Source organism: Panthera onca, chromosome D2 (assembly GCF_046562875.1).
Source record: "Panthera onca isolate mPanOnc1 chromosome D2, mPanOnc1 haplotype 2, whole genome shotgun sequence".
Taxonomy (NCBI): Eukaryota; Metazoa; Chordata; class Mammalia; order Carnivora; family Felidae; genus Panthera; species Panthera onca.
In genome coordinates this window covers 476,491-616,243 of record NC_138349.1, presented here as the reverse complement: position 1 = coordinate 616,243, position 139,753 = coordinate 476,491, and the positions used below count along the sequence as shown (strand labels likewise).

The following is a 139,753-nucleotide window of genomic DNA, read 5'->3' as shown; positions in this document are numbered from 1 at the left end:
TGTGAACGGACAGAACAGTCTGGCTACGCTTGGGCCTCCCGTAGAGGCCCTCGGGTCCCGTGGGTGGAACCGACAAAGAAGGTGGGGAGAGAATGAGCAAAACTGAACTTGCCCTCGTGGGCGCCCAGCCGCCTGGCCTCCTCACACACAGAGGCCTCAAGGGCGCTCCGCCCCAGCGCTCCCCCGAAAGAATGTCGCATGGCAGGGTGGACGGGGACCAGGCCAGAGCGAGGACCCCAGAGTGGAGGAGCCACGGGCCAGGACGTGCGTGCTCGAGCCCCTCCTGTATGCGCCGAGCTTGAACCACAGGACACGAATTCACCCAGTGCCCCTCGCATGTTAGAAAAGCAATAATGTTGTGAGATGAGGGATGCAGAAGAGGGGCTGGAGGAAGCACACGGGAGTGCACACGGGGGTGCAATGGGTGTGTGCATGGGTGTATGCACAGGTGTGCACACGGGTGCACAGTCAACGCACAGGAGTAACTGGGACACGAAGGTTTTCTAAAACTCAGCCACTGGAACCCCTTCGCAGTCCACGACATCTGTGTCTTTGGGGCAGGTGGCCTCGGCCTCAGCTGCTCGTTCTGAACGCCAGCTCCCCTCTGACCACTTCACGGGGTCTCACAGCTGTGGCGGTTCCGAAAGCCATCAGGACCCACGTGCCTCTCAAGGCGAGACCCGGGACTGCGGGGTCTTCAAAGACTCTCTTACGGGAAAGCGACGTTTCTTTGATGTGCTGTCCCCTCCGATCCACTTCAACCGACTTCCCTTTGCTTAAAGTTAAGTAAAATTAATTGTATTCTATATGTTTTATGAAAATACTGGGTATGTGTCATCCCAGCTTTCAAAACTGATGTCTTTCTAGCTCTAAGTACCTGCCAAGGGGGATCTGCCTTGAGTGGTTGGATTTTGGATAATTGTTTTGCCTTCTTAACATTTTCCTGTGTAGTTTGAATTTTTCTTAAGAAGGAGCATGTACCATATTTTGTAGAAACAACTAAATCATTACAGTTGAAGGAAACACACCATGGATGAGAGGGACCCGCACACGCAGAGCGCGTGGCCGGTGGCCGCGCCTGGAGTCCAAGTGCGCTCCTGGCAGGCTCGGCCCCAGTTAGGGTCAGCTCCGTGTTGGGGGGGTGGGGGGAGGGGGGCAGCGGGGAGGGCTCGGGGTCCTTGCTTTGACCTGCGGCCCCTTTCCTCCATGAACACAAGTGACCTGCAGCGCCTGCCCCACCGCGTCCCGGGCCCAGTGGTTGTTTCAGGCACACGACACGACGTCTACAGAAGAGATGCGGACCACAAACAGCTTTCAGAGATTCCCGGGGCCGGGGCAGAGGTCAGCATGCATTGAAACGACTGTGTTAATTCAACAAACCTTCAAGTTTGCACGGAAGCACGGCCAGAACCAAAGTCCAAGAAGGGTGTTTTAAACACCATTTAGATACAAATTTTTATTTTTATTTTAGGATATAAATGTTTAAAGGCTAAACATATTTTTGTTTCGTAAAGAAAACTTCTCATTTTAGGAAACACATTAATGTTTAAAATGTATGTAAATGAGGGAAGAGAATCTTTTACCCAATGTAAGAGAGCTTTAAAATGTAGGCGTTTCAAACAAAAGCTAATAAATTTTTAATCAATCTAGTCTCAAGTAAATGCAGTTTCGGAGTATTTTAAGAAAACCTTTTATGATGAACTTTCCATTTCTGCCAACATATAACAATTAAAGTGATATTTAGTATAAGAAGGTGGTGCTACATTATAGAATTTAATCTGTATGGCTCACTCCAAAACTGGGGAAGTAAGAAGAAAAAAACTCGTAGCGAGGAGTGTTTTCTCCTCCCAAGAACAATCTCCAATTTTCAGGTCCAAAATAAGTTCCAAAGGGATAGTGAAGTCGTGACCCAGAAAATGGCGGCAGAAATGCTGAACCAAACTTCAGGGGACGAGTGAGCGCTATCCCGTATCCCGGGCATGTTCGTGTTTCCTGAGCTGAGGGACCGCTGACCCGGCTCCCCGAAGTCGCGGGGACCCAGGACTGTGCGCTCCCCCCCCCGGTCTCCACTAACTGGCTCCACCGAGGCCGGAAGGAAGCGCTCCAGAGAGCAGACCTCGTGGATAAGCAGCAAGGCGCCGCGGTCCAGGCAGCCCCGAGGGCCAGGCTGTCCTCACTGCTCCCGGGATTCCACCTCCACGTAAGCGTCACCCAAATGTCCCCATTAACACCGAGATCAAGTATCTTCCGCAGAATGGGTCTACAAAACCCACTGGGGGGAAATTAGAAGGTTGTCTTAAATATCTTGTCAGAAGCCTTCCTGTCCTCTGGGGTCGAGAAAAGTGACTGCCCCGTGACACCGGTCGGTAATTACAAGGTGTCAGGAGCACGGCTCTCTCACTTAAGTTCTCCCAGGTGGGGCCTTTCGGTTCTCGGCCTCCTGCATTTTGAGCACCTCGTATGCCAGGCTCTCGGCCGAGTTGTGGGCAAGTCGAGGCCCCACAGCAGCCAGCCTTGTCGAGAGGGAGAGTAAAGAAACGGCTTTCTGGGCCATAGCAGCACCGTGGTGACAGAGGCCCTGAGGCAGGTGCAAAGAGGTCAGAAGAAGCCTGTCCGTTCCGGGAGTGGGGGCGAACCAGCGTCCCAGCTCCACGCATCTGCCCATCGTGGGGAGGCGCCAAGACTCGGGAGGGGTGAACATACGGTCCCTCGGGAAGTCTGGGTCTCGGGTCTCAAGCTCAGTGGACTTTGCCCGCCTGGTGGGCAGTGAGTCCTGTCTGCTCCGACATTTCCCCGGGTCTGCTGTCCCAGGACTCGACACCAACAAGAGTGTGATAAAGCTTTTGGTTTCCATGAATCCAGATTTCAGTTAAGCTTTCAGTGCCCATGGTGATTACAGCATGAAATGAACTTAAAGAGAACATCCAGGGGCGCCTGGGGGGCTCAGTGGGTTAAGCATCTGACTTCGGCTCAGGCCATGATCTCAAGGTTCATGAGTTTGAGCCCCACGTCCAGCTCTGTGCTGACAGCATGGAGCCTGCTTGGGATTCTGTCTCCTTCTCTCTCTTTGCCCCTCCCCTGCTTGCACATGCTCTCTTTCTCAAAATAAATCAACTTAAAAAAAAAAGAGTATCTTGTTCAAGAGGCAGGATCCCCTGGGAGGCTGTCCTGCCCCTGCTTTGCCCCCAGGTCCTCAGCTCCTGGCTTGTCCACCCACCCCTGCGTTCTGGGCTGTGGGTCCCCAGGACTGAAGAGTGGTGGTCCCCAAACCACATGCACGTGTCAGCCCCCAAAACCTGTGAGTGCAGCCTTCCTCGGAGAAGGGTCTTTAACAGATGTAGGTTAAGGATCTTGACACACCATCATCCTGGATTGTGCAGGTGGGCCCTGGGCAGTGACGAGGGTCCTGACAGGAGGAAGCATGGGGATGTCTGAGACAGACTGGAGAGGAGGCACCGTGACCGTGGAGGCACAGAGAGGAGTGATGCAGCCAGCAGGTCAAGGAATGCAGACAGCCGTTAAAGCTGCAACCAGGAAAACGCAGACCCTCCCCCGGAGCCTCCGGAGGGAGCGCAGCCCCTGCCAGCGCCTTGATTTGGGATGTCTGGCCTCCGAAGCTGTGAGAGAGTAGATTTCTGTTGCTCTGAGCCGCCCGGTTTACGGTAATTTGTTAGGACAAACCTGGACAGCTACTACAGAACGCTTCGCCCCAGGCTGGGTCCCAGCTGTTCCTGTACATGCTCACAGCACGCTGCTTAGTTTTAAATGAACAGTCTCCTTTTCCAACACAATCGCAGTAAGTGAGAACAATTGCTTAAATTAAGGTGAGGACATGGTCTTAGGTCAGCCCTGGGCATTCGTGGAGTGTTCCCATCTGAAACCTCTCCCGTCCCCAGAAGCCCTGTGGGCTGGGGTCTGCCCTCACCACCCCAGGCCCACAGCCAGCCCTAACTCGGCCCCGAAGCGACCCTCGCGTGCCAGCTAGCCCGTCCCCACCACCAACTCCCGCCCAGTGCCGGGCACCTTGAGGTCCCGCTCAGCCTCACGCAGAACCTGCCGGTGGCTTCGCGAACATCCCCACCGCGGGGGCACACGGTGAAAATGCTGGGGCTGAACAATCTGGCTGAGACCACGGAGTCTCCACGTACGGCACCCGGAGTGAGCCCAGGCGGCAGGCTCTACGGTGGGAGTCTGTTTGGCTGGCCCCTCAGCCATCCACTTGGGCAGCGACCCCTGGACCTTCAGTGATGTTTGGAGGCTGGTGCTGGGGCCGGTTCCCGTGTTGGAGGCCATCCCACGGCTTTGCTGGAGGGAACAAGGACTTCTAAGAAAGAGCTTCTGCTGGGGTCACTGTTTCCTGCTCTGAACATTCCTTCAAGGGAATGTATCCTCCTGACTCCCGTCCACTCCACTCCACACGCACACGGAAGGCACCAGGGCCATGTGGTCTGCTCCGAAAGGCATTTAAATTGTGTGATTCTTGTTCCGCTTGGAGGTAAACACAGGCTGATATTGATAAGAAGTGATTGCTCAGTAGACGGGAGCCCACATTTCGGTGCTAGAACACGAGGCTCGTGAGCTATGAAAGTCTGTGTGGAGGCAAAAAGTGCTCATCGCAAGCACGACAGAGGGAAGGCCGGGCCCCGGCTGTCGGCCCCAAACTTCACCGTGTCCCCCGCCACCCGTCTCCTCCTGCGTTGGAAGCACAAATCCCCGTGGGAGGTGGGACGCTTCCCTTGTGGGCTGCACGGTCCCCAGTCACCGGGCAGACACCCACAGACAGCGGGGGGGAGGCGCTGACACCGGGGCTGTCCCTCGGCCCACAGCCCAAGGTCCCGGGCCGGCGGACAGCTTCCCGTGGGGACCCAGCAGGACTTCTCTCTGCTTCGGCTCCTTGGAAGGGCAGACTGTGGGCAAGTGTGAAGTCCCAGCCGGGTGGGGGCTTCTTTGCAATTTGAGGCTAGGAATTCTCAGGAACGCATCGAACACGGACATCCCCCAGACTCAGCAGGGCTCAAACCACCTCCATTTCCACGCCCCGTGGTTCTGAGGGCTCAGCTGGAGGCTCTCCTGTCTCTGCTGGGACTCGCGCTTCTGCTTTCAGCCTCGGCCGGAAAAGCTCGTGCCCGCCACGCAGGCCCCCGTCCCCTGGCCACCGGCTCCGGCGGGCTCGCGGTGTCCCAGGGCTCCAGGACGGCGGACAGGAGCCGCAGGCCCCGAGAGGCTCAGGCCAGAACGGGTATCACATCACAGCCGCCACAGACCGTTGGCCAAAGCTGGCCACCGGGGCAGCGCAGATTCAAGGGTGAGAGGAACCACGGAGCCTGTGGCAGAGAGGCATGGACAGGGGAGAGGCTGCAGCCGTTCCCAAAGACGACCCACCACAGCAGGTGAGGGTGCGGATGCTGGTCCTGAACCAGAGCCTTGGGCACGGAGCCTGCGTGTACCTGTGCACCTGTGCAGGCTGAGGGCACCTGGTAGCTGTCCACCTCCGGAGACAGTACCTCTGCCAGCTGGGGGTCGGGAGCCTTCTGCCCTCTCCTGTCCTCCCATCGGCAGCCAGAGCTGACAGCCTCCAACCCTTCAGACACAGACGCCCTTGACCCCATATGCCCTGCAGTCACCCCTCGCCTCTCCCCACTGCCCAGCCCCACAAGCTGAGGCGAGGTCCCTCTGGCCCGTCTGGGACCAGGCACTGAGGCAGACAGGGGCCTTGCTGGGGTCAGAAAACCACCCCAGCTGTGTCCTCTGGCACTTGCTTTGTATCACCAGGCGAAACCTCTCTCGACTCGGCAGCCACAGGGGCCCCAGTGGGTCTTTGCAGCCAGCCTGCCCCGCCGTGAACACACGCAGCTATGTCCTGCTCGCACGCGGCGAGACCTGGACCCCACTCAAACACGTGGCAGGTGCAGGGTCACCGGGCAACTGTCCTGCCAGAGATGAGAACACGGGCCATCTGGTTATAAACAAAGTGTGGCTACGGGAGTCAAGGAAGGAGCTCCCGGGGCAGCTGGCCCCGAGGACGGGGTGGAGGGAGGGGGGACCGGAGCTGCGCGGAGTGAGGCCGGGCGCTGGCCTGACCACATGGTGCCCGAGCCAGAGGCCAAGCTTCTCGGGGCCTGGTTGGGGCATCTGGTCGCGGGCTGGACTCCCGTGTGTCGTGGCCTCGTCTGCTGTCTGGAGAGGCCAGCTGACGGCTCGTGCTTCTCGGCCAGACTCCACTGGCCCCGCCGACCGGCCACTTGAGTCAGGCTCTGGGCTGCCCACGCAGCCACGGGGCCCTGGGAGCCCACCACATCTCTGGGAGACCAGGAGAAGCCGAAATACCGTGCAAGCAAGGAGGGCAGGGTTGGGGGGCACAGCACTGTCCTCCGAGACCGTGGGTCTTTTCTTCAGAAACAACTGCCCGGGTCCTTGATTTGGTGGGTCTTTAGGAATTCTGTGCACACACCTCAAGTCCTGAATAATGAATCAAACCACCCTGGCGTGATTGATTTTTTAAATGAGCCATTTGCATATTGTGATTAATCATGCTGTCCCTGGGGGCGGGGGCTGGAGGAGCCATCGGGAATGTCAAATGTCGGCTCTCGTGCCTTCCCCCCGACCCGGGGCTCGGGAAGCAAACGCGAGCCCAGAACAACAGCGTTTCCCAGGGCAGCTGCTGGACTGAGGCTTCAGAGACGGGGTGGACGAATGTCGAAAGGCAGGGCACGGCGGCCAAGACTTCCAGGAACCAAGAGTCCAGCACTGCCACTCTCTGGGTGTCCCCGCCCTGGGGACAGACGTCCTCAGCAAGGGGCTGGGTCCTCCAAGGCCTCTCATAGCCCCAGGCTGGTGCTGGCCTCCAGACTCTCAGCCCAACTACCACCCAGGCCTCTCCTAAGCAGGACCAGGGCCCGGAGATCGAGGTGCCTCACAGTGGCTGGGCCGGACAGCAGCCGTCCTGGCCTGGGGCAGCCAGGAGACCACGTCTACCTTCAACACTGGACAGTTGTCCCTGAGACATGGACCGAGGCCAGACCCTCGGGACAGGAAGGAGCCAGGGCCTGAGCTCAAGTGTGGGTGTCTGGGGAAGGGGGCCCACCTCCCCGTCGTGCCAAGAGCAGAGTAACAGTGGAGTATGGCTGCCTGGGAAGAGCCCCCTGCACAGCAGCACAGCCCCGCCCCGCCCCAGTCCTGCTGGCCTGTAGTCCTTCGGACATGTCCTCTGGGCGAAACCTGCACCATAGTGTCCCCACTTGAGTGGGAGCAGGGCGGGGCCTATGTCCCCCGGGTACATTTCCACAGACACACGGCAGGCGTCCAGGGTGACAGGGGTCCCAGCATCACCACCTCCCCAGGGTCCGTCGGTGCAGACATGTGGGCAGGAGTCCCGGGGATGGGCTGACCTCTCCGACGAGAGCCCTTCCTGGTACCGTGTGGGTGGGACAGGTGCCGCAGGAGAAGACGGCAGTGATCCTGGAGCCTGAGAAGCCGCACGGCTAAGACACCCAGATAGACCTATTAGCATATTTTAAACCAATGATCAAAGCAGAACACTGCAAAACACCCTGGGATTCCACCGAGCACGTCATTAATTCGAAGCCTTGCGGCGGAAGTCAGATCGCACCCGAGGAGACTCTAACCGGCGTTGGCCTGGAGACGCCGGGCCCGGCACGAGACTGCAGGGCCTCGAGCCTGACGCCACTTCTCACACCCGAGTGAAGTTCCTGGGAGGCAAAGCCCAGACGCCGCCCTCCCTGCGAGCCCGGAGGCCGCCCTGCAGAGGCCGCCGGCTGTCAGGCTTTGCGGTAGGTAAGTCTGCAGCCTGCACGGAAGTCCTGGGCTCAGGAGCTGGTGGGGGACGATGGTCTCCCTCACTCCCTCACGCACGTCTTCTGAGTGTCCTGGGTGCAGCAGGGGCCCCGCCTGCAGGGTCTCCAGTAGCGGGGAATGGAACGGTGGGGCCCGTGCGGCTAAGGGGAGGGGGGCTGTGCTGGACCTCGGAGGGGTCTGAGGCCCAGAGCTGCAGGTATTCATGGGCGGCTGAGACGGGACGTTTTTGGGAATGTGGCAGAGTGGGAGAGCGCCCACCGGGGCCTCAGGGTGATAGGACGCGCTCCGTCACCCTCTGTCGCTGTGTTCACCCACTGCGGGTCAAGACAACCCGTATTCAGCCATGCCACAGCTTTGGTGACTCTGCCAGCTGCAGGGTGGGGACGTTGTCCAGCAGCGTGGGGGTGTGAGCTAGACAGGGTCACCCTTGATCCCACACAGGAGCTGGACAGGCTCGGAGGTCTCCTCTGCCGGCCACAGGGGGCTCAGTCCACCACCATTCTGCACACAGTTCGATGGACCCCCGCTCCCTGGCCGTCAGGTTGTCTGTCCCTGTCCCCTACCCCAAGGCCAGTGCCAGGGGGTCGCACGGACACGAGAATGACAGGATAGTCTTGGGCCCGGGGAGAGCCGGCCGTGGCCCGCCCACCCACCTGCCCACGCTGGCTGCCGGGTAGCTCCGTGCCCGGGGACCCAGAAGCTTGTAACGGATGACACTCCTCATCTGTGACTCTCCGGGCCTCTGTAATGAGCAAAAGGTATCTCCTTGCCTTGACACGTTCTCAGATTTACTCAGGAGACGTTTTGGAGCCACAGCATCGCAGAGCCTGGGGGGCCCCGACCTCACCCTGTCCAGCGCCCGGGGTTAGTCGCCGGGAGGCCTGAGATGGGGCCCTGGCCCGGCCACCCACCCTGGCCGGCTCCTCGGTGCTGAGCTGAGCACCGATCTTGCCACGAGCAAGTCATAGGCAGGCCTGTTTCTAGAACTTCTCTCCTTCCCACATGCGTCCTGTGACCTGAGGCTGAGCATGTGGCCGGAACATGCCTGGGCCTGGCTGGCCCAGGCCATCACCCCACTCTTACCGTCTGCCCCCGACTTGTCACACAGGCGGTGACAAGCACGCAACTTTGGGGTCAAATCAGGGGTCAAATGTCCTCTGCCGCCTGCCCATTCAGTGATCCCGTACTGAGTCCGTGAACTTCACTGGGCCATAAAAACGTGGGGAGAAACCCCAGCAACAGCCATGACGTGGGTGACAGCCAGGCACCGTGGGTGCAGGGAGGGAGACCCTGGGGTGGCCCGTCCTGGCCCCGCTGCCACCGGCGGCCCTGCCACGTCCTCCTCCTCCTCCTGGTGGCTCCAGGTCGGGTGGCTGTGGCCTCGCCCTTCCAGCAGCCACCAGAGACCCGCCTGCCCACGGAGCAGAAGCCACGCTCACAGCAGCTGGAGCTGACGAGGAGGGCGGCCCACGTTCCGAGTGTCCTGGCCGCTCCTAAGGAACGCGTTCCTCGTAAAACTCGAGGGAAAGGAAAAGCCCGGGGACAGAGCAGACTGTTGGCCACTCTTACGTGGGAAGTTCGTTTCCCACCACGCGGCGTGTCCGCCCGGCCGTGGCTCTCTGGCGGCTCCACGTCGCCATGGCTCGCCGGCCGGCACCGCACCGAGCTCGCTCCCCCCGCTCCCCGCGCCTCGTCTGCCATCCAGCCCGCCAGGGCGGTGACGATCAGGAACCAGATCCAGACGGACGATGCCACCCTCGGAAGCCGCTTTCGCCAGGTGGTTTCGAGGCGGCCTCCACAGAAGTGCTTCCAGGAACCACGGCCCCTTTCACGGTCAAGGATAACGCCAGGTGAGTGCGGTCGACAACGTGACGCGGGACCCGGGGCCTGTGGCTCCCGGGCGCCTCTGGCACGGCATCCTCCCAGCGGGAAGGTGGGTGGGAGTCGAGCCCGGGGGTGGGGGGTCGAGTGCTGGGCTCCCGGGACCCCCACTGCTAATGTGAGCAGCTTTGAAAGAGCCGCGAGGGCTGAAGCGTCCCCGTGCTCGCCGAAGGCCGGAAGGCCGGCATTTCTCAGGGCTGACCGGGCAGGAGGGAGAACACACGGCGGGGCCCGTCCCCTCCCTGCGGGGCCCCCCCAGCCGTCCAGGCCGGCTTCCAGGCAGGCTCGCTAATGCCAGAGGGTGCCGGACGCCGTGTCCCCAACTCTCCCCGGTCTGTGCCTTGGGGTGCGCCTGGGGACAGCGCCACGATCCCGTGGCCTGGCGCACCCCCGCGGCCCACGGTTAGGCCCTCTGTGCCGGGCGGCCCGGGACCCTGGCAAAGGGCACGCTCCCTCATCTGATTCCCCCTGCACCTTGTACTTCAGCTTGTGCTTTCAGCAACCAACCTCTGCCACATGCCTCTGCAAACCCTTCCAGGGGCCCCGAGCACGCCCCACAAACTGCTGCACTTCCGTGACCACACAGGACAAGATGCAACCCCTGGGAGCAGCAGGCGAGCCTCCCCGCCGGTGTCCTGAGAGTGGCCGAGCCCCCCAGGGCTCATCTCGCTCACCCTCCTAGGGCTTTTCCTCCTCCTAAAGGGGGAAATCCCATGGGATCCAGTAAGATGACCCTGTTTGGCGATGAGCCAGGCTCTGGGCAGCAGGAGGGAGAGCCAGACAGAGGGACGGACCATGGCCAAAGCCGAGGGAACCCCAAGGGGGTGCAGCCATCTACAAATCTACAAGGTGGGTTTTTGTCAGGGATTTTGCCCCCTGGGACAGCGCCCGGTGCCTGGCCACCATAGATGACACAACCCAGGTGTGGACACTACCAGGCATGCAATGAGGGCACCGGGCATGTGACGTCCCAGGGAGCAGGCCCCGGACCCTGGCCTGGACCAACCTCCAGGGCTGGAGCGTCAGGTGACGGCTCCCTGAGCACCAGTGGGCAGGGCTCTCTGCTGATCATCTGGCTGAGACCAGAGACCAGAAAGAGGCCACCCTCAGGCCCTGTCCCCAGGTCACAGCCCAGTGGCCCTCCCTGCAGACACCCAGGTCTGACCCTCTGGATTCAGAACGGGCGCTGGCACAATGTGCCTCTGAGCAGAAGGAGCGAACTCTGCCCGGGCCCTGGTTTTGCTCTGTCCGCTTCTCTGGTTCCTAACCTGTCCCCAAGACAGGTGCTCGCGTCTGCACTTGCCATCTGTGCGTCCTCACAGACTGCAGACACGGCTTCTTAGAGAATGAGGCCATCGCGGGCGCCCAGACAGTGCTTCTCCTGGGGCGGCCCTGTCATCCGAGAAACAGGAAGGTCTGAGGGCAGGTGCAGGGCTCAGTGCCGGCCTGGCTCTGCGACCTGGGGGTGGGGAGGCATGAGTCCAGAGTCACGTCATTAGGCTAAGACATTAGAGAGAGATGGAGAGGACCCAGGATGGGCTCTTCGTGGCTCGGTGGGCCCAGGCGAGACACAGGCAAGCCAAGGGCACAGGCGGCGAGGCTGGGCCCTCCACACCAGAGAGGCTGCATGGCTCTGAGCAGGGGCATGAGGGTCTCGGGGACCCCGCCTCAGGAAGCATCTCAGAACAGCACTGAGCAAAGGGTTTCGGGAGGAGGACAAGAGGGACCCCGGTTTCCATGGCGAGCCCCAAGAGGGCTCCTCCTGGGGTCCCACCGCGGCCTTCCGTCCCAGAACCTCAGGAAGGGGCCTGGGCCGAGCCTGGCCTTTGTGGGAGGTAAGGAGCCTGGGGCGCCTCCACAGGCCCGCAGACCAGATGCTGTCCCTCGGGCATGGGCTCCCTGCCGCAGGCTGGTGGCGAGCTCCGACCCGCTCCAGCCCCACTCCGAGTCAGCACAGAGACCAGCCACGCCAAGCCCGCGCTGCCAGACAGGCCAGGACTCGCTCGGAGCGGGCCTGAGCATCACCTAGTTGACCCTGTGATGCACGTAGAAGCCAGGGGCTTGAGTGCACAGGCCCTGGAGCCCAAGGTCACAGGGACAGACCGCATAGGAGGGTGGGGCTGTGAACTCGCTGTCCACGCCGGGCCGGCGTCTGCACCCAGGGAGAGGGCGCGAGGGCAGCCTATAGGGGTGACAGCAGCAGGTGGGAACGATGGTGGAACATAGATCCCATCAGAGTCGCAGACCACTGCTCCCAGAGCGTCCTTGCAAAGGCTTTCGGGGAAGAGAGCTAATTTAGAAGGAATAGAATAGGTGAGACCGACCTTGGTGAAAACCTTGTGCAGAACAATCTCCTTCCCGGTGCCCACTCCCAGGAGCCCCTGGGGCCCAGGCTGAGGCAGGGGCTCTTCAGGCAAGGGTCCTTGAGGGGCAGCCTCTGTGTGTCCGTCACAGGCTCCACAGGCAGCTGTTTGGGGGGCAAGCATTTCCCGCTTTCCGATGGCCGTGGCGTCACACACACAGGGAGCCCATCTTGCCCCTCGGTCACCATGGGTTCCCTGTGCCCTATAGGCCTGATGGGTGGCAGCAGAGGTGCAGCAGGGGCAGGACAGGAAGCGCAGAGGTGGCCGGGCCCCCCGAGCCAACGAGGAGCCAATCGTGAAGGATGGAAGGCAGTGGACACAGAGGAGGACACGGGGGATGGGGGGCGGGCAGGACGGAGGTGCAGCCTGCCTCCCACAGAAGCAGGGGGCCTGCACGCTGTGCCCGGGGCTGGGGCTGCCCCTTCTCATCGGCAGCATCAGGCAGGGGAGGTGGAAGGTGTGTCCGCTCCAGACAGGGCTCCCTGGGTCCAGCCCACGAGCCGTCCGAGTGCCCAGGGCCGAGATGGACAGGCTCATGGGACGGCTCCCTGCAGTTCCCCAAAGGGCTGTGATGACAGCAGGTGCATGCCCCTGGCCTCTGCGCGGACTGTCTCCGCATAGAAAGTAGGGAGCTAACTGGACATCCAGTCCAGCACAGAAGGGCTGTCACTTTCCCCAGCCCAGGCTCAAGTCGGGGCAGAGGCAGAGTGGCCTCCTTGCCGGACGCCGAGAGAGAGAAGCAGCTGGCCTTGGAGAGTCACCTCCCGTCCCTGCATCTAGTGCAGACACCTCCTGAGGGGCCAGTGGCTTCTACACGTTGAATATGATGGCGCTTAAAAAATAATTCTGCTGTTTGAATTTGGGGCCTGAGAAACGCTCGGTCGAAGAGGGAGCCACGGGCTCCAGGCGGGTACCGGAGCCCCGACGACGTCAGCCACTTTGTCTCACCGCCCGCCTCACGGTGCTGGGGTCAGGGACCTGGCTTTCCGCGGAGGTGCCCATCGGGCCAGCGCAGCCGTGACTGCGCACGGACACCAGAGACCTGACCCCTCGCTGCCTCAAGGCACCTCCCCACTTTCTCACGAGAGGGTTTCTCTCCCCCGGGAACCCATCTGGAGGGGTGGGCCGGCCCTGACTTGAGGGCATAACGTGCTCACGATGGCGTTCTGTCTCCAGGGCGATCCGAGGCGTGTGGGGGCGCCAGCGCCACCTGTGGAAGCATCCCCGTCCCGGCCTGTCTTGGGGACGCCCTTGAACCGTGAGTGGAATTGTGCAGCTCGTTTCCTGCCTGGAGTGGGAGGCCTCGTGTGGCCCGCCACACGCCTTCTAACTGCCGCGTGGCCCCTTATGTGAGCGCACCACAGCTGGCCCAGTCCACCCACCCCGTGAACATGAAGGTGCCTCCGATTTCGGTCTGTGAGCGGCAGCGATAGGAACACCCCTGGCCTTCCTTGAAGATGTGCCAGTCACTTCTCCGGTCACTCCCAGGGCTCCCAGGGTTCAGCCGATGTGCAGTCAGTGGGAGATACTAGGAGGTTTAGTGGAAGGAGTTGGCTCATGTGGTGAGGGCTGGCCAACCAGCTGGCCTTGGACAGACAAGTTGGAGGGATGTCTTCTCCCCAGCAGGTGTGGGGAGTACTGGGCGGAGCATGGGGGAGGAGGGCCTGGGAGTTGACCAGGGTAGAAAGTGGGTCCGAACCCCCAGGTGTGTGAGAGCCGGGCTCGGGGTCTCTCTGGAGGTGAGTGATCTGACCTCAGACCCGGCCAGGTTGCCTTGTGTTGGGACCCTTCCTTCTGTTCAACAGAAGGAGACCCCAGGACTCCAGGTGGTGGTCCCCTGACACCCACCCCAGGCCAAGGGTGCCAGTTTTCAGTGTCCCCTGGGGACAGCCTGAGGGAATTTTGTCCCGCATTGCCTGAGGGCATCTTCCAAGCACCAACTCCCACAGAGCTCCCACAGGGCCCTCCTACCCCACCCTGGGAAATGCAGGTGGCCTCAGGCAGAGGGACCCTCTCTGGGGCCTGGGACCACCCTGAACCCCACTGTCCTGACTGTGGCAATCTCCTGGCACTCTAGGCCACTAGACAGGCAGCACCCAGCAAGGTCCGACCATCAGAAAAGCCTCCTCTTGGCCTGTGGGAGCCAAATTCCAGCCCCGCCCCCCATAAGCCCTGTTCCCATGGCCCCAGCCTCATATATTCATCCACACAGCCCCATCCCCACTGGCCCATTTACATAGATCCCTCCATACAGACCCATCCACATAGACCCATCCACATTGATCTGTCCACATAGACCCATCACCACGAGACCATCCCCACAGACCTCATTCCCCTTTCACATAGACCTATCCGCATAGGCCCAACCACATTGATCTGTCCACATAGGCCCATCCACACAGACCCATCCACATAGGCCCATCCACATTGATCTGTCCACATAGGCCTGTCCACATAGACCCATCCGCATAGATCTATCCACATAGATCTATCCACATAGACCCATACACATAGGCCCATTCACATAGACCCATCCACATAAACCCCTCCACATAGGCCTGTCCACATTGATCTGTCCACATAGGCCCATCCACATAGATCCGTCCACATGAACCCCTCCACATAGGCCCATCCACACTGATCTGTCCACATAGGCCTGTCCACATAGACCAATCCGCATAGATCTATCTGCATAGATCTATCCACATAGACCCATACACATAGGCCCATCCACATAGACCCATCCACATAAAGCCCTCCACATAGGCCTGTCCACATTGATCTGTCCACAAAGGCCAGTTCTCTGCATTTCCAGAGGCTCTGGTTTCCAGGTGCTTTGCTCTATAAATTAATACACGACAATTATGACTCTCCTGTCATTCTCTAAAGCCGGGTCTGGGCTTCAGCGGGAGACAGGAGAGACTTTCTCACTGTGGAAACTATCTCTCAAATGGCACCTGTGGCCAATGTGACTGGTTTTTCATTATTGCGAAGTCTTCACTGACCTCTCATCTGCTTCAGACCAAAACTAATAACACATTCATTTATGTCTGAGTGATTTGGCCCGAAGGTCTCCAGGCAGTCCTGCGGCCGGGGCATCCCTGGGGGGACCCAACCATGTCCTGCACGGGCCCAAGCCCAGTCAGGGCTGTGCTCTTGTGCAGAGAGGGTGTGGCTGTCCTCGGCCCTGGGCCGGCCTCAGCTCCTGCCCGCTGCTCACCCTGTCCCTGGGCCCCTGCTGGGAAGGTCTGAGACAGGGACTTCCATCTAGTGTGCCACCAGCCTCCTGAGCCCTCAACACGTTTGCTCAACCCCAAATGAAGAAACAGAAAAGCATCCAATGTTTTCTTAGAACAGTGAGAAACCTACTCGATGATTTTAATTGTGTTTGCCTCGGGGCATTTAAATCATCCCAGAGCAAGGTGTGAAAATCTGCCCCCATTGGTTAGGGATTGAGCCTTGACAGGAGCAGCCCCTGTGGAGTGTGGTCTCGGAGCAGAGGCCTTCCTGCTGGACTCTTGTTGTCCAGCCTCTAAGAAGGCCTCATGATTGGGAGCAGAGCCCAGTGAACCCGGTGGGCTGGGGCAGGGGTGAGGGACAGGCGGCCTGGGCCCTGGGCTAGAGCACACCCTGGAGGAAGGGGTCCTGTGCCTGAGATGTTGGCAGCTTCCTAGTGCCTCTGAGAAATTCCCTTCTCACTGGCCTTTGAGACGTCCAGTCAGCCGAGTGTCTCTGTGCCATTGCTCACGGCCTGGCCAGACCAGCCGCCTCTGCAAACACAGCGGCCCGGCCTGCTCCCCGCCAGCCACGAAGTCTCTTCCTGCTCGGTGAGGTCCTATTCTTCCCTCAAGACACAGCTCAAAGGCTGCCTCCTCCAGGAAGCCCTGCCTGCTGGCTCACCCTGGACAGTCAGACTGCTGGCCAGCAGCCCTGTGACCCAGTGCTGTCCCTCGTGCCTTAAACGGCAGCCATTTCCTCCACCGGCTCCAAGCTCTCCAGACCTGAGCGGAGGGCCCTGCACCCCATCTCTAGGAGCGACCTGGCCTCTCCATAAGGGGGGGACCACCTGCCAGGATCGATGCATCACCATGGAAACCAGTTACCGTGAATCCGATGTCTGCTGCCAAGAACACAAACCGCACACGAGTTCTCGTCACCGAGAGCACGTGACTTGACAGTTGCCTGGCCGGCCGGACACAGGCCGGGACATAGTCGGGGTGCCCAGGGACAGACGGACGGCGCCTCCAAGGACAGCCATGATGACTCCACCAGAGCAGAGGTTTCTGAGGGGCCTGAGCCCCCAGGCCCCCCCACCCCGAGTTCGGCTGTGACAGCAGCCACGGGGCGGGTGCTGGGAGGGGGGGTGGGGGGGCGGGTAGGAGGGCTTCTCAGACCCTCCTTCCAGCTCCACCCAGGCCCCTCCAGGGCACAGCCCCCCAGGGAGGTTTCCTCCCCAGGCCTCCCATCTGTCTCTCTCTGTCTCTGTCTCTCTGTCTCTCTGTCCCTCTGTCTCCCCCTTTGTCTCTCTCTCTCTCTCTCTCTCTCTGTCTCTCTCTGTCCCTCTGTCTCTTTCTGTCCGTCTGTCTCTCTCTCATGACCAGCAAGGCCTTTGCCTGTGACTGTCCAGAGGGGTATGGCTTGGGCCTGGCATCAGGAGTCACAGCAGGAGAGGAGGGAGGACGGCGGCCCTGGTCCTGGCCCCTATGGTGCCCCCAGAGGCCCAAGAGAGCGTGGGCCTCGTGAGGGGCAGGACGGCCGGCGAAGCAGGGCCCCTGGGGCATGGAGCCCGTGGCCAGGAGAGGTGGCCAGCAGTAACCTGTTCTGTGAGAGAATTAAAGTCAGCCCTCGAACCAGGCACCTGCTGGGTCTAACCTGGGAGCTCAGCGCCTCTGACACGTGGGAGGAGAGGCAGGACCCCCAGGAGCTGGCGGAGGACGTGGGAACCAATGGCCTGTGCCTGGAGAAGTGACGTGCTCCCAGAAGTAGGCCTCCTCCCAGTTTCAGAGCCTGGGTCAGTCCCCGCCCCTGAGAAGCCTCCCGAGGCAGGACGTTCAGGTGCGGCGGGCCGGGTCTCAGATGGGCCTGGTTTGGAGCCTGCAGAGGAGGCCGGTGACCAGGGCTCTCGGCGAGGGGAGGACCAGAGAGGTCACGGAGCGCTGCTTACAGGTTGGCACTGGGGGTCCTGGAGACCTGGAGACGCAGAGCACACGTGAGCCTCCTCCTGAGGGGAGCTGGTCTCCGTCAGTTTGGGGGGCAGACCGCAGGGGTGAGGACCTGCCGTCTGGAGCGGCAGCCACGCCCCAGGCAGCGACGCTCGGCTCGCAGACACGCTGCACGGAAGATGGGGCTCCAGGGAGAGGCCCGGGGGCTGCGTGCCGCCTGCCGGGGACGCAAGGGCCTGGCCACGGACGCATCAGCCTCGCTGCAAACCACCCGATTTACACACGTTTCTGACGCCTCATCGAGAACTTAAGAGCCATAGTATCTCCTTCACAGAATCCAAACATTAAGCTTTTCGGGTTCATTTCCAATTTAACATCCTCCTTCCAAAATGTCTCTCTCCTAACACAGTCTGCCAAGCCCAGAGAGGATGCTCGGAACCTTCCAGCACGACACCCCTCCTGGTGCACGTGGGGGTCTCAGCACACGGTTTTGCTAACCGCCCAGACGGCAGCCGGGAGGCCATACGGAAGGAGATGCAGATGTTCAGAGTCTGTGTTTTTCCTGAGTTTTCTAAGCAACAGATAACCAGGGTCCAGCCACTTGCCTGGGGAGTGATTCCAGGTGCAGTGTCCTCTTTGCTTCTGTCTGGTGTCCATCCCTTCCCCATCGGGGTGGCGATGCACATGTGTGGGGCCGGCCCGGAGCTGGGTCTCTGCGGCTGCCTGCCCGGGAGGGGGGGAGGGGTCAGAGGCGGTGGTCTTTGCACACAGCTGGGCCCTCCGGGGGCCCACGGGAGCTCCTGGTCAGGAAGTGCCACCAGCTGACACGGGCCAGCCTCCCCCGGGCACAAAGCACCTCATCCTTATGACAGTGACCTGGGCGGTGCCGGGCAGGGGTCTGGTCTGGTCCAGGAACAACCTGGGCCCACCCACCCTTCCCCCACACACACCACCCACGAAGGGCCCGGGACCCGGGTGCGCAGGGCCGTGGGGAGGCACCTGCACCCACACCAGGAACGGAGAACGGGGCGGACGCTGAGGCAGGTTCCAGAAGTCATCTTGAAAGCCTGATTGATGGATCCGGCTGTGTCCCAACTGCATTTGGAGAAAACTGCTCAATGGAGAATCTTTTATTAAACCCAGGATTAAGAAGGCTTGTTTTATCAGAGTTTCAGAAGTGACAGAGGATTAAACCAGCAGGATGGAGGGATTCGAAGTAGGAGGCGGGAGGTCTCTGCAATGCTGCGCCCTCACGCTCCAGGGGGCACGGCGGTCCTGGGCGTTGCAGGCCTTGGCCAGACTCCCTAAAGATGGTCAGGTCTGGCCCCGGGGCCTACACGGCCCGTTCTCCACCCGGTGCGGTCTGTGCTTGGCCATCACTTCCCCGGGTCACCAGCTGCAGGACAGGCACCTCGAGGTCAGGTCGAGGCGGGGGACACAGCTCCCGACTGCTGGGCGGCCCTGGGCCTTGCACTTCACACCCCACAAGCCCAGGGAGCCAGAGCATCCTGCCCTCTGCAGGGGCTTGAACCCCTGAGCCGGGGCAAAGGGTGCGGCCTGCCCGGAAGAAGGCTGACGTGAGCCTGCTCAGCAGGGACTCCCCCCCGGCCGCCCTTGGGGTCTCAGGGCATCTCTGAGGAGGTCGCGTGGAGGGAGGTTCAAGCCCCTCCAGGTGCCGTGGGTCTGGGCCTGGAGCAGGTCCAGGCTGATCGGCAGGGGCAGCGCGAGGGCGAGGAGGAAAGAGGCCAGCACGGCCCACGAGCCCCGCCGAGGGAGGGGAGGGAGGCCCCTGGGCCCCACAGAGAGAAACGGACGTCCAGGGGGGCAGGGATGCTGGGGACAAGCTGGGCCGGGCTGGTGGCGGCACCCGCAGCTCGGCTGCGCCAGTGGGGTCCTCCTGCCACGGACGGCCGCGTGTGCCTTCTGCTTCCTCCACCCACCTCCCACTCACCGACGTTTTCCTGAGTTTTTCCTTCTCCTGCTGCTCTAGCGGGAAGACGTAGAACATCTGGGCTTACCGGTCACATAACTGTCTGTGAAACGCACTGTGAAATTAATGAGGGTCTGAGCCTTTACAGACTTCCGGGAGCCAGAGAAGCAAGCCCCCTTGGGAAAGAAGGACTCCCAGTTTGGGGGGAAACCAGCGTTGCCTAGCAGCACAGCCAGAGCCACGGGCGCCCGGCCGCGACAGGTGCGTTGGAGCACGAGCGTGACCTGGGGCTCGGCATTGACTCTGTGGTTCCGTCCCCGAGCAGACACGGTTCCCGAGAAGCCTGCGAGTTTCTGGCAAGGCCACCCTTGCTCCCGTCCTCACGGTGCCCGCTGTCCGGCACGCGGTCGGTTCCACGTTGGTGTCATCAGAGACCCCGCGGGGCACAGATCCAAGAGCGCCAAGCCCTGCCTCCTGTAGGACTGTGTTTGGGTAAATGTTCACTATATTCATGAGTTCTTCCTCAGGATTCCAGTGGCTTTCCGCCTTTGTTCCACGATGTTTGCCTTCTACTCATCCCTTGGGGGGGGTTGGTGTGTATAGAATTAATTTTAGTTATGTCTCCTATCCTGCTTTGTGATCTAGGCAAACAGTGGAGCCGACCAAATGACCACAATAAGGAGCTAATTGAAAAAATCTAAATGTTACAACTATAAAAACATCACGTCGTTTGTTATTGTTCACACTGATTTTGTTGGGGGTTTTCTTTACCAAAAAAACCTACATAGACTCAAGAAGGTAATTTCTGAAAGTATGGATCCAAAACAATAAGCTGACCAACACTCATCACCCTGCCCGGCCTCGGGCACCGGTACCAGTGCCCCACGGTGCTCTCGGCCGCCTCACTGCACACGCACCTGCACACGCACACTGTTGCACACACGTGCACACGTATACACTCCGTGCCTCACTGTGAGGTGTTATTCCAATCCTGCCCCGCTCTTAGGTGCCCAGATCGTCCCAAACCTCTGCTGTTCCAACAGCTTAAAGCAAGAATATCTGGCTGACAAACTGTTGGAAATTAAAAATAAAGATTATTTTTATGCTTAAGGATATTTTAAAAGGAGAGGAAGAAATGCTTCAAGATATCAAGCACTAGAAGACTGTCTTGTGGTGTGCCAAAACTGCTAATACCAGAGAACCAGTGACTCGGGAATATTAATTTTCAGACAAATCATTATTTTAACAGAACTGCCAGGCGGAACAACTTGCTTCTGACCACGTCTAATCTGGTGAAATTGCTTTGGCCCAAGCGCAAGAAGCCTTGGCAGGAGGCACCAGGCGGCAGCGAGGAGGAGGCTGGCGAGGCCGGGCTGAGCCGGGCCGCGTTGGACCGGCAGCCTGGCAGGGCCACGTGCCCCAGGACCTGCGCAGGCCAAGCAGGTCAGACGGCGGGGCCAAGAGGCTGGAGCCGGGTCGAGGGCTCCTCGGTGGCTGATCTCCCGGGCCGGTCGCCAGGAAGAGGCTGCACCCCCCACAGCACAGACACATCCCCTTGGGCGCTGCACGGACTGCTCTGGGCCTGACCCTCACAGACACAGGGCACCAGGGGGTGACAAGAGACGGCAGCAGACGCGGGTGCTGGACGGAGGGCACGTGCGAGGGGGCAGGACTCCCAGGCTCCTCTGAGCAGGACCCCGAGCTCCGCCTGCGTCGGCCACCCTGAACGGGGCTGCAGGGAACGGCCCTCGTAGAAGGGGACCCCCGGAGCCACCCCCACCCACAGGGGCCCCAGATGGGAACCTGGGCCCACAGAGAGTGTCAGGCCCCAAGACACCGGCCCCCGTCCCAGCCGGCCCACAGCCTTTGGGAAGCACTAACTTCTGGTTAACTGTTCAGGTCTGGAAACTGGACTAGTCCTGGTGTAAAACCATCGGAGCCCTGGGTATTCCCGCTTCTGTCTTGGTCCCGTGTGCAGCCGCGACGCCAGCTGGGCAGGAAGCAGTGGTCTGACCGGGAAAAGCCCACACACAGGCCCTGGTTAGGACGGCTGCACGTCTGCAGGAGACACACACCCTCCCGTCTCCACGGAGCCAACTCCAGGCTGGTGCCCTGCCGCCCCTCCTGGCGGCCCCGACCCCCAGGTGACCAGCTCTCACCCTACGAACACACTGCTGCGTGCGAAGTTCCCCCCAGCAGACTCGCCCCGTGCCTGTGGCTGGGGTTCTGGGCCACCGTCGAGCCCAGGAGGTGTGGGTGCAGCTCCCTGAGTTCCTGGTCACAGACAGCACCCCTGGGTGGTGCCCATGTGGCTGCTGTGTGTCCTACCCCTGGGGTCAGAAGACTAAGAAGGGGGAGAAAATGTGATTTGAGGGAGACGAGACTAAACATACAAGAGCAACCTGGGGGCTGCTGCGTGCCCCCCCCACCGCCTGCCCCCCAGAGTCTGCAAGGGGCGAGGGCCCAAGGAGCCCTGGGGGGGCCCTGCTCAGACTACCCCCCACCCTGGAGCCCGACCCCGCAGGACACCTTCCAGAGGTGAAACCTGAAAACACTCCACTGCCTGCCGACTGCGAATGGTCTGGTAGATGGGAGGTAGCACGAAATGTCCCGTGGCCTCCCTGTGACCTTCCCGTGGCCTTGGTCAGCGGCCTGACTCCTCCTGGGAGCCCGACAAGTTTGTTAGTTTCATTGTTTGGGTCTCAAACTAGGCTCCACTTCAGGGCAGAATGAATCTGTTGAGGCAAATCTTTGTTAGAAATGGTCTGCACAGATGCAAACTGACGCCTGAGGGGGCGGGGCTGGTTGCCACGGCAACGGGAGAGCCGGTTTTGATTCCGCTTCGTGAGCCTCGGATGCTAAGTGCGCCGAGAGCAGGCGTCCTGCACCCCCCAGGGCCAGGCTGCGCTCTCACCCGGAAACACGTCTCCAGCAACCGTGGGCTTCTGCTTTCGGGTTCCCAGGACCCTTGCGGTGGCTGGAAAGCGGGTACCCACAAAAGTCCCCAAAATGTTCTGAGAGGAGGCAAGTCTGGCCTGAGCCATTCTAGCCACCTAATACCTGAGCTGGCGCTCCCCACGGACAGAGGGAAGTCAGCGCCGGAGTTTCCCCGAGCCCCTCTGTACTGGCTCCGTCACCGTGCTGACACCCCCAGCCGTCCGTCACCCTTTGATTCCATCCACTGTGAGGCTGGTCTTGAGGCGGCCCCACCGTCCTCCCCAGACTGTTTCCTCCTGTCCCGTGAATGGCTGCCGGTTCCGGAAGCCGGCAGGTGCAGAGAAAGGCCACCCCCCAAGCACGTGCCCTGGTCGTAGGGACCCAGGACACTGGACACTGGCCGTTCAGCATGGCAGAAGCATCCAGCCAGCTCCATCCGAGCAGCAGGGTGGACTCGGCCCCCTGGGGCTATGCTCCCTGACTAGGCAAACCCCTAGTTGGAAGTCCCACGCGGGGCCTGGTCGTCCCACTGTCCTGCACAGAAAGCCCCAGCCGTCCACCTCTGAGTCAGAAGCAACTTTCCCCAGACGAAGGAAACCACTCTCAGTGGAACGAACAGCTCAGGCAGTGGATAGGAGGTCAGGGCTGGACGTCCGGAGGTCAGTGTTGCCTCCCACACGGACAGAGTGCAGACCCACGCCTGCGGTGAGCCCTTCTGTACAGAGGCCTGAACTCAGAATGTGCCAGAACCCTGGCCTTCCTGCAGGAAGCGGAGCCAAGAGCTCCCTGGGGAGACGCTGGTCCTGGAAAGAACCGAGGCACGCCCCCCCCCCCCCCCCCCCCGCCCCTGCAAGTATCAGGAGCGAGTGCCTGGTGCCGTAAGAAGGCCTGAGCCCTAGAACACTTGTTTCACTCAGAGTCTTTGGCGCGCTGGGAGCGATGAGAAGTATGTGACAACTGTCTCTGTGGCCCCGATCCTCTGAGGCCCCAAGAGCAACGTGAGGGCACGTCCCTCCCGAGCAAGCATGGTGCCATGACTTCCGTGCAGCCACATCGAGCAGGGTCCCTCCTTGTTCTCCAAGCCGAGGACGTTGTCTCATTAGAGAGAAGATCTGAGGCTCTCCACAATGGCCGGTCACACTGAGCCCTGGACCCACAGTCCCTGACCCTCCGGGGGCGGGGGGGGGGGGGGGGGCAGGGGGACGACCAGGCAGGCTCCGTGGAACGACAGCAAAGGGAGTCTGACCGCTGGTGCCCCTGTTTCCCCATCTCACAGCTGTGCTGCCCTGTGCTGGGTACAGATGGCCTCTGGCATGTGTGAGGGGATGCCGTGCCCCGCCCCCACCTGCTGCCCCAGGCCTGGGTCTGTAACAGATGTCCTGCCGTGTGCAGTCCTGAGGCTGTGCACCGGGCACCCGGAGGGGCGATGGCAGGGCAGCTGTGGGCGGGCGGGGGTAGCGCTGCCCCTCACAAAGCCAGAGGCCCTCCAATGAGGCTCCTCCGACAGCCCTCAGTGTGGGGCAGCCCAGCGATTCCAGAGGGACACCTGCACCCAGGTGTGGATTCTGGGTGTGGCCCCTTGGATGCAGGCCACAGAGTGCAAGGTCTGGACGTGCCCTTCGAGGACAGCACTGAGGCCTGGCTAGAGGGGCTGCTGGGGGCGTCCAGGACTGGGCTGGCCCGGTCCTCTGCCTCCCAATAGCCTCTTCTGTAAGTTCTCCCAGAAGCTGCCTTTTTGGGATTCAGGAGGCCCCGATTCTGGTCCTACCGCCTCTGCTCTGAGGCCAGGGCAAATCACAGGCTCTTGGGACAGAGCACAAGACTGTGCACAGAGCAAGAGACTGCCGGCGGCCGCCAGCAATGCCCCTCCTCTGTGCCCTTCCCACCACCCTTCTGCCATCTCCGGGCTGGGAGCCCTGGTGAGGGATTGGCCCGTGTTCATGTCATGCCCTGAACGTGGACAGTCTTTGTGAAGGGATCGACAGGTGGACAAGCCCCATGGGGCCGCCCAGCAGTCTGGGCTGAACCCTGAGCTCACAGCGGGCTTTCCCGCCTTCTTCCTTGCCCCACTTGTCCAGAAAAAAAGCCGGGGCCCCCCACCCCCAGGGGAGCAATCCCGGAAAGCTGGGGCGGGTCAGGGCTTGGGGACGGACACCCACATTGCCGCACACTCTTCACCCCTCTGGCTTTCACATTCCTTGTCCAAATCCCAGGCCTCATCACTGTGTCCACAGAGAAGCATGGGGAACACAGCCCCCAGAGGCAAGGGCCACGAGCTGAGAAAGTCGTGAATCTTAGTGATGCCCCAGAGTCCAGGCCCAGGCCCTCCAGAATCGGGGGGGGGGGGGGGGACTCTCCCGAGCAGGCACCAGTGTCCTGACCTTCCAGCCGGGAGGGAAGAGCGTGGGCCTCCCCCAAGCTCACACGTGTGTGCCGAGCACAGTCCCCAGGCCCCCAGCCGCACCTGACTGGGGGCACAGAGCCAGAAGCCCTCACAGGGGTCGTGCTGGCTGCAAAGCCCACCCGCGTCCCCGGGTCTCACCTGTCCTCCACCCCCCAGCACCCGGCCCGACGGGGGGCTGGGCCAGGACCCTGGATGGGGGCGGGGTCCTCTCTGTGCAAGGCCACGGCCCACCCACACCGGCAGGCAATTTGGATCTGAGAATATTTTAATACAAGGACTATGAGAATTCCTCTGAACTCCGGTTCCTTGCTCACATTTCTGTTCCTGGAGCCTTCAACGGATGAGGATTTTCTTTAAAAATAAAGTGAAATCATCCAGTCCTCCTTCCGCCTCCTTTCAGGGAAGTGCTTTAATGTGAGTTGTCCGATTCTGTTGGAAGCGGAGGCAAAACCTGGCCGGTTGTCTCTTTAAATCTTAAATCGGCTCTGCAGTGTGCCGGCCGGCCGGCGGGGCTGGGAAGAACCATTCTGCCCTGCCGCAGGGAGCCGGGCCACAGCCCGCCCAGCGCCATCAGCGCCTCCCCCATCCCCATGGTTACGGCTCCTGCTTCCCGGCCCGGTCCCGGTGCCCGGCTGTCGCCCGCCCTCCGAAGCAGGCGCAGAGGCGGCTGGCGGTCCCCACGCGGAGCTCTGGAAGCCACCCGAGGAGAATTGCATTGAATGTCTGCGGGTCCTGGCTCTGACTCACTCTCTCGGTGCAGTGCCCGTGGCGCCGTGGCCGGGCTGCAGTCTTGCAATCTGTTGATAACTCCACTTGCTAGCTCGGAATGGAAAACTGCTCCCCGGCACAGAGAACTCGCCACAGCCCATCGGCACCGCGCGGCGCAGCGCCGGGGCTCCCGCTGCCTCTGCCTGAATAGGTGAGAAGTTGGGCTGCGTTTCCCGGGGCTGCGTGGAGGGTGGGCCCGGGCAGGGAGGCAGCGCGGCGGGCAGGGTCGGAGCCCTCCGGCCGGCCGCGGCGTCCACTCCCCCAGCCGTTGCTCGGGCAGCAGCGCCGAGCGGGCTGGGGCGGCTCCTGCTGTTCCGGAGGCAGATGCTGCATAACTTTGGGTTCCGCGGAAGGCGCGGAGCCGCCACCGAGATGGCGCGTCCGGGGGGCGACGCCGGCCCCTGTGTCTGCCGGCCCGGGGCTGGCCGATCGTGGGGACGGCGAGTCGAGGCTTCTTCGGTTCCCTGACTTAAGCTGACAGACATGTTTCGGGGCCGAGCTGCGTGTGCTGGGCGGCGAGCCGAGGCCGCTCCCAACGTGGGGAAGGCAGTGCTCCGGGAGGGCTGCCCGAGGTCCCTGCGGCTCCTGAGCCCCCGGCCAGCACCAGAGCCCGGCAGACACGGCAGGCCCCCCGCGTGCCCCTGGCGACGCAGCCCCCGGCCCGACGCTCCGACCGGCTGGCCGGGTGGGATGGCCACGGGGGGGGGGGGGGGGTGCCGACGCCTGGCTGAGGCCCCGGGGACCCTCCGCCCTGCCCTAACCGTGCCCTGTCTTCACAGATGGGGACAACCTCGTGACCCTCACCCGCCCCACCGTCGCCCTGAGGCCCCTGGCCCCGGGCTGGACCCCACAGCCACTGTGTGGGACCTTGACCTTCGGGACGGCCATGGAGGCCGGCGGGGAGGAGGGTGCCACATAATCGGCTCGGCGGCGACCCCGCTCCGTCCGCACTCTGGCTGCAGGAGCTTCGCAGGGCTCATGGTGAGTACGCGCCCCCCGGGCAGCGGGGCCCGGCCACCCCTGTCCGTGGAGTTACCACGTGGCCAGTTAGCAGCATCGGGCCCCGGTGTCCAGGGCTGCCCGCCGGCTGCTCTGCTGTGGGCTTGCTCGGCGTCGATCATACTAATTAGTGGCAGGCATGCTGCAATGTGGAGCCATTTAATCATGGGAGGAGATACGGACCTGGGTCCCTCCCCCAGGGCTCGGGTGCAGGACCGGGGAGGCCCCCCCTGGCCCCTGGCCGGGGTCGCTGCCCCTCCTGTCCGAGGCCGTCGTGTGCAGCGCTCCCAGGGCAGCTCCGCCAGCCCCTTCCCATCAGAAAGTGGGCTGCACGGCAGGGAGACGCGGGTGGGCTTCGGAAGCACGTAGAGCAGACGGGGGCAGGACGCCTCTGTCACCAGAAAAGGGGGCACGGCTGCTGTGGGCAGGGCCATGAGGGGACTCGTCCCGGAGGCTCGTGTAGCCTGGATGTGGCCGCTGCCGCTTGCGTTCCGGGAAGGCTGGTGGCCGGGTAAATAATGCATTGTGTGTGTTTGTGAAGGACGGTGGTGGAGGGCCCAGCGCGTGCAGGGAATGCCGATGGCCACAGGACACGTGGCCGGCAGCAGCCGTGGCTTGGACGCCAGCAATGACTCAAATGCACACCGATTGTCTGCTTCATGGGGCGGGGGGGGGTCTGTCTGAGTCACTTGTTCGTTTCCTTCCTGTTCTGCTCGAGACGCCCAAACAAGGTCGGGCTTGTGGCCAAGACTCAGCATTGTGCATGCCACTGCTCCAAGCCTCGCCGGCCCAGAGGGTGACAGGCAGCCTAGAGGTTGTGCGTCCAGGCTCACCACTCCTGGGGAGGCCGCCGGCCTGGCCGGGGCCCCAGCTTTTCAGGGGACCCAGGGTGCCTTGCCCAACAGGGCTGCCCCCCCCCCTTGGCATTTTTCCAGCTTTCCACCCTCAGGTTAGAGCCTTATTTGCAAATGGAACCTGTCATTTGCAGACAAAGGGTGAGCTCAGAGGTGTTGCAGGAGGCTGGGGGGGCGGGGGCGGGACCCTGCAGCAGCTTCCCTGGCCTCTCTGAGCACCTCTGGGTGACCCTCCCCATGTCCACTCTGCGTCCCGTCTACACTCTGCCTTCAGTCCCCAGTGACTGTGTTCTGGTCCCAGACGCTGGACACTGGCCAGCCCAGGACAGTGAAAACTGGCGGGTTACACTTGCCCGGAGGGTTTGGGATCTCCGCAGCTCGTTGGGCTTTGATTCTTAACAAATAACGTTTACACTGGAGAGTCTCCAGAAGAAATGGAGAGCCCAGCCCAGCGTGGGGGCCGCTCTGCTGCAAACGCTTCCCTGCGTGTGTCCCTGAGACTATAGTGCGGACACCTGCGTGGCTTCGCCCCAGGGGCCCAGGGCACAAGGAAGACCAGAGGCTGTGGCCAGCAGGGTAGCCCGCCCCTGCCCACCCACACTGCTGCACCCACACCACCAGCCAGACGTGTGCCCGGGCTGGCGGTCCGCTTCCCTGACACCGAGGCCAGCCACCCGCTTTCTGGCTCCTGAGCGTGAAGACGCTCGGTCTTGCGGAAGCGCTTCGGGGGCCACGCTGACGCCTGCGTTACACTGAGGCTCTGTCCTCCCTCCTGGACAGGCGCCCCGTCTGTTGTCAGTGTGCCGGCGGGACCGTGAAGGCACATGCAGCCCGGACGCTCCCCTGTGGGGCCTGCAGGACACAGGCCACCAGCACGGCTGTTAGCAAGCAGGGCAGGTGTGGACAGTGGCCCTGTTGGTATTCACGTCCGAGCAGCTGCCAGACGGGCATTGCTTTGCACCCCATGGCCTTCTGTGATCCGCACACTTTCCTCCTCAAAGCTCGGTGGCATCTTGGAAGGGAGTAAGAGGTTGTCCGAGGTTGTGTGCTTTCTTCCTGTTTCCTTTCACAGCGTAGGTCTCGTGGTTCACCCGACAAGCGGCGTGGTCGCTGTGAGGGAGGCCACGTTCATTTTGTACAAGCTCTGCCTTCCCGGCCACACCCCCCGTGGCTGACAAGGCGTCGTGGGGACTCCTCTGATCACTGGGACATCAAGGGGACCTCAGAGGACAGGTCCGTCCGCTCACTAATGTTGAGCCCGAGAGGCAGAGACCCCCCTTCAGTGGTTTCACTTTGGTATGACCCAGACCCAGCAGGTGCCAGCGGCTGCCAAGGACCCCACGGAGCTCACACTCGCCCTGAATTCAGGGCTGACCGCAGTGTCATCAGACTATCCTTTGTCACGTCCAGCAGAGGCTGGAAGCCAGGACAGGGTGAGAAGCCAGGCCTGCCCCCAGCTCTGCTTGGAGCAGAGGAGTCCCAAAGACACAGGACGCTCAGGACACCCCTTTTCTGCACATCAGCACCTCACATTTGAAAAAGCAACAATGGAATTAAAACCCCTGAAAAGACCATGGACGTGGAGGCCTGAGGGGCAGGGACCGGTGCAGTCCCTGTGCTATATTTCCCACACGGGGAAAGTATGAGAGAAACATGCACCAGCTGTACAAATGTGACGTCCAGTGAGGATAATTTGTGCTCCGGAGGAATAAATTACTTACCTTTTGCCTCTGCGGCCCCCCGGGACGCTGCCATGGACGGACCAATAAGATACAGTGATCATTAAAAACTCAGACAAGGGGCGTTGGGGGCTAACAGCGAGATCAGTCTCAGTCGGTACAGAGCAGAGGCAGAGAGGACGGCGAGGAGGGTCTGCGCCTCCTGGGGAGAAGAGCCCCTTCCCTGCACCCCGCGGCCGGCCCCTGACTTAAGACCTCCCTCCTCCTTCCTTCCTGTCTCTCTTAACGTCTAGGTGATTTATTTGCAAAACATACCAAAAGACACACCCAACTAAAATAATAATAAAGCATAAAAAGAGGGTAAGCCTCAGGACCAGGGGAAATGCCCGCAAACCCCAGACCAGGGCTCTGCGCCTCCAGGCTCCACGGAGGACGCAGGCCAGCCCGTGGGACGATGGAGCCTCGGTTTCCCAGAAGGAGAGACATGGCCACGCAGCTTGGAAAGGCAGAGCAGTGAGCAGGCACGGCGGGCTGGGGTCACGGCGGTGGGAGCGGCTGTCTGGACTGAGCCCAGCCTCTCGGGCGTGAGGTCCGTTCTGGTCTGAAGGGCCCCGGAGGGACGTGTCCCGGGGAGTCAGCCCCGCACACCACGAGGATTTTGTCCGTGGGACACTTGCAGTGCAGGCCCTCCGGGAGGAACCTGTGTACGTGTGAACGCTAAAATATAAAATGGTGTCTCCCTTTTGCCTTCCCTACTTTGAGTTTTAAGCGTCATCTCTAAAAATGTACAAGGGCACCCTTGGTCACTAACTTGCAGGAAGAAAGCAGAAGCTGAAAGGAAGTGAGGCTCTGTTTCTGCGACAACTCACTTGGCACAGCTCTTCTGGGATCAGAAGCCTCCCTTGCTGCCTCGCTCAAAGCCAGGCCCTCGGATGGGAACGCATCCCTGAAGCAGGGTGACCTCGGCCGTGCGTGAGCTGGCCCGGGCGCCGCAATCGGGACACGCTGCGTCTCAAACGGACCTCCCGACGCGTTTGCCTGTGGCGGGAACGGTGGTCTCATTTCCCCTGGCTCAGCATGAAGTGTGTGTGGATAAGACTTGGAGGGTAGGATGCGCTCGAACATAAGCTCTGTGATGAGGGTCCTGGCCACCGGACGCACTTCTCCGACCCTGGGCACACATGCAGGGCGGGGACGCAGGGCACCGGGCGTCGCTGCAGACTACGCCTTCCTCTCCCGCCATCCCTGCCCCCACCTCCAACCAAGAGTCAGGGCTGCGAACACGGCAGGAAGGCGGGGGTCTCTGGGGGAGTGGTGACGGAGCCCCAAGACAGGGCACGAAGGGACTGCGAGTCCCCAGAGGTGTGGGCCCACCCCAGGCCTCAGCCCGAGGCGTGCCGAGCACACTGGTGAGAAAACACGCTTGGGTCGGGCTCCGCCGGTGGCTTGCTCACATGTATGCGCACAGGAACCCGGTCCCAGCAGCCAGGGGGCTCCAAGAGAAGTGCCAGTGTTTTTTAGACACCAGGGTAAAAGCCATCGTCTTTGTGAAAAGAACTAATCATGCACACGAGGGCCCGGGCACGTCTCTGGGACGCGATCAGGCCTGACTTGCGGAGAGCCTGCCGGGCCCGCTCCACACCTGTCGGCAGCGTCCAACTCTCAGAAGAAATGGACCGTGAGAAGATCATCCGATATCAGGATTTGACCACAGAAACTTGCTTTCCTCGACTTCTGCAGTGATTTTCCACTGGCTGGAAGCTGGCGCTGGCCGCCTGTGACAAGTGTCAAACCCTTGGGGCTCTCCGGAGCCACAGGGCGCACCCTTCCCACCATCACGCACGGCAAGCGCTCCAGAACTTGGGATGCCGGGTGTGTGAGCACTTCCAGTGGACCGGGACACCAACGGGAGCCCAGCAGGCCCGTTCAGCTGTGACGCCCGGCCCTGCTCCACCTTTCTTATAAAACACTTACTCTTGGGGGGCCTGGGTGGCTGAGTCAGTTGGGTGTCCTACTTCGGCTCAGGCCATGATCTCACGGTTCATGAGTTCGAGCCCCGCGTCTGTGCTGACAGCTCAGAGCCCGGAGCTGCTTCGGATACTGTGTCTCCCTCGCTCTGTGCCCCTCCCCCACTCGTGCTCTGTCTCTCTCTCAAAAATAAATAAAAACATTAAAAAATTAAAAACAAAAAACACCTGTTCTTTCTTCACCAACAGGCAATTAAGTCCCACATCACAGAAACCTGTCCTCACACGGACAGAAGTTCTGTGTTGCAGGATGGAGGGCCCAGCAGGTGCCCGCCCCAGCCATCGAGGCCTGCCTGACGTGTGTACCTTAGGAGGAAGCCTCCATTAGCCATGGGTTAGTGGCCAGGGTGGGTAGCCCTGCAGGGACCCAGGCCGCAGACCCTTCCCCCGGGGCTGAGCCTCGGTGTTGGGGGGGGGGGGGGGCCTGGTCAGCTGCATCAGGGAGGACACTCACTTCCCCAAGAGGGCCCTGGAACCCTGTCACCTTGAGGCCGGCCTCCTTGGCTGTCTCTCCTCCTGGGCTCGTAATTTCATGGGAATTGGAGCCACATGTGCAGCACGGGTCCTGCTGAAACCCCAGTCGTCCCGACAGGAGTCCTCGGTGTTCTGTGCACGTCCACACCTGCCCTTCGGGCTTCCTGGCCGAAGGACAGTCAGGACCATAAGGGGATCACCACGGTGTCCAGCCCACGGCCTGCCGAGTGACACAGTGCCCCTCCTTCGGTCACATCGGGTCATCTGCTGGGCCAGGGGTGCTACTTCCGGCTCTGGTAGTCAGCTAGATCCCTCAGCGGCCAGACAGGGAGGAGTCTGGGTCGTGTCCAGGTCACTTGGAACCTTTTCCCTGGTGACAGGATCCCATCTGCTGTCATCATGGCAGCAGAGAGACCTCCTTGGAAAAGTCCCTGGCAGGAGCAGATCAGGGGACAGAGGCCATGGCTGGACACCAGGGTGGCCCTCGGCTGTCCCCCGGCTGGCCAGGGCCTCATCTCAGCTGGACTGACAAGAAATTATCCCCCAGGAAATGAAGCAGGTTGAGCTCTTGGACATAGAAGCTTCCCGGCCATGGCGAGGCCAAGGGCCCTGCAAGGACGATTTTCTCTCGATTTCCCACGTGACTCAGGCTGGGCGCCTTCCTGGAGGAGCACTGGCCACCTCCCGCTGCGCTGACCACGCATCTAGACACGGCCCAGGGTGGGCACATCCACCACGGGCACGGCTGCTGACAAGGCTGCAGAACCCCCACCCTGACCACAGCCTGTCCTCACAGCTGGGCAGCTCAGCACTGTCTCCCCGGGGTTCCCCAGGGCAGCCTCCATGGACACAGCCCTCACCTGCCCTCACCTGCCCCCCAAGCCTGGCAAGTACCAAGGCCATGCTGGTAGAGCCCGCGGTTCAGAACATGAGCTGAGGGGTCAAGACCTGGGGAAGGGGGCGGAGGGGACACAACCAGCACCCTGGGCTGGGAAGGGGCCTTAAAGTGCCCGGTGAGTGGGAGGGGGAGGGAGGGGGAGGGAGGAGGTAACCAGCGCCCCGGGAAGGAGTGGGAGTCCATCTCCAGAACCCCTTGGGAGGCCAGGGGATCTGCAGCCAGCACCCCAGACCGAGCAGGTTAAAATACAGAATTGTCTTTCTCTCTGTCCTGGAGCCTGGAAGTTCAAGATCAGATGTCACAGGGCTATGAGAAATAGCCCGCCGTGTAGACGGCTGCCTTCCTGCTGTGTCCTCAAATGGCCTTCCTCTGGGCAGGTCGCGTCCAAGTCTCCCTCTTATAAGGACGTGGGTCCTGTCGAACGAGGCCTCACCCTATGACCTCTTGTGATGGCCATCACCTCTGTGACAGCCACCTCCACTAGTCACATGGGGCACAAGGATGTCAGCCTGTGCTTCCGGGGACTTGGCTCGGTCCACAGCAGGGCTTCCCTGTGACGCTGCGAGTTACAACGCAGGAAGTGTCTGGAGCGTTGCTCGGGGGGTCAGAGGGCAGAGGGCAAAGATGCACGAGGCCAGGGCTCCTGACTCCCAGCCCGTGGAGCCCGCACAGCAGACGAGGGTCTGTGCACCGGGGGCCCCTCCTCCAGGGCAGAAACCTCCCGGCTTTGGAGCTTGGAGCGCAGGCCTCGCCAACCCGCCCACATGACCGTGCGCTTTGCGGCCGTTTTTCCTGTCGCTGGAGTTTGGGGAACGTGGTCCCGGCACGTAAATCTCGTGCCAGGCGGGTGCTGTCCTGAGGGCCTCGGGGCCCTGCCGACCTATCGCGTCAACCGCTTTTCCTCCACCGACCTGAGTCGGCTCCAGGGACTCGCTGGACACAAAATTCCCCCGGGGGATCTCGTAAAGCAGGATCTTGATGCGCGTGAGGCGGGACATCTGCACGGCTCCATCCGTACCCTCGCGCGGGCGGGTTTGGGGAGACAGCCGCGCTCCGAGGAAGCGGGGCGCCCGTCACAAACCTCCGCTCCACTCAGGAGACACCTCCGGCCGCTTTCAGGGGAGAGGCCAGACCCGGGGGGAGCCAGGTGGCTCCGCCAGGTGCACAGTTCCTCGCCACGTTGCCCACTCGTTCTGCTCTGTGCTCTATCCAGGATTTGAAAACCGTGCTCTCCCTGCCCCAGGACCCAGGGGAGTTCCTGCACCCCGTGGTGTATGCCTGCACCGCCGTCATGCTGCTCTGTCTCCTCGCCTCTGTCATCACTTACGTCGTGCACCAAAAGTAAGGCCCCACTCGGCACCAAGACTGCATGCTTCTACCTTCAAATGCAAACCCTGAAACGAGACCCTCCCCACCCCACGTAGTGAGAAGTCCCTGGAAGGTACTTCACGGACCACCTGCCTACGTGGCAGGCGTGGCCAAATCCTCCGCCGAGTTTTCAGGGACAGCCATGCCCTTCCGCTCCAGGCCTCCACCAGGGCCACCTATGTTCTTATCAAAAGGGGTGAAATAGGTACTTCCTCCAATGGCCCAGGGTCAGTTCAGGTGCTCCAAGGGCCCACAGCCTTGGGAAGTTAGCATAGCTCGCGGAACCCTCACACACATTTTCGTTGTGCCTCTTAATCTGGGGAGGGGCAGGGGGGCGTCTAGTTGTCTTTCTTCTGAGCTGGTTTCCTGGCCACCTCTGCCTGTGCGGGGAAATGACCTGGGGGTGTCTGCATCACTTGAAGATGCACTGTGAAATGTGAGGAGGGGTCTCTGTCATGGTCAGGATCAAGCCCATAATCAAAGTCATGAGCAAAGCCTAGACTGTGGGCATAACCAGTGATGAGAAGAGGCTTGGGTGTGTCCAAGGCCACAGTCATGGGGAGAGTGTTGGGCATATCCAAAGCCATGATCATGGGGAGAGAGTTGGGCATGTCTGAGGCCATGATCATGGGGAGAGGGTTGGGCATGTCCAAAGCCGTGATCATGGGGAGAGGGTTGGGCATGTCCGAGGCCATGATCATGGGGAGAGGGTTGGGCATGTCCAAAGCCGTGATCATGGGGAGAGGGTTGGCCATGTCCAAAGCCGTGATCATGGGGAGAGGGTTGGGCATGTCCAAAGCCGTGATCATGGGGAGAGGGTTGGGCATGTCCGAGGCCATTATCATGGGGAGAGGGTTGGGCATGTCCAAAGCCGTGATCATGGGGAGAGGGTTGGGCATGTCCAAAGCCGTGATCATGGGGAGAGGGTTGGGCATGTCCAAAGCCATGATCATGGGGAGAGGGTTGGGCATGTCCAAGGCCATGGAGAAACTGTGGCCACCATTACAGCTGTAAGAATAGGATCTCTACCTATTGGTAATCTCTACCATGGCCGTAGCCAGGGTGAGGCCAAGTCATGGAGGTGGTCACAGCCATAGGCAAGGTCCTAGGCCACAGACTACAGGGGTCTTGCTTCCAGTCAGTCACAGTCATGCCCTCTTCTTGAGGTACCAGACATCTGCTCAGAGAGGGAAGAAGAACTCCATCCTGGGAATCAGGAGGTGTGGCCAGGTGTGTCCCACCCTCTAGCTCTGTGACCAGACAAGGCATAGAGTCTCAGGTTTCAGTATTAGCATCTGTCCAATGACCAGGTTCGAGATTTCTCAAAACCCTCCAGTCTAGCATTCCAAGTCGATTTAACACAAAAACGTCCAACAACCACACACTGAGGGTGCCACACACACCCTGTGTGTTCCCATCCATCTGGTCCTTTGGGTGGGCTCCCCCGGCCTCTTTCGGTGACACCTCGGGGGTCTTCAGCTCGGTCCCCACGTGGACGGAGCATGGCAACTGGGGAAGAGGGCTGATCTGTGCACCTCGCTCTGCGTGCTGGGTCCTGATGGGACATCTCCGTCTCCCACAGTGCCATCCGGATCAGCCGGAAAGGCCGGCACACGCTCCTCAACTTCTGCTTTCACGCAGCTCTGACCTTCACAGTGTTTGCCGGCGGCGTGAACCGCACCAAATACCCAATCCTGTGCCAGGCGGTGAGTGCCATCCACACCCTCATTTTGCTACAAAATTTAAAGTGTTTATCGCCACTCCTACCAAAAGGGAAATGTATGATAATTGTCTTGTTTATGAAAAAACACTCGAGTATTTGTTCAGATGTGTCTCCTGGAGGGAGTAGTTCAGCATCCAGGGCACCTGTATTACAGCCTTTTTGCCACGTGAGGCTGACTATTCTGCTCAGCACTGGATCGTGTCAGGTACTTTGCTTTTCGCTTGACCAGGTGGCTCCGAGGCGTCTGGTCACATGCGAACTGGACGCTTCCTGTCCGGCAAACGGTGCTGGTCCCCGGAATAGGGTCGGGAGCTTCCCGCCTCCCAGAGACTGGCCCAGAGACAGGAGCACAGAGAAGGGGCCAACCGCCACCCCCCCCCACCGCCGTCCAGGTATGCTCTGGCACCAGAGCAGGTGGCTGGGGAGTCCAGGCCGCAGAGGCCCTGCCCCCCACATGGAGCTCACTCCGAGAGGCTCTGCTCCCGTCTCAGGTAGAATAGGGGCTTCTGAACATCGCAGCATTGAGAACAAGTCACCAAAGGGCCTTCTTTCCACTCCATGGCCTCACCTGACTTTTCCTTCAAAAGGGGGGAAATGCCCTTTGGTTCTGACAGAGCTCGGAGGGGGCCTTCCCACCAGCAGCACCTGCTTCCTCCTGCTCCGTGCGGCCCTGGCCCAGGACAGGCGGCCCCACACCCAAGTCTCTCTGTAGGCTCCGCCCTCCAGAGCCTCGCTCACACCCCTTGCTCCTGGCTCCAGCTCAGCCCAGGTGGATAGTCACCTCTATGTGGACAGTGACCTCCAGAATGAACAGTGATCTCCAGGTAGAGTTTCCTGTGATGTGGACAGTAGTCTCCAGGTGAACAGTGGCCTCCACGGGCAGGGTAACCTCTAGGTGAACAATGACCTCCAAGTGGACATTAACCTCCAGGTGGATGGTGACCTCCAGGTGGACGATGACCTTTAGGCAGACAGTCTCCTCCAGGTGGACAGTCTGCTGCAGGTGGATAGTGATCTCCAGGTGGACAGTGACCTCCAGGTAGACAGTGGCCTCGAGGTGGACAGTCTCCTCCAAGGGGACAGTGACCACCAGGTGGACAATGACCACCAGGTGAACAGTCTCCTCCAAATGGACACTGACCTCCAGATAGACAGTCTCTTCCAGGTGCACAGTGACCTCGAGGTGAACAGTCTCCTCCAGGTGAACAGTCTCCTCTAAGTGGACAGTGACCTCCAAGTGGACAGTGACCTCCAGGTGCACAGTCTCCTCCAAGTGGAAAATGGCCTCCAGGTGGAGAGTGACCTCCAGGTGGACAATGACCTCCAGGTGAACAGTCTCCTCCAAATGGACAGTGACCTCCAGGTGAACAGTCTCCTCTAAGTGGACAGTGACCTCCAAGTGGACAGTGACCTCCAAGTGGACAATGACCTCCAAGTGGACAGTCTCCTCCAGGTGGACAGTGACCTCCAGGTGAACAGTGACCTCCAAGTGGGCAGTGACCTCCAGGTGGACAGGCTCTTCCAAGTGGACAGTGACCTCCAAGTGGACAGTGACCTCCAGGTGAACAGTGAACTCCAGGTGGACAGTGACCTCCAGGTGAACAGTGACCTCCAAGTGGGCAGTGACCTCCAAGTGGACAGTGACCTCCCGGTGGACAGTGACCTCCAAGTGGACAGTGACGTCCAGGTGGACAGTGACCTCCATGTTGACAGTCTCCTCCAAGGGGACAGTGACCTCCAGGTGGACAGTGACCTCCAGGTGAGCAGTGACCTCCAGGTGGACTGTCTCCTCCAAGGAGACAGTAACCGCCAGGTGGACAGTGACCTCCAGGTGGACAGTCTCCTCCAAGGGGACAGTGACCTCCAAGTGGACAGTGACCTCCAGGTGGACAGTGACCTCCAGGTGGACAGTCTCCTCCAAGGGGACAGTGACCTCCAAGTGGACAGTGACCTCCAGGTGGACAGTGACCTCCAGGTGGACAGTGACCTCCAAGTGGGCAGTGACCTCCAGGTGGACAGTGACCTCCAGGTGGACAGTCTCCTCCAAGGGGACAGTGACCTCCCAGTGGACAGTGACCTCCAAGTGGACAGTGACCTCCAGGTGGACAGTGACCTCCAGGTGGACAGTCTCCTCCAAGGGGACAGTGACCTCCAAGTGGACAGTGACCTCCAGGTGAACAGTGACCTCCAGGTGGACAGTCTCCAAGTGGACAGTGACCTCAAAGTGGACAGTGGCCTCCCGGTGGACAGTGACCTCCAAGTGGACAGTGACGTCCAGGGGGACAGTGACCTCCAGGTGGACAGTGACCTCCAGGTGAACAGTGACCTCCAGGTGAGCAGTGACCTCCAGGTGGACAGTCTCCTCCAAGTGGACAGTGACCTCCCGGTGGACAGTGACCTCCAAGTGGACACTGACGTCCAGGTGGACAGTGACCTCCATGTTGACAGTCTCCTCCAAGGGGACAGTGACCTCCAGGTGGACAGTGACCTCCAGGTGAGCAGTGACCTCCAGGTGGACTGTCTCCTCCAAGGAGACAGTAACCGCCAGGTGGACAGTGACCTCCAGGTGGACAGTCTCCTCCAAAGGGACAGTGACCTCCAAGTGGACAGTGACGTCCAGGTGGACAGTGACCTCCAGGTGGACAGTGACCTCAAGTGGGCAGTGACCTCCAGGTGGACAATGACCTGCAGGTGAACAGTCTCCTCCAGGTGAACAGTCTCCTCTAAGTGGACAGTGACCTCCAAGGGGACAGTGACCTCCAGGTGGACAGTCTCCAAGTGGACAGTGACCTCGAAGCAGACAGTGGCCTCCCGGTGGACAGTGACCTCCAAGTGGACAGTGATGTCCAGGGGGACAGTGACCTCCAGGTGGACAGTGACCTCCAAGTGAACAGTGACCTCCAGGTGGACAGTCTCCTCCAGGTGGACAGTGACCTCCAGGTGAACAGTGACCTCCAGGTGGACAGTCTCCAAGTGGACAGTGACCTCCAAGTGGACAGTGGCTTCCCGGTGGACAGTGACCTCCAAGTGGACAGTGACCTCCAGGTGGACAGCGACCTCCAAGTGGACAGTGACTTCCAGGTGGACAGTGACCTCCAGGTGAACAGTGACCTCCAGGTGAACAGTGACCTCCAGGTGGACAGTGACCTCCAGGTGAGCAGTGACCTCCAGGTGGACAGTCTCCTACAAGGGGACAGTGACCTCCAGGTGAACAGTGACCTCCAGGTGGACAGTGACCTCCAGGTGAGCAGTGACCTCCAAGTGGATAGTGACCTCCAGGTGAACAGTGACCTCCAGGTGGACAGTGACCTCCAGGTGAGCAGTGACCTCCAGGTGGACAGTCTCCTACAAGGGGACAGTGACCTCCAGGTGAACAGTGACCTCCAGGTGGACAGTGACCTCCAGGTGGACAGCGACCTCCAAGTGGATAGTGACCTCCAGGTGAACAGTGACCTCCAGGTGGACAGTCTCCTACAAGTGGACAGTGACCTCCAGGTGAACAGTGACTTCCAGGTGGGCAGTCTCCTCCAGGTGAACAGTGACCTCCAGGTGAACAGTGACCTCCAGGTGGACAGTGACCTCCAGGTGAACAGTGACCTCCAGGTGGACAGTGACCTCCAAGTGGGCAGTGACCTCCAAGTGGACAATGACTTCCAGGTGGAGAGTGACCTCCAAGTGGGCAGTGACCTCCAGGTGGACAATGACCTCAAGGTGAACAGTCTCCTCCAAGTGGACAGTGACCTCCCAGTGGACAGTCTCTTCCAGGTGAACAGTGACCTCCAAGTGGACAGTGACCTCCAGGTGGACAGTGACCTCCAAGTGGACAGTGACCTCCCAGTGGACAGTCTCTTCCAGGTGGACAGTGACCTCCAGGTGGACAGTCTCTTCCAGGTGGACAGTGACCTCCAGGTGAACAGTGACCTCCAGGTGGACAGTCTCCAAGTGGACAGTGACCTCGAAGTGGACAGTGGCCTCCAGGTGAACAGTGACCTCCAGGTGGACAGTGACCTCCAGGTGAGCAGTGACCTCCAGGTGGATAGTGACCTCCAAGTGGGCAGTGACCTCCAAGTGGACAGTGACCTCCAGGTGAACAGTGACTTCCAGGTGGGCAGTCTCCTCCAGGTGGACAGTGACCTCAAGGTGAACAGTCTCCTCCAAGTGGACAGTGACCTCCAGGTGGAGAGTGACCTCCAAGTGGACAGTGACCTCCAGGTGGACAATGACCTCAAGGTGAACAGTCTCCTCCAAGTGGACAGTGACCTCCCAGTGGACAGTCTCTTCCAGGTGAACAGTGACCTCCAGGTGGACAGTGACCTCCAGGTGGACAGTGACCTCCAAGTGGACAGTGACCTCCCAGTGGACAGTCTCTTCCAGGTGAACAGTGACCTCCAAGTGGACAGTGACCTCCCGGTGGACAGTGACCTCCAAGTGGACAGTGACCTCCCAGTGGACAGTCTCTTCCAGGTGAACAGTGACCTCCAAGTGGACAGTGACCTCCAGGTGGACAGTCTCCTCCAAGGGGACAGTGACCTCCAAGTGGACAGTGACCTCCAGGTGAACAGTGACTTCCAGGTGGGCAGTCTCCTCCAGGTGGACAGTGACCTCCAGATGGACAGTGACCTCCAAGTGGGCAGTGACCTCCAAGTGGACAATGACTTCCAGGTGGAGAGTGACCTCCAAGTGGACAGTGACCTCTAGGTGGACAGTCTCTTCCAGGTGAACAGTGACCTCCAAGTGGACAGTGACCTCCCAGTGGACAGTGACCTCCAAGTGGACAGTGACCTCCAGATGCACAGTGACCTCCAGGTGAACAGTGACCTCCAAGTGGGCAGTGACCTCCAAGTGGACAATGGCTTCCAGGTGGAGAGTGACCTCCCGGTGGACAGTGACCTCCAAGTGGACAGTGACCTCCAGGTGGACAGCGACCACCAGGTGGATAGTGACCTCCAGGTGGACAGTGACCTCCAGGTGGACAGTCTCCAAGTGGACAGTGACCTCCAGGTGGACAGTGACCTCCAGGTGAACAGTGACCTTCAAGTGGACAGTGACCTCCAAGTGGGCAGTGACCTCCAGGTGGACAATGACCTCAAGGTGAACAGTCTCCTCCAAGTGGACAGTGACCTCCAGGTGGACAGTCTCTTCCAGGTGAACAGTGACCTCCAAGTGGACAGTGACCTCCAAGTGGACAGTGACCTCCAGGTGGACAGCGACCTCCAGGTGGATAGTGACCTCCAGGTGAACAGTGACCTCCAGGTGGACAGTCTCCTCCAATTGGACAGTGACTTCCAAGTGGACAGTGACCTCCAGTCCCCAGGCAGGAGCCAGATGGGGGCTGCCCCATGGACTGAAGAGCCATCTTACCAAGGACTCCCCTCTTCGGTTCTGCCATTGGTGGTGTGTGTCTGCCGGGGCCACGTGGTGGGAGGGTCTCAGCCTGGCATCCACGGCGCTCGTGTCGCTCCCCTTATAGCCTCTGTTGCTGTGAATCCTACAACCATTTACTGATGCTGTGGAAGCTGCTGAGGCCTAATTATCTGACACTCGGGTGCACCGGTGGCGACCTCGATGGCAGTCTGTGCACACAAAATGACCTGTCCCCTGCACAGATGGCAGGCGACTCACCCTGGGGCGGGAGGGTGAGAGGCTGTTCAAGCAGGGGTGGCATGGGGAAGAATCGGGCTGAGCTCCGGCTCCAGGCACTGGCCACCAGACAGCACCTCATCCCAGGGCCCAGGCAGCCTGACATCCGGCTCGGTTCCCTGCGAATCCCCGTCCAGGCCGTGCACCCCACCGAGAACCGGATTCTGCCATCCACGCTGGAGCCCCAGCAGCAAAGCCGCCAGCAGGTGACTAAAAACCGCACTGAGGGGCAGACACGCTTCCTTAAGCCTTTGGATAGGCACGGCGACAACCGCAGCACATACCCCGGGAAACCCAATCCGTGTCCTGCCTGGAGGTGCCTGCCGAAGAGCGGAGCCCGCCGAGGGCGGTGAAATGTCGCGCTCGGCCAACGAGGGCTCTTGTGCCGGGTCCCTGGCGGCGAGGAGCCGGCTTCAGCACCCCCACCCCCCAGGCTCCTCGGTGCCGCTGGGGAGCCCACCCCCTCCCGAAACCCGGGAACTGTGTCCATGCTCCAGCCTGGATGGGGGTTCCTGGAGGCCAGGGGCCTCGTTAGCCAGGTGGACACCCTAGGAGCGTGGCAGGTCGGGGAGCGCTCCGGGCCTGGAAGGGTCCGGGGAGGCAAGGTCTGCAGAGGTGATGACGGTAGTGTGAGAAACGGTTGATTCTCCTGTGGTGGCCATCCTCAGGAACCCCGTCGGGGGAAGCCAGCCTATGAGCTCCGGAGTAGATCCCACCCTGACCTCCGGACTACGTGTCCCCGGGAGCGGGGCGTGATACCTTCGGTCATTCATTCGCGAATTTCGAGCAGAGCCGTGCTAACTCTGGCTGCACTGCCCAGCTTTCCGGCAGGGGAAGAGGGACAGAGAGCACCATGTGCACGAGAGAGAACAGTGACCTCTGTTCTCTGGACAGAGATGGGAGACGCCTCCCAGGTGAGGAGACGGGGCTGCAACCCCAGCGAGCCCTCCAGGTGGCATTCTTGAAGTGACTCCCCCGACATTTCTCTGAGTCGGGCCTGTGCCTTGCAGACGAAGACAGAAACGTCGCTACTTTTATGGAGGGTAACCCAGCATAGACACCCTGTCCTCTGCCCACTGGAGAGGAGACAGGCCTGACGAGGCACAGCTGGGAGACCACAGCGTCAGAAGCCGGGACAGTTGGCTTTAATGTGGCGATTTGACTGATCACGGGGCCGACATTTGGCCGACATCATTCTGGGTGCGTCCGTGCGGTGTGGATGCGGTCAGTGCTGGAACCGGTGGGCTGGCTCAGGCAGGTGCCCTCCCCATCATGGGGCTCATCCTCTCCATCAGGGGCCTGGGGACGATGACAGAGGAAGGAGGGACTCTCTCTGTGCCTGTCCAGGCTGGGACATAGGTCTTGGCGGGAGCCACAGTCGGGTCTCCTGGGCCTCCAGCCTGCCCACCACGAGCCACGGGTCTCAGACTTCTTAGCCTCCACATCTCCACAAGCCAATTCATGGTAAATGTGGTTTTCCTCCAGGGGGCAGCCAGGCCTGCCCCCACGCTGACAGGGGACAAGCTGGCGACCACCCTGGCACCTGAACACGGGACGCCCCCGCCAGCCTTCCCTATCCAGGTGTGGCTCACACTCATGCTCTGTGGCCTGAAACTTGGTCGGCTGGAGAACAGATGGTTGCTATGGCAACAAGAAGATGACCGGGCACCTCATTAAAGTCCTAAGTGACATCGTGAACACAAACGGCCGGCCGCCAGTGGCCCCATATGATGATGTGCGTCAGCGCCGGGCTGGGGCTGAGAGTGGGGCAGCCTGCCGGTCCTGGTGGCGAGCCGAGGTGGGGGGTCCTATGACCTCTCCACGTGTCCGGCCCAAAGTGGCGTCTAGGAGGGGGAGGCTGCAACCCCCCGGCAGGCGAGGCTCAGAGCAGCCCATCGGGAGCATAGCCAGCTCTTCCCACCCCCTGCTGACCCTGGGGCTTCTCTGTGGACTCGGCGTCTGTTTCCAGTCCCCTCAACAGAGAGCCCACGATCCTTCAGTTGAGGGCCAGACGGACACGCCCCTTCCTTCCTCCTGGTTCAGGTGCAGAGTGCCTGCCCCCCAGTTCCCAGGCTGGGGTGAGGTCCGGCACGCGGGCACCCACAGGAGGCCCAGGCCAGGCTGCGGAAAAGGCTGCAGAAAAGGCGGCACTCACCAGGCGTGTGCAGGGAGGCCCCTGAAACCACAAACAGCTCCGGGGCTCCCACCCCACCCATCCCGTTCCCCTTGGTTATTTGAGGTTTTCTAATAAGTGAAACTTGAATTCCGGATTCAATAAATCATTATAATGCAATGTTAGCTTTATTCAGAGAATCACCTTTCCGATCACAGCCATGATTTACTTGTCATCGTGAAATGTCAGGTTCTTGCTTCGTAGGTAACCTCGTTTTCTAGAAGCAGGTGGAGACAGAGGAGCATGATTAGCTAACACAGTAAGTGCTGGGGGAGGGGTAAAAGCTCGGCCAGCAGCTCCCACAGCAACCAGCAGCTGCGCCTGTGGGAGCGGACGTCAGCGGCTGATCCTGGAGGTGCTTTATGTCACACGCAACCCCAACACCAGCCTCGTGGGGAGACCCCTGCTGCAGGGCCGCCCGCCCCTCAACTGGTGGCACCCGTGTGGGGCCCAGCCCAGAGGACGTCCTCCCTGGAGCCCTCGGGTTCCCGCGTCTGGGCCAGGCTGACCATGGGCACGTTGGCGGGCACTGTGCACGCACGGAGGGGCACCTATGAGGCCAGCCTCTCGCGGACCGCCCGGGAGGTACCGTGTGTGCGGGCCCGGGGGTCCCCGGCCCCATGTCTCCTCAGGACACAAATCTCACCAGCTCCAGAGTCCTGGAGGCCCGGGCAACTCCCTGTGAAGGGGACATCGGCGCTGAGTGAGACCCCCACGTGCCCTCCTGCGGGGCTCATCCCCTGTCACTATCAAGCTGAATCCTGAGGACGCGAAGGGAGCAGGAGGGCCCAGGCCCAGGCCTCGGGGGGCACACGGTCTCCGGGGCAGCACGCTGGGGGGCGGCCCTCGGAGGCGCTGTTGACCGGCCTCTCCCCGCAGGTGGGCATCCTGCTGCACTACTCCACGCTGGCCACCATGCTGTGGATCGGGGTGACCGCCAGGAACATCTACAAGCAGGTGACCAAGAAGGCCCCGCCCTGCCCCAGGCAGCCCCTGCTCAGGTACCGAGCACGCAAGCCTGGCCACCTGGTCTACCTTCCGGGGGTCTCGGCACACCGGCTCAAAGGGAAACGGGGTCCGGGGACAACCCGGTCTGCACAGGTGTCCAGGGCCGGGGCGGGTGCTGGGGGCAGGGTGGGGTGCCGGGGAGGGATGTCGGGGTGCTGGGGTAGAGCCGGAGCCAGATCGGCAGGTCCGGGGGCCGATGTGTCCCCCTGGCGGCTGGGCGTGCCTCTGTGCTAGAGAGCTCTGCGCCCCTGGGGCTACAGCAGAGACGGCCCTGGGTGATGGGTCAGTGCTCCGGCCTCGGCGACAGTTCACTCACGAGCCTCAGTGAGCCAGGGTACCTGCTCGTTAACTGGGAGAGACCCAGGTGGCTCGGTCGCTGACCCCAAGGTGACCCCGTGGCCTGGGCCTTTCAAGGCTGGTGGCAGATGGGTCTGGAGAGGGGCCCCTGCTCCAGCCAGTGGACTGTTACTTGGGCAAGCTGGGAAGGTTCAGGGTGGACAGGTGGTCCCTGTGAGGGGCAGCGGATGTCCCTGGGAGGTTGTGGCCTGGTCCCAGGGCCACGGACACCCAGCCCCTCGGGCTGAGCTCTGTCCGGGTCCAAATTTGAAGGGCCACCTGGGAGTACCTCTGTGCGCCTAAAAACCGTCAGAAGAACTCATTTTGAGGCAGATAAAACAATGCCTCATCGTTTAATAAGCAAGGTGACCTCCCCCAGAGGTTTTCCGACACCGTCTGATTTTCAGAAGCTAGCAGACCCCTGACCACGCAGCTGGTGCTTCTGCTGCGGGCAGGGGCCAGAAGGCAGGACTTCAGGGCCTCGTTTCTCCTGCCGGGGAGGCCCCAGGTCCCCAGGGTTTAAAAATCACTCTCAAAATGAATTTCCTGGCCTATAATTGATTGAAACGCTGCCTGGCTTTTTGAAGAATGAGATGGAGGCCACGGAGCATTCTGGCACTTGTCTCTCTGACAGCCTCAGAACGCGTGTGACTGAGCGAGACTCCCAGGGGCTTCCAGGAGCAACAGGTCTGTGGCTCATGGGCCTGTGCTCCATGGGCTGTGGGCTCCAGGGGCCTGGGGTCTTGTGGCGCTGTGGGCTCGGTGGGCCTGTTCTCTGTGGGCTGTGGACTCAGGGAACCTCGGGTCGTGGGGGTCTGTGGGCTCGGAGGGCCCGAGGCTGGGGGTACATGGGTTCCATGGGCCATGAGCTCGAGGGTCTCAGAGCACCCGGGTCTAGAGGGGTCTGGGCTCGGTGGCTATGCACTGAACTGGCCATGTCACAGAGACAGATAACTCTGAGATACTTACTCCTTTTGTTGTGTTGCCTAGAAACCGCCAGCACCTCTCCCCCACGTCCCCTTCTTTGGTGCAAAAAGCTGGACACTGGGGGGGCGGGGGGACATGGCGATGTGATCCCAACAGCTCCCTAGGGGACTGACCTCTGTCAGGTTCAGACTCAGGAGGGTGGAGACATTGACTCTGGGCTCTGCGGAGGGCCCGTCCTCCCCCGCTGCCTCTTCGGGCCACGCCTGGCCTGGGGCTTGTGGTGGGAACCCCAGAAGCTGGGGGCCAAAGTCTTTTCCTCCCAGAGGCCCCTCGACTTGCCATCCACGCTCACCCTGCAGGCCCAACACCAGCCGGGGCCATTCTTACCAGCGATGGCTCTTCCTGCTGGCCCCCAGGAGGCATCCTTTTATCTGGCCCCTGACCCCGTGCCCAGCACTGCAAAGTAGCCTGTGTGTGCCCACGTCAGCACAAATGTAGTTCTGGAGTCTTCTGGGGAGGGAAGGGCCCCCGGGCCACACCGTATGCTGAATGCTGAGCAGAACATCACATCACGTCCTGCTGACCCTTGGCGAGGCCCGGGCAGCCCTGGCAGCAACCAGAGCTGGTGCTGCGGTCTGCAGACGGGGGCCCCTGTGTCCTCCCTCTGAAGTTTTCCGATGAGAAGTAAAAAGAAAATAGTTGTGGGTTCAAACCTTCTGTGTGAACTCAGAGCACACAGCTTTTTGAGAAACAAGGGGCCGATTGTCTAATTTCTTATGTTGGCCCCGCGGCCAGTTGGCCACAGAGATGCCACCAAGGGGTCTGCCGCAGGGGAGTCCGTCTGTGGGGCCTGAGAGCCCGCACTGGGGTCTGCCCGCTTGCTCCACAGGCCCCTCTGCTCAGCCTTGGGGAAAACCAAGCCCATTTGGAGATTTCAAGGAAACCACAGCCACATAAAATTTTACAGGACTCTGGAGTGGAAGACATCTCAGGCCAGATTCTCCTTCCTGCCTGAGCCCCGGGGGTGATCCCCACTCAGCAGAGGGGACAGTCCCCACTGAGGCCCCCGCTCCGGGGGTCAGGCTCACCACCCTCCCGTTAGGGCCAGTTCCAGGGGCAGAGAGGACAGATGGATCTTGTGTTTCAAGATTGGTCTGGCTACTCATGGTCCCCTGCACATGAATATTTGGATCAGTACCGCACACACGGCCACTGGAGTTTTGATGGAAGCTGCCTGGCATGGAAAAAGCATGGCACATTAACATTCACAGCATCACGCAGTAACACAGGACATCTGTCCCTTTATTGGGGTCCGCGAGATCTCTGTCGGCAACATTTCTGGCTCTCAGCGCACGCGTCTCGGGCCGCCTGCGGAGGACTTTTCCCGAAGCATTGTCTTCATGCTGTTGTGAATGGGATTGTCTCCTTAATGTTCTCTTGGGGTTGATTCTAGCTCACGAGTAGAAACACAGCCGTATATCGTGCGGTCTTCCGTCCTGGGGGTTTGCTGAATGTGTCCAGGAGCTTTCCCGTGGATCCCGTCGGGTCATGTCTGTACGACCGCGACCCGGGCACTCCGGGACTGCTTCCTGCTTCCTGTCCGGTTCTGGTGGGCTTTACTTCTTTTCTGGCCTAATTGCTCGGGCCAGAACTGCCACACAATTCTAGTCTTCTCTCTCTGTCTTAGTCTGTCTGTTAGACATTTCTGCCGATGAGTCTGGACATGCTGCAGGGTTTTTCACTCATTTTAAGTATTGTCTGATTTTCCTGATTGTTTTTTCTTTTTCTTTTCCTTTTCTTTTTTTTTGCCTGTTGGTTGCATGAAAGTGTGCTGTTTAATTTCCATATATGGTTAGGTCTTGGGGTGGGGGGTCCCCTCGACACCTGTGCACTTCAGTGGCAAGCTGAGGAAAGGAAATTCCAGCTCGACCAAGGTGGCTGGCGACCTCAGGGGGAGGTCCCCATCACAGTGACAGGAGCACACAGCCCCTCGTTCCTACCCTCATCCCTGCCCCGGGGCGCAGGTGTGGCGGGGCAGCCTCGAGGGGTAGGTTACACTGCTCGGCCTGCTGGCTGAACCCCCGAGGCCAGGTTGGCCGTGTGGGCTTTCTCCGCGTGGGGTTGGGGGGCACTGTGGGGCTGCGGCCCAGTGGGTACTTCCATCTTTGGGGAGCACCTTGGCTGAGGCCGTGGCCGGCCCCAGGCATCACCCACCAGAGCGCTGGCCCTTCTGGTATGTTCCCACAGGTGTGGCCGTGCACTAAGTGTGAGTCCCATCCCTGTCCCTCAGTGCTGCCTCCGTGCCTCTTGCCAAATGTCACTGCCTGGAACCAAGGGGTAAATCTCACTAGAAGTATTGTCCCATGGCCTCGGAGGTGCGGCTCGGGGATAGGACAGACTCAGAGCCTCAGCTTGGGGTGCAGGGTCCCAGCCCCAGGGTCTGGCTTTCCCACGCAGGAGGGCAAGACCAGTGCTAGGCAGTGCGTGTTGAGAAGCGATGGCCTTGAGGAGAGGGGATGCGAGGGACAACAGGAGATGAGAGGGGTCAGCCCCAAGAGGCCAGCTACTCTGTGGGGTCAGGGCTGGGTGTCAGATTCCAGGAGCCCACCTGATGTCTCCACGTGTCCCCCAGGAGCTAACCCCACCCCACGTCCCCCATGTGTCCCCAGGAACTAACCCCACCCCACGTCCCCTGTGTGTCCTCAAGAACTAACCCCCACCTGATGTCCCCCGTGTGTCCCCAGGAACTAGCCCCCACCCCACATCCCCCATGTGTTCCCCGTCCCACCATTCATGTCAAAGAGCTATCGCTGCTCCTGATGGTCCCTGTCCCCCGACCCAGATCAGGTGGTCCCCAGTCCCTGACTCTGCCTCAGTCTGTCTCCAGCCCGCCCCCCAGCCCAGTCTACGGACCCGGCCGCTGCGGGCAGACTGTGCTGCATGTGTCCCAGACATGCCCGCCGGCCCCTGCTCATGTCCGAGCACGTGGTAAGAGAAGGCAGACGGGCCCAGAAACACTGAGACAAGAACAATGCTGCGTGTTCTCTGTGCCAGCCTTCTCCACAGAGAACAGGACTCATGAACGGCTCCCACGTCTGCGAGGTCGCACCGCGCTGAGGGCTCCAGGCCAAACCACCGCGGGCCGTTCGTCACTGCCTTGGATCCCTTTAGCTGCTACTCAGATGTCTTCTCTTCCCGCGTCTGTGCTTTTCCAGCCGGCCTCACCACCTCACCACCACGATCACCAGTACAGACAATTTAAGGACCACACCCCCTCACTTCCCGCACAGCGGCTCTGCGGGAGCAGCGTCAGCCCTGAGCATGCTGGAGCGTGGCGGGGAGAGCAGTGCACGCCCTGGGCAGCAGTGCTGTGCTGGCCGAAGCCGTGGTGCCCCCAACGGCGCTACTCAGCCCCTTCAGCAAGGTCTCTCAGGAGACAGACCTTCTCAAGGCTTCCACACCTTCTGTTAGGTCTCCATCCGTGCTGGCTGCCTTGACACAATGCCACCGACTGGAGGCTTATAGACAGCAGAAATGTGTCTCACAGTCTGGAGGCTGGACGCCTGGGGTCAGGGGCCAGCACGCTCGGTTCCAGTGGGAGCAGGCTTCTTGCTTCACAGGCAGAAGGGGCAGGGGGCTGTCTGGGGTCTGACCTTGTCCATGAGGGCTCCACTCTCACAGTGCACCCACCTCCCCATCACCTGGGGGTGGGGCTTTGCTGTGTGGGCCTGGGGACACACACGTTCAGCCCCTCGCAGTTGGCCGGGGGAGGTGTCTCCTAATGAAGCCGGCCTCCCTGCTGTGATTTTCGAGATCCTCAGGGCCAGTTCCCAATTTAGCTGCCTGTGATTATGCCCTAATTTTGCAGCCTCTCCTGGCCTTTCTGATACAGTGCACCAAGGTAGGTCACTATTATTTAAAGCCTGCCGGTAGTGTTTCTACCTGAAGAAAGCTGCACTAAAACCCAGGCACTCACGCTCTAGACGCCGCGAGCCCTGTGGTGAAAGGCGCTAGCTGGCCCGTTCACCCAACATGCAGCTGGTGCCGAACTGGACCGCCCGGCCCGGTGGGGGGAAGGTCCCGGGGCTGCCTCTGCAGGAGCCCCTTCCGCGACGGCAGTGTGTATGCTGAGAGACGGCACAGATCGGCACTTGCTCTCGGCTTCTCCGCCCCTTTGTCGCGGCCGCGGGAGCCCCCAGGAAGCCCATGCAGGGCCCAGGTGGGAGGCTGTCCTGCATGGGGGCAGGGGCTCCAAGGCCGTTGGCGAACCGAGCCGGACCCACCCCGGCTGATGCCCGTAGCCTCCGGTGACCCCGCGATGCCACACGGGGGGGGGGGGGGGGGGTAGAGGTCCTGCTTCACAGGCCGAGCTTCAGAAGTCAGGACCGCTTCTCAGGCAGAAGTGGCCACGCGCCCCCGGGGCTGGCACCACCAGGGCGAGTCCCGGCAGGCGGCACTGTGGTGTTTCTACGTGGAATCTTGGAGCGTCCCGGCCTCACGCTACATGTCAGGGCACATTTCTGGACGGGACCCCAGGCAGAGTCGTGTGCACACACACTGTGCCCTGTGCTCGGCATAGACATCGCTCTGGGTCTCTGCGTGAGCCCCGGGGTCTCGTCAACAGCCCCCCTCCAGGCACCAAACCCATGTGGCTGTCGCCGCCACTCGCCCTCGGTCGGAGCAAGCCGTGGGTGACTGTGCCGCGCATCTCCAAGGGTACGGTGGCTTTACCAGCAGCACACTCAGACAAGTGTGTAAGTGCTCTGTGGTCTCCGACGAAACCATCGATCTGGTGGCACGGAGTGCTAACCGGACCCGGAGATGGGCGTCTCTCAGATGGATCCCGGGTCGGGGCGGCGCCTGGGGCCGGGTCCCGCAGCCCCCACACCTGCCCACGGCATACGCGTGGTCCTCAAGCTCACTTGGGCTGCGTCTCCTCGTGCCCACGCGTGGCCTGGACGAACTCCCCCGGCACATCGAGGGTGCTCTCCTCCCTGAGTGCCACAGGGCGGCCCCAGGGCCAGGCAGTCCTGGGGGACGCTCTTCAGGAGAGGAGATGCCTCTCGTGGGGGTGGTTTAGTCGGGTCCAGAAGACCCAAGTGGTCAGCCCCCGGAGGGGTCCTGGGCCTCTTTCTGTGACTGAGCGAGGCCGCACCAGCCTGCGGGCCGGGGACCACGCTCCCGTTCCCCTCCTGCCCCTCGCCTCCCTGGCCTGCGTGAACGTCCCCTCGGGCAGGGCCCACCTGGTGGTCGGCGGCAGGCTATGGGACACACTCCAGAAGAGAGAGAGGCGTCCAAGGGCTCGGAGTCTGCAGAAGCCGGGCCCCAATTCTGGACTCAGCCGGATGCCTGGGCCCTTTGGTCTCCGTCCCAGCAGGGCCTGCGGGATATACTTAGCGCTCAGCCTCCTCCATGAAGACTTGTTGCCCGTCCAGGGAGGAAACGCACTAAAAGCCGCCAAGGAAAGGCACTGAGGGGCGTGCAGGGAAGACGCCCGGAAGAGAGGCCACGAGGGTGTAACGGCCGCCAAGCAGAGCACCAAAGGGCTCCTCGCGTCCGGGGGCGTCCGAGCGGGCTCCCAGGGCCTCGGGCTCCCCGCCTGGGCCGCCCCCCCAAGGCTGCAGCCCACTCCTAGCCCATCCATCCCCCAACCCGTTCCCACAGCTGCCTGTCTCCTCCTTCAGAACCCAGGAGGGCCTGGCAGCCAGGACCCCACCGAGAATCCCAAATATTCTCCTGTCCCTGCAACTCACCTGCAGGCTGGTGACTGTCACGCCCAATGGCAGTGCCTCTGGCTGTGCTGGGGCGGGTGGGGGGAGAAGGTCTCAAGTACGGCTGGCCAGTGGACAGAACTGTCCAGGAGGGCGAGGTGGGCTCACTGCCCCCATCCGGCTGTTGGGACCCCGTCACGTGTCCCCTGCTGGCTCTGAAATCGGGGGCTGGGGGCTGCGGGGAAACTGTCTGCTGTGCCCGGTCTCTCCTGTGGCCCCCGAGACGCCGTCCGGCATCGCTCACGGATGGAGGCAGGTGCCCGGGTTCTAAGGTCAGGTTTTCCCGCAGCTCCGGAGGCTGCGAGGCTCACTGGACACACACGCACACGGAGGGAGCCCTCAAATGGCCCGTTTATAGCATCAAGGCCGGCTCAGCAGGGCTGGTGGCAGGAAAGTTCACGTCTGGCAAAGCATCGCTGACAATAGATGCTGGTGAGTGGCGGGATGTGTGGCACCAGAGACGCATCCTCCTGGGCCCTCACAAAGAGGGACACCGCCACGGAGGCCCTGCTCCCCTGCGTCCACGGCTGCCTGTCCTCTGAGAGGCAGACAGACACCTGTGGACCCCGTGGACCCCTGGACCCCCAGCACAGGCACCACCCCGGGGAGCCGGCCGCAGATCAACGCGGCCCCCATGCCCCCTGCCCCAGGTGGCTGGGCCCGGGGCCACCACTGACAAGCGCTGCTTTGGTGGCAGAGAGGGAGTGAGCCACGGATGGGATCGTGGAAGGGGTCGGACTGTGCCGCAGCCACACCTGCTGACCTCGGCCGACCCTGACACAGGCTTCCGGATCATTCTCTGGTCTCTACCTCCAGAACTCCCGGGTTTGCCCTTTCATTAAAAGCCCGTGCCCGCTGCCTGGACTTCTGCCGTGTCCCGGGAGCTGGTTCGTTCCTGCTTCAGCCCTGGTTCCCGTCGGCCGCAGGCGAGTCAGGTGCCCACGTAGGAGCCGCGCTCGCTCTGCCCGGGCCACGGCTCCGGGAGACACCTGCTCCTTTCTGGAGTGTTTGTCTTGTTTTAGTAGAACATTTACACCAAAAAATGCCAAAAACATGCGTGCGAGCTTACGAAACTTGTCACGTGCCTTCAGGGGGAGAAACGGAAGCTTCCCCTGCCAGACGCCTCCAGGGTTGTGCCCACTTGCAGCCCACACCCCCGTCCTGGCTCTTGACTTCTGTCTCTTTCTATGGCTTCACCAGCCAAGTGTGAGCCCTCAAACTCCAGTTTTGTCTGCAGGGACTCTGAGCTGTGTATATCTCGCTCGCTTTGTGTTGTTTCTACCTGGTTCTTCCACTGCACCGTCCACGTGACGTCCACGTTGCCGTCTCGCCGACTGAGCTGGGCTCGGGCCCAGGGCTCGGCTCAGCCGCCCCTTCCTGCAGCCCGGACGCCCCCGCTGGCCCTGAGATCTCGCCCGCACAGGCTCCCCCACTGCCCGCCTGCCCTCGACTCACTCTGTCCCCTGCCCCAGCTGGGACCTGCTCCCTGTGGGCACCGGGCTTTCTCTCCGTGCACTGCCTGTTCTAGCCCCTTTCTCATTTTCTGTCGGGCCGTCTGTCTTTTCTCGGTGAATTAGAGGAGTTCCTTGTACGCGCCTCACATGAGCCTGTGGCCGCGTGTGTCACAGATAGCTTTTCCCGCTCACAGCAGCTAGAAGCGTGTTTGCGCTTCAACGAGCCTGATCCTCCCCAACCCACCTTCGCATCCAGCTCGGTAATTCCCCCTCCCAACCCGCGTGGTGCGGTGGTGACATCAGAGCAGAGTGTGGCTGGGAACCTACATGGCAAGGTGGTGACATCAGAGCTGTGTGTGTGGCTGGGGACCCATGTGGCGGTGGTGGCATTGGAGAGGTGTGTGTGGCTGGGGACCGTACTCTCATTCTGCTCCTGATGTGACTTAAAACAGCACGCTATTTCATTACCGTCCTGGTGGTCAGAAACCCGGAACCGGTGTCCTGGGCCGCGTCCAGGTGAGGGCAGGTGGCTCCTCTGAGGCTCCAGGGGACACACGTGGTCTTGCCTCTTCTGGAGGCACCACGCTCGTCGGGGGCCTTCCTCTGACTCACAGCCAGCCATGCAGCGTCTTCCCTCCTGTCTGACCTCGACCTCCCTTTACGAGGACCTCTGGGATGATATCAGGCCACCCGGGTCACCTGGACCTTCCCTATCCCTGTATCTGTCCCTAACCCTAACCCTAATCTCTTTACCGTGCAGGCGGCACAACCCCGTTCTGGGGGCCAACGTTAGCCCATGGCAGGGACAGACTTCACATACCTGGACATGCACATCACGTGCCCCGCTCCACTGACCCCGCGTGACCCCTGGGCCGAGTGTCCTTGGTTCAGGCCACCACTGGGCTCCCCGATCTGCCCTTCAGTGGGACACTGTCCCCGTGCTTCTGGGGGAGCCCAGGCCAGTCGGGCAAGGGCCCCCCTCCACCCTCCTCCCCAGGTGCCTGCATCCCTGGGCCCTGTGCGTGTCCAAGGGCCTCTCGGGGTCCAGCGTGGTGCCTCGGGGTGGCAGCTGGGGTCCCACGGAGGGTCAGCTTCACCCTTCTTTCTAAAAACGTCCCCCTAGAGGAAGAGACAGGTCTGGTCCCTGGGAGCCACGTGAGCTCCCAGAATCCCAGCTGACTTGCCCTGTGTGGTCCGTGTGGGGACACAGAGCGCAGAGACGTGGCTGGTCTTAAACGTGCCAGTGTCTCCTGGGGTCACATCAGGGGACGTCCTACAGTGAACAGGGGTTTCAGTGCCACCAGAGCTGGCCGGTCAGCGACAATGCTGGATGGGACGCCCAAGATGGGACTGGGCTTCATGCCTTATGGGGCGGGTGTGGCTGGAGTGCACTGGTGACCAGGCCCAAAGGGTCCCCGGCCACCGGGCGAGCTGAGGCTGGTACAGGGCAGCCCACCTCGGGGACGGCCAGGGCCCCGCAGGTGTCCCGCATGCCCACGCCGCTGGCAGTGAGAACGGCCATCCCAGGTGGGGCACCCGAGGGGCCACCGGCACCCTCTGCCCACACAGCCGGTCCGGCACCAGGAGCCCAGCTCCCCGGCGGTCCTGTGGGCTGGCGACTTGGGGCTGGAGCCGCTCGGGCAGAGGCAGGGAGAGCCCCAGCCGAGGACGAGGCGGCTGCCGGCCTGAGGGGCCCGGCCGGAGGCAGTGGGGGCTGTATCACCCTGCAGGATGTGTGAGCCAGGAGGGCTTGGAGGACAGTCCCCCTGAGCCAGGGGTCCCCTGGGAATGGTCTGTGGCCACTGGAGCTGGACAGGAGTCGAGGGGGCCACACTGGCCTGGGGGGACCACAGGGGGCTGTCCAAGGCAAGCCACCCACGTGGGTGCAGCTTAGCAATGCGGCCCCTTTGTCTTCCCAGGACACAGAGCGACGCGCTGGGGGCTGCTACTGCTGCTGGAGCAGGGCGAGCGCCACGCTGCTCCCGTCTCGGCGCTCCCACGTCACCTCGTGCACTTCCTCGTGCATTAAAGGGGACCTCCTGGCCGGAACCCCAGGATCTCTGTCTCCGTGGAGGGTGGAGGCACGGCTCGGGGGACGGTGACTTTCTGCAGGTTCCAAGGGGCTCTCGAGCCTGGTCAGCCCTGGGAGCAGAGCTGCCGCAGCCAGTCGTGGCAGGCGACGTCACATGACGTCACGCGTCCCAACCGGCCGTGGACTCAGCCCAGGCCGGCGCCTTTCTCCGTACTATAGGCTCTGGACCCCAGGCCAGGTCCCCAAGCACACGCTCACCGGCGGCATTTTCCTCCAGCCATCGAAAGCAGTCGGGGACATTTCCCTCTCAGCTTTGCCGAGCTTGGCTCACTGCCCCGCCTTTTGTGCTGTGCGGGACCTCACAGGGTATCTCCGCCTCCACCCGCCTCGCTCTGGCCCCTGGGCCGGCTGCTTGCAGGCCCGGGAGAGGCACGCGGAGCCCCTGCCTTACGTGCCGCTCGGCAGACCCAGGAGACTCCGTCCAGGCCGAGCTTGCTGAGATTTTTCATGACGAACGTGTATTAAATTCTGTCAGGTGTTGTTACTGCATCTACGAGCCAATCGTATGTCCCTACTGTGCTCCACGACGAACTACGTCGATTTTATGAAGAACACGCTTTGCATTTCTGCGATAAACTTACTTGTGATATTTTATCCTGTGCATTAAGTCCTCGATTCCATTTGCTGATACACTGTTAGAGGGGCTTGTGTCTGTTCAGGGGGACACTGAGGGCAATTCACTCTTTTCTCATGCATCTGTCTGGTTTTCCTACCGGCTTCTGCTGCCCTGTAAACTGAGTCAGGAGGTGACCCTTCTTTATTTTCTGGAAAAGCCTGTAGAAGATGGATCGGTGTCATCTCTTCCTTAGACGCGTGACCATACGCACTGCTGACGCTCGAGGGGCCTGGAATCTCCTCTGCTGGATGTTTGTGAATGTTGGAACCAACCATTTTACCAGATACAGAGTATTCTGATTTCCTAATTCTTGTTTCGATCTGGCTGATTTCTATTTTTTTCAAGGAATTTGGCCACTTCATCTAAGCTGCTGAAGTAATGGCCACGGCTGTTTACAAATCGCCGTCCCCGCCGCATGGGAGTCTGGTTCCCTGTGGCCCCACTTCCTGTCAGCCCGGGCAGGCGGGCACAGGGTTGTCGATTTTCTGCGGAAATCGACGCTTGGCTTGCTGTTTTTCACTATTGCTTGCTGTCTGCTCTCCTCCATGTCGTCTCCTTCATTCTGGTGACTCAGTTTACCCTGCCCTCTTCCTTTTCTGCCTCGTCGAGTGGAGCCCTGGGTAGTGAATGTCAGGCCTCCCTGTTTTTCCCACAGAAGCATTTGCTGCTATGAATGTTCCTCTGAGCCCTGCATCCCAAAAATATGTTGTTCCCTTTCTCGTCGTGTTTAAGACGTTTTCCAGATTCCCTCGTGACGTCTTTTTAGACCCACGAGTTATTTAGAAGTGTGCGGTTTCACCTGCAGGTATTTGCGGTTTCCCTAGTTTCCTCACTGTTATTAATTGTTAATAGGACTTCTTGGAGGTCAGGCCACATGCTCTGGATGATCACAACCCTCTTAACCTGATCGAGGTTTGTTTCGTGGTGCACACGTCATCCGCCACGGTGAGCAGACCGCGGGTACGGGGCACGAACGAGCGTCGTCAGTTACCGGGTGTGATGGTCCAGGAAGAGCATTTGTGGGGAAGTGATTCATATCATTGTTCAAATCTTCTATTTCTCTACCGATTTCTCGCCTAGGTGCCCCAGCAACTGCTAAGAGAGGGGAGTTTAAATCGCCAGCCGTGATTTTGGAGTTGTCTGTCTTTCCCTTTACTTGTGTCCCTTTTTGCCTCCCATATTTGAATCTTTTCTTGGGCCGCACACGTGTGCGCCCGCAGTGTCTTCCCGTGAGCCACACTGATATCGCCATAACACGGGCCTCTTCAACTCTTCCCCTTGAAGCCCTTCTTCCCTGGTATCAGGGTGGCTGCCACAGCCTTCCTGGGCCCCCGTCTCCATCAACGTCCAGAGGCTCTGCAACTCCGCACGGAAGGTGCTCCCGCCACGGACAGGGCGGTCTCAGCATGCCGTGGCACACCTGCCCGGCCCACCTCTGCGTGAGCTGGGGCATTCCGTCCCGGAACGCTGGGCGGAGTCAGGTCTCCATTCCACCACCTGTCTTCTGCTTTTACTTCTTTTTTTTTCCTTCTCTTCCTCTTTTCCTGTCCTATTTTCTTCTTTCGGATTATTTTTTTTAATGTTTTACATTTCATTTTAATTTACCTATTAACTTTTCCCTATCAATGTTTCGTATTGCCGCGGGGATTGATGTGCACCAGCTCTCCGCACTGTCTTTGGTCTGACAGGTGTACGCGTCCATGTGAAAGGTATACAGAGATCCCGCCCGTGAGGCTGTGCCCCCGCCATCTCGGTGCTAAAGACACAGCATCTGCTACTCAACATGGATTATCAACTCCCCTAGGCAGCATTAGAATCTTTCTTTAAGCAATCATATATTTTTTTAATCAAGAAGAAGGAAGACCTTTTATATTTGCCCCAACATTTGGCATTTCTGGCGTCCTCCATTCTTTTGAGTTTCCATCTGGTGTAATAGCCCTTTAGCCTGAAGGACGTCACTCAGCATTTCTTGAAGGTCAGCTGGCAACAAATTCACTCAGTTTTATTTTTGTCAGAAAATGTCTGTATCTGTCCTCGTTCTGAAGGACGTGTTCTCTGCATAGAGAACTCTGGGAGGCACAGAGTCCCCAGGTCACCCTGCTCCCACCCACAGTCCTGGGACCTAGGCCATTCCCCTCATCCAGGAGGGTGGCGCCCACTCCCTGTGGTCACCATGAGCTGGTGCCTTGGTCACCGTGGCCCCCATGGTGCACTCGGTGGCCAGGCGCTCGTGGACCGTGTGCTTGGCCGCTCCTCACGTTCCCAGGAGCCAGCTCACTGAACCGGGCACTAGAAGGCCCTCAGACGGAGCCGCTGGCTGAGGCCCCGCTGGCAAAAAGGCCAGGCCAGGCCCAGAATGGGGGTCAACTTCTATCCAGATGGGTCCCTGACCTGAGGGGAGTGGGGGTCACAGGTCAGAACTCCCCCCCCCAAGGAACTGAGAAGCCAGGCTGCCAGGCGGTGCACAAAGATGTGAGGTGGGGAGGGACAGGGGAAGGGGAGTGGAGGAGGGGAGATGCTGGGAGGGGAGGAGGAGGAGGGAGGAGGGAGAGGAGGAAGGGGGAGGAGCGAGGCCGGCTCTGGTGGGGGCTCCCCTGTTGGGTGGGTGTTTGTCAAGGACATGGGGCCCCTCCTTTTCGGGAGGAGAGCTAGGACAACAAGGTCGTTCTTGGGGGGCTCAGCCGGTTTCTCAGACCATGAGCGGGTTTCTCTCCTCTTGTAGGTTCTACCTCATCAGTGGAGGGGTGCCCTTCATCATCTGCGGGGTCACGGCCGCCACGAACATCAGGAACTATGGGACAGAGGATGAGGACGGGCCCTAGTGAGTATCTCCCCGTCAGTGGAGGACGCCCCAGCCCCCCCCGCACCCCCCCGAGGCCCGGAGCACCGCGCTGTGGGGGGTGCCCAGCAGGACCACCGCCTGCCCCCCACATGTCCCCCCCGCCCGCCAGCAGACCCCTCCCGGACACTGAGGGCCACATCTCCGGGGCCAGCTCAGAGCGTGGACAGGTCAGGAGCAGCACCCGGCACTCGGGCCCTTCCGGTCGTGCCCCCAGAAGGTCGGCCCTGCTCCCTTGGGGCTCCGGCACTGGGTCTGAGGCCTTCCGGGACAGGGAGAGAAGGTGTCACCGAAGAGAGGTGGGCGTGGGCCCCCCACAGCCCCAACTGCAGGCGGTCCGGGTGCCGGCAGGGTGGCGGGCACGGCCGAGTCTGCGTCCCTGCCGTGTGAGAGGCCTCACGCGCTGCAGAGAAAGTCTCCCCGTGAGCTCTGGGAGGCAGGGACCGCGGGGCCGCCGGGCACTTGGCCCCAACGCCACGACTCACTGAGCCCTCTCCTCCCGCAGCTGCTGGATGGCCTGGGAGCCCAGCCTGGGCGCGTTCTACGGGCCGGCGGCCTTCATCGCGCTGGTCACCTGCGTGTACTTCCTGGGCACCTACGTCCAGCTGCGGCGCCACCCAGAGCGCAGGTACGAGCTCAGGCCGCGGGCGGAGGAGCAGCGGCGACTGGCAATGCGCGAGGCCGGCCACAGCCCCGGGGCTCCGCCCGGCACGCCGCCCGCCTGCGACACCCTGGCCGCCTCACTGCTCCAGAACGAGCACTCACTCAAGGCCCAGCTGCGGGCCACCGCCTTCACGCTGTTCCTGTTCACGGCCACCTGGACCTTCGGGGCGCTGGCCGTGTCCCAGGGCCACTTCCTGGACATGATCTTCAGCTGCCTGTACGGCGCCTTCTGTGTGACGCTGGGGCTCTTCGTGCTCATCCACCACTGTGCCAAGAGAGACGACGTGTGGCAGTGCTGGTGGGCCTGCCGCCCCTCCCACGGCATCGCCACGCTCGGCGCCCACCCCACGCTCGACACCAACGGGGACGCGCTGGGACCCGTGGCCTGCCGGCGGGACTCGCCGCATCCGGGCAAACCGCGGGGCTTTGGCCCCCCCCCCGCCGGCCACTGCAAAATGACCAACCTGCAGGCGGCCCGGGGCCACGTCAGCTGCCTGTCACCGGCCACGCCGTGCTGCGCCAAGATGCACGGTGAGCGGCCGACAGAGGACGCGGCCCACGTCCATGTGCACGAGGAGGACCCCTTTGGGCACGACCCGCACCTGCACGGCTGCCTCCAGGGCAGAACTAAGCCCCCCTACTTCGGCCGCCACCCGGGGGCCGCAACGCAGGAGTGCACCTACCACGTCCCGTCCAGCCCGGACGGCAGCCCCCGCAGCTCGCACACGGACAGCGCCCCCAGCTCGCTGGAGGGCCCGGTGGGGGCACACGCGCTGGCCTGCTGCGCCCAGGGCGACCCCTTCCCCCTGGTCAGCCAGCCCGAGGGCAGCGACACGGCGCTCTACGGCTGCCCGCGGAGGCCAGCCAGGGCGGTGGCCCACGGCCCGGCCCACTTCGAGATGCTCCGGAGGACGCAGTCCCTGCCCTTCGGCGGGCCCGGCCAGAACGGGCTGCTCCAGGGAGACATGTGTGAAGTCCTGTCCTTCAGCGCGGACGGCACGGGCAACATCCGGACAGGGCCGTGGAAGAACGAGACCACCGTGTAGCAGCCCCTGGCGGTCCCGCCACGTGAGGCCGGTGGGGCGTCGCCCCCCACAACCTCCTTCTCTGCGAAGGACCCACGCGGGAAGACGCCGTGGGTCACTTCCGCGTCCACCGGCCCTGAGGTCAGACAGGCCGTCCGTGTCTCAGTCACTGGCTTTCCAACCCCCGTGCCCAGTGTCCGGGCCGGCCCGGGAACAGAGCAGGGGTTCCATCAGGGGAATCACCCTCGGCGCCTGGCATGTGCCCCATCTGCCCCACCGGCCCGGTCACGGCAGAAGACGTGCCACCCACGTCTTCCAGTGGCCGGTGTGTGTTTCGTCGAGCTTTGTTCCAAGGCGCAGGTGGGCCTGCTACTGCCCGGTACAGGGTGCTCTGGACCTGGGCCGTCACCACCAGCCTCTCCGCCAGCCACCGTCTGAGGCAGAAGGCCACGTCGGCGCCTCTGCTCAGCACCTGTCCTACCTGCGGCCCCCACAGGCCCAAGAGCGTCACGGACGCCGGGGCTTGTCACCACAATCCGGGAGCGTGTGGGAACCGGGGCGGGGGGGGGGGGGGGGGGGCGGGCTGCCACTGTTCTCCAGGGCGCCGGCTGGGGCCTTCGAGGGGGCCCGCGCCTTCCGAAACGCCCCAGTGTCCTTCAGCAGACTTGACCGTCAAAGCCAGCCACTGTTGGGACCATACCCCGCCCCAACGAGGGCATTTGGGGCCATAAAGTTCCCTGCCCTGAAAAGAAGGGGCTGGCATTTCCGTGAGCACCTGGGCACAAGCCCGGACTCGGTTTTGGTGAGCCTTGTGTGCAGTAAGGGGCCCGTCCCCGGGCAAAGGAACATTCTGAGGAACACGTGTGTGAGACTGTGCACGGCCGTTCTGCGGCACACATACGCGCACGTGTGCACACGCACGTACACGCATACCACACACCGTGCACACAGAGTTCACGTTGCCCAGACATCCGAGCACCGGGTCCCACTGCATAGCCGTCATCTCCGTGCCTCCTCCGTGTGCCCCGCTGTCTGGGCAGGGGTGCTTCACCAGGAGCAGGCCCTCCTAACGCACGCGGGGAGGCGAGGGGGCGTGTCGGGGGTCCCCAGGGCCAGCAACGCTCAGTATCTGAGCACAAGGAGCCTTGCTTCCCAGGATTCTTGCAAACCTGACAATGTTCTGGACCAGCCACAAACCCCGCGTGTCCTCACAGGTCAACCAGATGGGCAACCAGATGACCGCCGGGCAGTTTCTGTCTCTGTCCAGCCTGCTCGCCTGCTTCCGTAGCCGATAGGAGCCAGAGGCCCGACGCTGTGCTGTGTACACGCTGTAGATGCAGAACCTCACACGAAATACAGTATTTTGCACTGTTTGCCTTTGTGAGGCTGGTTAATGGCACCCGCGTCCGTCTCTCATCCGCGAGGGGGCGGGCCCGCCTCAGTGCGTGGCTCCCGCGTCTGCGCCGGGACCCAGCCGGGACCGGGGAGCCCAGACAGGCTGTTCTCCCTGGACACCCCGGTCCTCTGGAGGCACCCACCGTGGTCCTTTCTGCCCCCAGCAGCCCCAGCAGCTCCGCATTCAAACCAAAGAAATTCAACACTAAACATTAAACCTCGTGTGTTTCAGTATTGATTCGGCCTCCTGAGTCCACTTGGGACAGTGTTGTGACATATCCCATCCGCATGTAATGTTCTCAGAGCATAAATCCACAGCTCACCGCAGCACAGACACCCCACACGGAACACACTTCCAGAAGGATGCGGGACAGGAGGTCGGAACCAGATCCAACGTCTCTGGTCTCGTGGTATGTCACCTCCGTCCTTTGTGCGTGAGTGTGTATATGTATACGTGTGTGGGTTGTGAGAGTCGGGCGCGTGTTGTCTGTGTGTGCATTTGAGCGTGTGTGTGTGCACGTGTACACGTGTGCAGGTTGTGACAGTTGGGCGTGTGCTGTCTGTGTGTGCATTTGAGTATGTGCATGCATCCACACGTACACGTGTGTGGGTTGTGAGAGTTGGGTGTGTGTTGTCTGAGCGTGCACGCGTGCACTTATGCACGTGCGTGTGTGAGAGACGTGTGCCTGCCCTTCCCAGAGAGCATGTGAGACACACAGCGACGCCACGTGGGGGTGCATCTCACTCCCCCGGGGTAGAGGGACACCAAGCTCTCCCCATCAGCAAAGCCTCTGGAAGCCAGACACATCTGGACCGCATCCCTGCCGCAGTTCGAGCCGAGACAGATGGCGGCCAGGGCCAGGCTGTGCATCTGCCGCTGCTCTCCGGACAGCATCTGCTGCGGCCTCGGTCGGCTGCCCCCGTGGGACCTTGGGAGGCCCGGTTTGAGGCTCGGCCCTCCTCCGGGCATAGCTGGCGCTCCGGGCCTGGAGAGCACAGGCACAATGACAGTTAGACGAAAGGCACCCCCCAGCCCTCTGACTCTCCCGAAAGGCCTGCTGAGCCACCTCTGGACGCCGGTCCCCTGGGGAGCCCCTGCTGGCTCTGTGGGGTGGGGGCTGGGTCAGGGATCCGGGCTCAGCAGCCCTGCCCCTCACCCCATTGCCCCATGCCCTGCCTGCCTGGCTGGGACTCTACAGGATGGTCAAGGGTAGCCCTGAGCCTCAGGGACCCACCTTGGGACAAGGATCAGCTCGAGGGTGTGAGCTCAGGCACCCAGGAGCAGCCTTTCGGGTGGGGGCCTCCCGAGAGGGGCCAGGCTCTGTGCTGGGCTGGGGCGGCCACCTGCCCCCCGCACTCAGGGCCCCAGGCAGGCACGTAGGGGGCTGCACGCAGAGGTGGTGGCTCCAGCCCGGCCGTGTCCGCCCCACGTGCTGCCCGTGCCACGCCTGCCATCCTGCCACTCACCCTGTAACCCACAGGGGTTCCAGGGTAGGAGGGGGACATCGCGGGCCACGGCAACCAGACCCGTCCCTTCTGAGAATGGCACCACCTCCTGGGGCAGCTGGGCCCGCCCACCCGCACGTGACCCTCTCACCTCCTCACCAGGCTGTGTCGACCACCCAGAGGCTGTGGCAGAAGGTTTCATTACACGACTTATTATCCAACAGGCACTTGGGGTTAAAATTTTGCCCACTGGATCCAAGATCGAAGAACGTTCTGCCGCCCACAGGTCAGGGAGGAAGGACATCCAGGTCTGATGTGCAGGGGTGGGCATGCCCGGACGGTGGGGCAGGAGACAGGACCAGAGTCCCCAAGGACACGGGGCACAGTGCACAGGCACACGCACACAAGCACATGTGTGCCCACTCGCTTATACACGTGCACACACGCTTACACACGCTTACACACGTGCACATGCTCAGGCTGAAGGCTTGATCCCAGCCCATCTTCCCCCAGAAGCTGGTCCCACCGAGACCCCACCTCCCATCCCACGGGGCCAGCGGCCCTCCCTCCGGGGTCACTGGAGAAGGGAGCCCAGTTCCCTGCAGGGGTCCCCCAGGCACAGCCAGGCTCCTGCCCCCCATTCCTGCCCCAGGGGCTGGCCTAGGGCACCACCGCCCCACCTCGGAGCACTATGGAGGCCGGATGGGGAGTGTGGCAGCCCCTCATGCCGCAGAGGGATGTGGTTAGAGCCAGGAAGAATTTCCCTCCAGAAGCCCTGGCTGCTGGGGAGCTGGTGTGAGTCCCAGTGGACCCCACTCAGCCGGGCTGGTCCCGGGACACAGAGCAGAGCAGACAGTCTAAGGGCTGACACCCCACGAGCTCCCACAGGTGGCATAAGCAGGCGGGGCGCGTCCACGTCGCCCCTTCAGGCTGTGCAGAACGCAGCCGTGTGCTGTGAGGTGGGCAATCAAGAGTAAGGAACAGACCAGGAGCAAAGCCCTGGGGTCCCCTGTGTGTGCAGGCGCCTGAGGGAGAGTGGTCCGAACGACACCGATGCCTCACAATTTCTACATGGGTCACCCCCAAACCGAACATGTCCCCACGTCAGTGGGCAGAGGCGACCTCAGGCCGTTCCAAGATCCCCAGGTCTCGGGAGCAGCTCGGAACGTCGCACAGCAACAGCCTTCGAGCCTTGGCCAGATTTGAGCCCACGGAGCAGACTGCACTTCCGTGCCCCGTGCACACCTAGAGCCACCTCCTGGTGCCACCGTGGCTGCAGGGGGATTTGAGCCAGCACCGCAGACAGACAGGATGGTTTTGAACAGAAGTCGTGTGGATTCTGCAAACACAGGAACCCCCACCGGCACCTGGGTCGGAAGCACAACCTATGACACCCCACAAGAGGATTCCGCACCCGCAGGAGCATGGTGGCCTTGGGGGACCGCCCCCGGCAAGCCTGAGGGAGCGGGAAGGGGCCTGGCTCAGGGTTACTGCGGCAGGCGACGGGGCCGGGTGAGGGTCTCCACACTCAGGCGGGAGCTCGTGGGGCTTGAATCTCCCCCGGCACCCAAGTGGGAGCCCTTGCACAGGTGTGGGTCAGACCCCATCACACGGCACCGCCATGGCAGCCGCTCGGGAACGTCACGGACAGTGCTGAGGGCCACGCCAGCTTCAGGGGCACACCGTTGGTGTGGGCTGCTAAGAAGGAGTCCGGGACAAGCGCTCGCGTGGCCCAGGGGGAGAGGCCAGGCTCTGACATGGGGGGGCGGCCAGGGGAGGACTCTGGGCCCCAGTGGATAGGTCTGAGCCCCGCACCAGGGGTCTGGAACAGCGGGAGGATGGTCAGTCTCTGTCCCCAGGCAGCTATGTCCTGGGGCTGGAGGGCCCCCACCGTGGGGCCGGGGACCCGGCAGTGCTGGGAGCAGAGCAGCACCTCCCCCCGCCCAGGTCGCAGTCTGGCCCCCCCACACCCCACCCACCCCTCCAGCACTGGCTTCTCCATTTGGCCTCAAGCAGGATGATGTGCAGAGGACAGAGCCAAACCTCGTGGGGCTGGTGGGACGGAACGCGCTCTCTGCACAGAACATCTGGGCTTCAGAAGCAGGTGCAGAGGCTAAGTGGCCAACTTCAATTTAGTCCAAATCTAACCAGATTGAAAATTACTCTAATAAGATCGATAAAAAATGAGTTTTAGGACGCCTGAGTGACTCAGACGGTTAAGCGTCTGACTTCGGCTCAGGTGATGATCTCACGGTTCATGGGATCGAACCCCACGTCAGGCTCTGTGCTGACAGCAGGGAGCCTGCTTGAGATTCTCTCTCTCTCTCTCTCTCTCTCTCTCTCTCTCTCTTTCTCCCCCGCTCATGCTGTCTCTGTCTCCCAAAATAAATAAATAAACATTTTTTAAATACTTAAAAAAAACAAGTTTCTGCATAATGAGTAACTTGGTGGCCTTGATAATTTACCACAGGAGCCTGAGCACACTCGGGGACTCTCGTGCTTGGAGGAGGCCTGCTGAGCCCAGAGCCACCCACTTGCTTGTTCCGCACGTCCCTGGACCTGGTGAGCCCGGTGAGGACAGTGCCCCGCATCCCACGGTGTCCTCTAGGGAGGGCCTCGCCCTCTGCTCTGGCCTCCTGCTCCTAGTGTGCAGGTGTCCTTCCTGGCTGTCCAGTGGCACATCCCTCCCCACGCTATGTCTCCCTTGAGCCCATCCACTGCTCCCAGAGGACCCCCTGCCCCACTGGGCCAGCGGGACAGCTGTGCCCACTCCCGTGCTGGCCTCCTGATGTATCCACGCGCATTTTAAATACACACAGCCCAGGGTTTGTCAATTCTACTGCAGGGGAGGGCGAGGGTGGGTGTGGGAGAGGGCGGGGGGCAGGGGCCACACTTGGGCCTTGCTGCATTACGACATCAGCTGCTGGTGGGAGAAATGGACCAAAGACGGACATGAAAGGCTCACTGTGGGCCAGAGTGGGGAGGTACCTGGGGCCACCCTGAGAAGATGTGCTGGGCCCCTGGCAGAAGGGGTCACCAGTGAAAGTGAACGAAGAAAAGTTTGTGGCCGTGTTATGTCTCCTGGGCCTCAGATGTGCGGGGGCGCCCTGCTGCTGGACCCTGGCGGGGTGGGGGGGGGGGGGGGGGGAAGGGGCACAACAGCCATCCTGCCTCCCGAATGCTGGGGCCCCTGGGCCTTCCAGCCTTTTCCATCTGGTTCCACACGCCGCATTTGGTAATGGGCCATCCACCTTACGCGCCTTCGCAGCTGGCACACAGGTCAGAGCCGTCATTAAGGGGATCAGGAGAGAGGAGGCGGGCAGACCAGAGAAACCGGGACCCTGGGCATTAGCCAGCTCCCTGCGCCTCCTGCCTGGGGGAGCTGGGCCTGAACCACTTAGCTCAGGCTCTGATGAAGGAGGGAAGGGAGGGGAGGGGAGGAGGGGGCCAGCTCAGGCCAGGCTGCAGCTGGGGGCTCTCACGGGAAGAAGCGGGCCCTGGAGTCAGCCCAAAGCCCTCCAGGAAGGAGGAATGAAACATTCCAGACCAAGGGATGAGTCCAGACCTGGGGGTGGGGGAGGGCAGGGTGGGCCTGGGTGCTCCACCCTTCCTCTTCACTCTTCCAGCCTCCCTACTGTGTTCAGACAGGGATTAGGCTCAGGTCCCGCTGCTGGCCAAAGACAGAGCCAGGACCTGTGAGCCGGGGCCTGCCAGAGCCCAAATGCAGCACGGAACCCGGTGGCCCCCTGGCTCCTCCGCCGCTAAAGCATGGCCTGGGGGGGGGGTCCGTCGGGACCACTACAGACCCTGCACACCCCAGGTGCCAGCCCAGGCTGAACGGTGGCCACGGCTAGGCATCCGAGAGCCCCAGGGCCTGGTCCACTCCCGTAAGGTCCAGCTCCCCGGCAGCGAGCTCAGGCCAGGATCCGGACAGGAGGCAGACCCTCACTGGGCCAGGTACAGAGGCAGGAGCCCCTGGCCGCACTCCACCGCTATCCTGGGGACCAGGGTCCACGTGGGACCCCACAAGCTGCGCAACAAGAAGCCTCTGCAGACACACAGCAGGACAGTCTGAGGTCGCAAGGTGTGGGGTCACGAGCCCAGGGTGACCAGGGTGACCCAAAGGCCCGTCCCGGATGAGGGTCCCTAGCAGGAGACCCCAGCGCCACCAACCCCGGGCCCTGTAGACCCTGCTGGACCTCCCGGGGAGGGCCAAGCCGCTTGTCCTTCCACAGGAGGGTGTGTCCCGCACAATGCAAGTGGGCTACACAATAGGTGCTCAAGAAATGCTTGCGGAGTTGAAGTAAGTGGACACCAAACACGGGGCTGTGGCCAATGGCTGCAAAGAGCACCAGGGGAGCGGAGTCCCCTTGGGGCAAGGTCTTGACCAGGTCCTGGACCAGGGGCTGCCCTGTAGATAGCTGTGGAGCACATGCCCCTCCCTGGCAACAGTAGGGGCTCCTGACAAAGCGAAATCATTGAATGACATTTACATTCAGGGTGGACTGCGGCGGGGTCTTGCGGGGGAGGCAAGAGGTGAGGCTCCCCCCCAGGACGGCATGGGCAGACGGGAATCTAGGGAGCAGGGCAGGTCTGACGGAGGTTCTCTCCTTGGCCAAACCTTCCCCGGGCCCATCCGGTTGCAGCAAGAACACCGCCCTCCAAACCTGGCCACCCTGGGCCGCCCTCAGCAGGAATCCTGGGAGGTGGGTGTGGCCAGAGCCCCCAGACCCAAGGTCTCCTCCCGGCGATTTCCCCCCGCCAACATTCCTTGGCCGTCACCCCCTGTGTCGGTGGTACATTTGGAATACAGCCCAGCCTTCCCCACTCAGTCGCCCTGAATACAGGCCCCCACACTGCCGCGGCCTCTGTCCTGCTCTCCTCTCTCTGCCAGGGTTGGGGACAGATGGCCACTGAAAGGAAGAGTCAGGGGGAGCGGTTTCTGGCTGAAGTGACCGAATAGGGTCCCTGCGAGAGGCTGCCGGGTGATGGCACATCACGGCAAAGGAGGAGGGGCCCAACCCGCGGCCGGCGTTCTGGCCAGACTAGCTGGCAGGATTCTCACTAAGAGGGGATGGTTTGGGGGCGCCCGGGGGCGCCGTAAGTTGAGCATTGGACTCCTGATTTTGACTCAGGTCGTGATCCCAGGGTCGTGGGATCACGCCCCAAGTCGGGCTCCTCACTGAGAGTGGAGCCTGCTTGGGATTCTCTCTCTTTCTCTGTCTACCCCTCCCCCACTAGCACTTTCTCTCTCTCTAAAAAAAGATACACATATATATGAAAAATCTAAGTTGATGCACAACAGCCCTTTTGAGCCGCCTCCAAATCTTAAAAAAAAGACAGGACAGAGTTGCTGCTGCCCTCCCCCAGCTCAGGTTCCGTGCAGCACCCGGGTGCTGCTGGGGGTGCTGGCCTGGAGCGCCCCCCAGGGCAGCGCCACCTCCCCCCCCCCCCCCCCCCGCCAGCGTGACCCACCTGGGTCCGAGGAACAAGGTCAGCAAAAAGTGAGCGAACCAGGTAAGAACCAGAAACCACCTGCAGACACGGCCACACCCAGCTCGCCTCTTAAGCTGCACACAGGCCCCCAGGACCCCCGCACTGGAAACTAGACCACAGGGAAGGCAGAAGCTTGAGGAGAGGCCACGGGTCTCCCCCCGTCCCTGTCCCATCGCTGGGACCCGAGGCCCAGGAGGCCGAGGGCCCCAGCAGGACGCGCCACACTCAAGAGTTTACAAAGTGCTGGCGGCTGTCCCTGCCACACCCCACGTCTCACGGCCTGAGCTGGGACTGCGGCGAGGGAGGCACTGGAGGGAGGTGGCCCGCCAAGAGTCTGCAGCCCCTCCAGCCTTCCCTGGGTCCCTGGGACCCTGTCAGCAGGCAGGAGACACACTGAAGTCACAGCAGGCGTCGGCCCCACCACCCGGACCCGCTCTCCCCCCGCCCCCACGACCTCCACAGCAACCAACTCAGTGTCAGGAGTCAGCCAGTGACGGCCGCCTCTCTGCCCGGGTCTTTCCCCCACCCAGCTCAGGAGCAGTGAGTGGGGAAGGCCGAGGACCGCGTCCCAGCCTCCAGCAGGGCGCCTGAGCCCCCTTTCCTCTGGGGACTCTCCCACTCCCTGCCTGCCTTGGGGTCTCTGCCCAAGACGAGAGTCGCGGGACCCCCGCGCGGTGCGCTCGCCGTATCAGCCCCTGCCGTTCTCACCCGGGGGAGCACGTGCCCTTTGCCAAGTATATTCGGAAGCCCCGGGCCACGTGCCTTTCACGTGCCACTCGTCAAATGCTGACGTCAGCCCCGTGAACAGGCTCGGAGAGGTCAAGTGACCTGCCCGGGACCACACGGTCAGGGCGCGGCAGCCTGGCTCTGCCAGAACATCCGTGAGCCACGTGCCCTGCCGGCAAAGCCCTCCGGCCGCTCCGAGGAGGCCAGCACTCACCCCGGGCCCAGCCAGCCTCCGCCTCCGCCCCGTACCTGCGGGAAGGAGGGGCGGAGCTTCACCTGCTGCACAAGCCTCTCTCCACTGTCTGCGTCCGTTCCCACACGACGCCCCTCCTCACAGCGCGCTCTGTCGGGGCCCCAGCGACCACCAGGGCCGACAGCACGGGGGTGGGCAGAGCAATGTGGAGGGACAGCGTCCGGGACGAGGGGAGTGGCCTCAGTCACGTCCTGAAGGTAAACCCTCTTGCACGACGTGCACACTGAGCTCAGGAAGCTGAAGGCAGCAGGGTTAGTTCCCTCACTTCCCGCAGATGCACCAGAAACAGAGGCAAGTGACTATGAACACCTGGGGAGACGGCATTCTGGAATGTTCATAAACACGTGGAATTCGTTCCAGAGCTGGATGGAACCATCCTGAACAGAGAACGTCAGCCAGAGGCCCCGGGAGGCCACAAAGGGATCTCTCCCTGGAAGAGACGAATCGGGAAACGGAGGTGGTGCCTGCCTCATGGCCAACAGCCCTCAGACGAAGGTGGGGGAACCCACCGGTGTTTCGGGGTAAATGATAAGACGGAAGTCCCGGCACAGAAGGAAAAGCCCATTCACAAACCTGCCCGTGAGAAACACTGAGCGTTTGGGGGGCGAAGGGGACCCCTGAGAAGGCCACTGAGCTCGGCCTCGGCCCCAGGGCTCTGTGGAAAAGTCGCCAAAGCCGTGGCCTGAGAAGCTTTGGGAAAGCCGGAGAGCACAGGTCACGGGACGTCCACGAAAGGAACACACTTGCGTGGAGTTCGGGGCAAAGAGGAGAGGGAGACCCCAATATGGCAGGAACGGGTGTGCCTTACCCGAGGGTCCGGGGCCCCGGGGCTTGGCTCCCTGCCGGAGGCCGTGTTCATCGGGATCTGAGTCTCAGATCTTTTCCTCTTTTTCTGAGAAACGTTTCCCCGTGAAGTGAGTGAAATGGAGTATTTCGTTATTTTTCAAGAGACATAAACATCCATCCGGGAAAGATGTAGCATTTTAGCATTTCATCGATAGGGACCCACAGCGTAAAATCAGTTTTGCTCTCCATGCAGGAGGGAATACCATAGCCAGAAAGCTCTTGGCGATTTCTCCTTTAAACTGGCTTTAGTTGAATTTAGTCTGGAATTTGGTTTTTAAAGACCAATGTTTGTTTGTAACGGGTTAGGGTTAGTGTACTGGCCAGAGAAGCCTCAAGTGGGCCCGGGGGCCCTGGAGAGAGCGAGCTAACTTTATGTTACACAACGGCCACCGCCTTCCTCTGGCTGCAGACTGACCCACAAAAAGCCCTATTTGAAATTCGGTTCCACGAATAGAAACAAGGAAAAGAAGTGCCAGTTCCCAGGCCCAGGGCTTCCTCTGCCTACAGACCCAACCCCCAGCCACGGAGAAGGGCTAAGCCTCGCAGGGACCCTCCAAACGCACCCCAAAGCCCACACCGAGTCACTGATGGCTTTTTAATTACAGAGAATCCTGGGCAGCTGAGGGAGGGGAGAGGTGCCAACAATGTAACAGTGGGGGGGGCGTGGAGAGGAGGCATCTGGTGCCCCCAACCCACAGCGGGCAATCCCGCCCCCCCCCCCCACCACCACCTGCTAGCGCTGAGATGTCAGAGTCAGAGCCGCCCACGCCTGCATTTGTCCTTGGCAGAAATCACTCATGAGCGGCATGCGGTGAAAACACAAGCTACCACGCCGCAGTGGGTTTGTCATTAAACCTGCAGTTAGCACAGTGGCCGCCCCGCCCGGGAAGCAGCCGGGCGCTCTGGAGCCCGGAGGAGGGGCGCTGGCGCCCGGGAGCTCCACTCAACACCTGGGCCACCAGGTGCACCGGCCCACGCCGAACAGGGCGATCCCCCCTGACCCCCGGGCGACACCACATCTGTCCCTTCACTGCACGCAGCAGGACACTCGCTGGCCGGGGTCCTCCAGCCCGGGAAGGCTGTGCCACACGTGACAATAGCCCAGGCGAGGCTGCTCTCTGAGGCTCTCCCGGCCGCAGCAATGGAAACGCAGACACACGCGGCCACCTCAGGGGTCAAGGAGGGCCGCATGTGCCCAGAGCGGCACGGGGACCTGCCACGAGCCGTGTGCCCGCCCGACACCGCACTCCAGGTGGCAGACACGCTGCTCTCGGCCCCAGCGGAGCTCTGAGTGCAGTAATCAGGCTCCCAGGGGCGAAAACAGCTTCTTCTTGGTCCCGGGGCCAGCTCTGAGGACAGGGTTGCGGGTGGAACTGTGTTCCCAAAAATGACATGTTGAGGTCCTAGCTCCAGGTACCTGTGTGACCTTATTTGGAAATCAGTGCTTTGTGGATATAATCCAACATGACTGGTGTCCTTATGGAAAAAGGGACAGCCACGATAATAGTCACAGAGTGACAGCCACGGGGTGACAGCCACAGAGTAATAGCCACAGAGTGACAGCCAGAGTGACAACCACAGTAACAGCCACAGAGTAACACCCACAGAGTGACACCCACAAAGTGATAGCCACAGACTGACAGCCACAGACTGACAACCACAGAATGACAGCCACAGAGTAACAGCCACAGAGTGACATCTACAGTGACACCACCAGAGTGACATCCACAGAGTGATAGCCACACAGTGACAGCCAGAGTGACAGCCACAGAGTGACAACCACAGAGTGACAGCCACAGAGTAATAGCCACAGAGTGACAGCCAGAGTGACAACCACAGTAACAGCCACAGAGTAACACCCACAGAGTGACATCCACAGAGTGATAGCCACAGACTGACAACCACAGAATGACAGCCACAGAGTAACAGCCACAGAGTGACATCTACAGTGACACCACCAGAGTGACATCCACAGAGTGATAGCCACACAGTGACAGCCAGAGTGACAGCCACAGAGTGACAACCACAGAGTGACAGCCACAGAATAATAGCCACAAAGCGGCAGCCACAGACTGACAGCCACAGTGGCAGCCACAGAGTGTTAAGAGGGCTCAGGCCCCTCCAACAGGAGCCATGTCAGTGGCCCGCCACCCTTGGGTGTCTGCCTGCAGCCCCAGGAGAAACATGGTCGTTTACTTTCCCAAAAGACTCCATACTGTAAAATGAACCCTATGGTCACGGGAAACAAAAGAAAATTTAAATGTTTTTGTTTCTTGAATATTTGTGGTGTTTTTAAGTCTATTTATTTATTCTGAGAGAGAGGGAGAGAGAATCCCGAGCAGGCTCCACAGTCAGCGCAGAGCCCAATGCAGGGCTTGAATCCCATGAACTGTGCGATCATGACCTGGACGGAAATCAAGAGTCAGATGCTTAACTGACTGAGCCACCCAGGAGCCCCAGTTTATTGAATATTTGGTTTATGAAACACTACATGCGTTTTTGTTGCAAAGACGTGTAATCGGGGTCTACAGACACTATGAAGCATGAAGAGATATCACAGGAGGATACAATTCTGGCCACAGTTTGATGTCTGTAATTTAAGGGAAAATACTATGATGAAGATTTTGGACTGGTAAAGAACGCGTTTATGTGATTTCTTAAGTGACTGACATGTGGTATCGACACCTGGCTGGCACCGTCGATGGAGCATGCGACTCTTGATCTGAGGGTCGTGAGTTCAAGCCCCATATTGGGCATAGAACCTACTTAAAAATAAAAGTGTAAAAAAGCAAAACCATTTTGGTATTTAGCTTCTTGGGTACATTCACAAGAGTAACAGCTTTATTTCAAAATATCAATATTTACCACACCAGAAATTACATTCTTTGCATTATTTACATTTGTGATTTCTTTAACAATTTAAATGTTGACTTTGAAATGTTCAAACAGTTTGACAGCTTTTCAGAATTCATTTAGGGAAAGTGAGAGCCAGGACCCAGAAGACCCCACTCTGCTCACCTCAGCACACAGCCTGGCCATGCTGAGTGCCGACTGAGCACCCCAAGACCCAAGCGAGCCCCCATCCGAAGGAGACGCCCAGCTCAGAAGGACAAGGCAGAGTCCTGCCAGTGTCTGTGTAGGACAAGGGCCCAGCAGTCAGCACGGAGCTTTGCAGGAAACAGCATCCATCAGGGGTGTCCTGACCTGACATTGACCAGGAGGGAGGTCCATGGAGGGCGGAGGGCAGAGGCCAGAGGCAGGGAGGGCAGCTCAGGCCAGGATCTGCAGGGGGGGCGGGGGGGGGGGGAGTCTTGTGGGAAAGTGAGGTGGGGCAGAGAGTGAGTAGAGAGGTCAGGGAAGGCCACTGAGAAGGCTGGGGAACCACCACGTCATGGCCTCGGACCTCTGACATCACCCCAGAGGCCTCAGGAAGAAGGCTGGGCATGGGCTGGGCACACTGGGGTGGTGGCAGGGGCAGGCATGGAGGCCAAAACTGAGAGGCTATTCCAGTGGTCTGTTCGCCAGGGCTCTTGGCCCTGAGTTTGGAACTATTTTCGAGTGGACATCTAGGGGCCACCGGGATGTCCTCACACCCAAGTGTGTTGCTCTGGGGTCAAGAATCATGCCTCATCCAACATTAACGGAGCATCTATTGTGTCTAAGGCACCAAAACACAGAGCCAACACCAAATCCTTCCTTGGACCAAAGCTGGCCACAAAAGCCGGCTCTATGCAAACACTCGGACTAAGCAAGCTTCCAGCGGGGGTGACATCACTCACTGAACAAGACCAATGACGACAAACTTTTAAAGGAAGGAAGGATAGCAGTGTGGCCTCAGTCCCACGGGGTCTTCCCGCCCCCCTCGGCTCCTCCCCTCAGCTGCTCCCCAGCCCCTCCCCCGCCCCTCCCCCCCAGCCCCAGCTCCTGCCCCCTCCTCTCCCCTCGGCTCCTCCCCCCGCCCCTCCCCCTCAGCGCCTCCCACCCCGCCCTGCCACTCCCCCTCAGCTCCTCCCCTGACCTCCCCGCGGCCACTCGACCCCGCGCACCCTGGTCCGTCTCCTCCCAGCCGTCTGACCAAGGAGCCGGGAAGTGTCCACTAGGCGCCTTCAGGCTGCAACAGCCAAAGCTGAGTGAGCCGCATCAAAGCCTGTCCGTCACCCAAACTGCACGCACCTCTTGCTCAAGTAGACCGTGTGTCCTCAGACTCAAGACCGCTCCCCAGCTGTGGGATTATCTTTACCCTCCCAATCGGCGCCTCAGTCCCCACCCCTGACCCCTGGCCCAGGGGCGCAGCCACCGCGGAGCCAGGTGACAGAGCCCACACGCACCCCCGTGAGGTCCCTGCAGCCCGTGGGGGGGCACGGGGCACCTGCGCTGGGCGGCGGGTGAAGGGCGTCTCCAGCCCTCGGCAAGGGAAAGCGCGGCCAGGGGGAGCCCGCGGGCAGGGGGCTCAGCTCTGTGGACTCGGAGCCTGGAGCGGCCCGCCTGCCACCCTCTGCCTCCTTCTGAGGCCTGGGTGCTGCCAGCTGGCCCCCACCGCACAGCTGCCAGCTGGCTTCTGCAGCTCCAGCCACGGCCACCCACCCCACCCTGGCTGCTGCCCTGAGCTTCCCAGAACCCCCAGAAGTGGGGAGCGGCACCCACAAGTCTGCTTGACTTGGGTGGCTTCAAGGATCAGCATTTTGCCGCGGGTGAGGTCGGCCAGCACCCACCTGGCTGCCAGCCTGAGGCCTATTTCTTTGGTGACTCGGATGGCCCTCGCATGCTTGGGTGTCACGTGCCAGGGCCCAGGGTCACAGTGACCTGACCTGGGCACAGAATGCTGGGAATCCGTGCCCCAGTGCTTGCTCGGACTTGGCAGGCCTTGCCACAACACCTGCCTCGTTCACGCGAGAATTTGGGGAGCACCCTCCGGTGCACCTGGTGGGGGGGGGGGCGTTGCTGGCTACATGTGCACATGTGGAAACCCACAAGCCTGGCCAGTAGCACCTGCTCTCCTACCAGGGCTCTGGCCCAGAGCTCTGCTGGGAGCCCGGCGAGGACGACGTCCACCAGGGTGGTGAGACTGCCACCCACCCTCCCGTGGAAAAGGTGGTAGGGGGTGCTGTCTGGCCCTTTGCCGGCCTGTTTGCCAACCACAGGCCCCAGGTTGGGGCAAGGCTCACCCCGGTGCTGTGCAAAGTCCAGCCACTGGACCACAAATGGGGCGACGGAGGGGTTAATCAGGAGGCAGCAGGACCGCCAAATTGTGGGGAGGGGCTGTGTGGCGTCTCCTACGCCCCCAGGCTGGCTGGTAAGGTGTGGATGAAGCTGTAATCCTGCGTCCGCACAAGCATCCGGGAGACCCTCACTCAAGCGAGGAGGCAAGGCCAGACCCCAAGCTGCCCAGACCGGCCCCCGCCGGATCTCCTGCCCCCTCACTCCCGTCTCCCCTTCCCCCCCCCCCCCCACAACCGCGCGCCTCCGCAGCCGCCACCCCCAGCGAGGACTGCGGCAGCCGCGCCCCTGGGCGGCGGGGGGAGGAAAGGGGGGGGGGGCGGACGGAGGGTCCACGTCCCACCCAGAGCCCTCCTGGGAGTGGGCCACGGCCCTCGACCTCGGGGCCCCAGGTGGGCGCAGACCCAGGCAGCAGCCTGCGGTGGCGTCGCTGAGGACGCCGGCCACACGAGAGGCCCCGCCCCAAACGGTGCCAGCCGCTCACAGGCCGCCGGCTCCGTGCAGCTGCAGAAGCAGCCAGCGTCCCCGAGGAACAGAGTCCCCGAGAGCGCGCAGACCCCAGTCGCGCCCAAGCGCCCGCCAAAGTGAGCCCGGCCTGGCGAGTGCCGGGACCCCCGGTTCCTCCCGGACACCCCGTCCCCCGCTCGGGTGACACTGCGGCAGGCGCGCGGGCGGCGCGCCGAGGGCGGGGCCGCGGGGGGCGGGCGCGTTGCCATGGCGGCGGGGCGCGCGTAGCCGGAGCCGGAGCCGGAGCCGGAGTCCAAACCGAAGCCCGAGCCCTGCCGTGCGCGGAGCCGGAGTCCAAACCGGAGCCCGAGCCCGGCCGCGCGCGGAGCCGGGCGCAGGGCCCGCGGGAAGGCCCAGGCCGGACGGGCGCGGCGGGGCAGGGGCGCCGGCCGGAGCGCGGAGCGCGAGGCCCCAGCGCTGGCCGAGTCCGAGGCGCCCCCCGCGCGCCCGCACGATGCAGGCCATGGACGCGGCCGTGGCGGATTTGTACGAGGAGGACGGCAAGGACCTAGCGGGCTACGACTTCGAGCCGCTCCCCACTCTGCCGGAGGACGAGGTGAGCCCGGGCGCGGTGGGCCCCGCCTCCCCCCACCTGCTCCTAGGGAGAGTACGGGGGAGGGTGCCCCGGCTCCCAGGACCCCTGCCCCTGGCCCAGGTCTTGGAGGCCGCTCTCAGCAACGCCCCGTCAGCCTTAACATTTTCGCTTTGAGAGGACAGGACCCTTGGAATGTCAGCCCCACGGGACAGCAGTGGGTGGGTGGTCACTGAAGAAGTTGGGCCCTTCCGCGGGGAGGGTGGGGGCTCCTGATTATAAACGTTGGATGGATGAGTGTGGGGTGGGGCGTCGTGAGCGGGAGGGGGTGGAGCACTGTCCTCCTCCCTGCCGGCACCCTAGGAGGTCAGTGGGAGGCACTGGCCAGCAGAGCGCAATCAGGCTGGCCTGCTCAGGAGCTGGGTGGGGGGGAGCCCCCGGGACTGAGGGCCGCCGCCTGCACACAGAACAGCAGAGGCCTCCGCCCAGCATCCCGAGTCCCGAAGCATCCCCCCTCCCAAGGCTCAGAGGGACCAGCAGTCTCCGCCACATAGAGCTTCTGGTCATTAACTGGACAGGTGCCCACAGAACCGATTTGCCTGCACCTCTTGCTTCCCCACGGCACCCGCAGGCTGAGGCCTGGGGCCAAATCAACAAGCCGGGTCCCTCCATGTGATAGGTGGCCCCCCGAGAAGGCAGCCACTCCCAGGAAGACCCAAGGCTCTGGGGTCTTGGCAAAGGAGGGCCTTCCAAGCCTCCAAGCAGGCAGATGCCCCAGTCCCTGGGCTTCTGTGCTCACTGTGGAGGGATCCTGGCATCATGCAACCATCCACGGAACGGGCTGTAACCGGCATGTTGCTGATGAGGACCCTCCAGTGCCCACGTGGGCGGGACTGGTGGCCAAGAGTTAGACACGGCCACCACCCTCCTAGAGCAGATAAGGGGGTTCCTAAGGACCTAGCCACAGCCCCTAGGGCCCTCTGCCTTCTGCCTGCCATCCCCCCCCCCCCCCACACACACACACTTTTGCAAGAAGGCTGGCTGTTAAGGGCAGGGTTCATGACATGGTGGCCCTGTCCTTCTGGGGAGCAGAGCCTGCTGTGGGAACCCCGTGGCTGGCCTGCCAAGAGCCGCTGAGGCCGGACCCGAGGGTTGGTGTGTCCCCCCCCCCCCCCCCCCCCGCCATGGTGGCCTGGATTTGGTGAGAGACAAGGCTGCAGAGAGGGAAAGCTAGAGAATAAATAAACCTCTGGGCATTTCCATGGCTTTGATGCAAAAAGAAAGGGTGCGCCCAGCCCACAGCCTTCAAAACCTCCCCCAGAGGACACATTTCAGTGTGTCTGTTAGAAGACTCACCTCCTAAGTCACCGTCCAAAGCAGATGGGGAACGTGGATCTTTGTATCAGCGACCCCATCCTTTTCGGGCCTCCTTCGTGCCCTGTGGCTCGTGCCAAACAAACAAACAACAGCAGAGCCGGGATTCAGAGCCAGAGCCGGATCCCCGCCCACGGCCTGTACCCCCGTGGCCCTGCTGCCTTCGCTGGGTTAGAGGGTTCCCTGGTGCCCCTCTGGGTTGGAGCAGCCCCCTAGCTGTGCACAGTGCATACGGCTGCGGGGTTCCCGTCGTCCTGTGACCGAGGCCTCCAGATGAAGTGGGATGCCACTGGGTTAGTAGCATCCATTGGGAAAGCTCAGATGAGCCCTTCAAACTTCTTTCACCTTTTGGGGGAGACAGGCACCGTCTTTGGGCATGCTCCCGTAAAATAGGAAGCCTGTCCAGCTCAAGCCTTGGAGCCAGACCAATGTCCTGTGCCTGTGAACACACCTGATCCAGACTTTATGCTTCCTGCATACATTCAACTCGGTTGGTGTTGAAGGTTTTAAATCCCCATCAGAGTCGTGTGACTGTACCTGCTAACATTATGGCGTCAGGTTGCACCTGAAAAGCCATCCCGTGTAAGGTGAGGGGGTAGCCAGACTGCAACATCACCCATACTGACGGAAACCCCGGGAAGAGCCAGGACAGAGAAGACACGGGGCATCTTCTCACCCATGGAGGGGTGGTGGGTGCCAGACCCAGGACATGGACAGACTGCACAAGACATGGGAATTCACCATTTTTATAGCTGATTATAACAACAGACTGCACGACAGGCCAGGACTCCCCACGAGCCCCAGGGAATGTCCTTCCCTGGTTGTAACCCCAGGGAAAATCCAAATGGCCAGTGAACACATGAAAACTGTTTGACCTCATCAGTATCAAGGAACGCAAAATACACCTCCGTGAACACCTGTCCGCGAGTGCTAGATGGCAAGAACTGGAAGACTGCATGGTGGCCACGTCAGCAGGGACAGGCATGGTGGCAGACACCCTTGCTGGTGGCAGCGTCCCAGCGCTTCCACTCTGGGTGTGTGCCCCGGAGGGTTCTCTCAGCTGCAAACCCCCCGGGCCCGTGGTGAGCGGGTCTGAGGCCCTGGGGGCTGTCGCCCCACCTGTCCCGCTGCACTGGTCGCAGCAAAGGTCAGGATGAGGGACCAGGCAGAGCAGCGGCTGCCGGAGGGGCAGATGCCAGGCCTTCTGGAGGCAGGTGATGTCGCCCTCAGGAGCCTCCAGGGGACAAGGACAGGGCAGACTTGGAGGTGAAGTTGGCACCGGGGCAGGGCATCTCCGGGTTTCTAGACTTCCCTGCGGTGTAGGGGGCTTTCCTATCCCTTCCGGGTTCTGTGAGCATCTCCCCAGCATCCACGCACCGGGCGCCAGGCTGGGCCCGGGGATGTGAAGGTGGGTGGGGGGCAGCCTGTGCTGCCTGGAGGCACCCACGGCTGTGGGTGCCCTGTGAAGAAACAGATATTCCCACTGGGCCCTCCGGGTCCACGTGATGACCCCACCCAGACGACACAGAGCAGCAGGCGACTGGGGAGGTGAGGAGAGCTTCGTGCTGGGTGACAGTCCGGAGTTGGAGGGGGGCGCTTTAGGGCAAGCACCCCCAGCGGGGTACTATGCAGACCTCCCCAGCTTCCTCCAAGCTGCCAGCAGGCCCCGAGATTGTCCACAAGTGTCCTCAGCAATGATTTGGGTTTGTGTTGGGGGTTCCCATCACGATGCTCCAGGGTTGAGAAAAGTAACATACGAGAGTATGTTCGAAATGGACAATAACCATCCACGGTCCCTGTGGGTCCCCACGTAACCCTGACTCACAGGGTTATCTCTGATGGGGTGGGGGGGTCTTCGAGGCACAGAAGCTCCTGGATGGACCCACTTTGCTATAACCAGACAAGGGTCGTCAGGTGGGAAGCCAGCCCTGCCCTGTGGCTGACGAGGGGCTTCCCTGGGGACCAGCCTCCCTGAGGAGCACCCCTCCTCCCAGCCTGGACGGGACAGGGTTTGTGTCTGCACAATCTCTAGGGAAGGACAGTTCACAGGCCTGCTCACAGCCGAGGCAGCACCTTGCTGGCCAACAGTGAGGGGTGGGGTTCCAGGCCCTGTGGGCTCTACTGGGTTTTGAAGAACCTTCTGGGCCTGCGCTGAAGTCTGGGTCTGTACCCGAGAGGTAGAGCCACCAGAGGCTGCCCAGCAGCGACAAGGTCAGGTCCCGCTGGCAACGGCAGGGGACGGCTGTGGTGTGGGAGGCCACGAACCCTCTGGCCTGTCACAGGCCCTCATGGGTGCGGGTCTGTGGCTGTGCTGGACGGGGGACTACAGACAGGCATCAGTGGGAGCTGCGGCCGCAGTTTCTGTTCCCAGCCCGTCACCTCCTTCCGAAACGTTGCCGCGGCCAGTGGAGCCGCGAGTCCTGCCCTGGGGCCCGTGGTATCCCGATCCGGGCCCACCTGGCAGCAAGGCTCAGAGCCCGCGGGACCCGGAGATGGGCACAGACGGGCAGGACGCCCATGTGGCTCTTGTCTGTCAAGGTGGGTTCTGGTGGGGATGTTCGCTGAGGGAGCAGAGTGGCTGGCATGGGCTTCCCCGTCTCTCACCCCTGCCCGGCCCATTAGCCAAGCCTCGGCCCTTCTGCCCTCCTTGGGCCGTGGATTCAGGCAAGGGAGGGTCATTCCAACAGCCGGGGCTGGAGCAGGCGGAATGGAAGGGTGGGTGGCAGGCCCCAGAGGACAGGTGACCAGGGAGGCCATGGGTCAGGGTCCCCCAGCACTTGGTGACCCCCCCGCCACCATGCTGGTATATCGGAACCAGCGGCACATCTCAGCCCCGCCCTGGAACCGTGTGTCCGCTGAATCGTGCCTTCCCGTTGCAACAGCTGGGCTTTGGAGGGGCCGAGAGCATCTTGTCGGCGAGTGGCAGCTTCCGCCGTGTGCCGGAAGCAATGACCCACGGAATCCACCCCGTAAAGTCGCACAGAGAATCCGCACCCCACCGTTTAGATGCTCCCACCGTGAGCAGGCACTGGGGGTTAGGGGCCTCCCCACTCACGGGGCATCTTCCAGCTGGGCCGGGGGCCCTCGACCTGAACAGGAAGTCAGGCTCTGGGCCGTGAGATGCCCCCGGGGAGCACCCAACCTGGGCTCCCTTCTCCTGGCGGCACTTTCAGTCAACAGCCGCGCAAGCTGGTGCCTGCAGCCTGTGCAGACACCGCGAGCACAGCATCAACAAGGTGCCTGCGGTGGGGACCGGCTCACGCTCGCGCCGTGGGCTTCACTCTCCTCAGGAGCATAAACCCAGAGTCTTTGGGTTGTTGGTTAGTGTGTGTCTACTTGTGTGGTCGCGTGCACGTGCGTGTGCACGCGTGTGTGCTGTGTGTGCACGTACACACTGCCAAGACGCCTCTTTAACGAGGCCCCACGAGCATCACTGGGCTCTCCTGTGTCCTGGGGAGCCCACGTGCTGCAGCGAGGGCCCTAGACTGAGCCAGATCAGACAGACCTTTCATCCGTGGACCTCAGAGGCTGGGAAATTCAGATTTTCCGGTTTGCCAGCCTCCTCCACGCCCGAGTCTAATCCTGTGCTCTGCTTTGTGCCCTCATTCTCCTTTGAAAACTCCCAGACCACCTTCATCACAGGGCCGCACGCATTTCTGGAACCTGGCTGGCAGCTCTGACTTGGATGTGGGTGAACCCCGTGGCCCCGTCTTCTTGAACCAGCTTCCAATGGGCTGGCTGCCCTTCCCTCATCCACCTACCCCACAGAAAGAGCTGGAAGGGCCTGGGGAGTGACGTGGAGACCTGTGCTGAGCTCTGAGGAGGAAGCAGATGGTGGGATGTGCCAAGTCACGTGGGCACAGGCAGCCCAGGCCCGGGTCCCCTCCTGTCACCCGCACTGCTGAACCCCAGAGGTTTGGCCAAGGTGCTCATGGGGGCCACTCCCTGATTTTTCCTTCTTTCTTTCTTTCTTTCTTTCTGTCTTTCTTTCTTTCTTTCTTTCTTTTTCTTTCCTTCTTTTTCTTTCCTTCTTTTTCTTTCTTTGTTTCTTTCTTTCTCTTTCTTTCCCCCTTTCTCTTTCTTTTTTCTTTGTTTCTTTCTTTCCTTCCTTCTTTCCTTTCTTCTTTCTTTCTTTCTTTCTTTCTTTCTTTCTTTCCTTCTCTTTCTCTTTCTTGGCTTAAGCTCTTTGTCCCCTTTGTCTGTGGTTGTGGGGATTCCTGCAATACAAATGGGGGAAATTCAAGGGCAGGAGCTAGGAGACTTTCTAGGCCTGGAGGGCTTGGCCACATGGGGAGAACACTCCTGTGTGCTGGGAGGGCTGGGCAGCTGAGGCTGGAGAAGGAGGGGGCTCCGTCTGTCTTCTACACCATCTCCCCTACCCTCCACCTCCTCTCCTGACCCCACGCACATGCTTCCTGCAGGCTCCAGCTCCCAGCCTGGCTCCCTGAGCTCCTCCCTCCCGAGGGCCAGTGGAACACAGTCCCACAGACGCACAGAGATGACTAGGGCATTGAACAGCAGGCCAGATTAGGGCCTCGAGATCCAAGGTGTCTGACGTGTGGCAGTGTGTGTGTGCACACTCAGGGTGCACGTATGGGTCTGAGTGTGTGCACACAGGTATGTTGTGCACGTGTGAGGGTGTGTATAGCGTATGTGTGAATGTATGTGGGTGTGTGTGACTCGGGATTGCACAGGTGTGCATTTAAGTGAAAGTATGGGTATCTGAGCGTGCGTGAGACTGTGTGGCATATGCCTGACCACTGAGGACACATCAACTCATTTTTTGAGCGTGTTGGTACATGTGTGATTTGCATGTGTGCATGTGAGTGCACATGTTGGTGTAAACCCACGTGCGTGCATGCACAAGGGAGGTGTGTGCGTGTCTGACAGCGTGCGGGTGTCCGACGTGCATACATTCGGGGTGCGTGTGTGCATGCTGGTGACGTAGTCACAGCGGAGTCTAGTCAGACGTGAACGCTGAGCCCGGCACAGGGAGGCCTGGGGTCTGGCCTGCAAGAGAAAGCCCCTTGACCTGGGTCCTCCGTGGACTGACTGGAACACCTGCTCTGCTACCGGCTTCCTGCACACTGTGCATTTGTACACGTCGGCTCGTCTCCACCGGTGCCCACGGCTTGCTGACGACCTGAAAGCCCTCGGCGTGCCCACCGAGCCACGGGTGGTGAGCCTGTGGGCCGGGTGCCTCCGCCAGTGGGCTGTGGGGCGGCCAGAATTACTGGGACAAAGAGCTAGGTCCCGACCGCAGGAGTAACACCTGTTCCCAATGATATGCTGGTCATTTTGCCAAATACTCTGTGGCTTCTGGCATCCAGGGAACAGTGGGCTGGGTGACATTCTGGGTTTGTTGTTTTTCCTTAAAAAGCCTTTGCCTACAACCCTGTTTCTGACGTAAAGTGAAACGTCGCCGCGTGCTGTCTGCTTCCCTGGAATCGGTCTCGACGTGGGGGTGCCGGGCCTTCCCCGGGGAGGGGGCCCTACGGCGGCCTGGGCCCGTCCCCAGACCCGTCTCAGCCGCGGCCTGTCTTGGCAGGAGAACGTGTCCCTGGCCGACATCCTGTCGCTGCGGGACAGCGGCCTCAGCGAGCAGGAAGCGTGGGCCGTGTGCCTGGAGTGCAGCCTGTCCATGAGGAGCGTTGCCCACGCGGCCATCTTCCAGACCCTCTGCATCACGCCCGACACCCTGGCTTTCAACACCAGCGGGAACGTGTGCTTCATGGAGCTGCTCAGCGGTGAGCCCGGGGCGGGGCAGCGGGGGTGGGCCGCGGAAGGTAGCTTTGGGGCACAGTGTGGGCACGGGCGCCCTGGGCCGGCCCAGAGCAACAGAGCCCAGGCCTCCCTGGTCCCCTGGTGGGATCTCCAGCCCCGAGGACCGCTGAGGGAGAAGGAGGCGGGAGGGCCCTCGTGCACGGCCCATATGGTCCCCGCAGGGACGAGCCGGGGGCTGCCAGCTCCGAGGCATCCGGTCCTGCTGGCCCCCAGGGAGTGCACGTGCAGAGGGCATCGTAGCGGGCACAGGAGGCCGCCTGACATCTGCCTCCAGTGTTCCCGTGGCCTCCCCTCCCCGCCACTGTGCTCTTGGGACCGTTTCCCCACACTTAACAGTGAAGAGTGAAGTGTTCCCTCTCAACCGCTGTTTCCTCAGGGACGCGGGGACAGAAGGGGGTCGGGAGAGAGCCATCGGCCCCCGGGAAGCAGGAGGCGACGCGCCTCCCTCCGGGCTGGCGGGTTTCTCTTCACCCTGGGCGTTGTGGGCGTGTGACCAGAGCCTTCTCTCTTCCGTCCCCAGATGACCCCGAGGGTGCCTTTGTTCCCCCCGAGTTCGATGTGACCGGGAACACCTTTGAGGTGGGTGGCCAGGCCGCTGGGGCTGGGGCACCTCTGTGCAGGGTCGGGGGGGCTGTCTTGGGACACCCACCTTTGTCAGACTCAGGGTCCCGATGGGGCAGCTCGGCTCTGGTGATGGCTTGCTGTCTGGATGCGCGCTTGTCATGACAGCTGTAGGGTATGTCTCCCGAGTGCGAATTTACTGGATTTAACTTGCTAAAAGCGTCTGGAACTGGCAGTGGCGGCTGGCGGGGAGTCACAGTTTCTCGGGGAGAATTAGCGGAGGGTGGGTCGTGGCACCCGGAGGAAACACGTGGCCTCTGAAGCATCAGTCCCCAGCGGGAGCAGCAGCCACAGCAGGCTGCTGTGGGCCAGCATCACCAAGGCCCCCCGGGCGCCCCCCCGATCCTTAGAATGGACCCCGGGGCCCTGCTGTGTGCAGGTGCGGGAGGTCCGGGTCGGGCACGAAGGAAGGGCTGGAGAGCCCAGCTTTCCGCAGAGCCCCGGCCCCTAAGACAGTGGAGAAAACGAAATCACTTGTTAACAAGTAAGTGTTTAGTTACAAACTCAAACTGTAGATGAAAACACATTAGCTTAGTGACATTAGGCTACGTTTTCACCCCCAAATGAGAGTTTTAGGATTGGCTCCTCCTGTGCCCAATTTTCCTTTGAAATAAGCTGGAACCCAGCCCCTCGCTGAGAGGCCCTTGTCCCAGCTCCGCTGGCAGCAGGATGCAGGCCCGAGTCGCTGGTGGGTCAGGTCCCTGGCTTCCCTGAAGGGTCAGCACCAGGCCCGCGTGCCCTTCTGTTTGTGGCCGTTCCCGTCCCTGGTCTGTGCACAGGCTTCTGCCTTTTCACTGCATCTTTAATGTTTATTTTATTTTATTTTATTTTATTTTATTTTGAGAGATAGATAGATAGAAAGAAGGAACAGGGGAGGGGCAGAGAAAGAGGGAGACACAGAATCAGAAGCAGCTCTAGACTCTGAGGTGTCAGCACAGAGCCTGACGCGGGGCTCGAACGCACGGACTGCGAGGTCATGACCTGAGCTGGAGTCAGATGCTGAACTGACTGAGCCACCCGGGCGCCCCTTCACTGCATCTTTAGATCCGGACCGGACACGACACTAAAGCCCAGAAAGTAGTGATGGCCTCCGCCCCCGCCCCCGGTCCGCCGGCCAGGCTCCTGCACTCCTTCCCTGTCCCCTCGCGGTTCTGTGCCTAAAAGCAGTATCGTTTCGTTCGCGCTGTTTTTAACTTTCTAAAACGAGCATCAGCTGCGATGCGTGCCATCCTCTGGAACTTCCTTTTATGCACTTCCACGAAGATTCATCGGACCACGCGCGCTGTCATTGTCACCCCTGTGAAGTAGCGAGCCTCTCCGCCCGCGCTGCGCCTTCTCCGTGGGTCTGGGCCGCAGCTCCTCCGGGGCGTGAGCCCAGCGACGCGGCGGCCACACGTGCGCTCCCGCCGCCCGCGGGCCCGTCTCCTCGTGCTTTTCTTCAGAGTCTCACCGTCTTGCCGGGACCGTAAAGGTCTCGTCTGTAACTTGTCTTCACACCGTCTTTAAGGCAGCGAGCGGCTCTCAGCCTCTTTGGCTCTCGGGACCCCTTTACGCCCCTGCAAATCGCAGAGCAGCCAGAGCCAGAGAGCTCCTGTTTGTGCGGGTTACGCCTACCGGTCCGTGGTGTAGACCAGGGCTGAGACGTGGGAAGCGGTTACCTAGTAATTCACTTAAAAATAGCAATAAACTGCTGACTGTTGACACACAGGCCGTATTTCTATTAGCAATAGCAGCATTTTCCCAAGAAAACAGCGAGAAGAGTGGGGCTGTTTCACACGTCTGCAAGCCCCGTAGTGCCCTGCTCTGTGGAAGCCAGCGTGGTTTCCACGGCAGCGTGCGGCCTGTTGCGATGGCACCGCGGGTATACCCCGGAAGGTCCAGGGTGCGCTCGGACCGCACGACACAGAGGCGGCAAAGAGCATGACCCGGTCACCCTGAAAACCGTTCGCCCCAGGAGGGGCCCCTTGGAGGTCTCCTGCCTTAGTGTAATCTCCTCTCAGCCTTAATATAGTCAAATTTATTCATGTTTTCTCTCGTTGTTAGTACTTGTTGTACCTTAAGAAACCTCGCCACCCCCAAGGGCTAACAGAGACGTGCTCATAATTTCTACATAATTGACTTTTTTCTGTAGCTGAGGTAAGGGCCCGGTTTTATGCGTTTCCCTGTGGATACCCGCTCCTGGACCTGCCAACCCCGATGCTGGCCACAGCCGCTGTGCACCCAGCTCTGGACAGCAGGGTGGGCTTCCCGGCTCCGTGCTCCCGGCCCCTGCCCCAGACCCAGCCCTCCCGGCTGGGCACCTGCCCCTGTCCTTTTTCAAGTGTTCTGACTCTGCTCAGCCTTCACTCTTGCACGTCAATCTGAGAAGTAGCTATCAGGTTCCACAAAATCCTCTGCTGAATCAAGGGGCATCTGGGGGGCTCAGTCGGTTGGGTGTCCAACTCTTGGTTTCGGCTCAGGTCACGATCTCGCTGTTCATGGGATCAAGCCCCACGTTGGGCTCTGTGATGACAGCACAGAGCCTGCTTGGGATTCTCTCTCCCTCTCTCTCTCTACCACCCCCCCCCACTCTCTCTCTCTCTCAAAATAAATAAATAAACATTAAAAAAACACCTCTATTGAATCTGTCAGTCACTTTGGGGAGAATTCAGTCGTTATAAGTTCTTCTCCATAAACACTTCTTCCTTTTCATTTATTTAGATCTCAGTAACATTTTTTCACTCTAGGAGTCTTGAATATCACTTATTAGTTTGTGCTCTGGAACTGGATATTTTCTGCTTCTATTCTAAATTGATGGTCGTCTTGTCATTGCATTTTTCTGCTTGTTTGTTGCTAGTCTTTGGAAACACAACTCACTTATTATCTCAATCTTATGTCCATCCACCTTGCTAAACTCTTTCGTTATTTCCCATAACTTACAGATTCTTTAGCTTTTCTATCTAAGTAACCAGGTCACCAGCCTGTGCAAAGGTTTTGCATCACGTCTCCCTTCCCATCCTGCTCTGTGCCCACAGGAGCCGCAGCAAGGTGCCAGGTAGCACAGTGTAGCGGGCCCACATCCTGCCTCAGGGACACGGGGCTCAAAAAGTGCTGCTTCTCCCCTTCTGGGGGGAAAAGCCAGGGTGGCGTTTGCTACGTGCCTGCCTTCTATGCCATGTCCTATCACGAATGTACCTTAGGCTTTACGAAAATGTTTCTGCACCCTTTGAATTGATCATTGAGATTTTTAATACTTACGCATTTATTTTCTAATGTCAATTCATCCTTTCCTGCTTAGAGAAACCAGGCCAGCTGTCTTATCTTCTTGGTGCACTGTTGCACTGGATCTGCTGGTGCTTACTCTGGGGTTTTGTGCCGTTTCCGACTGGTACTGGGGGCAGGGCCCTCTCAGTCTGTGCGAGCGCCCCTGCCCCTGCCTGGGAGGGTTTATGTAACAACAGGGCACACCGCTCCTGGAGGGCCGGTCCCACTTACTTATGGGGCCACCTGTTCCCTTTGAAGGAAGTTCTTTCAGTGCTGCTCAATTTTTAACAGTTACAGGGTCCATCTATTTTGTATTTCTCATTGAATCAGCTCTCTGATAAGCTGAATATTTCTGAAATGTACCCATTTTTAATTGTTTTTTAAGTCATCAGTGTTTGGTTGTAGACAGTGTCCCTTCTTAGTCCCTGCACTGTCTGTGGGACATTGGATAATTTAAATTCTCTTCCCTTGCACTTGTCAGTCGCACTGGGGGGTTTTACTTTGTTAGTTTTTTCAAAGAGCCCACTTTATACCACATGATCTTTCCTGATGTGGTTTCATTTTCTTTTTCGACTGATTCTGCTCTACTTTCCATTCTCTTTTCCTTGTTTTGAGTTTGGTAAGTATTCCTTCTCTAAAATAAGTTGGACACTCAGCTCGTCTGTCTTCAGCCTATCTTCCTTTCTAATATGAACATTTATATCCAAGGCTGTGAATTTCCCTCAAAACATGGGTTTAGCTGCATCCTGCAAGCTTTGCCTCATAGCATCTGCAGTATTTTCTACTTCTAAGTATTTCTTTTAATTCCCACTGGGATTTCTTCTTTAGCCTATGAGTTGTTTGGCAACAAGAATGGGTTGAGTTTTTTCTGCCTTTTTTTGAGGTGTAATACACATACAGAGACACACATGTCACAAGCATGGCAGCACCCTATGGGGTGCAGGGCCAGGTGGGTCCATGATAGAGTCCACAATCCAGCCTGTCCACAGTGACAAGCAGGGTTCCCAAGTCTTAAATGCTTCACATCTCTAAAATCTTCCTATAATGAAAAGTCTTGTTTTCTGAGTTATCTTAATTCCCAACGGGTGATAGGTGATTTTCTTTGTTTTTCCGTCCATGGAGCAAACAATCCTTCTTATCTGACACGTGAAAGGGGACTGCAGAGTGCACTGATGCCTTGGTCCCAGTGTTTGCATGGGGTCCCATGCATCCCCTATCAGCCCTGTGATTCCAGGGTCTCTGTTCTACTCTTGTATTAGCTTCATGCTGGTGCCTGTTCCTGGGGCTGTCAGAACATCCCTAAGCGTCACATCTGGAGGTCTCCAGGTCTCCAGGAATAACTGCACATGTCACATGGGCTCGTCAGGCCTGCCCAGGCACCTGCTCCTGCCTGCGTCCTGGGGTGGCAACCCCCTGCCCATAGGAACCATGGTGGCAAATGTGTTTTCTTCGTGCCACTGCTGCTGTTGGCACCAAGACGCCTCTGGCCCTGACCTCTGTGTCTCTGCACTATTGCGCGGGTGCAGCCCGTTGGAACACTTGCTGGGCATGTCAGGACTGAGCCCATCCCCTTGCCCACCACACGCCTTCCAGACCTGTAGCTGGCACAACTCATGCTGCTGCCCACCAGCCCCTGCCGGCCTGGTCTTGCCCCCACATCTGCCCCGGAGAGAGGACAAAGATAGGTAGCAGTCCTCAAGTCCTCATACTGAATTCCCCCTTGTGACCCTACCCCACCACCCACCCACTGCTGGGCTGACCCTTCAGTCTCCCTAAAACCCAAGATGCATGGAAGCTGGCCCTCCTGGGACCATCCTCTGAACATCTCAACCCTTGCTCAGGAAACCCCAGAGATGGGCTAGTTTCCAAAAGCTAAAACTATGACCCATGACCAACATTCAAGGCCTGCCCCAGGCAAGCCCCTGACTGCTACAGGAGTCTTCTCTGGACCTTATCACCCTGAGTATGTTCGGGTTCCAGTGGAGCCTAGCCAGGATGACCTCAACATCCGCCACCCACTATTACTGCCCACTGCCATTTGTCCACAGACATGTATGTCAGGCCTCACAGTGAACAGAACAGATGGGCTCCTGCCTCATGGGAGTCATGGTCTTTCACAGGGGATAGACTTGATGTAGGCAGTGGGCTGGGTCCTGAGAGAGGAGAATGGGGCCTTTCAAGGAGGTGACAGGGTCCCCAGCCAGGTCAAAAGTCCCTGGAGGCCACTCTATGAGAAAGTGATATTCAGGTTGGAACCTGAAGGGTGAGTAGGGTTCACCAGATTGAGACCTGGGAGGGGCTTCCAAGACAGAAGGAAATGTGCAAAAATGCTTGAGTGGCAAAGATGCTGATATTGGCCAGTATGTCATGGACAGTGTCATCCAACAACCAATAAGAAGTTTATTTGCTGAGTTATTGTCAAACTAAAAGATATGGAATGATGGATGAGTGGATGGATGGATGTTTGGGTGGGTGGGTGGGTGGATGCATGGATAGATGTGTAGATGGATGGATGGATGGATGGATGGATGGATGTGTGGGTGGGTAGATGGATGACCATAGACAGGTGGTTGGATAGATGGGTACCAGTGTTCCTGAAGGGAAATAGGGAGTGGCAAAGGCAGAAGCAGATACCCTGGCCTTGCAGGCACAGAGACAGGTTTTATTCTCAGAGCTGTGATGAGGGTGGTGGGCAGAACTGCACCCCCACAGCTCATAGTCCCGGCTGGAGTCCTACAGGTAGGGCCTCATAGGGTTTGCCTCTCCTTCTACGCCAAGCATTAGCAACCAGCAAGGTCCCTAAAACAAGGCATCTGCCCGAGTCCTTGAAGCCCCTTGACTTAAGTTTGGCCCCTTCAGGAAGCCCTGGACACTGGCTGTGTGGGACCCCAGGCAGGGGCCCCGGGGTGTGATCGACATGGTCAGTGTGTGAAAAGAGAGAGAAGGCTGCCCTCTTCTTGGGGACCGGGGCTGGGAGTTCTAATGTCTTCTGTGAGAGGTGGGGTAGTGGCCCAGCGGCCCAGCTTTGGGCATGGGGAGAGTGGATGGATTTGGGAGTCATCAGTGCAGCTCAGCCATGTACATGGGGGCCCAAGCAGGCAGCAGGATGCCAACACTGATTGGTGTGTGGGGTCAGGGGACAGGATTGCCTTGTCTGTAGAGAGCAAGTTTGTGGGCCTGAAGTCTAAGAGGCTTCAGTGGAAAATGACAGAATAAGAGGCTTCAGAGGCCAGGTAGAAACAAGATACATCCCAAAAAAATAAGTAGCTTCTCTTTGTATTGGTAATTACTGGTTAGAGATGAAATGGAAAATGTTTCATTTATAACAGCAACAACAACTATAGAAAGTCCGGAGTAAATACAGCAGGAAGGATAGAAATGTAAAGTGAACCGCTTTTCCAAAGGTAAGAAAATAGGATGAGAGAAAAGGAGGAGACAGACCCCATCCCTGCATCTGAGTTTGCCCCAGCTTTTGGGAGGCATAACTGACGTATGACGTTGCACAAGTTTGCGTACAAACTAATGACTTAATACATTTGTATCTTGCAAAATGATTCACACTACTAATAGGGTTGATTAACACCTCCATCACGTCATTACCATTTTTTTGGTTGTGAGAACACTTAGCATCTACTCTCTTAACAACCTTCAAGTGTATAATACAGTGTTGTTCACTGTAGTCACCAAGCTGCACGTTGGATGCCAGGAACTTACACATCTTATAAGCGTGAGTTTCGGTCCTGTCTCCAACATCTCCCTGTTTCCTCCACCCCCAGCCCTTGGCAACCTCCACTCCACTCTCTGTTTCTGTGAGTCTGGCTTTTTTAGATTCCACGTAGAAGTAAGAGCACCCAGCATTTGTCCTCCTGTGTCAGACTTATCTCACACAGCCTAATGCCTTCACGGGCCATCCTTTCCTGTGGCTGAATGATGCTCCTTTCTTTGCTGATTCTTCCAAACACAGACAGGCTGCTTCCACTTCTTGGCTTTTGTAAGCAAAGCTGCGTGAGAATGGGGTGCACACAGCTCTTCGATTGCCTGATTTCACTTCCTTTGGACATGTACCCAGAAGTGGGATGGCTGGATGATAGGGTTATCCTGTGTTTAATTTTTGAGGAACCGCCGTGCTGTTTTCCACATTGGCTGCACCAGTTTGCATTCCCACCAGCACCACATCCACACCAACACATATCACCCCTTGTCTTCTCAATAATAGCCATCCTAACAGGTGTGGTTTTGATTTGCGTTTCCCTGATCGTGAGTGATGGTGAGCATCTTTTCAGGCACCTGTCGGCCATGCGGATGTCTTCTTTGGGAAAACCTCCATTCAGTCCCTCTGCCCATTTTTTAAATCAGATTGTTTCCTTGCTGTTGAGTCGTCTGAGCTCCTCATATATTTTGGATATGAACTGCCTATGAGGCAGGTGGCTTACAAATATGTTCTCCCTTTCTGTAGGTTGTCTTTCCATTATGTCGACTGTTCCCTTCACTCTTCAGAAGCTTGTTATTTGCTGTCATCCCACTTATTTGTTTTTTCTTTTGTTGCTTGTGCTTTGGTGTCGCATCCAAAAACTCATTGCCAAGACCAATGTCTCAGAGCTTCTTCCCTGTGTTTTCTTCTAGGAATGTTATGGCTTGGGGTCTTATGTTAAGTCTTTAATCCATTTTTTGTATATACATACATACATAGGATTATATAAATAGATGAATCATTGATGAGTAGATAGGAGATGATGATGATAGATAGATAGATAGATAGATAGATAGATAGGAAGGGAAGGGAAGAAAGAAGGGTTATTTCCTCAAATTCTCCCATGGAGTAGACAGATACATTTTGTAGCTTTGATGGTATTTGTGATCTCACAATTTGGATAGCACATTGCAAGTCAAAAGCCCCAAAGAGATAACTTGGGCATCGTGGGATCATGCTCCATGGGATTCATACTGAAATGTATCTCTGCATGAGAAATTAGTTTTCCTTCCAGCACCTCCCTAGGCAAAGGCACTAGGCAGAGGTCGCTGCATGTTCCTCTCCAGGCCCATCTTGTCCAAAAATACACCTGAACCAGACCCTCCTCCCACACCACTCCGCACACACCGCTATTAAGTCCTTGGTTCATTCTGCTGATTGTTTACTTGTTCATCTGCCCCTTGGTCCATGACTTCTCTTCCTGTGCTCTGACAGTCAGGATCATGTCTCTTCTCTTCTTGATTTTTGAATTTTTCCACAATATAATCATGCCCACAAAAACATCATATTAAATACACTTTGGTGGTAAGAGCTGTCGTAAGGATACATGGCAGTCACTGATTGCCATGTCACCATATGCCTCCTTCTGTGAAGCTTGGTTAAGAAAATCAAAATTGAGAAATCCAAATGTATAGCATCTAGGATTCTGCTCAGGGCTAATTGTCTAGAACTAAATCCTCAAGGTCTGCTTCTCTTGGTGCCCTTTTGTGACCTCTGCCTGACTCTAGCCCCAAGCCTTCAGTCTAGATCTTTCTATATTAAGATTCAATCCAAAGAAGATAATTCTGGGGGCACCTAGGTGATTCAGTTCATCAAGCGTCCAACTTCAGCTCACGTCATGATCTCACAGATTGTTGGTTGGAAACCTGTGTCGGGCTCTGTGCTGACAGCTCAGAGCCTAGAGCTGCTTTGGATTCTGTGTCTCCCTCTCTCTCTGCCCCTCTCCTGCTCACACTCTGTCTCTCTGTCTCTCAAAAATGAATAAATGTTAAAAAAAACAAAGAAGGTAATTCTGGTCGGCTTTGATCTTGCTGAAAAGTCTCAAGCACTTTGGGATTCTCTGGTTTTGTCTGAGATTCTGCCTATTTTAATTTTTTTTCTCATGTGTGAACAAGAGTGCATATCACACTGTTATCACTGAAATAGCATTGGAGGAAAGGTGATCAATTATCTTTGCTTTTATACATCTTTGTGCAGTAATGTTCCAATTGTTCCAGTGAGATTGCATTGCTATTTTAATTTCAACAGCTCAAATAAAAAAAAAACTTTAATTTTTGTTTTAAATATTTAATCCATTTTGAGTTCATTTTTGTCCATTTTTGTAAGTGGTGCAAGATAGTCCAGCTTCTTTGTTCTGCAGGTGATTATCCAGTTGCCCAACATTTATTGAAGAGATTGTCCTTTCCCCATGGAGTATTACTGGCTCCCTTGGCAAATATTGGTTGACTGTATAGACTTGAGTTTATTTCTGGACTCTCAATTCAGTTCCATTGGTCTGTGTGTCTGTTTGTATTCCAGTACCATGCTGTTTGGACTGCTATAGCTTTGAAATCAGGACATGTGATGCCTCCAGCTTTATTCTTCTTTCTCAGGATTGCTTTGGCTATTTAGGGGTCTATTTCTTTCTATTTCTGTGAAAAATGCCATCAGAATTTTGATAGGGATTGCATTCAATCTATAGATGACTTTGGGTAGTATGGACAAATATTTAACAATACTAATTCTAAAAGTACTAACAATACCAATACAAAAATTTAACAATACGAATTCTTCCAGCCCGTGAATATGGCGTCTCTTCCCATTTATTTGTGTCTTCTTTAATTTCTTTCACCAAACTTTTTTGTTCTTAAACTTTTTTTAAATCTTTTTAATGTTTATTTATTTTTGAGAGAGAGGGAAAGAGAGGGAAAGAGCGTGAGTGGAGGAGGGGTGGAGAGAGACACAGAATCCAAAGCAGGCCCCAGGCTCCGAGCTGTCAGCACAGAGCCTGAAGCGGAGCTTGAATTCACAAACTGTGAGATCATGACCTGAGCCAAAGTCGGACGCTCAACCGACTGAGCCACCCAGGTGCCCCAAAGTCTTAAACTTTTAAATGTACAAAGTTTTCACTTCTTTGGTTAGATTTATTCTTAATTATGTTTTTGACGCTATTGTGAATGGGATTGTTTTCTGTATTTATTTTCCTATATTTCATTGTTAGTGGACCAAAGATAACTGGCTTCTGCATATGGATTTTGTGTCCTGCAACTTTACGGAATTGTTGATCCTTCTAACAGGGTTCTGGTGGACTCGTCAGGCTCTTCTGTATGTAGGATTATATTGTGTGCAAATAGAGACAGTTTTACCTCTTCCCTTCTGATTTGGATGTATTTTATTTCTTTTTCTTGCCTGATTGCTCTGTCTGGGACTTCCAGGGCTGTGTTGCATAGGAGAGGGGACAGTGGGCACCCTTGTCTTGCTCTGATCTTAGAGGAGAAGGACTCAACCTGTCACCATTGAGTGTGATGTTAGCTGGAGGCTTGTCACATGCGGCCTTTGTTATGTTGAGATATGTTTCTTCCCCACTCAGTCTCTTGAGAGTTTTTATCATGAAAGATGACGAATTTTGTCAAATGCTTTTGCTGCACCTACTGAGGTGGTCGTACAATTTTCATCCTTCATTCTACTAATGTCATCATCAAGTTGGCTGATGTGCAGGTGCTGAACCACCCTTGCAACCCTGGGACAAATCCCACTTGACCATGGTGCGTGATCCTTATGATTGTTGTTGAATTCAGTTTGTTGACATTTTGCTGAGAATTTATACATCTATGTTCATCAGGGATATTGGCCTATAGTTTTCTTTTGGTTCCTTACCTGGCATTGGTATCAGAGTAGTGTTGGCCTCACAAAATGAGTTTGCAAGTGTTCCCTTGTCTTTAATTTTCTGGAAGAATTTAAGAAGGATTGGTATTAATTCTTCTTTAAATATTTGGTAGAATTCATTAGGGAAACCATCTGGTCCTGGGCTTTTCTTTGTTGAGAGGTCTTTGATTACAGATTCAATCTCTTTTCTAGTAATGGTCTGTCCAGATTTTCGATGTCTTCATGGTTCAGTCTTGGTGTGTTTTATGTTTCTAGGAATTTATCCACTTTTTTCTAGGTTATCCGATTTGTTGCCGTGCAGTTGTTCGTACTAGTCCCTTAAGATCCTGTGGATTTCTGTGGTGTTACTTGTAATGTCTCCTCTTTCCCTTCCGATTCTGTTGATTCGAATCTTCTCTTTTTTTCCCGGTTAGTCCAGCACTAGGGTCCACAGCCAGGACCGAGGTCTGTCTTGCCTATTACCTGACACACAGGTGGGCGACACTCCCTCCAGGTTCCCTTGGTGGGAGACACTGGCTCCCACAACCCCCACAGAGAGGCTCTTGGCCATGGACGGAGGTTGAATTGCTGTTGAGGAACAGGCCCTGGGACATGTTGGTGGCCATCTTGGTGACATCCTAAGCATTTTATCTTGTAAGAATTCTGCGATGTCAGTGCAATTACAATAAAATCCCAACTGTTTTTAGTTTGTTTTCTCAATGGGAATAGGAGAACTTATATTTGTTTTCTAAAACCTGACAAATGTGAAAATAATCAAACTTTTTAAGAAAAAAAAGGAATGACAACTTGTCCTCAGGACGTGAAAATACACTCTGAAGCTACTATAATTAAAATAGCACCGTCTGGACAGGAGGACAGGAGGCCAGCTGGTTCTCAGGGTCCCAGGGGAGCCAGCGGGACGGGCAGTGGCTCAGCAGCAGAGGGTGGGATCTTCTTTAAATGGTGCCAGGGGGTGCTCTCTACCAGGAGGGAAAGAAGCCCAGACCCTGTAGCACGCCAGCACACTTCAAATGGATCAGAGCTGGGTGTGTACAAATTATAAAATATTGGAGGAAACAAAAGCAAGCTGTCTTTATCATCTCGGGTTAGGGAGTTTCCTCCTAAGAAGCAGCTGAAGAAAAAGTGTCTGATTTCACAAATTAAACCTTAGACATTATGAAGGTCAAGGGGCGCGTGGCTGGCTCAGTCGGAGGACCGTGCGACTCTCGGTCTCGGGGTCGTGAGTTCGAGCCCCACCTTAGGTATAGAGACTACTTAAATAAAAGTAAAAACTTAAAACAAAAGGAAGTTTTGAATGTCAAAAACTGCACGAACCGCGTCGAAAGCTAAGTGACAAGTGGAGAGAACATATGTGTGGCACACAGACCAGGAGTCCGATCCCCAGTGCGCCAAGCGTGCGCCCCAAACAGGCCACGACGCGGTGGAGGTAGGGAGTCTGCGAGTGGGCAGAAAGAGGAAAAGTTAAATCCGTGCCCAGCGATGCTCAGTCTCATTCACAATGAGAGAAATGCAGGTTTAAAAATAGAAGACTCCGCCCTTCAGAGACACGGCAGCCTTCACAGGTGGGACCCTAGCGTCTGTGCACCCTGGGTGGGGGCTGGGGTGAGCCGGGAGTCCGGGAGGGGCACCGGTGGGCGCAGCCAGGCCAGCACAGACCCCACACCCACGCGCCTGGGGCCCCGCGGTGGGGGGAGGCGCTACCTTGGCCGTGCTTGCGCCGGCCCTACAGAGCAGGCGTGGTCCCCGAAAACACCCGTTCCTGGCCAGAGGAGCAGAGGCCGTGTGGGGACAAGCCACGCTCCACGGCACCGACAGGCTCTTTGGTGCCGCAGGCTCACATCTACTCTCTGGGGGCCACGCTGAAGGCGGCCCTCGAGTATGTGGCCGAGCCCGAGCCCGAGCCCGAGCCCAGGCTGAGCCAGGACCTGGAGGCCTTACTGAGCCAGATGCAGGCAGAGAACCCCAGGGACCGGCCAGACCTCCAGGTAAAGACTCGTCGGCCATCCCCGCACTTCACCCCCAGGCCGAGACCTGAGACCCTCCCCACGGCCCCGATGCCCCAGCACACACCCACGGGCCCCTCCTGTCCCCATACCTCGCCCCTCTGTCATACGGGCTCTCCCCCTGGGATTCGGTGGCATTGCATTTTGCTTAAACCAGAACTTGATTTCTTATTATGCATTGTTATTATGAAGAGGCGTGGCTTATAATTCTCGTGGGCTAAACAGAATCTCCTGGTTTCCCGTAATCCCAGGACACAGGGTGTTTTTATGCCAGAAAGTAGATGTGGCGGGCGGGCGGGCTGTCGGCCACAGGGCTTCCTCGTGGTGAGCGGTCCCGGCTGAGGCGCTCACACACATGTCTGCAGAGCATCATAGCGCTGTGTGAAAAGAAGATGCTTTTCACGTCCTCCTGCCGCCTGTGCCGGAGCCTCTCGGCCGTCGGGAGGAGGGTGCTCTCCATTGAGTCTTTCGGAGCATTTCAAGGTAAGCACACGCACACACGTACGCGCACATGCGCACAGATGGTCACACACACGTGCGCACGCTTGCACGTACCCACTCACATACGTGCCTGTGAACGTGCACAGGTCTCAGCACAGATCACACACGTGTTCACACCTCTGTACTCTCACACCATGAAACACCCACGTGTACACATGCAAACAGACCACGTGTGCCCCACAAGCACACGTGTTCACACTCACATTAACACGCATGAAGTGCAAAGTCGTACACCTCTTCATCCTCGTACACAAGCATGCACACTTGTGCACAAAGACAGCACCCTCCCACACATACAAACCCGTTGTGCAAACGTGCACGCAGATCAACACGTACACACTCACCCTCTCAGTCACTTTGTGCACGCTTTGCAGACCCCCGTGCGGCTGGGGGTGAAAACCCAGGTCCTGGTGAGAAGTGACCGGTATTAGGCCTCTTGTCTCTGTCCTAGTCTGTGAGCAGGTCAGTCCCTGGACACGGGGACATTTCACTCTTCGTTTCCGTTTGCCAACACCACGCAGTGTCTCTGAGGCCCGTTGCTTCTCTGCTATGGAAGCTGTTGCTGAAGCACCTGGGACTTTCTCAGCTCACGTGAGACTCTGGCACGGTCTCAGGTGGCCTTCCGAACAAATGCCCGCATCGCTCTGCCCTGTGCCTGCAGCGAGGAGCCTGGAGGGCCCTCGGGGGAGGCACGTGTGGCCGGAGGGACCCGCCGCACCGGGGACCACGGGCCTGAGGCGTGGCTCCAACAGCGAAGCAGAGAGAGGTCACCCCCATGCGGGCTGCAGGCCACAAAAGGGGCCGTGTGTCTGTAGCGTGGTTCACACAGACACAGACACGTGTGGGGGACATTGTGCACCAGGACAGGGCAGGGTTGCAGCCAGATTCAGTGTCTTCCTTTGGGGAACATCACTATGTAATTGTGCCAGAAAGCCAAGGCTCTTTGGACAAGATGCTTGGGTGACCTTGGGAAAACCCTGAAGGGGCTCAAGGAGGCTGGGGATGTGGCCCGGACCCTCTGCAGTCTCACTATTTAGAATCAGCTGGGTTTTGTGATCAAGGAGGTGGATGAAGACGGGGAGGCATATACACGCGCACACACAGATGGTGACGCATGTGGGGGGGAGCAGTGGGGGACCCAGGAGTGCAGCAGAGGAATCCCCATCCCTTCTGGTGACCCGCAGGGTCACTGGCCGCGTCCCCCACAGCAATCTCCTTGCTTTTGCCCAGATGTCAGCGAGAGCTCCTGCAGCGGGAGGCCGGCGACAGGAAGCACAGGGCCCAGAAAGCAGCCCGGGGGCCGCACCGCGGACCCAGAAGGCCCGGCCCAGCGCCCCGCCCACGAAGCCCACGGCGCCCCGGAGCAGCCCGCGGCCCTGCCTTCCAAGCCCCTACTGTCGGCCCCCGTGAGAAACGGAGAGCGGCTGGCCAGCCTCGTCTTGGATGCCCAGCGCCCCCTGGGTGACCCGGAGAGGAGCTGCCTGAGGAAAGTGCAGACGTTCCCCAGGCTCCTGCCCGACGGCCCGGAGGCCAGCGCCCTCTGCCTGACGCTGGGCCCCCAGCTGCCCCCATCGGAGCTCTTCCCTCCAGGCCCCAGGAAGCCCTTTCTGGAGGGGATGAATGGCCTTTCCAGCTACAAGACACAGCCCTCGGCCAGACTGCGGCCAGAGCAGGAGCCTGAGATCCGGCGGGGAGGACCCGGAGGCGCCGGCAGAGGTGGGGACGGGGCGTCTGGGGCGCCGGGCTGGGGCCCCACGGAGGAAAGCCCCGCGCCCCGACCCAAGGCCCCTGGAGATGCAGGCGGAGAACCGGGGACTTGCAGGGCTGAGGAGGGGATTCTGGTCGGAGCTGGGGAGCCGGCTAGCACAGCCACAGAGCAGGTGGGTGATGCGGTTCTCCTCCCGCGGAGCCCCGGGGTCGGGGGGGGGGGGGGGGTGGTGCAGCACACAACACACACATCCACTGCTGGTCCTTTACCACAAGGAAGGGAGTCAGCCTTCACCCCTGCTCAGGAATGTGCAAGCTACCTGGGTTCTGACGGAAGCTGTGACTACGGCCTCCCCCTGCCCCAGGTGTGGCCCCAGGCGTGGCCCCAGGTGTGACGCCAGGCCAGAGCCTCCCCTGTGGCCCCCCTGGGGGTGCAGGGGGGCATCCCACAGAGCACCCCACACGCCCAGGCCTCACCTGGCTTCACCCAGCACGCAGCACCCCGCGCATTCTCCAAAGAGGCACACCCCTGCCTGGGGGGTAATGCTCTTTTATCTTCTTTAATTTAAATTTTAGTTGGTTAGCATGCATCGCAACGTGGGTTTCAGGGGTAGAACCCAGTGATTCACCCAGCGCTCACTCCAGACAGCGCCCTCCTTAATGCCCATCACCATCCAGCCCATCCCCCACCCACCTCCCTCCATCAACCTTCGGTTTGTTCTCCGTATTTAAGAGTCTCTTGTGGTTTGTTTCATTCTCTTGTCTTCTCGCCCCACTGCCCCTATGTTCATCTGTTTGTTTCCCAAGTTTCACACGAGTGAAACCATAGGATACCTGTCTTTGACTTCTCTCGCTTGGTGTCATACCCTCTAACTCATCCGTCATTGCAAATGGCAAGATTTCATTCTTGTTGGTGGCCGAGGAGTATTCCATCGTGCCTGTCAGACCACCTCTTCTTACGCAAACAATGCGCAGGGAGCTGCCTCCGCAGGGGGAGGCGGGGCAGCATCAGGCCCAGAAGGGGCATCCACCTCTGGGACCCCGCCCCCAGCCCTGGCGCTCCACCCCCCAGCCCTGGCGCCCCGCCCCCAAACCCTGGCACTCCCTCTGAGGCTTGTTTTCAACGTCAGGCACTAACACCACGAGTTGGGGTTGCTCACGGGTCAAGCGTGGCACCCTGCGCCCTCAGATCTTCATCGATGCTGGGGTTCTGTGCAGCTGTCAGGACGGGGTCTCCCAGGGCAGCTGGGGTCTCCCAGGCCTGGTGGCTGCACCCCATCTGCTGAGACGGACAGGCATCTCCGTTCTGGGAGTTTGCACTGTGTTTAGTTGAACCACGTGTGCTCTGAGGGGCCTGCGGCCCTAGGCCCTTCTGTGTGGTGACACCTGGGCTCAGCAGGTCCGTCCCCAACGCTCTGTCCCCATGAGGTCCTCAGGCAAAGCCACCTAGGGGGCCAGTGTGCTGCAGGGCAGCGCTGGGCCCTCACCAGGGCACCAAAGGCAGTGTTTCCCACCACGCTCTGTTGACCCAAAGGACAAAAGGTCAAGAGTCTGTGATTTATATTTGTATTCATATCCTGGTAAGGACCCGAGGGTAATTTACATAAAAAACATAGTTACCTTAAGGCAAATGTCTGTCCTGACGACCCCAGTGCACTGACACGTGCTTAACGTGCACATGCATGTGTCCCCACTCAGCTCACACGGCCTCCACTGGCCTCCTGCGTCCACCCGACCTCCACACCAGCTTGTGCAGAGAGAGCTCCCAGTCACACACCCTAGCCCTGGACTTGGCTCACCTTCCCCTGCCCAACAGCTTCACAACGGCCCGCCTTCCAGATGGGTAAACTGAGGCACAGAGTGGCCATGCACCCTCTTGGAGGGTGGGCAGCCACTGAGGGGCAGGGCTGACTGGGAGCCCAGCTACTGTCTTGACCACTAGGCTTCCCTGCCCCAGAGGCCCCGTGGGACCAGGGCCACGCAGACCTCCCCCCACCCCAGGCATCAGGGCACCCAGATCTCCACTGCGGAGCGTGAACAGGGTTCAGAGCTGGCTGCTTCAATCCCCACATGTAGCAGGAGGCTTGGGGTGCACCGCTCCCGGAACATGGGCCGCCAGCCAGGCACTGCAGAAACGGGGCTAGAAGGAGCAAGGCGGCTGCACCCCGCGTGGAGCGGGGTCAAGGGTGGAGACACTGCCTCTGGAACCTTCCCTAGAGCGTGCACTTCTGTGTCCCAAGTGTGGAGGCTGTGGTCCTAGCTCTTCCCGTGGCCTCGAAGTGGCAAACTACCTTCCAGCGGAGTGCGTTCTGACTCCAGGACTTTTCCGTGTGTAGCAGGGACGGTGGGGGTGAAGCAAAGCTCGTGTCACATAAACTTTGCCCTCTCACCCGTTGAGCATGCGGTCTGGAGCACCCAGCACGGTCACCCCGCAGGCAGCCACTCCCACCCTCCATCCCCAGGACTCTCCCATTCCCCCAAACCGAAGGTCTGTCCCCGATCAGGTCCCCATCCCCTCCCCGCCCCTGGCGCCCACCATCCGCCCTCTGTGTCTGGAACGTGATGGCTCTGGGGACCTCGCGAGGGTGGAGTCACACTGGGCCTGTCTTTTTGTGTCCAGCTTCTGTCACTGGGCATCGCGCCCTCAGGGCTCATCTGCCCCATGGCAGGTGTCTCCCTCCCGTGAGGCTGGGGGACGTTGTGCCGTGTGGACGGGCCGCTGCGTTCACCCGCTCGTCCACGGTGGACACTCGGGTCCCTTCCACCAGTGGGCTCCTGTGAATCTGCTGCTGTGGACATGGGGGTGTCTGTCTGAGGCCCTGCTTTCAGTTTGGGGGGGGGGCGCCCGGAAGTGGGATCGCCCGATCACGTGGTGATCCTGTGTTTAATCTTGAGGACCCGCCACACCGTTGTCCACACGGCTGCACTGTCTGACATCGCCACCAGGGGCACGGGGTTCTGATCCTTCACGCCCTCCCCCCTCGTGTCCATGCGGGGACTTGGCCGACTTGGTCAGGAGCGCACTGTGTGGGAGGCACATCCCACCCTGATTCGAGGTGGTTCCCGCCCAGTTCCCTCCCCCAGCGGTGGGCTGAGCTGACCCCACGTACCCATTCTCACTGAGATGTGACTTCTCCCCACCAGGGCATCTCCCTGCAGGACCTCCTGTGCCAGCTGGGCCGGCCCTTCAAGGAGTATGAGCTCTGGGCTCTGTCCCACGCGTGTCTCAGTGCTCTGCGTGCACACAGCGAGCACCCAGGTGAAGTTCTGCCCCGCGGTTCCGTGTTCAGCCCACCCCCCGATATGTTCCAAGGCCAAGACCAAGAGGAGCACCTGGGCCATGGGGCCGGCCTGGGGCCAGGCGGCTGTGTCCCCACTGTGAGCCAGTGGTGCCCTGGACATGTCTGCTCTGGTCTCAGGACCAGAGGGGCCCAGGGCAGAGTATGAGCTGTGTGGATGGCCCACATCCCCTCAATGGGGCGACACTGTCCCCAAGGAAGCAACGTTGGCCAGGGAGAGGGGGGGATTTCAGACACTACCCCGATTCGCAGCCCCCTGAAGCACAGCCCTCCCGGACAGCGTGGTGGCCGACAGCCCTTGAGATTACCAGGTCCTGGGGAGGGCGATGAGGAGAAGGTCTGCTGTCCGGTCCTGTGACCCCCAGGCCTTGGGGGTGCAGCCTAGACGGGGGCCCCTCAGGGGGGCAGCGCTGGGTGCTGGGCCATGTCCCCCCCGTGCCCCTCCTCTTCCTTGAGCTGCTTGCAGTTCCCAGCTTGATGTGCCCGGGGAAGCCTCGAAGAGCCCTCCCCGGGCCCTGTCCAGCCTCTGGCCCCTGTGCTGTGCTCCCTGGAGACTGGGGGCGGGGGCGGGGTGCTGTGGGCTGGGGGGGGAGCTGCCCCACCCTGAGCACACCACTGCGGGTTTTCCGGGAGAGCCGGGTCCCCACGGTGAGTCTGGCCACCCTGACCCCACCTTCTCTTGCAGCATACCTGTGCCTGGACTCCGTGCTGGTGGCCGAGGACGGGGCCGTTCTCTTCGGCCCACCCCCTGCCAATGGTGCGTACGCGGGGACACCCTCAGGAGCTGTGCTCCACCACAGACCCCCAAGGCTGAAAGGGAAACTAAGAGCTTGGGCCTTTCTCTCTCAGGCACTTACGACACGTTTTTTCTGGCTCCTGAAGTTGCAGACCAAGAGCTGGTGACGGAGAAGGTAACTGGGGCCTTCCCGTCCCTTCCCAGGGCCTCCTGCCCCACACCCTCGGTGGCGCCCCCTTCTGCCCAGAGAGCTGGGGTTGGGGGTGAGGCATGGGCCCCTCACCGGGACTCAGGGGGAGTCAGGGAGCCCTCCCCCAGTGCAGGAGTCGCCTCCCCAGCCCTGGCTCTCCTGGCCTGGGCAGCGTCCACCCAGCAGGTGCCTCCCGAGGGCGGCAGGGCGGGGGCTTCTGCATGGACAGCTCTGGGCGGTATGTGTTGGCTCAAGAGAGCTCAGGGCTGAACTTTCAGGAATATTTACAAGGCATTTGTTAAACAGAGTGTTATTAAAAATTAAATTGTACACACTTACGGGGCGCCCGGCTGGCTCAGTCGGTGGAGCATGTGACTCTTGATCTTGGGGTGGTGCGTTCAAGCCCCACGTTGGGCATGGAGCCCACTTTAAAAAATAATAACAAAATGAAACAAAAATTAAATTATACAAACTTTAAATTAAGTAAATTATATTCAAAACCAAGGTAGAACTCCACTTCCCTACTCCCCGACTAAGTACAGCTAGAAACCCCGCATCCCTAAAACAAACGTGAGAAGTGTGCAAGGCAGAGAGCAGAAGGCAGCCTGGCCGGGGCCTCAGGCTGAGGAGGGCACAGTGGTAAGGGCCCTGCTCCTTCTCTCTGCCTCATGCGTGGAGGCAAAGGTACTGCACTCGAGCCAGAGGAAGGGGTGAGGAGAGGGGCGGGCCTACCCAGGCGGTGCCAGAGGAGGCTGAGCACCCCCACCAGTCTATTCCAAGGACCCCTGCCCATTAAGCGGTGAAGATCATGTATGTGGGGAGCCTGGACCCCCACCACTGCACCCAACCCCCTGCAGTAGCAAATGCCCTTCGAGGCCAAGTGTTGCCAAAGGAGGCCTCATGGAGAGCTGGAACTCCCACCATCACCCAGCGGCAACAAGGCCACCCCTACCTCGTGCTGGGAGTGGAGGCAGGTGAGGAGCGGAAAGGATGTCCTCCCACCCCTCCTGGCCAGAGGTGTGACACCGGAGGCCCAACAGGGAGCCAGGATTCCCACCCCCTCCAGCAGCAAAGAGGATCCCCCTCCTCAGGTGTCAGTTGAGGCCAAATACAGAACCTGGATTGTGCCCCCACCTGGCAATAACAAGATGGTGTCTCCTTTTCCGGACAGTGCTGTCAGAGAAAGTCAGGTAAAACAAGTTAAATAAGATCTAGAGGCTTACAACATGAAAATGTCCAGGTTTCAACCAAAAGTCACTTGCCACACCAAGAACCAGGGAGATTCAAACCTAATGAAAAAAGACAATCAACAGATGCCAATGTTGACACTGTGGGATACAGCCAAAGCAGGGCTAAGAGGGAAATTCATAGCACTAACTGCATATGTGAGAAAAGAGGTAAACGCTCAAGTCAGTAATCTAAGCTCCTCAAGAACCTAGAAGAAGAGCAACACAGACCCAGAGCAGAGGAAGGAAGTCATGAAGACGAGAGCAGAAATCAATGAAAATGGAATAACAATAGAGAAAACAGTGAAGTGAAGAGGTGGTTCTTGGTAAAGACCAACAAAATGTGAAGACTTGCAGCAAAACTGACAACAATAAAAAGAAGACACAAATTACTAATATCAGGAATGACACAGAGGATTCCCCGACAAACCCTTCAGGCATCGAAAGAATAATGGAAGATAAGATAAGTCTATACACATAAATTCGACAACTTAGATGAAATGGGCCAGTTCTTCAGAAATCATACACTACCACAATGCATTCGATATGAAATAGATCTTTGAACAGCCCTTGACTATTGAGGAAATTGAATTTGTACACTTAAAGGTCTCAAAAAATAAATCTTTGGGCCCAGCAGTTTCACGGGGGAGTTCTACTCAATGTTTAAAGAAAAATTACTACCATTTCTACACAATCTTTTCCAAAAAAGAAAAGAAGAGAAAACACTTCCCAATATATTTAATTAAGCTAATATATATACTGTCAATGTAGATAGATAGATGAAAGATAGATAGATAGATAGAGGCATCTGTACACACACACACAGCAACATCTCTCATGAACATAAAGGCAAAAATCCTTAACAAAATATGCAGCTAGAATTCAGCAATATATAAAAACTATGCACCATGACAAAGTGGGGGGGGGGTATTCTAGGGATAAAGGGCTGGTTTAGTATTTGAAAATCAATTAGTCCAACATATTAACCAGCTAAAAAAAGAAAAATTCCATAATCACATTAATTGATGCAGGAAAACCATTTGGCAAAATTCAACACCCATTCATAATAACAACAACAACAAAAACCTGAGAAAAATACAAGTAGAAGAAACTTTCTCAGCTTAATAAAAAGCATCTACACACACATGCACGCACACACACACACACACACACACACATACACACACACCCTATAGCTATCATACTCAATGGGGAAAGACTAAATGCTTTCCCCACGACTGGGAACAAAGCAAGGATGTCCACTCTCACTGCTCTTACTCAACAACATACTGCTGGAAGCTGTAGCCACTACAATAATGCAAAAAAAAAAAAAAAAAAAAAAAAAAAAAAAAAAAAGCAAGTAGGAAGCATAAAGGCCAGGAAGAAGAAATAATACCATCACAGAAGACCTGTCTATGTGGAAAACTCCAAGGAAACTCACGGAATCTACCAAAGGACTCCTAGAATTAATAAGTGAGTTCTGATATAAGATAAACATTCAAAACTAAGTTGTATTTCTATATATTAGCAATGAACATGCAGACTCCAAAATTAAAAATACAGTGCGTGCTCTCAGCACTAGCACCGTCTCAGAAACCTCCAGGCCATGAACCAAGTGGAGGAAGAAGTAAATGCACAGGCTGAAGCATAAAAGAAGAACAATGAGGCAGAAGTTCAAGTAAACCACTAACTTGTGCACTCATGGAAGCTACGGGAGGGGAAACAAGGAAAGCCAGAGGCCAGGGACACTGGCACAATTATTGGACTGCACACCTACTTTCTAGATCTTGTTTCAGAAACAAATGGATCTAGAAACATCCATCGTCATCTGATTGCAACAACCACCTTTGAGAGACCCACCTTGCTCATACAAAAACAGTCCCTTTTGGTCCTTTGCCCTGGATCTGTGATTTTCAGGACTAATCCTGTACTCAGAATGCAACGTGTACAATAAATCATTTCTTCTATTGTCCTAGCTGAAATATACATATAAATATAAATTTAATTAAGATACAAACTTTATGTAAATGTACAATCACTCAAAAATTGAAATACTTACATGTAATCTAACCAAGCACACACAGGACTGAATGCTGAACGCTACAAAATGCTGACGAAAGAAATCCAAGAAAATCTCTGGGATGGAGAGCCAGGCAGAGAGCTTTCATCCTTGACACCAGAAGCAGTATCCTTACATTTTTCACAAAAGGAAAAGTGGGCAAAATGAACTTCATCAAAATTAAAAACTGACCAAGTGGGATTTATTCCATGCCTGAAAGGCTGACTCAACAATGGAAAATCGATTAATTTAACACATCACATCAATGGGCTAAAGAAGAAAAGTTGTGTTTGTGTTAATAGACGCTAAGCTATTGATGAAATTCACTACACATTCAGGATGCAAGCTCTCAGCAACCTAGGAATGGAGGGAAACTTCCTCAACTTGATAAAGAACATCTACTAAAACCTACAACTCACATAATTAATGGTGAGGAAACTAGATGCTTCCCCCCTAAGATTGGGGAAAACTCAAGAATGTCATTCTCACCACTCCTATTCAACATCATACTGGTATTCCTAGCTAATGGAGTAAGACAAGAAAAGAAAATGTGTACAGATTGAGAAGGAAGAAATAAAACTGTCTTTGTTCACAAGTGACATGATTGCCTATTTAGAAAATCCCAAAGAATCAACAAAAATCTCCTGGAACTAATAAACAATTTTTTAAGTTTATTTATTTATTTATATTGACAGAGCGAGAGGCAGGGGAGAAACCTAAACAGGCTCTGCACTGACAGATGCAGGGCTTGAACCCACAAACCATGAGATCACGACCTGAGCCAAAACGGAGTGTTGGACGCTTAACTGACTAAGACCCCCCAGGCACCCCAATAAGCAACTATAGCAAGATTTCGGGATAGCAGGTTAATATGCAAAAGTCGGTTGCTTTACTGTTTACCACCAGTGCACAATTGGATTTTGGAATTACAAACACAATGCAATCTACATTCATACCAAAAAAAATTACTTATATATAAATCTAACAAAATATGTATAAGATCTATACGGAAAACTACAAAACCCTAATGGAAGAAAAGCCTACATAGAGAGACATTCCATATTCATGGATAGGAATATTCAATACTGTTAAGATATCAGTTCTTCCAAATCTGATGTATAAATCAAATGCAATTTCAATCAAAATTCCAGCAAGTTACTCATGGATATCAACGATCTGATTTTAAAGTATGTATGGAGAGATAAAAGACCCAGAACAGCCAGCAAATATTGAGGGAGAAGAAGAACGTCAGAAAACTGACAATACCCAATTTTAAAACTTACCGTAGAGCAATAATGGTCGAGACAGGGTGGTGTTGACAAAAGAACAGACAAATAAATGGAACAGAATAGAGGGCCCAGAAATAGACACACACAAATAGAGTCAACTGGTCTTTAACAAAGGAGCAAAGGCAATTCGGTGGAGAAAGGACAGTCTCTTTAACAAATGGCGCTGGGACAACTGGAAGTCTGCATGCAAAAAAAAAAAAAAAAGAATCTAGACAGAGACCTTGCACCTTTTACAAACATTAACTCAAAATGGATCACAGACCTAAATGCAAAATGCAAAACCATAAAACTCCTAGAAAATAATGGAGAAATCTGGCAACAACTTCTGGGCGCAACACAAAATCATGATCCATGAAAGAGAAAATTGATGTTAGACTTCAGTAAAATTTCAGACTTCTGCTCCACAAAAGATATTATTGAGAGTGAAAAGACAAGCCAGGAACTGATAGAAAATATTTGCAAAGCACACACAAAGACCTCTTAAAACTCAACAATAAAAAAGCAAACAACCCGGTTAAAAAGTGGGCCCAAGGTCTGTGCAGACCCTCACGGAAGAAGACAGAGTGTGGTTAAGGAGCATGTGGAAGATGTTCGACCTCCTGTGGCACCTGGGATTGCAAAACAGGAAGCGGCCCCTGGGCCCCGGCTGGAATGGCGACAACCCAACACCGACCACACGCGTGCCGGCCAGAATGTGGGGCCGCGGGGGCTCTCGCTCATCGTGGTCGGCACAGCCCTTCGGGAGACAGCTCGGCAGATTCTTTGACCACCCTGCAGCCCAGAAACTGCCTTCCCGGGTGCTTATCCTGGAGAAATGAAACGTCCGCACAGAATCACGCACACGAACGACCACGGCAGCTGTACTCAGAATAGCCCCAAACTGGAAACAACCCAGATGTCTGTCTGGGGTGAATGGTAAAACTGGCTGTGGTCCATCCACACCATGGATTGCTACCCAGCAGTCAGAGGAACGGGGTATTGATAAGGCAGCAACCTGGAAGGATCTCCACTTAATTAAAAGCCAATCCCAAAAGGTCACATATTGTGTAATTCCATGTATGTGAAATGGCACAATTAAAGAAACAGAGAACAGATTAGTAGTTGCCAGGGATTAAGTACACGTGGCTGAGGGCTGTTGCCCTGCCTCATGCAGGAAGCGCTCTGTACCTTGATCGTGTGGATGCCTCGTCCTGGCTGGGACGTTGTCCTGCAGCTTTGCAAGATGTTACTATCATGCAGAACTGGTCCGGGGTACACAGTCTCTCTGGACTGTTTCTTACAACTGTATGTGAATCCATAATTATCTCAAAATAAGAGGTTTAGCTTTTTAAAAACGTTCATAAGTATCTACAGCTGATAATTTCATTCATGCGTGACTGTCGTGCACGGTGGCCTGTGCTCCTGGCCGTGGGAGCGCTCCTGGAGGGCACCGCTGGCACTGCCCCTGCCCCCGCACACTGGCACCACTTGAGCAGCTTGAAGGTGGCCTCGCGGGAGCGTCCACACTGGGGAGATCGGCACACGCGGTCTGGTCAGCTGCACAGACTTAACGAGGGGACGGAGGAAATGTTAACGATGCAGCTGAACGCAGAGGTGCTCCGCGCCTGCCGTGACCCTCCAGAACTGCTGGTGGCGGGACAGCAGCCGGCTTACAGCAGCGAAGCTCGCACCGGGCGTTCCTCGGGTCGCTCTCATCCCGCCCGTTGAGTTAAATGAAAACGAAGCCAGCACGCCTGTCGGGCCACCTGTGTGACTTCCGGTACAAGAGCTGGAAAATCAGTGCCCACGTCCGGTGACACCCCTTGGCTCTCTGCAGCTGACAAAAAAAGAGTATCACACCTTACCCTCTTTTTTAAACTGTGTGGTTCCCATCATTTGCATCAGGAACGTTTAGAGTAAACTGATGTGTGTAGACACGGGTATTTTTTTTAACGTTTATTTACTTTTGAGAGAGAGTCCGGACTTAACCGCCAGAGCCGCCCAGGTGCCCGAGGAAGGTGCTGTTGCTCAGAGAACCTGCTGCTAAATAGCAGCACACTGCTGGTTTGGGGGGCTCCTGGCCTCTGAACCCCGAGCCGCGGCCTCCAGCTGCCTGAGGACAGCGGAAGGTGGGAGGGTCCCACGGAGGCCTCAGGTCTTGGCTGCTCACACCTGAGGGTGATGACCCGGGAGTACTTGGTAAGCACGCAGGTTCCCAGGCCAGTCCCCGCTCCCCCAGGGATCTGACTCAGGGTCTGGCGGACCTCCAAGCTCCGAGGAGGTGCGAACCGGGGGTGCGGATCAGAGCCACCGTCCTGCTGGCGCCCCGGGTGCCCTTGGGGGACCCCCGGGTGGGGACGTGCTGCTGAGCAGGGCTGGCCTTTCCCTCCCCCGCCCCCAGGCCTCCGTGTACTGTGTGGCTGCGGTCCTGTGGACGGCAGCCAAGTTCAGCGTTCCCCGAGACCACAAGCTGGCCCTGCCTCGCAGGCTCAAGACCCTCCTCTTGGACATGGCTAGACGCAGCGCCCAGGAGCGGCCGTGTGCGGCAGAGGCCATCAAGGTAACCACACTGCGGTCGGGACCCCAGCTCACAGTCCAGGGCCTGAGCGACGGCCGACAGGGGACACGGGTTCTTGTTTCCAGGAAGAGTGGGTGCTGGACAGACGGCCACGGGTTTCATTTGTGAACAGCGGTAGACGGTGTCTGCTGCTCACCCCCGGACCACCCCATTGTCTCCGTGGGTTCGCCGGGCCAGGGTGGGTGGGGAATGTCCTGGGGCCAGCCCGACCCCTGCCCTCATGCCCTGCCAGACGGGACAGAGGCTTCTCCCCAACAACCGACTTCCCACAGCAACTCTGAGGGTCTCTCGGCCTCCCCTCTGGTCTCTCCAGACTGGGCGGGGGCCTGATGGGGCCGGATCCTGACCCTCCCAACAGTGCCCACGTCTGCCAGCAAGAGCTGGATGCCTGAGGGGGAACTGGGCCACTGTCTCAGTGACGGAGAGGCCACAGGAAGGCCACCTGTGGAGGGAGAAGCCCTGTGCTGGCCTCCTCTGCCCCTGACTGCCCTGCTTCACCAAGTGAGGAGGAGCCCTGTGTCAAAGAGAGACACTCAGACATCAGCTACGATGCCCAGACACGCTACCCAGCAGCCACAGACAGACAGACAGCCGGGGGACGGCCCGCAGGGGAAGGAGTTGCGCTCTACTCCAGATCTGCACGGAGGCGGCTGGAGGTTACGGGGAGAGTGGGGACACAAGCGGAAACTGCCCCGGGGCGGGTCAGCACCAGCACACGGACGCTGGGAGCCGGGACCCACCTTTCCTGACGGTCGAGCTTCGGGGGATCAGGCATAAGCCCCTGAACAAGACCGTCCTGGGTCGTGAGAGTCACATACGCCCCACAGGGGCGGAGGAGGGGTTCACAGCCGTGACCTTTGATAGTAATTGCTCTAAGGCAGGAGGGCATAGCCTCTGCCTGGCGTTGGCTCGAACAAACTGAGGTTTTCCAGGCAGGAGCCCGAAGGGGTCGGGGCCGTCCCTGACTTCGGCCGCCCCAAGCCGCGCTCTGGCTGGCCAGCCTCTGTGCAGGGCTTGGTTGGGGCTCCCGCCAGCAGTTAGGAAATGACCTAGGTGTTCCGGGGGAGGGAAGGTGCTTACACGGTAGCTTAAAAAAGAATCTTTATCTTTCTTAATCTTCACTGTCAATACCGTCCATGACCCCAGATGAAAAGTAGACGTTCTCATCATGACATTCTCTCCCCAAATATCAGAATGTTTGAGCTTGTAGAGTCAGTTCCCAGGGGTCAGCTGCATTTTCAGGGTCCACCCCCCATCCCAGAGCGTTTCTTCCTGTGCACGCACAGGCGGGGCACATGCACAGACGCGGGGACAGACAGCTGGCTTCAAACCTGCCTGGGCCCCATCCACATTTGTCCTGCAAGCAGCCACTGCCTTGTTGTCAAGGTCACCGAGGACTCGGGCCTGCCTGGGTCAAATTGCAGTTAATTGGAAATGTCTACAGAAGTTTTCTCTTGCCTGTTTTTTTAGGTTGCAGTTTTGGGGTTTGCTGTCTGTGCATGTGGGAGCTGACTGGTCTGCCCCTAACTCCTCTGTGGTTCTGTAGCATCACCTGTTCTTGAAGTCTTTAGAGGGACAGGCTGGAAAGGTCGTGTGTCATTGTGCCCTCCTCTCCGGCGCTGAGGCAGCCCCTCAGCAAGGGGTGGGGGGCATTTCTGTTCAGCCTTTATTCCTTCTACGTGGGGCTGCAGAATTTCATCCCCGGCTGCCCGAGGCTGGGGTCTGCTTCCTGTACACGAAGCCCCCAGGCCCTCCTCCCTGCCGCTGTGCACTCTCTCAAGGGCTCCTGCCCAAGGCGTGCTCCCCTCTACGTTTGGAGTGACGTGGGCCCGGCCTGCGGCCTCCCAGATGCCGGACACGGGGCTCCTTCTTTCAGATATGCAGCACTTACCTCCTTCAGCGAGGCATGGACAGCAGGAAGATTTTAGCCCACCTGAGGGCGTCCACCTGCAGGGTAAGACAGTGCCCTGCAGAGTGTGTGTGAAGCCCCCTCGGTTCTGTGCTGGGGCCCGGGCCCTGGGGAGACGAGGACGCTTGTTCTCGCTGTTTACTGTGCAGGTGGAGAGCAAGTTTAGGAAAGGGGGGGCATACCCCACAGTGACCCTCAGGCACAGGTGGCTGTCAGCCTCCTGGGCCTGCGGGCCCGGCGGGCCCCGTGGATGGCAGACAGGCACACACACTCCCCCGCAGCGACGGTGCCCTAGAAACCTACCCACACTTTGTTGAATTGGGAAGCAAGCGCCCCCAAGGCTCCCATTGGAAAGAGAAGCAAACCAGGGGGCACCCGGCTGCCTCAGTCGGGGGAGGAGGGGACTCTTGATCTCAGGGTTGTGCGTTTGAGCCCCACACTGGGTGTAGACATAACTGAAAAATAAAATCTGAAAAATAAATAGAGAAGCAAGTCCAGTGTGTGAGCCAGTGCCAGCTAAGAGCTCCGCTGAAAAGTCGGGGAGCGCTCCACGGCATCCACTCGGGACCGCCGGGCCCCTGGACTCACCTTGACTGGGGCCATCCTGTTCTTCTGCCTCAGGTTGACCAGGAGGAGGAGACCATCGGCCTCCAGAACGCTCTCTCGGTGGTGGAGCTGAACCCCAGTGCGATGCCGCCTCCCGGGCCCAGCTCAGGTGAGCCGCCAGGGCCTGGCCCTTCCTGCCCCCGACGCCACGGCTACCCCCTCTGCTGACCCCCCAGCCCTGAGCGGACACCCACAGGCAGCCACCACGGGGCCCCGGAGCAGGGTGTCCAGGACCTCCTGGCGGCCTGGCTGTCCACCTCTGGTCTGACGGCCCTGTCACGCTCCCGTGTCCACATCCACGTGCCGCTGCCCAGCTCCTGTCCTGCCCCGTCTTCCCCCCAGCCTGGCTGTCATGCCGGGTGGTAACCCCCATCCTGCAGCACAAAGAAGAGCCCCTCCTCCCATCCGTGGCCTTCTCCGTGGCTCCCAGCTCTGCCACCCTTGGCCCCGGCCGCCTCAGGCCTGTCAAAGTCCCCTTGGAGCCTCACGGGGGGAGGGGTGCAGCACCCGCGGGGGCGGGGAGGAGCCAGCGCACCTTATGGCAGAGGTGGGAGCTGCTCCAGGGCATGTCGGGGCCCGCACTCACGCGCAGTCTGTCCCCAGGCTTTGTTCAGGTCGGCGGAGACACCAGGCTGGTGGCAGTGCAGGGGCCCGTGCCCACTCAACCCTCCTGCTGCGAAGCGGCCGCCTCCCTGCCGGCCGCCTTCACCTCGGCAGCCACACACTTCAAGCCCATTGTACTGGCACCAGATGCAGGTGACGCCAGGTGAGCAGCCCCACCCCGGAGCTGGTGGGGTCCCCGAGCCCCTCCTCAGCGCTCTCTCCTTCTCTCTGTGCTCTCAGAGACCGGGAGGGCACTGCGAAGCAGGCTCCCGAGACCCATGGAGCAGCCCCCAGCCAGAAGATTCCTGACCAGCTGGTACCGGGTGCCGGACCACAGGGAGCAGCCCCAGAGCCTCTCAGAGAGTCCGTGCCGAGAGACACGGGCCAGGGGAACCCCTGCACCCCTCCCCCTGCCCCGGCCAGCCCGCCGGAGGAGGCTTCACCAGCGATGCCCGCATCCTCTACGGCTGTCCCACCCCTGAAGGCACAGGTGCCCCCCACGGAGCAAGGGCCAGACCCGGTAGCCCTGCCTGGAGCCTCTTCCGAGGGCCTCAGGCCTCGGCCCCCGGGGTCCAGTGCAGCCCGCCATGACCTGGGTCACCCAGCCAAGCCGCCCAGGAGCAAGGCCACTGAGGGCCCAGACCAGGAGCCGGGGGGTCCCCCGTCAGCCCCGAGGGACCCCTCCCTGGCCAAGGCGAGTCCAGACAGCCCCAAGGGCACCTCGGTCCCAGAGCAGGATGACCAGGCCCCAGACAGTCACCGCGAGCGGCCCCTGCCAGCAGATCGCAAGCTCTGTCCGCCCAGTGTGGACGCCTCACCCCTCCCGAAGAGGACGGCCTGTCCGTCGCTGCAGGAGGCCATGCGCCTCATCCAAGAGGAGTTTGCCTTTGACGGCTACTTGGACAACGGGCTGGAGGCTCTGATCATGGGTATCACGGGGGGGACCACAGGGCTCCCCGGAGCAGCCCCAGGACCAGGGAGAGGCCATGGGGGGATGCAGTACACTGTAGGGGGCCCGTGTGAAGGGGGAACTGGGGTCGTCACAAAGAGGGGGCCCCCCACTCATCCATCTGCACCAAGAGCTCAGGGGGCAGAGCTGAGCCCCCCAGGATTCGGCCGGCAGCAGAGTCTTAGGCAGGAAGAGGGACTTAGAGCCCTGGCGCCCCCGCCCGGCCCCCTGCCAGCTCCTTCCGCCCTGGAGAGCGGGGAGCACGGAAGGTGCTCTCCCACGTGGTAACTGGCCGCTGTCATTTTGCAAACCCAGGGGAATACATTTACGCCCTGAAAGACCTCACCTACGCCACGTTCTGTGGGGCCATTTCGGAGAAGTTCTGTGACCTGTACTGGGGGGAACAGTTGCTGCACAATCTCTTCCACGTGGTGAACGGGAGGGCATCGCCCCCGGAGAAGTGAGTCCCCCACCCTGGGGCCTTGTTCCACCTCCTCTAGGCCCTGGGCTGCCTTCCCTGCGCCCCCTCCCACCCCCCTGGGCTCCAGCTCCCCACCCTCCCCAGACTCGGCTGTCCACCAGGGTCCCCCTTACCAGGCCTGCAGCCCACCCTGCGGGCGCCGGGCTCCTGTGGGCAGGGAGAGAGAGTGTGGGAGGCACAGCCCCTGCTCAGGTACCGGCCCGAGGAGGCAGAGTGACCCGGGGCCCGGAGGGGAGGACGCCCCCCAGGGAACGGGTCAGCGCTGGGTGACAGCAGGTGGATGGGGACCCTCCCTGTGCTGTCCCCCCACCCCCTGCCCCTTCAGAGACTGCCCTGCTGCTCTTCTGCCGGGGCCGGCCCATCCCCTCCTGGAGGACTGTCCACAGCGATGTGGGGAGTGCCTGGAGAGGCCCGATGCCCCGACACCCAGTCCCTGAGCCCCAGGCACACCCACAGCCCTCCCCGCCCCCGTCCCCGTGACTGCACCAGGCAGTGGGAGCCGCGAGACCGCCCTGCCGTGTTCACTGCCCGCCCCGTGCAGACAGGTCAACACTGCTGAACACCCCGAACCGGTGCCTGCCCCGCCCCGGGCCCCAACACTCACAGGCCCAAAGGCAGCCAACGCCCCGCATTCTCACAGCACTGACCTCCAGAAAGCCCTGTGCCAATTATTTGGGCCCCTTAATTGTTCTGGAAGGAGGGTGCTCTGTGACAGCCTGTGGCCCACAGTCAGGGTGTCCTCGGGAAGCTGGGTGGGGCCTCTGCTAAGTGGTGCGTGTTGGGCGGCGGGGGGGGGGGGTGGTGAGGGGGGAGGGCCAGGTCACAGGTGGGCCCCCACTGCAGCCCAGGTGTGTTTACGTGGGGTGAGCTCTGGGGGCTTCTGCACATCCGCCCAGAGACTCCTGCTGGAAGGCAGTGCAGGGAAGCTGTGGCATCGTGGGGGGCCGACGGGCCAGGCCACAGGAGCGTCTGAAGCATCCTTCCCTCTGATGGCAGCGCTTCAGAGGAGGCCGTGTCACAGCCCCAGGGTGACGGGACTAGCGCTCCAAGTGGCTGCTCACTGTCCAGCAAAAGGCCGTCGTTGCACGGGGCGGGTAAGACATGGGCTCCATTGGGGCAAAACCTCTCCATGGCGGGGTCCACGTTGACTCTCTTGGTGTGGCTGGGTAATTCCAGGAGGGGCTTCCCTTTGCCCCGGGGTACCCCAGTGTCCTCTCAAAGGCACCCAGAGCAGGACTCGCCAGCTGGGGACCTTGTGCGAGGAAGGGGGGCTCTCCCACGCCCGCAGGTGGGTGGCACACAGGAGCCCAGTGCACTGGGGGCCAGGGGGTCACATTCTGCTTCCTGGAGTCGCTGGCCAGCAGCCTGGTGATGGGACAAATCTTTGCTTCTTTCCTGGAAACATGTGCCAGTTAAAGAGTCTGAGGGTTATTTTCCTGGATTGTTAGCACAGGCTGCAGGATGCCGGAAATCTGTGTAATTTCACGGATCCCATGGGAGTGGGGCATGGCTATAGGAGTCAGGCTGCGTGACTGTGATCACACGTGTCACGGCCATCGGAGCAGGTGGCGAGCACAGGCACCTCACCCCACCCTTCTACCGCGTGCGCGCTCCAGGAAGTTTGAGAGCAAAGTGAGGGCGCCCACCGGGCCCCCAGCGCCCTGCTGGCCCTCCGTCCATTCTGGTTCTCCTCATCTACACACAAGCAGCTCACGACCCAGGGGTCTCCTCCCCCACCCCGGGACAGCCCGTGTTGGGAGGGGATCTGAGGGATCCTCCTGGGAGGCAGGACCCCTGCCCTGAACCCTCAGAACCCTCTTCAGGGGGGCACCCTGCCGTCTCGAGGGGCTCGTCTGAGCGCAATCAGCTTCTCTGTGAAGAGCTGGTGATGGACCCTGCCACTCGAGCTGCATTTTCGAGGGTGGCCGTCCTCTCCTGTGCAGGGAAGGAGAAACCGGCCACCGCTCGCGTCAGCCGAGCCCCCTGCCCGCCCCCACCGCTGTCCGACGTGGACGCAGACGAGCTCTCACGGGGTAACTTTGAGGTGGGATTCCGGCCTCAGAAGTCGGTCAAAGCCGAGCGGGAACAGCAGCCGGAGGCCGGAGAGCACGGGCAGCAGGGTGGGGGCCCCGAGGCAGTGGCCCGGCTGCCCCGGCCCAAGGACGGCAGCCTGGCCGTGAACCCCGGCCCGGCAGACCTCCAGAGCTGCAGCCCCGGCTGGTGCAGTGCCTTCTATGAGGCCGACTGCTTCGGCGCCGACGTCTACAGCTACGTGCAGGAGTTGGCAAGGCAGAAAGCTGGTGGGGCCATGGATGCCGACGCCCAGAGCCCGGTGAGTCCTGGGCCGCTGCCCGGTGCTGGGGGAGGGGGTGCAAGTCCCGCGTGGCGGCAGGCAGTGGGGCATGGTGTGCACAGAGCCCCTCCCCGTGCCCCATTCCATGGCCCCCCCCCCCGCCACCAGTGGCCCCCGCTGGTCTGGGCACCCCCTCCACATCTGGGGTAGGAAATGGCTTCTGTCTCTTTGTGAGCTGGGCAAGTGAGCCACGTGTGGCGGGAGAGGACCTCGTGAGGGCGACCACAGTTGGGTTCAGGCCGCGTCTCTGGTGGGCCAGGCAGGTGCAGCTCCCTCCCCCCAGGCAGCCTCCTGCCCCTTGGGCAGCGCACCCACCGTGATGAGAAAAGTGCCGTAGGCGCCTTGCCCATGGCAGTCCATTCAGGCTGGGCCCCGGGCTCCATCTGGCCCGGCCTGAGCTTCTCTTGCGAGCAGCCCACCCCTCCCCCCGCGCCATCCTGGTCAGGGCAGCCCAGGCTCCTCCCGGGCCAGCAGGGTGACAGGAGGGCACAAACCTGAGAGTGGTCAGGCCAGGCCAGGCCAGTCCTTAGGTGAGGGCAGAGCCCCAGAGATCTGGACCCGAGGTTCCCCATAACCAGCCGCTCTGACCTGGGCTGTAGCCTCCCCCCGGGACCAGGGGCTCCCACGGAGGCGCACGAGGTGCGACCCCCCCCCCCCCCCCAGCAGAGCAGACGGGAAGGAACCGTCAGCGCTCAAGCATCCTGCCCTGGCGCCTCTACCCGCCCCTGCTTGACTCACCTCCTCTGGCCTCCAAGCACAAGCCCCAGAAACGTTGCGTCGCCCCGGCCCTCACAGCACCATCTGAACCTTTCCCAGGTGTTTTCGCCTTGCTGGCCTCCGGCCACTGCCTCAACTTGGCTGCACTGCTCAGCCCTGCGCTAGACAGAGGACGGGCCCTGCCTGGTCCTGACGCACGTGTGGACGGCGGCCATGCCCCGTGGAGCCGTGCCGCTCCTCCCGGCGTCGTGCCGCAGGCCCTGCATGTGCCGCCTCAGGCAACAGACTCGGAGGCCTGGCCTCGTGCGCTGGGGGCCTCCTGTGGGGACCCGGTGCGCAGGGTGGCCCCCGTGTAGGGCGCCCTCCTCTGGGACCACAAGGAAGCTCCACGCCACTGTGTTGGAGTCCAGTGCCGCGGGCAGAGAGGACAGCTCCCAGGCCCGACGGTCCCCTTCCCTCCGCTGGGGGGCCTGCAGACCTCGCTCGCACTTCCTTTTCTGTAACGTGTATTTGCGCTTGGAGCTGCTGGATGTTCTCGCCCCGGCAGCCCTGGTTCTGCACCCGCGGGGGCCTTTCCCAGAAATAGAAAGTGAACAGACTACACGTGGCGGAAGGCGCCAGCACGACTGTGGGCCACATCAGACTCCCGGTCATGGGAAACGGAGGGTACGGGGCTTGCACAGGTGGTGAGAGAACAGAGCGGGCACCAGCGACGGGGTCACGGCTCACGACACCCCAAGACGAGCGTAGGCCTCGTCACCAAGAGCGGAACAGCTTCCCCTGACACGGGATCCTGAGCGTCCCAATGCTCGTCCCCATGAGAAGAACCCACAGACCGTGAGCGCTGGGAGGCGGTGAGGAACAAACACGCTTCACGGAACACTCACGCGCGCACACTTCCCAGCTGTGTTGCCGATAGGGCCCAGAAGCAGCAGCGAGCACACTGTCCTCCAGTCAAAGGGACCGGGGCTCTGGGGAGAAGTCGCCGACCCCGGGACGCATGAAGATGAGCTGGGGCATCTCGTGCCAGAAAGTAAGGAGATGACGAAACAAGACGGGAGACGTCCAAAGTCCGAGGAAGCAGCTACAGGGCTCCGGCGCCCGGAGCGGCAGCAGTCTGAGTTTCCGCGTGGAAACTAAAGGAACCACGCGGATCTGTTTTCTGACTCGAAGTGGCGCGTACCCACACGTCCGCACTGAGACAGGTGGCTGACCCGAAAGGAGAGCAGTGACCCGACGGTGCTTCTGGAAGAAATAGAAAACCCACCCTTAAGTTCACGTGGAATCTCAAGGAAGCTCAAACAGCCAAAACGATCGCGACAAAGAAGACCGAAAGTGGAGGATCCGCACCTCTGGTTTCAGAACTTGTCACAAAGCTGCCACCGTCCCCACCGTGTGGTCTCGGCACGGAACAGACGCACAGGCCCGTGGGGCAGGATGGAGAGCCCGAAACAAGTCCCCGCCGACGCGAGTGCTGACAGGCCGCCAGGCCCGGCCGGCGGGCAGAGGGCAGAGGGCAGTCCACACGGCGAATGGCGCTGGGAAGACAGGTGTCCGGCTGCACAAAGGAGCGGTCGGGCCCGGACCATACAGCACTTTCGAAAATTAGCCAGAACGTCGGAGACCGAAGCACAAGAGCTAAAACCCAAGGAGGAACACAGGGGAGGAGCTTGGTGACACTGGATTTGGAAATGATTTCTTGGACACGACACCAAGATCACAGGCAACAGAAGTAAAAATAGATTCACTGGGCTTGATCAAGATGAAAACCTGCGCATCAGAGGACGCCACCAACAGAGTGGGGAAAACAGTTACAAATCCCACGTCTGAGAAAGGCTCAGGCTCCAGAGTATGTGGGGAACACAGAGGACTCCGCAAGCACCGAACAACGGACGACAGACTTGCACAGACATCGCTCCGAAGAAAACACACAAACAGCCAAACTCACGAAAACGTTGCTCAGCGTCGTGAGTCGTGAGGGAAAAGCGAATCGAAACCACAGCGAGGCGCCACCTCACGCACAGTAGGGTGGCCCGTACCGGAATTTGGAAAAGAAAGAAAGGAACACGTGTTGGGAAGACGAGGAGAAGCTGGAACCCTTGCACACGGCTGGCGGGAACGCGAAATGACGCTGCCGCCGCGGAAAACGCTGGAGATGCCTCCAAACCCTAAGCACAGAATTATCAGTGGGTCGGCAGCCCCACGTCTGTGCGCCCGGAACAGCCGGAGGCGGGGTCTCGAGGGGACGCGTTCGCTCGGTGTTCCCAGGAGCCAGCAGGTGTGAGCCGCCCAAGTGTCCATCAGCAGACGAGTGGATAAAGAAGATGTACGATCTGCGCACAGTGGGACGTCCCCCAGCCTCGCGGGAGGGAGACACCCGTCACGCGTGGAGGAGCCCCAAGGGCATGATGCCCAGTGACAGAAGCCAGAGGCAAAAGGACAGGCCCGGTGTGACTCCACCCTCGCAAGGTCCCCGGAGCCATCACGTTCACAGCCACAGAGAGAGGACAGTGGTTGCCAGGGACGGGGGAGGGGACGGGGACCCGATGTCTGATGGGGGACAGACCTTCCAGGATGGGACAGTCCTGGGGATGGGGGGGGTGAGCACACTGGATGCCACGGAACAGCTCGATGAAAATTTGTTAAAATGGTAAATTTTATGTTATGTTTATTTTGTCACAAAAAAATTTCTAAATAAAAATTTTAAAATTAGTTGAGAAAAAAAGGGGAGCGACGACCATCGGTCCCGGGGACCTGAACTGACACCTGCAGATGTCACCATAGGTGAAGCTCTGAGTGACAGAGAAGACACGGGCAGCATCCCTGGGGAGCCCCCTTCGCCCGCCCCTCAAGCCCAACCCACCACCATCCCACCACCCTGGCCACAGCGGGACCGCGACCCAGGAGCCCCACTGACCTGGGGGACAAGGGTGGCAGCCAGGGCGGCTCGCGGTGCCCACACCGACTCCCCCGACAGCTGTGGGGACGGGGGGATGAGAAGTCCAGCTGTGCCGCCTGTGTCGGAGGTCACCTTCTGCGGTCACAAGTCATGTCCTCTGACATCACAGGTCACGCCTGCTGGGCGGCTATGGACCGGCTGCCCTGTTTCCAGCCCGTTGAGTTCAGAGCCACAGAGGGTGGCTCTCACCTGTGCGAGTGCCTGGCCCAGGCTGACGGGGCCCTGTCCTCAATTCTGTGTTGTCTTCGGGGTGGTGGCCCCCTGCAGGGAGATGCACCCACTGGCGAGCGTGGGTGACCCATGCACCGTGCACAGACTGTTCTTGAAAGTGGGCTCGGAGACGTGCTCAGCCCAGAAGGCTGCTGGCGCCCGCGTCCATTCTTATCAGGACCATGACCCTGTGGTTGGGACGAGGCTCCCCGGGCCTGCCACCACTGAGAGTGGGGCCCGGTCCCGCGGCCCTCGGCGGGCGGCTCCCACGGGGGACGGTCTGCAGGAAGCAGGCAGTTTGAGGGAAGCTGTGGAGTGACGTGTTTTCCCTTCTGTTCCTGCTCGCCCGGGAAGGCGTCTCTGCTGGAACCCGAATGCCGCCAGGTGAGTTTCCCGTGCCCTTGTCTGCATCCTGGGTGGGCTGGATCAGGCCGCCAGTTTCACGTGTCTCTCTGAGAACCACCATGTCTGTTTCAAAACAGGAGACCCAGACAAACTCGAAGGGTATAAAACAACCATTAGACACACTTCCACATTTGCTGCCCAACAGAGCGAGTGTGCAACAGGTCAGGCGTTGGGGTGGGGGGTCAACCAGAGGGCATCATGTTCCCTCCGTCCGTCCCTGACCGCACAGCAGCACCTGCACACCCAGTGCGTGCCGACTGGCGCCCCAGCACGTGCCGCGAGTGGGGCTGGGAGCCCGCCTTCCGCGTGGCCACAGCATCTCTGAGGCGGCACACGGAGCGCGGAGGTCCTCTGTTGCCCTTGGCCTGCTGTTAAAACGGGCTTTGCTTTCAGTGCTGAGGTGAATGGTGCTGATCTCGGTTCATCCTGTTATGCCCAGAATTCGTGATCCCCAAAGACCAGGGAGCCGAGTCCGATGCAAAAGCAAAGAGCCTTTATTCGAGCTAGCTCAAGCTCCATCCCCTACCTGCACTGAGGCAGGGGTGAGATGCCGGGGAGAGAGAGCGAATTTCAAAAGCACAAAGGTTTTATAGGGGTCTAGGGGCAGTTGGTGAGGTAATGGCCGTGGCCTCAGCTGATTGGCTGGGGAAGGGTCGGAGTCCTGTTACGCAGGTCTCCGGGAGTGTTTTGATCGGGAAATTTGAACGGGTGAACGGGAGGTTACTCAAGGGGAGGAGGCGTGGTCTGAGGTTTCTGCAATTTTCCCAGAAAGGGGCCATGTCGGGGACATAGTCACTCAACGTGAAGGACACAGAACAAGATGGAGTCAGCCGGCGTAGGTCCGCTCTTTCAATCCCTCTTTTCTCTCTTTGCCTACAAGTTCTGGGTTTTCCAGCGTCCTTCCGACTGTGGTTTTGTCTCCTCCCCAGCACTGGCCAGCTTTCAGGCCTGTGTAAATCAAAGGCCATGGTGTGTGATGAAAAAAACCCTCACTTGGGTTCGGCCAGGGGAAACGCCTAACCTCGAATGATCCTGGGTGTTTTATTTAGACGCAGCCAGTCCGGCTCAGCCCGTGGTCCAGGACGCCTTCTGCTTCTGCCAAGTGTGGCCATGGCCGTGCTGCCCGGCTCCCATGTTTCTTCTCCATCATCTGTTCTGTGTGAATTTTAATTCACATAGATTTAGTTTAAAATCGGTCAAAATGGTCCTTTCCAAAGAACCAGTCTGTAGTTCAGTAGCGTGAGAGGTGTTACTGACAAACTTCACACCCAACCTTAAAACCTGAGGTTGCCGAGACGCTCACCTGGGACGAGACCGCGTGAACCCCGTTCTGGCAGGTGTGTGACCCATCGGCCCCAGTGCCCACAAACCCGCTCCAGGAGAAGGGGTCTTATCAGCATCTGGACAAGTGTGCAAGGGGGCGACAGGGCTGGACAGGGCCTCAAGCAGGGTGGCCTCAGAGGGTGCTCTCCCCATGGCTGTTCTGAGCCACGCAAAAGGGGGGGGAGTCCTGGAACACGGGGCCCAGGCCATCCTTCCCCTCTCCGGCAGGGGCCACTGCATCATCAGAAAGCCAAGGTCACAGAGAAGCATGCATGGAGGGCAGAGACACTCAGGTCCCTACACCCAGAAGGCAGAGGAGGAGTCCTCCGCGAACACAGCTCTGCGGGGCCACCTGCACCTGCCGCTGTGTGGAGATTTGTGCCATCTGACGGGACTGCCGTCAATGATGAAATGTTCCAGATCTGCACCATCCATCAGGGCAGCCACCAGCCACGTGTGGCTAACTGAGCCCTTGAGGTGTGGCCCACGTGACCGAGGAATTGACATTTTCGCACCACTTAAATAGAAGAGCTGCCACACACGGCCAGTGGCTCCCACGTCGAGGCGCACTTCAGTCCTGCCCCCATGTACCCTGGGGGCCCGTTCTCCTCCGCACCCTGGCAGCTGGTGACCAGGGCCTCCAGCTGTCAAGTAGGGGAGGAAGATTTGGACCCGGGACCACGTGGTGTCAGATCCCACGCTCTGCTCAAACACAGGCCCAGCCAAACGGTGCATCGGCAGCTTTGGGGCAGCTCGAGATGCCCTCGGCAGGCTTCCTCCCCTGCCCTCGAGGGTCTCCCCTCGAGGTCTAAATCGACCTCCTCCCCATGCGTGGCTCCTCCCCTGCCCTCGGCAGCTTGCACTCAGACGCCGTGGGGGATCTGACTGACCAACCGAGATGTGGCAGGGCCATGTGGTTGTGTTTGCACCACACTCCCCAACACCAGGCACGGCCCCTGCCCCCCAGCTGCCCTGGGCCTAGAGGCTCCTACCATCTGCTGTGGCTGTTGCCACCCCGTCGTTAACATAGCAGCGTGAAGAAGACAGCCACGTGACCCTCCCTTCAGTAAAACCACCAGAGAGAAGGGATTCAAATATTTAAATTAAAATATCACCTGCATTTTTTATTTTACAAAATCATACAGAAATAAATGCTACCAATAAAGCAAAGTCCATAGTTGTAGCTAGATAAGATCAGGGGAAAGCTTGTTTGGGTTTGAGGTGATTAGATGTCCCCAAGTGAAGACCACAGTGTATTTGACTTTCAGATTAAGGTTCTTGTCAGTGTGGCCGCTTCAGGGCCCTGGGGCCACCTTGATGCTGTTAACAGGAAGTTATTTCCCAGGGAGTCTGAGACCTCCCTGAGCCAACACCTACCTTTCGCTGGTCCCCGGCCCCAGTCTGGTCCCTCACTGTGCCCACCCACAGGAAAAGTCACCCCACAGCCCCAGCTGGAGACCCACGCTCAAGGCCGGCTTCCAGGGACCTGCCTGGCTTCCGGACCCCTCACTGCTCCACGGTCACATCCCTCCTCAGCCCTGGGCTTGGCCAGGTGGGGGCAGTGGGCCAGGCTGTATCTGTCAGCTCCCTCCTTGAAGGGAGGGGCCACATCTGGATTCTGGTCCTTTCCAACATTCCCTGCCCTGAGCGGGCCTGCCCTGCGGCCTTTCCTGCCCCCTCTGTGTAAGAGAAGAACCCAGACTGTCTGCCCTGGAGGACAGAGCCAGGGGGATACTGCCCCTCCGAGCGAGCACCCTTGTGGACCCTCCCAGGAGGATGCGCCTCCTCTCCCTGAAGATGCAAATTCTCCTGGAGGGAGCGGAGACCTCTGTCGCTGGGCTCCCTCGTGGGCAGTGACACGTGACCCAGCGGAACTTCCGCTGGCACCGCGGCCCTCTGGACGGTCCGCAGGCGGCAGCGTCCACACGTCCAGGCCACTGTCCCCACGCAGGGTGGCCGAGGGGCTGCGGCAGGAACTGGGGCCAGTCGCCCCGAGTCTGTGGCAGGGACTCCGTGCTGGGGTCCCCCGGGCAGCGGGGCCGAGGTGCGGGGTCGCATGGGGGTCCTGCAGGGACCCCCCCCCGGGCTGCAAGTGCACCCCCCCCCCCGGCCCCTCCCAGGACCAGGAACGCGGTAGGCATGCGCCAGGCCCCCTCCCAACCGGCCGGAAGTAGTATCTGGAGAATGCTCCAGAAGGACAGACCCTCCGTGGGCCAGGGCAGGTGTCAGGGGTGGAGCCAAGGCCAGGAGGCAGGGCCTGGGTTGCAAAGGGATAGGGCGAGGCCCAAGCTGTGGACCCTGTCCACCAACCCCCTCCTCTGCGGGGATCCTGGGGGCTGCTGGGGACCTGGCGGTCTGTAATCTTAAGTGGCTCAGTGGAATCCCTGTCTCTCATTGGCTGGGCTGTGGCAGCCCCTCATTGGCTGGGTTATGGCAGTCCCGCCTTGGTTGGGCTCTGGCAGTTTCTCATTGGCTGGGCCATGACTACCTCTCACTGGCTGGGCTGTTGCCAGGACGGGAGGAAACCTTCCTTCCTCCTGCGGGGTGGTGAAGTGTGTCCACCTGCAAGGTCCCTGCTGGGTCTTTACTTCACCGGGCGGTGGGCTGAGAACTCCCTTGCTGGCCTCCCCCCGCTGTTTCAGCGCGGTTTCCCTTCACATTTCCTAGTGTCCTTGCATCAGAGCACAAGGCCTCACAACCCAGCTCGTGGGCACAGATAGTCCTTCTGTGGCTGTTTGACAGCTTTCCTCCCAAGAACTTCCACATGATTCACGTGTGTGTCCCTGCATGCTAACGTGTTTTCCGTGTGTGCATCTTGTGTAGGCCTTGCTGAGCAGTTGCTTTCGAGACAACAGACGGAAAGCCTGTTGTGAGTGGAGCCTGGGCCGCCAGCACCTCCTGCAGAGGGAGGAGGGCGGTCGCCTGGGCTCACGGGCTCTTTCCTCACTAGGAGCTGGAGCAGCAGCTCATGATAGAGAAAAGAAACTACCGGAAGACTCTGAAGTTCTACCAGAAGCTCTTACAGAAAGAGAAGCGAAACAAAGGTAGTGTTGCGTGTCCACATGCCAGAGCACAGAGTTGGACAAAGGGGGCCACCCCCCGGGAGCTCAGGGGACCACTTTGTGCCACCTCTTCCTGCCCCCAGGTTCCGAGGTGAAGACCATGTTGTCCAAACTGAAAGGGCAGCTGGAAGAAATGAAGTGCAAGGTGCAGTTCCTTGGACTGGTCAAGAAGTATCTTCAGGCAAGTCCCCCTGTGTCTCTGCCCCTCCCACCCCTGCCCCTCCCATCCCTGTCCCTCCCATATCTGCCCCCTCCCACCCCTGCCCCCTCCCATCTCTCCCCCACCTCTGCCCCTCCCACCCCTGCCCTTCCCATCCCTGCCGCCTCCCATCTCTCCCCCCATCTCTGCCCCTCCCATCCCTGCCCCTCCCCTATCTGCCCCCTCCCATCCCTGCCTCCTCCCATCTCTCCCTCATCTCGGCCCCTCCCACCCCTGCCCCCTCCCATCTCTCCCCCACCTCTGCCCCTCCCACCCCTGCCCTTCCCATCCCTGTCCCTCCCATATCTGCCCCCTCCCATCCCTGCCGCCTCCCATCCCTGCCCCTCCCCTATCTGCCCCCTCCCATCCCTGCCCCTCCCATCTTTCCCCTTCCCTCAAGAGGCCTTCATGCTCTTGTGGATGGATACCTGGGAAATCAGTCCCTGGAAAAAAAAAATCATGAAAACGTGCCGCGATTTTTGAGAAGCCACAGCCATGCAGAGTGACTCAGCACCCGTGTCCTGCAAGCCCCCGGTGGCAGCAGGTCAACCAGAGGCAGCTAGCTCCCCACCCCACACACAGGTCATGTACGCCGAGCGGTGGGGCCTGGAGCCCTGCGCCCTGCCGGTGATCGTGAACATCTCGGCGGCCCACTGCGACACGCTGGATTTCAGCCCCCTGGACGAGTCCTCGTCCCTCATCTTCTACAACGTCAGCAAGCACCCGCGCGGCGGCAGGCAGAGGAAGGCCCGCGTCCTGCAGGCCGGCACGCCCCTGGGGCTCATGGCCTACCTCTACTCCAGGTGCAGCCCCCGGCCCCTGGGGGGTTGGGGGGGACTGTGGGCTCCCCTGGGCCCCTGCGTGCCTTTTGAAAGCAGGAGGGAGATGGAAACAAAGAAACAGGCCCCCGGAAGGCGAATGAGGTGAGCAAAGTCTTTGCCTCATCGGAGATGGGTTGGCACTTCTTTTAATTTAGAAAATTTTGAATCAGAACTTTAAGCTGCCTCGTGTCAGCGGCCGCTTGCCTCCTTTGCCAGGCTCTTGGCTGGACGTGCACCTGTAGACCTGGGCGTCTGGGTCTCAGCCGTGCCGGGGCAGATGCCTTGGAAGAGAGACAGGGGATGTGGGATGCACAGTGAACAGCCCAGGGGACTTCTGAATTTAAACACACACGTGAGCCTCAGAGACCTGCCTGGATTCCATCCGCTTTGCCGGGTCAAAACGCCCCTTAATTAATCGTGTGGCTCCCCAGGGACCGCCAGTGCGGTTGGTCTCAGCCACTCATTGAACTATTTCTGCAGCTACCGCCTCTCGGCAGAGCCCTGCACTGGTGCCTCAGACACTCTGACTGATCCGCGCACAGGGGCGTGTTCACCCCGCAGCATGGAGGACCAGCCCACTCACACCCAGGCTCGCAGGGATCCCCGGGCCGCCCCCTGGCCCCTCCACCCTTGTGCCCGCCCTGTCCATCGGCACAGCCACGTGTCCCCCTGGTACAGGCACAGGGCCTCCTGGCAGGTTCCCTTGACCCGATGGCCCGGCCCACGCCCCGGGGGCCAGCAGGTCAGGGCTGGGTACAGACTACCTTCCCAGACGATGGTGGAGGCCTCCCCCGGTTCTGGCTTTGGGGGGCCCGTGACACACTTGGGGGCCCCCGGGGCCCTCTTTGAGCTGAAGGCTGTGGTGGTCCCAGAACTGATAGTCAGGTGTCAGCAGGGGACACTGGGGGCTGTCAGGGGACGAGGGAAGTACCCTGAGAGCAGAGGCGTCCTGGGCCTCCCGGGATGGCAGCCTCTTCCCGTGTTCTCCCGAGGTGGGCTGTACCCGACTGTGCTGGGAGACTTCCCCTGGCGGGGGTCCTCCGACCAGCCCTGACCACGCGCCCGATGAGGGCTGGCCGTGCAAATACAGGAGATGTGCACGTGTGCATGTGTGTGGGGGGTGTGTGTGTGCTTGGGGGGGTGTGCGTGTGTGTGTTGAGGGGTATTACGCGGCGTGCTGTGTATGTGCGTGCACAGCACCTCCAACAAGGGGAGAGCCCTTGCTCAGACCCCGTAGGCACCCCCTTCGTGGGGCAGGCTGGACCTGACCCCGGCCGCAGCAGCCCCATCTCCCAGGAGCCCCAGGGTGACCAGGTGGCTAGGCTCCCTCACCCTCCAGACACCAGGCCTCCACCCCGAAGCCCCTTCCAGGAGCCTTGCCAGGACCCCTGCACCTTTCTTTCTGGGACTCAGTCACTGACCTGCATGGTATCGCCCGCCCTGGGGTTCCCTGGGGCACCCCTGCGAGCAGGGGACGCTCATTCCCTCACCTACCTGGTTTTGCCCTGAAGAAACTGAGAACTTTGGGGCACAACGAGCAGCTCTCCTTTCTAATGTAGTGACTTCCAGTTTGGGGGCGGGGGTCACTGCCTGTGCACACGAGTCCCCCCAAACAGGTTCTAGAAGCAGATAGCGAGGGTGCCTTAAAACTCGATGTTAAAGAAGGTCCTCCCGCCAGAAATGGTTGGGAGTCCCTAACGTTACCAATACCCGCACACACCTTTTACTTCTCCAAGTGCTTCTCCTGGCAAGGGCCGCGCATATCTACGTGCTCACACACGCGGAACGCACACGCCTTCTCGCTCACGCACATTCACATGCTCTCTCTCTCACATCTACCTCAGAACTGCTAACGGGGGCTGTGGGGAGCCGGGCCCTCCCTCCCCGCTTACCTGAAGCACAGGTAAGGTCTCCTGGGAGGAGATGCCTGCCCGGCCCGGGGTGGGGGACAGATGGAGCTAGGAGGCGGGCGGGCGGGGCCGAGCCTTGGCCTTGCCAGTGTTCTGAGCACCTCCTCTCCGCCCCAGCGACGCCTTCCTGGAGGGCTACGTGCAGCAGTTCCTGTACACCTTCCGCTACTTCTGCACCCCCCACGACTTCCTGCACTTCCTTCTGGACCGCATCAACAGCACCCTGTCCAGGTACGGCCCGGCCCACGAGGCACCACACAGACGCACGGTGGACCCCGTGGCGCCTTGTCAATGGCTGTGAAGGGCAAGGGGGGCCCTGCCGACCCTGGCCAGGATGATGGCTGTGCCCGGCCGGAGAAGGCAGAGCAAGAGGGAGGGTGCGAGGGGAGGAGGAGCCCAGAGAAGGGAGGGAGCAGCAGGAGGGGAGAGTGGCTGGGGCACCCGGGTGGCTCAGTCGGTTAAGTGTCAGACTCCAGCTCGGGTCCTGATCTCGCAGTTCTTGAGTTCGAGCTCTGTGCTCACAGCTCAGAGCCTGGAGCCTGCTTGGGATTCTGCGTCTCTCTCTCTGCCCCTCGCCCGCTCACGCTCTGTCTCTCTCTTTCTAAGATAAATAAACATTTAAAAAAAAAAAGCTTTTTTTAAAGGAGGGGAGAGTGGCCAGAAGAGACCACCGGTGCTAATGGAGGAGGCAGGGAGGGGATGGCCTGGGTGGGGGCAGGGGCAGGTGGCCTGGGTGGGGGCACAGGGGGAGGGGGGTGCTGTCCTGCAGGCCCTCAGCCCTCCTCAGCAGCAGCGCATAGGCCACCCAGGACTACAGTCAGTGAAGGATGTATGGACTTGTTCTGGCCTGTTCTCTGACCTGGCCTGTCGTCACCACAGGCTCCCTGCGCCTGCCTGGCCCATCAGCCATCACCTCCCTCCTTGGGGCGGGGACTCGCAGGGGAGACCTCCGTACCCCTTACTCCTGCACGTGTGGAGCCAGGCCCCCACTCTGCCTCTCGTGGCGTGCGCTCACACCGTGTGCCAGACCCCTGGCATCTCAGCCCGAGCTGCGGGGGTGACAGGTGCCTCAGGACTGGCGCCAGGCAAGGCTGGCGGACAGGCAGCAGGCCCCTGTCCCGAGTCGCCGAGCCCGAGGCCCAGCTATGCGGCCACGGCCTCTCTCTTCTGTCCCCTGACACAGGCGAGATAGGGCTGAAACACCCCTCGAAGGAGAGCCACGTTCAGACCCCACTCACGCCCCCTTGCTGGGCAGTGCGTGACCCCCAGCAGCAGACAGACCCGGTAAAGCTTAGGTCTCTGCCGTCTGCCTCCAGGGCTCACCAGGACCCCACCTCGACCTTCACCAAGATCTACAAGCGAAGCTTCTGCCTCCTGCAGGCCTGGCTGGAAGACTGCTACACCGTGGACTTCACTCGGAACTCCGGGCTCCTGGGCAGGCTGGAGGACTTCCTCTCTTCCAAGGTGAGCGCGGCCAGAGCCGGCACCGGGGCAGCCCCCGCGTGCCCGTGGGCAGGACTCGGGGTGAGAGCCACCAGCCCTGTCTGGGTGACGAGTGACCACCCTGTGCTTCTGCCCAGATCCTGCCCCTGGACGGCTCTGCAGAGCACCTGCTGGGCCTCCTGGAGGTGGGCACTGACCGGCGGGCCGAGGGCACCTCACGTGGCACAGACCTGGAGGGCCCCAAGGAGGCAGAGGAGGACACCAGGCCTCTCAACGCCCTCTGTAAGAGGCTCTCGGAAGACGGCATCTCCCGGAAGGTGGGGGCCTTTCCCGGACTGGGGGGACGGGGGGTCTCCTGGGGCAGAGGCAGCACAGCCCAGAGAACGCAGTGCACGCACGCATGCACACACACATTCACACACGTGCTTGTGCACTCACACGTGTGGACACATGTAAAGACACACGCACGGCCCTGTGAGGCTGGCACTTCCTGCCCGTCCTCGCCCTGGACGAGGACAGTGCAGGGGCCCCGGCCAGGTGCTCAGATGACCTCACGTTCCTGATGAGTGGAATAAATCATTGCCAGGAAATGGCCTAGGATGGGGGCCGGGTCTGAAGGGACCTGCCCATAATATATGGGGACAGCGCCACACTTCAGGGGGGGGACCTGCTGAAATGACCAGGACAGGTGTCCCAGAGCGGTGGGTGGGAGAGATTGGCTCTGCGGCTGTCTCTCTGAGCAAGGGCCTGGAGCCCTCCTGGTCCTCCCCACCCCCACCCCCTCCCCTCGGGGCTGCTCCTCCCGCCCCTTTAGCACCTTCTGACCTCGCCCTGCAGAGCTTCCCCTGGAGGCTGTCCCGGGGCAACGGGCTGGCGCTGCCCCACCACAAGGAGCGCCAGTACACCATCGCGTCCGCCCTGCCCAAGCCCTGCTTCTTCGAGGACTTCTACGGCCCCTATGCCAAGGCCAATGAGAAGGGGCCCTACTTCCTGACGGAGTACAGCACCCACCAGCTCTTCTCCCAGCTGACGCTGCTGCAGCAGGTGACGGGGCCGGCCCTCCTGGCGCGGGGACGCCACGGGGAGGGACGCGGGGGGCCCTCGCTGGCTCTCTGGAGTTGCTGGGCGGACGTGCGGAGGGCAGTGAACTTGGCGGAGGGGGCTGCGCTCTGGAAAGGCCCGGACTCTGCTCCTACTCCCACCCCTCCCCCTGCCCACCAGTGCCCGCGGCGTCCCTGACACTCCCGCCTCGCGAGCGCTAGAGGGCGCCCTGTGGGCCTCCTCCTTCCTGGCGCCCTGAGCCCCGCCCCCAGGTGTCCCGCCATCCTGGGCCCCAAGTCACTTGGCGGGTGAAGGTGGTGATGGTGACCCAGTGATCCTACCTGCTGTCACCACGGCTGGGCAAAGAGGCCCCCAGAGATGCTGCCTTGTCCACGAGGGCCCTGGGAAAGGTGCCCTGAACATCTGCGTCCTTGTCTCCGACAGGAATTGTTTCAAAAGTGCCATCCCGTCCACTTCTTAAACTCCCGGGCCCTGGGCGTCATGGACAAAAGCATGGCCATCCCCAAGTGAGTGTGCACCTGCGGGGCGTCACCCCAGAGCTCTGGGACAGACAGATGGCTGGTGGCAGGGGCTTGGGGGCTTCCCCTGAGTGTCTCGTGGACACTCTTGGCCAAAGGGAGACGCCGATGTCACAAACGTCCTCGGAGCCAGACGCTCCCCGCTCCGCAGAGCCCATCCTGCTGGCCCCACCCGGGTCCGGAGAGCCCCCTGCGGCCCCGGGGGCCCGGGCAGGCCCGCGGCCGCACGTCCTCGCCGGGATGCACATGCCTGTCTCTTCCAGGGCCAGCTCCTCCGAGCCTCCGACCGCCAAGACGTGCAGCTTGTTTCTGCCCAACTACGTCCAGGACAAGTACCTGCTGCAGCTTCTGAGAAGTGCGGACGACGTCAGCACCTGGGTGGCCGCTGAAATCGTGACCAGCCACACCTCCAAGGTGGGTGCCCGTCTCACAGGAGGGCCAGGGTGTAGACGCAAGGGCGCGGCGCCTCGCGGGGGGCCCCAGTCATCCGTTCTCCGCGCACGTTCTCAGACTCCGCCCGAGCACGGGTGAGAGTCGTGTCACAGCCTCTGTCGACAGCATCAGGCACACCACCCGGCTCGCCCGCCGGGCACCGTCTGTCACACCCCGACCCTAACACCGCAAATGCGCACCGGCTCTGAGCGCTGTGGCGGCCCCTCGTCCGTGCAACTTCCACGTGTGTGCCTGTGCACACCTACAGTGTCACACGTGCACGTGCAGTCTTACACAAATGCACTCCCTCACACACCCCCTCACACACTCACAGCCACGTGCTCATTCCCTCACACACACCCACACACTCACACTCCCTCTCACACCCACTCCCTCTCACACTCACATACGCAGCCACAGGGCTGGGAACTGTGACCCCCGGCCTTCCCCCTAACCTGAACTTTTCGAGGGTGGGGACCAGCTTGGTTCCTGTCACAGCCCTGCAGCCAGTACAGTGCGTGTTCTCAGCAGGTTCGTGGGATAAACAAAACGGGTCAGTGGTCCAGTCAAGGTGAAGGTCTTGCCGTCCTAGGGCCCCTTCTACGCCCCGCCAGCCTTCCCCCTGACGGCCGGTCTCTCAGCCTGAACTAACCCACCTGCTTCCGGCAGTGCACCAGGCTGGCCAGGAGGGACAGTCACCTGCCTCAGAGCTGGCGCCTCCCTCCGGGTTCCCACTCACTCACGAGGGGCTGGGGGAGGACGGAGTCCCCGGGCCCCGGTGCATCCCGAAGGCCTCCGCTTTCCTGCCACCTGAGGCCAGCCCTGGCACGGGGCATCGCCGAGTCCTGCCCACTTGAACTGCCACACTGGCATGCTGAGGAATGAGGTTGGGACCACAAGGGCCCCTCCCGTGGGCGGATTCCCACCGCTTCGCAGGCGGCGGCAACCTGAGGGCAAACTCTGGCCCAAACATAGGGCTCCTCCTGCGAGATCCCCATCACCACTGCCCCTGGGCTGAGCATGACAGGGGAGCTCAGGGGTGGGGGACGCCATCGTTCTGCCCCCGGAGCCGCCCCTGAGCCCACAGGGGCCACCACCCCCCCATCACATGGCAAAGCACAGAAAGGTCTATTCCAGCACCTGTCTGCAATTTCTTTTCTTTTTTTAATATTTCTCTGCGTCCCCCTGACCCCAAAACCCACAGGGCAACCCAAGACCCATTAGCAAGTGCAGAGTTCTCTACATTTTCCCCCGTCGGGGAGAATTTTCGCACTTTAGAGATTTATTAGCCCTCACTTCTCCAAGATGTGGGAACAGGGAGCCTGGGCTTACCCGGTCTGTTCTAATCCACGACGTTACAAATATCATGACATCGGAACGTAGCTTCCCTAAACCAGGACTTCAAACAGGGGCCTGTGTGGTTAGTCCTCACGAGGACTTCCAAGGACCGGTCCAAGGACAATCCACAGCCACTCCACGGCCCTCCCAGGATCATCCCTATGTGAGTCCCCAAAAAGAGGGACGAAGGCCCCCTCCCAGCCTGAGAGGGAAGGTGAGCTCGGTGTCCCGAGTCTGCGGGTGCCTGCCCAGCAGGCCCACACGGGGCGGCACGACACCTCTGCGGGCCCGGCGGTCAGCACGATGGAGCAGATCTCTGGGCGCACACCCGGGCACCCAGCCTGGAAGGACAGTAGGGATCATGGTGTCACGGGGGCAGAACGCCCCCTGTTGTCGCAAACGGGCCCTGTGTCCCCACGAGCAAAAGACAGAAGCATTCACACGGGCAGTACTCAGCCGCATGCAGGAACCACCGGGGACAAGAGCCTGTGCGGCTCATCGGGGGACGTGTTTCCAAGGAAACTGCACGCGAACCTTCGACAAAAGTGTTTGTCACGTTCCGACGTATGCGTTGTTTCACGTGTTGTGTGTTATTTACCGTAATGTCAGAACAATCCAGAAGACCGGCTTCTCCATTTGTCAACTGTGGTCACAGAAAACTGTCAACATTCAAATTCTGAGGCAGAGAATGCAGCGGGGCCCTGGGGACAGCATGCATCCCACGCACGTGACGCGCTGGGGAAAACGGAATGGAAGTACGAGGTGAAGAACAAGGAACGGTGTGGAGTTTGTCACCTTCAAGAAAAACTTGTTGACTTTTTTTAGGTGAATAATGGTGGGTTTGAAGGCAAAACCGCATTTCGACTTCTTCAGGTAATTTTCCAAGTGACAGAATACAACAGCCAAGAGAAAGAAGCAGCCCAAAGGTCCATCCACGGACAAGTGGGTAGACAAAATGTGGCCTATCCACACTAGGGAATAAAGTCGGGGTGCCTGGGTGGCTCAGTCGGTTAAGTGTCCAACTTCAGCTCAGGTCATGATCTTGTGGTTCACAAGTTCGAGCCCCGCATCAGGCTCTGTGCTGCCAGCTCGGAGCCTGGAGCCTGCTTCGGATTCTGTGTCTCCCTCTCTCTCTGACCCTTCCCCCATTCATGCTCTGTCTCTCTCTGTCTCAAAAATAAATAAACATTAAAAAAAAAAAAAAAGGAATAAAGTCATGATACAGGCTCTGGCGTGGCTGAGCCTGGAGCACGTCATGCTCAGGGAACAAGCCAGTTCCAGAAAGACAAATGCTGTGATTCCACTCTAGGAGATCTCTGGGGGTGTTCCAGCCACACTGACAGAAGGTAGAAAGGTGGGGGCAGGAGATGGGGGTAGCTGTTTGACAGTTGTGGCCTCAGTTTTACCAGAAGAAAGCTCTAGAGATCTGTGACACAACCCAGTGTCACTAACGCTGCGGAGCTCTATTAAGAGTGCTTACAAGAGTAAATTTTCTACTGCATATTTTTTACCACATTTTTTTACAAACAAAAATGTGATGGAACAGTTTTATCTGAAAGTGCTGGAAATTACATATTTCACATCTATTTAAATACTTATTTTTGAGAGAGAGAACACGCAAGCAGGGAAGGGGCAGAGAGAGAATCCCAAGCAGACTCCGTGTTGTCAGAGCAGAGTCTGGCACCGAGCTCAATCCCACAAATCTGAGCCGAAATCAAGAGTTGGACACAACTGACGGAACCACCCAGGCACCCCTATTTTGCATCTGTTTAAATATATGAAAAAAAAAGTGGGATGTCAACTTAAAAAGTATGAGCCAGTAAATGTTTTCCAAGACTCTTTAAGAAGCACTCAGGCCAGACAGCTGGGAGGCCACCGTGGTGGATGAGCTCCAGGGGCCCATCTGTGTGACCTTCGATGGCATCAGAATCACCGCAGACAAGGTCAAGTCCAGTGGAAAGGCATGTGGTTGGGACCCACAGGCAGGCAACTGTTCCCGCCTGAAGGAAGGCCCTGGCCCTGGTGACAGTTTATAAGGTGAGGCAGCTCTGAAATGAGGGGTCAGCTGAATTCTCTAGAATCTTCTAGAAGCCTCTGGAATTGTGTGAAATCCAAGTGCTATCTGTGGGTCCATGAACCCAGGACCTCAGGCCTCTGAAATGGCACATGCTGTTAGGAAAGAGAATCCCACCGGGTGTTCCTATCAAATCTGGTGAATTTGCCAAATCTGCTGACTGGCCACCCGCAGAGGAGCAGTGGGGCCCGTGGACCCACCACCCCTGGTCAGGCGCTGAAGCCCTTCCTGCAGTGGAGTCGTGCCAGGCAGATGAGAAGCTGCTCTTGGCCACGAGATGCATCGGCTCCGGGGTGCCCTTCCGGGTCCTAAAGCTGTGCCCCCTGCCCCGTGTGTCTCACTCCTAGAGCAGAGGTTTGTCCTGGGAGAGATTTTGCTTTGGAGAAGGGAGGCTGACTTCTTTTCACATCTTCGTGCCTACTGGGTGCTTGCCTTTTCGTTTTGTGTTTCCGAGTCATGAGCGTCCTCCTGTCCCTCACAGCCATCCTCTGAGACCTGAGCCCACCTGCCTCCTCCCCACATGGGTGGTGGACCTCCTGTCCTGTGTGCCCTGGTGCTGGGTTACTCTAACGGGTCCTCAGATGCTATCTACCGGCCCAGAGCACACCGAACGTGTCATTTTCTGGTTTCAGTTGCAGGTGAATTTACTGTCCAAATTTTTGCTGATCGCGAAGTCTTGCTACGAGCAAAGGAACTTTGCGACAGCCATGCAGATCCTGGGCGGCCTGGAGCACCTGGCAGTGAGGCAGTCCCCCGTGAGTCACCTCCGGGGGGTGCTGGCCAGGGGCGGGCGTGTGGGCACCGGCACGGCCACGGGGGTTCACTGTGCTTTTCTTTTAGGCCTGGAGAATTCTACCCGCAAAGATAGCAGAGGTCATGGAAGAGCTGAAAGCCGTGGAGGTACTGGTGCTGTGCCTGAGCTTCTGGCAGCTTCTGTCCACCTGGGGCTTCCCCTAAGGACGCACCGTGTGCACCTCCGCGGGGCTCACCGGGCAGAGTCTGCATCGTGGCCCCCAGGCCACATGGCCCCCTCAGAGTCGTGCGTGGAGCAGCCCGGCTAGCCTGGTCTTGCACGCCTCCCCGTGAGGCCTCTGCCACTCAGCTGGGCAGAGACCGAGGGGCCAGTGCCCAGGGTACAGGTGCCCAGAGGACCAGACCGAGCTGAGCTGGCCCTCTGGCCTCGGTGCTTCTCCCCAAGTACAGAGGCACTTGCTCATGAGATCAGAAACGAGGAAGCGCTGGAACGGTGGGCATTTCCCCAGATGCGGCAGCAGGAGCAGAGGCCCCGCGCCCCCACCCCGGGCCCGGCCCCCTGCAGGACGGGAGGGCTGCTGCGTGTCCTTGGTTGACACCGGAAACAGGTCCCTGAAGCCAGCCGGCCTGGGTCTTATTGTCACTTGGGCAGCTGGGTCACCTGGCTGTTTTCTGGAGCCCGGCAGAGAGTAGGTTAGGAAACGATAGCGGGACGCGTGCGGCTTTCTGCTGGATGTCCGGGTCCCCCGTGTCTGCCAGTCTCAGACATCCGCACCGCCGACCCCCGTCCAGTCATCCCAGGCACGCTTTGGATTGGATGTAAATCAGTGCTGTGCAGCCCCATGCAGGGGATTGGCTGAGCTGAGGGCCCTGGACTGACTCTCACCTGTCTCCCCCTGCCCACGCCCCCGGCTGGGCCCCCAGGTCTTCCTGAAGAGCGACAGCCTGTGTCTTATGGAAGGACGGCGCTTCCGGGCCCAGCCCACTCTGCCCTCGGCGCGCCTCCTGGCCATGCACATCCAGCAGCTGGAGACGGGGGGCTTCACCATGACTAACGGGGCCCACAGATGGAGCAAGCTCAGGTGAGGGCCTTGCTCCCCACGGCCCCATGGGCCCCTTGCCCTAGAGCTGTCTACACAGCCCGCTCCTGCGGGGCCGTGGTTCCCCTGCCCGACACCCCTGGGCGCTCGGCATGCCTGGGGGGTACAGACCGGGGGCCGCTTGTGAAAGCCACCGCGGCAGTCCCAGCCAAAGCGGGCCATTGCTCATTTCTGCCCCGGAGGATGCGAGCGTGCCCGGAGAAGCCGGGCCTCCAGCCCACCTCTCCTGGGAGCTCCGGGCCTCCTCCGAGACGCCCCCGCGTGTCTCAGGACCGGGCCAGCCCTTCTCCAGTGGGCCTGCACCCACCCCCCCCACACAACCCACCCCCCAGCCTCACACCCACCCTGCTCTCCTCCCATCTCTTCTCCACACCAGCCACGTGCACAGTCAGGTGGAAGCTGGTCAGACCACAGTCCAGCTGCACTCAGGGTGGAGGGCTGGCCTCAGCAGGCACGGCCCAGGGGCCTTGGAGCCCAGCGGTTCCAACCTGCTATGTGCAAGGCCTCCTTTCGGTCACCAACTTAAAAAGTGCTTAAGAGACACCACAGTGCACGTTAATCCATGTCAGCAGAATGGCAGGCCACGATCCAGAAGGCACAGGGGATGAGACCTAATGAGGCCTCTTCTTAACTCTATTGTACGTCTGGATCCAAGAGCCTGGTCCCCTACACTGGACCATCTCCGTCCACAGTCGCGACGGGAAGACGTGCCTGGAGCCCACGGCTTCCCCCTTTCCTGGACGACCCCCACCCCCACCTCCGGGGCTGTGTGGCCTCTGTTTAACTTGCAGCTCTGAGGGGAGGCAAGCCCCGCTCCACAGTGTCAGCCAAGCCCCGGGGTGTAAATGCCCCCACGGTGGTGGCTCTTGAGCTGTCAGGTGATGTCCCTGAACGCAGAGCTGGGGGGACCATGTGCCCAGTGGCCCCTGCATCTCCCTACCTCACGTTTCTCCTCTGCGGGCCCTCGATGGCTGACACTGGGGTCTATTCACGTCGGAGCCCTCAGCACTGACCAGACCCGACACAGACGTTCAGTAAATGTTTGTGGGACGAAAAGTGGACGGATGGGCAGAGGGGTGGATGGGAGTGTGGGTAGACAAACAGGCCTGAGTAACGAAACGAGGTTTGGCCGTCAGAATCAATACGGAAACTCACCCAGAGCTGATACCAGAAGAGGTTTGGGTTAGACGTTTCCGGTGACACGCCGGGAACTCCCAAGCCGCGGCCTCGTGCGAACTAACGGTTCGCTTCTCCCGACACAGGAACATAGCCAAGGTGGTGAGTCAGGTCCATGCGTTCCAGGAGAACCCCTACACGTTCGCCCCCGACCACAAGCTGCAGTCCTACCTCAAGCAAAGAATCGCCCGCTTCAGCGGGGCCGACATCTCCACGTTGGCGGCCGACAACAGGGCCTCCTTCCACCAGATCACCAGCGAGAAGCACTCCCGCAAGATCCAGGACAAGTTACGGAGAATGAAAGCCACGTTCCAGTAACGGGACGGTGGATGTGATGAGAATGCCAAATCGAGGACAGGACTGGGGCAGAAAAGAGCCGCCCGCTTGCCGTCCAGGCCCAGGAAGTCCGTGCAGCCCAGCGTCTGCTGCCCCGGACGGGGGACCCCCAGTGCAGGAGCCAGGGCCCAGCCGAGGCGTCGGGGTGCATGCCCGGGGGGCTCTGGGGGGTGGAGGCTCGAGGGCCTTGCCGAGAGGGAGAGGATGGGGGCTCTGGTGGAGGTTGGGGTATTGCTGCTAGTTTAAAACTATATTTTAAAATTAACACAAAAATAGAATAAGTTAACTCCCCAGGAGCCACATACCCATTTATACTTCTTAGAGATAAACCGCTCCCTGCCAACTCTCCAGGGATCCCGCCCCCCCAAAACCCCACAGCCACCCACCCTGACTCAGAGCATTGTTTTCTTGAGTCCAGCTTATGTCTGCCCAGCAACCAAGGACCAAACTGACCTCTGACCCCCATGCCAACCATAGGCTCCAGGGGCGTCCGAAACCTTCCCCTGGGGCCCTGAGTCTTCCTTCCCAGTGGCCCAAGCCCCAGCCTGGGCCCATACTCCTACCCT

The 139,753-nt window shown here is 59.6% G+C and overlaps 2 protein-coding genes across 2 annotated transcripts; both read left to right on the top strand.

The window, feature by feature from the left end:
- Positions 1-24,926: 24,926 nt before the first annotated feature.
- Positions 24,927-61,199, top strand: ADGRA1 (adhesion G protein-coupled receptor A1). Its single transcript, XM_078435038.2, has 7 exons — positions 24,927-25,411; positions 26,040-26,241; positions 33,405-33,532; positions 35,142-35,265; positions 43,975-44,096; positions 58,022-58,120; positions 58,644-61,199. The coding sequence occupies exons 1-7, from the start codon at positions 25,212-25,214 to the stop codon at positions 59,845-59,847; spliced, it is 2,079 nt and encodes a 692-aa protein (XP_078291164.2). The 5' UTR covers positions 24,927-25,211; the 3' UTR covers positions 59,848-61,199.
- Positions 61,200-75,679: 14,480 nt separating this feature from the next.
- On the top strand, positions 75,680-139,478 carry KNDC1 (kinase non-catalytic C-lobe domain containing 1). Its single transcript, XM_060641151.3, has 31 exons — positions 75,680-76,268; positions 83,167-83,365; positions 83,923-83,981; positions 96,714-96,866; positions 97,250-97,367; positions 98,616-99,265; positions 102,237-102,351; positions 103,077-103,148; positions 103,241-103,302; positions 110,272-110,430; positions 112,325-112,402; positions 112,979-113,072; positions 113,567-113,729; positions 113,807-114,495; positions 114,831-114,975; positions 115,993-116,090; positions 116,940-117,328; positions 121,590-121,619; positions 125,914-126,007; positions 126,109-126,206; positions 126,807-127,027; positions 129,073-129,186; positions 130,272-130,419; positions 130,536-130,715; positions 131,236-131,442; positions 131,884-131,966; positions 132,242-132,392; positions 136,455-136,577; positions 136,663-136,722; positions 137,500-137,657; positions 138,938-139,478. Exons 1-31 carry the CDS (start codon positions 76,167-76,169, stop codon positions 139,167-139,169), a joined length of 5,244 nt encoding a protein of 1,747 aa, XP_060497134.3. The 5' UTR covers positions 75,680-76,166; the 3' UTR covers positions 139,170-139,478.
- The last annotated feature ends 275 nt before the right edge of the window (positions 139,479-139,753 follow it).

Bases quoted from the DNA above. Each gene is read 5' to 3' on its own strand.
- ADGRA1 (XM_078435038.2), top strand. From the start codon at position 25,212: ATGTCTGCGGGTCCTGGCTCTGACTCACTCTCTCGGTGCAGTGCCCGT. The intron at 33,533-35,141 runs GTAAGGCCCCAC...CGTCTCCCACAG, and splicing joins ACTTACGTCGTGCACCAAAA to TGCCATCCGGATCAGCCGGA. The intron at 44,097-58,021 runs GTACCGAGCACG...CTCCTCTTGTAG, and splicing joins CCCAGGCAGCCCCTGCTCAG to GTTCTACCTCATCAGTGGAG.
- KNDC1 (XM_060641151.3), top strand. From the start codon at position 76,167: ATGCAGGCCATGGACGCGGCCGTGGCGGATTTGTACGAGGAGGACGGC. The intron at 110,431-112,324 runs GTAACCACACTG...TCCTTCTTTCAG, and splicing joins GTGCGGCAGAGGCCATCAAG to ATATGCAGCACTTACCTCCT. The intron at 132,393-136,454 runs GTGGGTGCCCGT...TTCTGGTTTCAG, and splicing joins TGACCAGCCACACCTCCAAG to TTGCAGGTGAATTTACTGTC.